Raw genomic sequence first — 128576 nt, forward strand, 5'->3', positions numbered from 1 at the left:
AGTAGAGATGCCCCTTCCACACCTAAGACTCAAGGATTTGCCTCAAATGCCACCCATGGCCAGGTCTTTTTCTAGAGGCCCCAAGAAGGGGAACCTTTGATTTCTCTCGCAGCCCAGCCAACGGGGGCCGCACCTGCTCCGGCCTGGCCTACGACTTCCAGCTCTGCAATCCCCAGGACTGCCCCAACTCCCTGGCTGACTTCCGGGAGGAGCAGTGCCGTCAGTGGGACCTGTACTTTGAGCACGGCGATGGCCAGCACCACTGGCTGCCCCACGAACACCGGGACGGTGAGCTTCCTGGGGAGGGCAGAGGTGGGATTCGGCACAGGACCCCAGGTGGGGCAGGCAGGGGCATGCCTTGTTTTACACCTTTTGATCCTGCATGGGGCAAAGCTGTGGTGACCCTTGGGCCAGCAACAGGGCACAGGGCTGGCTCTGTGGCTGCAGGGTCCCTCTCCTGAGCAAGGGCTCTGGGCTGGGGGCAGGGCTCCTGTGCCAGGGGAACCAGAACCCTGGACATGTAGAGGATGCTGGGATGGAAGCTCAGAGGGTACAAACTCCTACAGTGATCATCTAGGGAACAAGGTTAGAGCTGCATGGTGCCACACCGTGTGGGATGGGAGCAGAGGTTGACCCTGCGAAGCAATCGGGCGACTCCTGATTGGTAGTTTCCTTTCTGTGGCTGTGATAAAATACCTCAACAAAAATAACTTAGGAAGAAAGGGTCTGTTCCAGTTAACAGTTCCAGGTTGCCATCCATCACAGCAGGGAAGTCAAGGTCACAGGTACCTGATACATACGGAGTCAAGTGCAGAGAGAATGGATGCATGAGCTCAGCTCTTTCTCCTTTTCATACAGTCCAGGGAATGGCACTACCCGATTTCAGGCTGGGTTTTCCCACGTTAGTTAAAGCAATGAAGACAATCCCCTACACACATGGTCTTAGGCCAACCTAGTCTAGACCATCCCTCACTGGGATCCTCCCCAGGAAATTCAAGACTGTGTCAAATTGGTAATGGAAATCAACCATCACAGCACCCTCTCTCATATTACTTTCCATTGTGAGTGGCTGAACTAAACAGGTGAAGCATTAAATGGCATTCGTGTCTTACAGAATTGAAAAATTGGTAGCTTTAGGCAGAGGAGTGCTTGATAATTTTTTAGTGCCCCCTCATTAGTAGGATACCCAGCTCCACAAATGTTCAAGTTCCTGTATAAAGGAGTGGTGTGTCTGTGTATACTACCTAACAGGGCGTAGATGCTATGAAAATGGTTGTTATTTAGTTACTTTACTATTGATGTGATAAAACACCATGACCAAGGTGATTTATCTGTCTATAAAGCATCTGCCTTGGCTTATGGTTTCAGAGGGTTAGAGTCCAGGATGGCGGGACAAAAGAACAGCCGAGAACTCACATAGTGATCTAAAACAATGAGGCCGAGAGCCAGCAAGCATGGGAGAACCCATGAGTCTTTTAAACCTAAAGCTCTCTATCCCCCAGTGACACACCTCTCCCAGCAAGGCACACCTCCCACTCTTTCCCCACACCTCCTAATCCTTCCCAAACAGTTCCACCAACCGAGGACCAAGTGTTCAGACAGATGAGCCATGCTCATTCAGACAACCACAGCTGTTCATCTGTATTAGCTAGAGGATAACAAGGAAATGTGTGTACAAGGTCAGTACAGATGCAATTCTTTTTCAAGTATTTTCAGTCTGTTGTGGGTTGAACCCACAGATGGAGGACATGATTACAAAAGGCTAGTTCTGTTCCATTGGAGTCTCCCATCCATGTGTGTTTTAAACACACAATTCCTGTCCTCTGCCCCAGGCACTGGGCAGGGATGGGGACTGGGTGTGAGTCTGGGGTACCAGTTGGAGTCACCTGCTTGTGCCTCACATGTGTTGATGATGCCTGCAGGGTTGAGGGGTGACAGAGGTGACGGGGCTGGAGGACACCCAGTCTGGTGACTCAGTGTATCAGTTGCTTCTGATAAAGTACTTCAGAAAGAGGGAAGTGCCAGGGGCTTGAGCCTGACTCGAAGAGGCTCTGGCTGCGTTTGGTTGATTGACAGTGGATCTTTTCTCTTTTTAATCAGCATCATCCACTAAACAAAATAATAGGCTTCACCGTGACACTTCAATGCATGTCTGTCACATTTTGATTATGATGCTCCTCTATTATCTTCTCCCCACACTAAGAATATATACACGGAGGGAGAGAATCTGCATATGTGAGAAAATGTGATACTTGTTTTTCTGAGGCAGGCTTAATTTGTTTAATATGATAAATCTCAAGTTACACCCATCTTCCTGAAAACAATGTAATTATCTTCTTCTCTATGTCTGAATGAAACTCGATGTGTACATGTCACATTTTCTTTATCCATTCCTCTGATGATAGATTCCTAAGCTGACTCCATACCTTGGCTCTTGTGAACAGTTTGGATATGCAGGCATCTCTAATGGTGTGCTGACTTAGACTCCTTTGGATGTATTCCCAGGAGTGGTACAGCACAGCACATGGGAATCATAGGTTTAGTTTTCTGAGGAACGTACACGATCCACACTGATTTCCACAGTGGCTGCACTCGTTTACACTCTGCAGAGTCGAGGGTCTCCATCAGGCAGGGCTGTGAGGATGGAAGATGTGGGCCATATACACATCCTGGTTGGATCAGTTGGGAAATCTCTCCCTAAGGCTTGATAGCACCAGAGTCAAAGTCTCAGAAGCCAAAGAGGTAGGAAGGAGGTTGCCATTACCTGTCCCTCTCTCTGTCATCCCAGAGCATAGATTTCAGGGACTGGAGGTAGGGCAGGTGAGTTCTAAGAATATAGGAATTTTTTTTTCTCTGGTGTGGTGCTCTTTTGAGAAGGCTCTAGCCTAATACCTTGCCACTTCCCTTCCAGCCAAGGAGAGATGCCACCTCTACTGCGAGTCCAAGGAGACAGGGGAGGTAGTGTCCATGAAGCGCATGGTGCACGATGGGACACGCTGCTCCTACAAGGACGCCTTCAGCCTCTGTGTGCGTGGGGACTGCAGGGTGAGTGCCATGAGGCAGCGTGGGCCGAAGTTCAGGGTTTCCACCTCCTGGGAGCCTCTCTTGTTCTGTTCAGGATCCACTGCCTAGGGAATGGTGCTGCCCGTAGTGGGCTGGGCTTTCCTACATCAATTTACAATCAAGACAGTCCTCCACAACAGACATTCTGGTTCTGGTGCACAGACACATGGGGGACAAGCCCTGTGGAATGTGGGATCTGGGCTCAGACTAAGCTCTCCGTGCTTACTAGGAAAGCCTCAGCATCTCCGGGCTGTTGTGGGGAGTGAGCAGGGTGTAAAAACAATGTCAAGAGCATCCTTCACCAGGCTTTGACTCTTAAGGATTTCCACCACCTCATTGTTGTTCCACTGGAACAAAGCAGTGGAGTCCCTCAGGGCTGCCTTGGGGGTGTGCTGGCTGGGTGCTCTTGGAGAAAGGCAGCGTGAAGGGCCGGAGGACGGAAGTGCTGTAACAGGATAGGCCCCGTGCTCTGTATGAACTGAGGCCAGGAGAGGGCACATGGCTCAGCATGGCCACCGCGTGGGGTCTGCCTCTCTCCAAAGCCCTTCTTCCCCCCTTGTCAGGGTGACTAAGAAGGGATATACAGATCCCGGCTGTGGGAGGGATCGGGTACTGTGGGTGTCGGGGGACTCAGGCATGAGCAAGAACGGGGTCTCAAAGGTTCCCTGCCCTCTCTTGCCCGGCAGAAAGTGGGCTGTGATGGGGTGATCGGTTCCCGCAAGCAGGAGGACAAGTGTGGAGTGTGTGGGGGCGACAACACCCACTGTAAGGTGGTGAAGGGCACATTCACGAGGTCACCCAGGAAGCAAGGTGAGAAGCCCATCGTCTGCCCCGGGGCGGAATCTCGACAGCACCTGGTGGGGCTACGGCCCGGATGCCCCCACTCTCGGAGGGACTCATGACTATTTGGGGCTTGGCGCTGTGAGAGGGTCGGGGGAAAGGGAACCTGACTGGGGATCTTGAGTCTAAGCCGTATGGATGTGGAGGATGGAGAACAAGGCCTGAGTTACAGATGGACCTTAGAAGCCTGGGGTCAGAGGCCCTGCCCACAAAGATCAGTCCCCGCAGCCCTCCAGGGGGGCTCAGCTGCATGTTATTTGCTCCCTCCCTCTCTCCTGCCCACAGATGGCTACCATCAGGACTTTCCTGAATCTAGCCCGTGGGGGACACCCACAAGCCTCATCCAAAACACAGCAGCCTGGTACTGATGCTGTGCTTCCATTTGACCCAGCACCCTATGGGTTGGCTGGCAGCAGCTGACCACATCTGTCTCTGACATGGAGACACGCCTGCTTCTTTGGTTTTCTTGTGAAAGGCCACAGACAAACATTGTAGGCCCTGGTGAAGAGCCGTGGGCCAGGAATGTCCTTGTGGGTCAGGTGCTCAGCACTGGCCTCGCCGCTCCTGCCCATGGGGTTCTGACATGGTTTCCAAATGGAGGGACTGAGGCGCAGATAGGCCATGTGGCTTGCCTGGAGCCTCCCTCCCTTCCAGCATGGCTGGGGACTAGATTCCTACCTAGATGTTCAGTGGAGGAAGCAGCATTGAGATACCTGGGATTTGAAGATGAGGAGAAATGCAGGGTAGGGCGTATCAGGCCTTTCCATTGAACCCCTCTCCTACCAAGTACAGTTGGGAGTGCCAGTGATGGAGCTGCCTTGGAGGGCAGGCCTCCCTGGAGCATGCACATTGGAATGGTTTCTTGTCTTCTCATCTGACTTCCTTCCTACCCCCAAAGAGTACGTCAAGATGTTTGAGATCCCCGCTGGAGCCAGACACCTGCTCATCCAGGAGGCCGACACCACCAGCCATCATCTGTGTGAGTCGGAGCCAAATGGCTCGGCATCTGTGAGATCTGGTTCTTCTGGGATGGGCAGAGTACCAAAGGTCAGAGCAGAGTACCGATGTAGCTGGAGTTTTCCTGCTTTACCCACAGTCAGGACAAATCTCTCTCACCTGCCAGTCCTACAGCCGCTCAGACCCAACCAAGTAAACACAGAGACTTATATCACTTATAAACTGGATGGCTGTGGCAGGCTTCTTGCTAACTGTTCTTATATCTTAAATTAATCCATTTCTATAAATCTATACCTTGCCACGTGGCTTGTGGCTTACCGGAGTCTTCACATGCTGCTTGTCATGGCATGGCGGCTGGCAGTGTCTCTCCGCCTCAGCCTTCTGCTTCCCAGAATTCTCCTCTCTCCTTGTCCCACCTACTTCCTGCCTGGCCACTGGCCAATCAGTGTTTTATTTATTGACCAATCAGAGCAATTTGACATACAGACCATCCCACAGCATACCGAAGCTCAAAAGCTTGGATTGTGTGGCCAGGTCCTGAGATCAACAGTCCTGACTGACAGATGTGCTTCAGCCCTCGTCGACCTGTCCCAGTCCACTTCCTGGGCTTTCATGCATGCATCTTCTGGGGGAGGTCAGAGCTGGAGATCAGAGGGCTCCCCTGGCAGCATCTGCAGCCCTATGTCCCAGACAGACTGTGTTCTTCCAGTTTGCAGAAGAGTGGAAGACCACCCTGTCCAAGGGGCACTGGGATAGGCAGTAGGTCCCATGCAGAGGTTAGCCTGGTCTCTACAGAGCAAGCAAGAGCAGGGTGTGACTCCCAAAGCAAGTTGGGCAACTATTGGCCAAGACAGAGCCCCCAGTGGCAGCTGTGGGGGAGGCAGCTGGAAACCCCCCCTCCTACCCACTAGTAGCAGATTGAGTGCTCCCGTTTACCATTCTCAGCTGTCAAGAACCTGGAGACAGGCAAGTTCATCTTAAATGAGGAGAACCACCTGGACCCCAATTCTCGCTCCTTCATTGCCATGGGTGTGGAGTGGGAATACAGGAATGAGGATGAGAGGGAGACGCTGCAGACCATGGGCCCACTCCACGGAACCATCACTGTACTGGTGAGTCCTGTGCCAGCCCATGGGTGCACACGGCCCCAGGAAAAGATGGGAGCCCTGGGACGCCCAAGCTCCCTCTGCATTCTTCAGCCTTTGCTCTCGGCAGCCTCTTTCCCTGCCACGGTCTCCACCTCCAAGTCAGCCATGAGTGGGCATGGGCCCATGCACCCGGGCTCTGCCCCCTGCGCCAGCCCCCGCTGACTGTGGGCAGGCTCCTCTCTAGAGGTTTCCACGTTTTCTATTTGAATGACGTTCACAGTTCATACCATCAGACCCATGAGCCTCTGCTGTTGCGCTGAAATTCTCATACCTGAGAGAGCAGAAACCAGTCACACACTGGACCTTGTGACCAAGCAGTACTGGTTCTCAGGTCCCTGGGTGTAGGATCACAAGGCTGCTCCTGGCTATGGAAAATCCTGAAGGGGCTGGGTTTTCAAGTCACTTCAAGATTTTTAGTTTTAATGAAGTGCTGGAGTGATAGAGTTTATTTACTCAAACCAATGAACACACTGAGCCAGGAATGGTGTCGGACACCTGCCATCCCAGCCCAGGAGACACAGCAAGGAGATTAAAGCAAGTTTACACAGCAGATTTCATAGACCATTTAAGGTCCACATAGCAAGTTCCAGCCAATGGGCCAACTTAACAAGTCCTTGTCTCAAAAATGAGGGTGAGCTAGAGAGACAGGGAAGGCTGGAGATAAGGCTCAGGAGGTAAGAGTACTCACTGCTCTACCAGAAGACCGGAATTTGTACCCCAGCACCCACAGCAGGCAGCTCACAAATGCTTATAACTCTAGCTCCTAGGGACTTGACACCCCCTTCAGGCCTCTATGGGCATTGAATGAGTGCACGAAAATAAATCAATAAAGTGTAATTTAAAAAAATTTTTAATGTAGTCTGTGAGATCCTAGCTCTATATAGATTCTCCATAGTGGTTTAATCTTCATAAACATGTCATACAAAAGTGCATTGGCTGCACCTAAACTACAACCAGTACTCACTGCCTCCATCAGCATCACCAGAGGCTTACACCACATCCCACAAGCCAGGAAAAAGGTCCAAATTTCCAATTCTTAAGTGTTGTTGTAAGTTGTGAAAAGCCACTAAAGATGACCATCGTAAGTCAGGGACTGTATCTCCTCTGGTTGTCAGTCTATCTGATGCCTCTAAGTTGGCTATAGAGGGGGGATGAAAGCTGGGCGGACATTCTCATCACCATGTTGGGGTGGGTCCAGGTGATCCCCGAAGGAGACAGTCGGATCTCACTGACATACAAATACATGATCCATGAGGACTCGCTCAATGTCGACGACAACAATGTCCTGGAAGACGACTCTGTGCGCCACGAGTGGGCCTTGAAAAAGTGGTCTCCCTGCTCCAAGCCCTGCGGTGGAGGTGAGGGGGGTTCTCACTGCTGGGGCTCTTGGGCTTGATTGGAGGGGGGATACCCCTGGGTTGAGACTCAGTGTGAGCCTAGAGGAGGTTGGGGCTGGTTGAATGGGCTTCCCAGTGAAGTTTCCTGGGCCAACAGTGTCCAGTGAGTTTGTCCTGTGACAAGTATGAGAGTGTCCGGGGGAACAGCACAGCAGGACCTCCATTGGAGTCATCAAAGGCTTAGCCTAGCCTGGGAAAGGTCCATGAGTTGGGAAGGGCAGGTGCTTGAGACATCACACAAAATGCAGCCAGAACGGCCTGTAGGGTTTGGGTCACATCAGCATGGATGGCATTAGTATGTGGCTAGTGAGGCAGCCTGGTGGGAGGCTGACATGTGAGTGGGCCAGGCAGCAGTACTAGCAAGACTCCAGAGCCCTGGGGACACTTCTGGGGAGCCCCCTTCCCTAAGTCTACTCAGAAAAACCCCTCAAGCCTGATCAATCCAGAGTTGGGGGCCGGGAGAGAGAGAGAGGGAAAGTGGACTCTGCTGACCTCAAAGAATTCGACGAGGGGAGGGGGACCCTCATCCTGAGCAATGTACTCTCAGCTTCTGCTCTGCCTCGATGGTTCCCCATCTCCACACCCCACCTGGATCTCACCAGCAGACCTGCCGGTTCCTGCTGCATATGCCAAGGTTCTGTCTGCCCTCTGGTCCAGTACCATCCTCCTGCTGGCCTCTGTGGACCCACTCTAGGTCCAAGAAAGACCTTTTAAAGGAACGAATCAGGGCTGGAGAGGCAGATCAGTGGTTAATGGGCTTGCCTTGAGGGCATGGGCACCAGAGTTCAGATCCCCAGAACCTATGCAGAAGTGGGATGGGCATGGGGCCTCTCCTATAATTCCAGCCTTGGAAAGCAAGAGACTAGGGGATTCCCCAGAGCAAGCTGCCTATCGATACTAACCACATTGGCAAGCTCTAGATTTGATTGTGAGGCCCTGTGTCAATAAATAAAATGGAAGAGGAATCAAGGATGATTGTTGACGTGAACCTCGGGCCTCCACAGATCGCACACATGCACACACGCACGCACGCACGCACATGCACATATACAAGTGGAAAGCTAAAATAAAGGTGTGGACCAGACCCCTCCCTGCCCTGGGTTGTAAACACCTCCAGTAGCTCCCTCCTTTTGTGAGACAAAAGCTAAAATTCTCCCTGTGGCCAGCAAGGCCCGGCCAGCCCCTGGGCACACTGATGTTCCATGCCTTCCCTCCCCGTCTTGGCCTTGCCAGCCTTGGGGTAGTGTTTGTTTTCCGTTATTGTAATGAACCCTTGAGATAATCAGCTTATAAAAAAGAAAACTATTTCCACTCACAATCTTGGAGGCTTTGTCCCATGGCTAGTGGGTCCCATTGCTTCGGGCTGTGTTGAGGCGGCAGACCATGGCAGGAGCAGATATACATCAAAGAAGCTGCTGGCTGCCCTACCTGCCTAGGCCAGCAGGTGGCTGGGAAGCAAAGAGAGAAGGGGAGGACTGGATTCCCAGTCTCCCCTTTGAAGAGCACACCCCCACACCCCCAGTGACCCTTAACGGCCCCACTCCCTCCAGACAGTACTGCAGGCTGGAGACCAGGCCTTTTGCATCCTTGCCTAATCCACAGCTAGTGCTTTTCCTGAACACACAATGCTTCCCTGGGGGAATCTGCACAATCTCACTGCCCCCTCCCCCGCCCTCCATGGGTCAGTGCCACTTAATCCTCTGCTAGAGCAGGCTGCCTGGCTGTGCTTAGATTCTCTTGTATACTCACTCGCTAGGTACTATGGAAATTCAGGTTCCTGGTGTGGGGTGCCTTGCACTGTAGGAGGCTGAGCAGTACCCCCCCCCCCAGCCTCTACCCACTCGATACCCTAGATATTTCCCGCTGTTCTGGGGAAGAACAGCACTGCATTGAGAAAGACTGCAGGAGCCGGTGATAATAAGGAGCCACGCAGACCAGGTTGCCCCGTGTTGATCAAATCCTGATTCGTCTCAGCCCCCAAGATAGAGCAAATGGCCGAGTAATGGGAGGGGATGGGGTCATCCCTGTGACCCCAGAAGCCATCAGGGCCCGCATTCTTGCCCTCCCTCTGATGGGGTGAAGGGGGAGTTCCTTGCTAGGTATCTCCAAGGCTCCCTCCTCACCCTCCACGCCATTTCAAGGGCAAGGAGAAACAGAGCATGGTGGCACAAGCCTATCCTCTTAGCTACCTCGGGCTGCAGCGGAGGAATTACAGGGTTGCGGGGAACACTGGGACAAAGAATGAGTTCAAAGCCAGCGTGGACTGTATAGGAAGACAAAAAGCAAAGAGGAGGGAGGAGAATGGGGGGCTACTACTGCTGGTGGGGGCCCCACCTCTCCAAGCCCCCTTGGGGGTCCCACTGCCCCATTGAGCCCCTTCAAGCTCTCTGTCTTCAGGGTCCCAGTTCACGAAGTATGGCTGCCGCCGGAGGCTGGACAGCAAGATGGTCCACCGAGCCTTCTGCAGCGCCCTGGCCAAGCCCAAAGCCATCCGCCGAGCCTGCAACCCTCAGGAATGCTCCCAGCCTGTGTGAGTGCTGGGACGGGGCCACGGCCCTGGGGCTCACCCTGGAGGGAGGAAGGAAACCGGGCGTCCCAGAGGCCCTGGGCCTGGCACCTCATGGGGTGTTAGGCTTCTCACCCACCATACCATACATAGGTGAAAGGTACAGGCCCACTTCTGATCCACTGACTGGAAGCTCCATGCGCATCTCATGAAAGACAGAAAATGTTAACACTTAGGTGGGGAAACTGAGGCCCAGAGGGCCTGGGCTGTATTTGATGTTTCTAAGCAACAGAGCTGATTCTCAGACCTTCAGACCCGGGCAGGATGCATTTCTGGGCCCAGGTCAGGGAAGGTGGCTGGGTTGAGGGACTCCGCAGTGCTACTGAGCTTTGCTAGGGAGGGTTCATGGCACCATCAGAAGATGAGACTGTGGTCAGGATAAGGACCCTGAGGGAATAGACAGGTGGTAAAAAAACCCTTTAGGCCACCAACCCCAACAGAGCCTGTCAGACCCTGACAAACGCGAGTATCTGAGCCTCAGTTTCCTCTCCATGCAAGCGGGCCCATGAGGCGGGTGCTTTTGTGAAACGAGAAAGAGCTTCCGTTGCAGGAGAGAACAAGCTGACATCTCTGTTCTCATTGCCCACCTGGGCCGCAGCCAGACTGGTTCCCTGACCACCTGCCACTCTGCCCCGGCAGGTGGGTCACCGGTGAATGGGAGCCTTGCAGTCAGAGCTGTGGGCGAACCGGCATGCAAGTGCGCTCCGTACGCTGCATTCAGCCCCTGCACAACAACACCACCCGCTCCGTGCACACCAAACACTGCAATGACCACCGTCCTGAGAGCCGCAGGGCCTGCAACCGTGAGCTCTGCCCTGGGCGGTGGCGGGCTGGGTCCTGGTCCCAGGTAAGCCGTTCTCTTGGCCCCACGCCCTTGACCCCGAACTGAGCTTGGATAAGTCTGAGATAGACAGCCATTCCAGTTTTGATAGAACTCCTGTCTCCCCAGGCCACAGCTCAGGTTTCAGGGCACCGTGGGAGCCACAGCATGGAAGTCCAGGGTTTCCATCAGGGAACCAGCTACATGGTGATGGACCTCAGATCCCAGAAGGATGGAAAGCAGATATTTCGCATGCATAAATTGCATTGCTGGTTTAAGCTGCCTAGTAAAGCTGGTACAGCCTGCCCCAAGGCCTCAAGCATGCAGGAGCTTTTTTTTTTTTTTTTTCATCACTCACAACCTTCCAGGAGTTAGGTCCCCAGAAATTGCCCATGAGCCAGTCCTCAAAACAAGCTGTTGCTTAGGAATGGGAAGATTTTGAGACTCCCAAGTCGACTGAGTTGACTCTCCCCCACATTCACGGTGAGGATGCAGGACTAGGTTGAGTGAGCCCAGTGCCAGGAGTCAGGGTATGAATGCACTCTGGTTCCTCCCCAGGGTCATGAAGTGTGGGGTGGGGGGCTAGAGGGTACTGGAGCCTTGTGTTTGGGGAGAAAGTTAGAGGAGGGACCGCCCAAGGTTCCGGGACTGGATCAGAGAGGTTGCAGGAGCCCCAGTTGACTACAGGTTTTCCTGGGCATCCTCCAACTAGAGAAGTGTATTAAACCGTTTTCCATTACCATAATGAGGTACTTGAGTACCTTCTGTGGGGAAGGTTGTGGGCAGATATATCACTTTTTATTCTCTTCATATAGTGGTGTTGCTTGCCTCCATTGTCTAAATTAGCCTAGCTCTACTTTGAAGTTGACACACAAAGTCAAGGGTTTCTTTATGGCATCCTCACACACATGTTCTAATTCACTTCCTGTAGCTTGAGTTTTCCTGCCTTGCCCACAGTCAGGACAAATCTTTGTCACCCCAGTCCACAGCCGCTCAGACCCACCAAGTAAACACAGAGACTTATATTGCATACAACTGTATGCGTGCAGCTTTTGCTACTGTTCTTATAGCTTAATTATCCATTTCCATAAATCTATACCTTGCCACGTGCTGTGCTTACCGCATCTTCACATGCTGCTGTCATGGCGGCGGCTGCAGTGTCTCTCTGCCTCAGCCTTCTGCTTCCCAGAATTCTCCTCTCTCCTTGTCCCACCTACTTCCTGCCTGGCCACTGACCAACCAGTGTTTTATTTATTGACCAATGAGAGCAATTTGACATACAGACCGTCCCACAGCACTTCCCTTTCCCATTGCCCTCCCCCCTTTTTTCCTCTTCCCAAATAGTACCCTCGAGAGTGTCATGACCTTCACACACACACACACACACACACACACACACACACACACACAGTTCCACATATGGGGAGAAACGGAATTTGTCTTTTTGAGCCTAGCTTATTTTTACTTAATAGAATCTCTAGCTCTATCAATTTCTAGCAAATGCCATGATTTCCTTATGGCTGAATAAAATTCCACTGTGTAGCATCTAGGAAGACGGCTCTGGTGATTAAGGCACTTGTACAAGCTGGAAGACTGGAGTTTGGATTCCCCAGCACCCATGTAAATGCCTGCTAGGCGTAGCAGCCTGCCTATAGATAGTTCTAGAGCTCAGAGTCAGAGGTGGAATCCCAGGAACAAGCTCACTAACCAGGTTAGCTGTGTTAGCAAACTCAGAGTTCCGAAGAGAAACCCTGACTTGATGAACGAGGTGGAGGCTGGTCAAGAAAATTCTGGTCAGTCTCAGACCTCTGCATGCACGTGTGTACCCATTCATGTGCACCTGCACATCATATATGTCCCCGTTCCCCCCCCCCCCGCAAACATGCATATGTGGACCACTTTTTTTCTGCGTGCATTGTTGATGGACAGGTAGGCAGGATCTGCTTCCTGGCTAGTGCAGATATAAACACAGATGTGGAATGTTGACTTAGAGTCCTTTGGTTATATACCTAGGAGCGATGGGTCATATAGTAATTCTGTTTTTACTTTCCTGGGGACTCTCCATAGGGATTTATGGCAGTGTAGGCGTTTCTGTATAAAGAGACTTCTTGAGTTCATGGTTTTGAAGGTTTAAGGACATGGTGCTGGCATCATCAACTTTACCCTTGTGAGGGAGGATCTTATGACATATGGCACCATGATGATATACATGGGAAAGGGATCCCACGGAGAAGCAGGCAGCCAAGGCCCAAACAGGTCAGGAGAAGCCTCCCACTAGGTTTTGCTCCCCTTCCCATTATCACCACAATGAGGACAGAGCTTCCAACACACAAGTCTGGAATGACATGCTCAAATCATATCCACACTATGGGAGGAAGGGAGAACCCAGAGGTATTGGCATCGCAGTAGCCCTGAGAAATGGGCATGTGCACTCTAGGACAGTCCCTATGGGACAAGACCCACCTTCTGCCCCACACCATCTCCCATGGGTCACCTGCCTGGGGAGCATGAGGCTCAGTATGGGAGGTGACCTTGAGTAATGCTTCTGTACCTACAGTGTTCAGTAACCTGTGGCAATGGCACCCAGGAACGGCCAGTACTCTGCCGCACCGCCGATGATAATTTTGGTGTCTGCCGGGAGGAGCGGCCTGAGACAGCAAGGATCTGCAGGCTTGCACCCTGTCCCCGTAAGCCCTGTGACACCCCTGACCCCCAGCATGCGACAGCCTAGTAGAGGGGAGTGGGGGCCATAGTGCAATCAAATTCTGCTTTTCTTCCAAAATGGCCGGGCTTGCCATGGGTGAACTTGAACTGGAGCACTCCCAGCCAGGGCTGAGACTTTTCCTAGAAAGAAATAGGATGGGGGGCATGGGGCGGAGGGTTGACACATGGGTGTCCTTGGACAAGTCCTAGTGTGCACAGAGGGACGAGTCTCAGCCCATCCCTGCCTTCATGGCCTGATATTACAGCTCTAAACTCCAGTGACCCACAGCACAGCAGGACTCTGCCAGCAGGCATGCGTAGCCTATGCAACGGAGATGCCAGTGTAGGAAGGGGATGCCCATGTGGGTAGAGGGTGCCCTGTGTTCTCTGAGAACAACAGCCAAGACCACTGTGCAGATGCCTGGTCCAGTATCACGTGTGTTTCAGCATCTTGGTCCACACAGCAACTCAGGGCTAGACTCTGTCCCCGCTCTTCTCTTCTCAGAGGACAGAGTACAAGAGGTCAGGTGACAGTCCTGGTGGGGGTGGCAGGATTGGTCATCCTCACCAGGTTTCTCCAGGACAGAGCTTGAGTGCCAGGGAACCCCGAGTAAGGTGGGGTAAAAACAGTGAAGGAACAGGACACGGATTAATAGGTGGACGGGTCTGAGATGGGCAACTGGAGAGACATTGCTGGGTCTGAGGATGCAGACAGGCAAGAGACTAGACCAGTTTATCCAAGAACAGGAACCATGCCCTCCTACTGCGCTGGGCCCCAGGATGCCTGGAGACGAGCTGCTTTGCTCTGGATGTGCTGGTAGTGGTGGTGGTGGTGGTGGTGGTGGTGGTGGTGGTGGTGGTGGTGGTGGTCCTTAATGGTACTCTGGCAGCTGCAGCCTCTGCTTTTCCTTCCAGGAAACATCTCGGATCCCTCCAAGAAGAGTTACGTGGTTCAGTGGCTGTCCCGGCCTGACCCTGACTCACCCATCCAGAAGATCTCGTCAAGTAACCGACCCGTTTATAACTCTGCCTCTGCCCTCCAGTGCATGCCCTGCGCCTTGTGGAGCTTGCCTTGGGCTCCCCTACTCTCTCTCTATGGAAAGCTTCCCTGACTCCTGCTGAGCGCTCTTCTGGGTGAATCTGTTTTCTCTGGGCCTGTGTGCTCGGCCTGCTCCTCCAGAGCTAGTACCACTTGGTGGCGGCAAGCGGAGCGAGGGCCAGCCTCCAGGAGGCCTGGCCTGGGGACACTGGCCTCTTGTCAAGGGGCCAGGACCTGGTTTTGTGATGGCTTGTAAAGGGGCAAAGATCTGTTGTGGTGCCGGAGGGGCCTGAGGCCACTGTGCGAGTGTGACCACCTCGCCATGGCGACCGCCTCATTGGGCCACATCCCTCCAGGCTGAAGCTGCGGGTCAACTCCAAGGGGAAGTCAGCCCCGTCCCCTTTCAGACGCCACCACCATTGAGGTGAGGCCACAGGGGTCTCTACGGTGTGCGTTTTTTTGCATCTCCTGTGCCGGGGTGACAGACCCCAAGTTTCCTGCGGTGTCAGGGGCTTCCCGGCTGCTGCTGCTGTCACTGCTGCTGTTGTCCTTTGCTGAGTGTGTCCTTTCTGACTTGTGAAACTATGGCCTGCTTCCGTCCGGCCTTTGCACCCGACCTACACGGCCCTTGGCCCCCACCCCCCTGTCCTCTCATATGGAGGAGGAGGCGGGGAGACATGTCCCTGCAGTGGGACGTCATGGACACACCACCGCCTCCATTCTCTGTCTTTTTGCTCCAATGGCCTTTTTCTTGTCGTGTGCATATGACCCGTTCAGAGGATTGAAAGTGAGATTGATTGATTGACTGACTGATTGACAGATGTGGATGTGCCTCACCTACCAGTGTGAACAACTACAGAATACCTCAATTTTTATTGCTTTTTTTTGCTTAGAAACACTATGTAGAAGATGCCTTAAAGTTGAAAGCTAACAGAATTGGCTGCTAACTCCAGCCTCACACGGGGGATGTGATCCGGGTAGGAGGCAGGCACTGAAGATCTAGGGGGACCCCCACCCATTTTTGCCCACCTTTTGCCAAGGGTAAGGTTTCTAAATCCAGATGGCCTCGCTCCCTCTCTGAACCATCTGTGTGCGAGGGGACTCAGCGGGCACTCCATCTGTCTCCGACAAAAGGGGGTCCTCCTCTGATGCCCACCTGGCCAGATGGCGCTGACTGTTTTGCGGAGACTCCCACAAGGAGCTCCCCCAGCGCGGCCTTACACCCAGAGGGTGACCTTACACCTGGGTCCTTAGCCGTGACTAATGTAGCACTCCCAACTGACAGTCCCAGCAGCGCCCCCTGGCCCCGGTCGCCTTCATCTGTTAATAACTAATTCCTGCTGGACCACGCAGCCAAGCCTCCTCCTCTCCCCCTTGGCACTAATTACTGTTATGTAAATAATTGGTGTGTAACTGCAAATTAATCTTCTCACGACTGTTAACTTCCAACTTTGACGAGGCGGTGTGAGTGACCCGTGTGGTTGCAGACGGTGCAACACGGTCCTGGGCATTTGCCTCCTGTCTGTACGCACTTTGGTTTATCAGGGATATTTTATTAGTATTTTGTATGTACTTAATGACGTATTACGTAGGTTTCGTTGTCGCCATTGCTTTTCTGTTCTTTTCTTCTTTCTTGCTTTCTCTCCATGAGACATTAGTGTGTGCCAAAGTGACTGTGAAAATGACCTTTTATTCTTAACTAATGATGGAAAGACCTCTTGTCATGCATCCCACAAATAAACTCAATAAAAGTTCAGTTCAACTGGGAGCTTGGGTTTGGTCAGCTGGCGGCTTGTTCTCGTCACCTTCCTGGCAGGCCACACTGAGGCGTCATGTGGCACCATCCAGTAGCGTTAATCACCTGGTTTCTGGTTCCAGGGGACTTCGTTGCCCCCCACCCCGCCCCACCACCCCCTGCCCAACATAGATCTTTCACTAACACACATACCAAAGAATTTTTCAAAGTAGGGCTGTTGCTCTCCACCTTGAGTGTGGGGCTGCCAGTGCTAAGTGAGGACCTTTGCAGAGATGTCTGGGTTTTCTGCTCCTAGGTGCTGCCTGGCTTGGCTTCTTCTTTTCTTGGGAATCAGAGCAGAAATGTGAGGTACAGGTTATGTCTCCTGAGCCCCTGTCAGGTCATTGTCCTGCCTTGAGATGGGGGAGGGGTGTGGTCTTGGAAAAGCAGGGCAATGGTTGTGTGTGTGTGTGTGTGTGTGTGTGTGTGTGTGTGTGTGTGTGTACATGTGCACAGCCCTGCCTGACTCTACCTCCTAAGTTCTGCTCTCAATAGCCACAGGGCCTGTGTCCTCTCACCTACTAACAATGACCAGGCAGTGGGTCAGGGTTCAGCAGGGACTTCCTCACCTGAGGTCTATCTTGTCCCGTGGGTGGGACTCCTGCCCCATGCTCATCAGTGCTAGGGAGCGGTAGGAAAGGTCAGGAGGTACTGAGAAAGGACAATCGGAGACAGCCCAGCGTCTAAGAAATGGGATTGGCAGCCCAGGCTGAGGCTCTGGACTCCAGAGATGTCATAGGAGCTGTGGTTGGGTCTCCTGCCCACAGCTCTGCCTGTTAATCAAAGGAATCATAGCTGAAGAGAAATGGGAGTCCTGAGGATACTTGTGTCCCACAACACTGCATCCCTCAGTCCATCTCTCCAGAGATGAGTCAAGATCAGCTGCCCTCTAAGGAAACCGTTTATTAGTACCCCTGATGGCCCAGGATGCTACCTGCACAGGGCACATCTAAGGCCCATGATGGAAGGGAAAATGTTACTTTATGAATGAGTTTCATGAGTTTTGAATGATGAAATGGGTTCGTGAGCCCATCACTCATTTGGGGTGATGTGTCTGCTCCCACCAAGCGATCCCTCCTGCTTCTCTTTACCCTTTATGACATCAGGGAGAAATTCTTGCTTTGTGCCTTTCCAACATCTGTTACACTTTACTTTCTAACTTTGGCTTCTGTGCAGAACTATCCCCCTAAAGATTGGTGAATTTCAACTCGATTTTAAAATTGACTTGGCTTTTTCTCTGTATTCATATTTGAAGTTACTTATGATATTTGTCTTCCACAAGTATCGATTTCCTCCTAAAATAAGTGATGAGTTTTAAAAGGCATTCAAGAAAACTACTAACAGGAAGCAATCAATAATCCAGATAGGATTCGTATACCACCAAGACTGGGGAGGGCACACGGGTGACCATGTCTCCCATCAAGTGCTAACCAGGACTGGCCATGCTTAGCTTTTAAGGTGACTTTATGAACAATATGTACATTCCCAATGGTTTATCATCATTCCTTGGAAGCCAATTGTTTTGGCCACCCATGGTGGTGCATGCTTTTAATCCCAGCACTTTGGAGGTAGAGGAAGGCAGATCTCTGTGAGTTCAAGGCTAGCCTGATCTACATAGTAAAGTCCTATCTTAAAAAAAAATCCAAGAGTTCTTGCTATTTAGTTGCCACTGAGAATGGAATGGAAGATCAAATATCATAAAAATCAAAATTATCTTGGCAACCTTTCACCAGCCAGAGCCTCAGGACATAGTTCAGCCTGCTGGAAGTGTAATTGACAGCTCCTTTATCTAGAACTGTCTGGTCAGCGATATTGTTTAAAAAGACACAACCACTGGTGTAGTTTCAATAAGGATTGTAAGCACCCCTTGATCTTGCAGATGGCTACATCCTGGGATAAAATGGTCTAGAATTTCCCTATAATATGTGCAGCATCCTCCCAAACACTTTGCATTACCCCCAGGTTCCACATAATTCCCAATACAATGTAAGGACTTTATAGATGGTTGTTTTACTGTGTTGTTTTTTTTGAATAATGACCACAAAGGAATCTGGTTCATATAGTATTCTTCCCAAGTCCTGTCCATGGTTAGCTGGATCCAAGGATGTAGAGCCTGTAGGCACAGAGGGCTGATTGACATGTTTTTCTTGGTTGTTATTGGTACACCAAGCTCTTAAGCCGTGATTTGTTTTTGTTTTTGCTTTTTTTTTTTTTTTAATTCACTCATTGGCTTGTTTTAATTTTTCAAAAGTGACGTTGTGTAGTTCAGTCAGAGGAAATCAGACAGAGAAATCTACCTGGTAAGCCAAGTGGAAGGGGGGCATCCTGAGAAGGGGATTCAAACTCTTAGGGCTGTCTCCATCAACTGAACATTACCTTTGGCCAACCACTAATCGTGGGCTACCCTTGACCCAGAGTCAAGCAACATTTTCTGCAAAGAGCCAGACAACAAATACTTTAGGCATTGGAGCCCATCCAGTCTGTCACAGCCATGCCACTGTTGTTACAGTGGGAAAGTGGCCAATGATAATAAATGTGGCCGTGTCTCAATAAAACTTTATTTATAAAGCCAGGTAAAAGGATGGATCTGGCCATGGCCCTGTATAGCTTCCTGACTTCTACAGATAATCCCTGAATTGGTCTGGCTGTTGGGTTAGTCAGCTTCTAGCACTGTGATAAGATACCTGATACATCAGAAAAGTTTAATGCAGCGGGGCCGTGGCTGGATGGAGCAGTGGCCCGACAGGATATATCAGATAAGTTTGGGTAAGTGTCCAAAGACCTGCACAAGTCTGCGTCTTTAGTCTCTGACAGAAACACCTTGGGAGGTCAGCTCAGGACAGTGGCACACAGTGAGGCTCTAGCTGAGGGGAGCTGAGCTTTAGGGGCTGGTTCTTTTAGGTTGAATTTCATTATAGTTACTACTTGTACATTACCACAGAGTCAAATCCTGCCACCAAATTACATTGAGGTTCCACTGAGATGTGGAGCATGAAGATCCGGTTAAGTCCCGTTCTTAAGGTTGAACTTGGAGTCTCTCTGAAGAACAGAAAGTCTCATTTCTGTCTCAACCTTCGAGACACACTGAAAGAGCAGGTTCTGCTAGGGATTGCTGGCAGGAGGGGAGCACTCCAGGCGGGGGGTGGGGGGGTCTGTGGATGCCGCCCTGCTCAGAGTCTTGGACCCTGCAATTCCACTGACTCTCCACACAAGCTCACTGCCTCTGCGCTGCCTCTGGACTCTGCCACACACCTCCTCCGGCAACCTGCACGCGGCGGCGGCGGTGGGTCCACGCCCCCTCCCCGTGTCCTTTGGTTATTTCTCCCACTCTTCTCTTTCAGAGGGCCAGTGCCAAGGCGACAAGTCAATGTTCTGTAGGATGGAAGTCTTGTCTCGCTACTGCTCCATCCCCAGCTACAACAAGCTCTGCTGCAAGTCCTGCAACCCACCCCACAACCTCAGCAGCACGGGGGACGCAGGCGGGGAACCTCCCCCCGGGAAGCACAACGACATCGAGGTGTTCATGCCCACGCTCCCGGGGCCCACGGTCGCTCCGCCGGGGCAGCCTTCGCCAGGGCCTCCCTTGGAGGTCCCCCTTAACGCCTCCAGCCTCAATGCCACGAGGATCACCCAGAAACCAATGCTGTGGATGTCCCCTACAAGATCCATGGCGTGGATGAAGAGGTGCAGTCTCCCAACCTGATCCCGCGACGGCCGAGCCCATATGTAAGGACGAGGAACCAAAGGATCCAGGAGCTCATTAATGCAGTGCAGAAAAAAGAGAAGGCCGGAAAGTTCTAATAAAATGGAAAGATTCGCATCAACAGCTTTTTCCCCTTGCTTATAGATATATTCCATGGGATGGCAAATCCTGTGTTGTGGGAGACAAAGCCAAAATTCCTGCTTCCAGAAAGGTTTGGAAAATAGCACAAAAGAATATATATGGGGGGGGGGTTGCATGTGACAATCAGCCTAACATGTATTTCCCAGGCTAGGAATGACCTAAATCTTGTGGTGGTCTTAGGTCTAGAGTGGAAAAGTTCCCTAGTTTCTATCAATGTTGGGATGTCATGAGGGATGACTCCCAGAGAGAAAAACTTACTAAGCAGTGGTTGAGAACCTTCATTTCCTTAGTGATGAGCAGTCCCCGGCCCAAGGCATGAGACCACTGGGGACTTTTAAGAGATTGATTGTCAGGTTGAGTACATTGAAGTGGAGGTCATGAGCCAAAATGACCTCAGAGGCCAGGCAGATGATTGGATAAGTGTGGTAGCTAGTAGAGAGAGGACTTAACCAACCAGAGAGCAGCGCCCACCTAGGGCTGTTGGTAGCCTCCAGCTGTAGCTGCCAGTGTGGCCTGTGCTCCTTCCCTACGAGCCTGGCCTGGCCAGGCAGACATCGGGGTTTCCTGTACTCAAAATTTTTCAAGTTGTAGGGGTGGGAGTAGAAGATGACCTGGGAGTTTTAGGTTGAGTTTTAGCTGTAACCTCTAGTCTCTGTTTTAATTGTTAACTAGTTGTCTGGTGCAGTTTCAGCATCTGGTGCTCATGGTGGGCAGTGTTTTGATCTCAGCTGAGCATGGGTTGTGTACCCATCTAGTTCTTTCCAGAAAAGTGATGAGACTCCTATAATGGGGGATATGAGTTCCAAATAGAAGCCTTGGGTCAAAGGCAGCAAGGACTTATCTCTCTCCTTTCCACTCACCTTGGCCTTGCTTGCTGCCTCCCAGGTTCTGGTGGAAGAGCCCTAGTATTAGGCTCTGGCCAGCCTGGGCCAAGGCCCCAGAGAGGAAGGATGTACTCCGCATGCGCTCTCCTGGGATGACCAGCATGTGGCCCAAGACCCAGGATTCTCCCTTTCCTGGGATCCCAGTATTGCCACCTGGGTGGTGAGGTGCCAGGCTCTGGGTCCTCAGGTTCAGAGGATGGGTTTTGCCTATAGTCTGACCTTGCCCTTGCCCATTTCCCACCTTTAGAAGGACTAGAACCTGACAACATGGCCTGCAATAGGAAGTATCAGGTGGGGGTGGAAGCCCCACTTTGTCTTTTTCTTTAGAAGCTTAGATAGCCTTTGTTTGTGGTAGAGTGATGTTTGGTGAGCCGGCTGTGAATGGGGGAAAATAAAAGGCAGTAGGTGGGTGATAGGAGGGTGGTGAGCTTTGGCTCCTATTCACTGGCACTTTGTGAGCATGCCACTCCAATATCCCATATGGTAAGAGCCAAGGGTACATTAGTTCCCTGGCTGGGCCTAGCCTAACCATAATTCTGAGACTTCTTGTGTGTAGGAAAGTTCTAGAAGCTCTGTGTTCTCACCCATCGTAGATCTTAGATCATTCTTTCTTATTGATAACCCCCAGCCCTGCCAATCAGAGTTAAGAATACTAAGACTTGAATCGATGCCATTGTGGCTAACCCTCCATTGAGTTTCGAGGTGTTCAGTATGCTTGTGTAAATGTGTGTGGGGGGGGGGTGGCGGGGGGGAGTTGTCTATGTGGATGGTCTGGGAAAGAAGTCAGAGCACAGAGACCAGCTGGACTAATGTTTAAGACAGTGCTTAACTTTCCTCCCAGAAGGTGGTCAGACACCCCCCCCACACCCATTCCTTGCCCCCACATCCCACACATACTCCTACACTGCCCCAGCTCCCAGAGAACCAAATTGGAAAAAAGTCCTTTGACTATCTCTCCTAGTACGTGGTTGAGAACAGTTCTGCTTCCCTGCCTCCTTGTAAACAGGGAATGAATCCCATGGCTGGCCCTCATTTATTGAATCCAGGTCAGCTGGGTTTACTCACAGGCTGAAGAACTGAGTATTTCCTGTCTTTGGTAGAATGAGAAGGAACATTCTAGACTAATAGTAGCCAGGATATGGCTGAGTTACCCATTCTAATGGTTGTGATATAGAAGCCCCATGTGGGACAACCCCAGCAAGACAGATGCCCTGAGAGAGATGAGGTCCCACATGACATCCTTGGTGTCTTGGGCCGTGGGCCTCCAGGTCTCTCTGGAGCTAGTGGTGCTCACACACCTCTGCCCAAGGAACAAACCGTGTCCACCGGGCTCAGAGAAGCTGTGAGTTCCTGAGCTTGGGACGATTTGGAGAATGGACTTAGAAGCCACCCTGAGTTTTCAAAGCAGCTCTTATTTCCAAGGCATCCTTGTAGTCCTAGAGGCAGATTAGGTGTCCTCTAGAAGTTTCCAGCACCATGTTGTCACCCAGACTATCCTACATCACACAGAAAAAAACTTCGGAGGCACCTGGGAATCATTTTTTATTCTTAGGAACAATCAGGCCACATTTGAAGAAAGCCCTTAGAAAATCCCATGGAATACCATATATAAGCCTCACATTTGTATTTTGAGAGTTGTCTTTTTGGGTCTGTTTTAAGTAGATAAATGGTGCTCAATACCAATGTCTTTGTCCGAGGTAATATTCTGACTCTACTCCTGTGTGACAGGCAGCCGCCGAATGGAGCCAAACACGGTGCTCAACTTAAATCACAAAATTTTATCTGACAACAGCCATTGATGCGTCTTTGTTCTGTATAGTAAAACTTGACTCCTTACTTTCATAACTTATTAAAGTGTCTGTGGTTTTGCAAATCATGACCGTGTTGGTTCGTTACCTTGACTACACTCATCTCCAGCCTAAACTTGGGCAGAAGAGATGTGTCACATTGGCAAGCCAGTCTTGGCAACGAGCCCCCAGGCTCCTGGGGCAGGGGGCCATCTAAGAGCACTGGCTGTGGCTGCTTAAGTCAGCACCTCATGGGGGAGAAGGGCATCCTCTTCCAACTTGCCTTGGGATATGGCTTAGCCAAGAGCCCCACCCACCTTCCCAATCATCGTGACCCTTTTTCCTATGATTAGGGTTTCCAGGAGAAAATACTAGCCATTGAGCTAAATTTGACATCCAGAGGAAACAGGAACACTTTGTAGTATAAAATAAGAGACACACAAAAAAATATGGAAATTTTTCTGGAATTCAAATTTAACTGAAAGTCTTGCATGTGTATTTTCTAAATTTAGGCAGCCAGCAGCCAACCTGTAAGCAGCATTACACTTAGAAAATATTTGCTCTCATCCACTTGTGTGCTAGCCATTATTGGGGAGTGGGGTAGGGAATTGAAGGGCAGACTCCTGTATCTACTTGTGTAAAATCTTTGGGGTGTGTGTGAAAAGAATATGTAGTTGTCAGCTGTTGGGAGCCACATATGAGGAATGTCCCCCATATTTCAAAAGCCTTGATTTGTTATTCTAATAATTTCTAGCTTCATAGTATCTCCTTGTATTAATTTGATAACTCCTAATAACTTCTGATTGTAGTTTTATCAATTTCTACCTCTTTATAAAATCACAGCCACTTCACTATTTTGAGGGTCACTTTGGGACACATGCAAATGTCTAGTTGATATTGTCCTCTTGGTGACATCATCCAACGATGATGTGACCAAATTTGCTTCTGGAAATGACTTGAGATTTTTCCCTTGAAGTTGGGGGCTTTGTGACCTTTCTGTGGTAGGAGGTTACATAACGACACATATTCTTTTGCTTTTAGATTTCCCACATCTAGGCATTTGTGTGAGCTGTGTACACAGTTTTTAACACTAGCTTTCTGTTTTAAAAAGATTTATTTTTATTTATGTGTGTGAATACCACATGTGTAAGGCCTCTCGCAAATGTCAGAAGAGGGTGTCAGATACCCTGGACCGAGGTACAGGTGGTTGTGAGCCCCCTGGCCTGGGTGCTGGGAACCAAACTCTGGTCCTCTGGAAGAGCAGCAAGCACTCTTCTTACCACTGAGTCATCTCTCCAGTCCTTGTTCTGAGACTCTTCCAGAGCACATCATATAGACAGGCTGGTCTCAAACTTAATAGAAATCCACCTGCCTCTGTTCCTCAGGTGCTGGAATTATAGGAGTGTGCTCCCATACTCAGATCAGTCTAACATTTTCCAATCAAAATCTTCATTGACACCAAGGTCCTCTCTCCTTCTTGTGTGCTCTTTGTCTCGACTTCTCCATTCTTTCTCCTCTCTCTTATCTTCTTTTTGGCCATGTGCTGCCCCTACCCCTAATGCCCATTTCTCCGGACACACCTGTGAGATTATTCAGCTTCTAACCATACCTTTGAGGGATTATGTTGACTGGCTTAATTGAGGTTGGAAGATCCATCCTAACAGTAGTAGCACCATTACCTGGGACTGTATGAAATGAAGGGTGAGCAGAGCATTGGCATCCTTTGCTGTCTGCTTCCAGGGTGTAGATGTCACGTGACCAGCTGCTTCTGGCCCCTGGCCCCCTGACTTCCCTGCTGTGATGGACAGAACCCTTGAACTGTGAGCCAAAATAAACCCTTTCTCCACTAAGTTGTTACAGGAAGAGAAACTAAGACAGAGGAGAAAAAATATCTTCTTATGCTATTGGCAGAGAAGAAAAAGGTTAGCACTTTGAAATATGCCTCAGCTTGGTCTCTGAAGCAAAAGCCTGCCTCCAAGAGCAAGGTGTTACTGGAAACATTTTAATCAGAATATGATCATTAGACAGTTCCAGCTCTTTCCAGTCTCCTCTCTATGGTAAGAAGAGGATAGTATATAGCCATGCTATCCTGAACATGGCCAATCTAATCTTTTTTTTTTTTTTTTTTTTTTTTTTTTTTCGAGACAGGGTTTCTCTGCGTAGCTTTGCGCCTTTCCTGGAGCTCACTTGGTAGCCAGGCTGGCCTCGAACTCACAGAGATCCGCCTGGCTCTGCCTCCCGAGTGCTGGGATTAAAGGCGTGCGCCACCACCGCCCGGCTTGCCTTGGAAGACAAGCAGAGTCAGGCCTGCTTAGAGCTTGGATGGGAGAGGAAGGAAAGGAATGCCTACGTCAGAGCCCAGGTCTCAGCAACTACAAGTCTGAGATTCTATAGGAAGATTATCAGAGTCCAAAGATGACAGAGATGCAAAACCCAAAACAAGAGAAAGGGCGAGGAGAGGGAGAGAGACAAAGAGAATAAATGAATGCATCTTCTTAAACTGACAATGAAATACTTACCATGACAGGCCATTCTGAACCTCAAAACATAGCTCAGCAAATAACAAATAGAAATAATACAAACTCTTAAACAAAAAACAGAACTAAATTAGAAATCAGCTCGGAATGTCTTCTGATACTTTGAGGTTGAACAATGCACTTCTAAATTATGCATGGGTCAAAGAAGTCTCAAAAGAAATTAAGGTTTTTTTTTTTTTTTTCTGATTGGGGAGGGGTAGCACATGTGCATGTGCAAGCCACAGCCTGCATACAGAGGTCAGAGGACAACCTCAGGTGTCTGTCTCCACCTTCCATCTTGTTTGAGACATCTTGTGATGCTGCATAAGCAAGACTAGCGTAGCTAGCTTGAAAGCATCTGGGATTCTCCAATGAGGACCAGTGGCTCTCTAGGAACCGTCTAGGCCTTTGGTGATAGACTGGGGAGGCTGAGGCACTCAGCTTCATGGACTATTGGGTTCTCAGCCTCCCTGGTGTGAGACAGCTATTGCTGAACTACTCCAATTCTATCATGAAAGCCAACCTAATGGATTCCCTCTGAATACAGACTCCATTCTGTTGGTCTGTGCCTCTGGAGAATGCTAATACAAATGGACTAGATAGCTAGAGTGAGACCAATGTACGCATGGATCATGGGGCCACCAAGATTTTGTGGACAAATCACTTTCCCGAGCTTCCTTTTTCTGACACACTCTATCCCAAGAGTCCCTTGTCCTCCTGACCTTCTGACGAGAAATCCAAGGCTTTAGGGTTTTTTCTCTGCCTCTTGTCACATCCACATCCAAGCACAAGTAGAAAGAAACAGTGAAAATAAAGTGACGAAGACCTTACTGACCACTGCTGGCTCACAGTTCCTCTGGCCAGAAAGAAGGGTGAGAGCTCAAAGATGTGATTGGCCTGTTCAGCCACCACTGTACCCCACAGAAATGCCCAGCATGCCAGATGTTTTGCTTCAGATGTGTTTCCTTCATTAATCTGCTTGCCATTATTTTTCAGGGGATCTGAACAGCTGGCCTGGGTATTAGGTGCATTCAGTAGGAGAGATGGCAGAGCATGCTTACTCCATTTAAAGGGGAGCCAAATCCACCATTTCCACTGATTACAAACATTCTCTGAGGATAAGAAAGGGGGATTCTGGACAGGAACCTCACATTCATCACTTTATACAATCATTTTTTGCCTCAATTTTTATTAATTTTAAACATACATACAGACAAGTTTAAAAGGTGACCAATGAGAAATTCTATATCTATCACGAAGATTCAACAATCACTGATCAATTCTACAGTTTCAATTTAAAATATCCTGCAGACATTATGACTTGTCAACTTAAAACTTTTGCATGCATATGATAGGGAAATATAAATTCAACATCTTACCTATTCTAAGAAAAATAAGCATACCATATTATCTAATACCTATTCTCATCTTTGTATTTCCCTAAATATCCCCCACATGTCTTTTACAGTTTTTGTTCCTATTTCTCTCAATAAAGGATGACACTTTGCATGTGGCTGTCTCAGGTGTCTTGAAAAAAAAAAGCCCACTTTTTGTTCTAACATATTGGCTATTTGAAAAGTACAGCTCAATGATCATTTTCAATGTCTCAAACTCTTGATTTGTCTAAGACTGTATAATCTAACTTGTTATCTCAATTCTTTGTAAACAGGAAGGTAAATCTAGATAAGAGATTTCTGTAGACTTCCACTAATTGTTTTTGGCAGTGTATCATAAATAATAAAGTGTGCATGTATGGTCTCAGCAGAAGTCACAATGGCTGCTGCTCGCATGAAGGGGAATCTTCCTGCCAGAGCTCAGTATGAAAGCAGGTGCTTCTTCTGCAACTCACAGCTGTGTTCTTTTGGGGTTATGCAATGTTCCTTAAATCTTTTTCATGTAGTAGGTTTTACCATCAATCAATTTTTTTTTGCCAGACTTAATAATGACAGTTCTTAAATGATTTTTCTAAGCGTATTGCTTTCTATATATTTAAAGATGGCTTTCTTCAAATAACTCTATAAAAAGTTTTTTTCCATAGCCTTTTGAAAATATGACATTTAATCCTGTCATGAGTATTGTTGATGTTTGGAATATCCTAAGTTTGGTCAAAGGATGCACCTTCAAGTTAGTGCTTGTGTCCATCTATGTTATATCAATAATTCTAAAATGATTTTTTATCATAAGAATAGACTCTAGGTTCACTTATATTGCCCCCTGCTCCAAACATGAAATCAGTCATTTCTTCAAGGAGTCCTGAATCCTTTTGATGGTGAATGGCATTTGCAAACCAAAAAGTGGGCACTGAGCATGCTCATGGCCACTAGGTACATAAGAAATTCTGAGGTTCATTTGAAGCCTTATTTTTCTTACAAATACACTTAAACACATAAAACTACTCTGATGAGTCAAAAGAAGTCAATCAAGAAACATTTGCTGAATGCTTGCTTAATTCTAATTCTTTCCTCAGACAGAAGGGTCTAATTAATGCTCTTAGAGTAATTTCTAAAATGAGAAACCAATGGACTAGGGGAGATATAAACTATTAAGGTGATGAGTAGATTGCTTAATATAAAATATCCATCTCTAACTTTATATTTGAATCCTAAAGGCCGGAGATAGAGCTCAGAGGTAGAGCTCCTCCTGAGCATGTACAAGGCCCTGGATTCAGTCGTCAGCACTACAAAGAAAAAAAAAAAGCATTACAAATTGTGTAATAAAAAGGCAGCCTTACATGGAAGCATACCAAAGCAATACCTCCATCGGGACCTTCGTTGGCTTTGATAATTTAAGCAGTTATTACAGAAGCAGGTATAATCAAAGACAGAAGGAAAGGAAGTGTGTTCTTAACTCCACTACTAAGAGCAAAGCTGGGGGAAACTAAAGACAACCGATTATATTGCTAGCACTAACATTTGAACAGGTTACAAAACAAACAGTGTGTTCTTGAGCCTTGAGGATAGAAATGAACCTGTAACTCTCAGAGATCACCAGAGCTGAAGACCTTGATTCTTGAAAGGTTATAAATGAAAATCCCTCCTAGTCCTAAAGTGCTGACAGACTCATAGCAGGAGACTGTCAGCACTGGCCTTCTCCAACATACAACGCACTGTTTGCATGCCAGTCTGCCCTATGTCTGCTCAGGCCAACTTCCACAGTACTCTAAGACTCTATTCAGCTATAAAGAACCAGATCCACTACAAATTCAGAAGAGCAAAACAAAGTTTCCCTTTGGGGGAAACATTCAGTTTGAAAAAGTAAATTCTAAATTAGTAAACTGAGTCTTTTTAGTCATTAAGGACTATGGAGAAAAAACAATTCTTAAACTCTTTGTGTGTCTATGTACACACATTGGCACATACATATACACATGTATATGCGAGTATGTGCATGCAGCACTTGCCTATGATGATACTGTGATCAATGATAGGACAAGATATATCACAGTGATCTCATTAGACTATAACTGGCCTGGAAAATTCCCACTTGCCTAATGACATCAGAGCTGTCATGGCTTTATAACCATTATAACACCTTAGGCACAATGCAATACTCACTTGTGCAAACAAACCCGCTGTGCTGGCAGCCAGAGGACATTGCAGCACACACAACTATGTACAGCACATGACACAGGATGATGGTGACACATTACATTACTAGTTTCCGCATCTGCTGGACTATACTTTTATCCCTATTTTAGAGTATACACATCCTACTAATAACATTTACACCAAACATGATGGCTCATGAATGTAATCCCAGTATGTGGGAGGCTGATGCAATAAGACTGCAAGTTCAAAGCCAGACCAGGTTACATAATGAGTTCAAGGCCATCCTAGGCTACATAGTGAGACCCTATCTAAAATAAACAAGCAAAACAATAAAAAAAAATACTGTAAAAAAGTATGGATGTATGCATGCATAACAATTAGTGAGAAAAGAGGCCATACATTTGAAGGAGTGTGGGGAGGAATATAGGAAGGTTTGGAGGGGGAAATGGAAAGGAGAAATGTTGTAATTAAATTATAATCTCAACTTTTTTTTTTAAGTATACTATGTTAATCACCTCAAGAGATCACATTGATTGGCTGACCCAGACTATCTAGGGTTGTGCAAGTGCAATGATGTTCCTATAAAACATGAAACTGCCCAATGAAGCATTTTCAAACTGTATCCCCACTGTTGAGTAATGTGACCATATATACATAAGAGTCATATATGTGTATATACACACATATATGTTGTACAAGGGGCACTTCATAAAGAGCTTTATTGTTGTTACACACAAATTATTCTTTTCTTCTGTAGTGGCTCTTTATGAAAAGTTTTCTCTAAACAGCTCCCCATTTTAGGGACTGAGGCCCCACAATTCTCCATATCATCAACTATTTCAGAGACTATCTTGAAAAGAAAATTCATACACAGCAGCTCTTAGAAAGAGATGACTATCTCATGACACAATGCTTATACGCAACAGTTACTCATGTATTTTGTTTTTTAAATGAGGCCTTTCATACTTTTTCTATGAATTTAAAAAATGATAGATTTAAAAAATTGTTTGTAATAGTTCTTAAATGGCTGACATCACCATTCTTTGTATTTTTGCTATTTACTCTCCATGACTTAGTAGTAACTATTTGTTGTACAAGTAAAAAAGATGAAATCTATTTTGATTTGAACTCTAGTTACTATTCTTCCGGTTGCTGTCTTGGATTAGGGGGATGAATTAAAATTCTCGGGCTTGTCTCCTCTCAGAAATTTCTGATATGGAGTAAGGGATGAGCTATAGATAAAAGGTGTCCCGTATTCTTTCCATTTATAGAGCCTTTCTTTAAGGTGGACTTTTTTGTGTCTACAAAGGTTTGACCTGTAACTATAGGCTTTCCCACATTCCATACACTTGTAGAGCTTCTCTCCAGTATGGATTCGCTCGTGTTCAGTTAGGAATGAATACTGACTGAAGGCCTTTCCACACTGGTTACACTGATAGGGTTTCTCTCCAGTATGGATCCTCTGGTGCCGATAAAGGTTTGATTTACAGCCAAAGGCTTTCCCACATTCTTCACATGTGTAAAGTTTCTCCCCAGTATGAATCTTCCGATGTTCATTGAAGGATGAATACTGGTTGAAGGTCTTCCCACATTCGGTGCATTGATATGGTTTCTGTCCAGTATGAATTCTCTGATGTTCAATAAGGGTGGAGACACGTGTAAAGGTTCTCCCACACTGTAAGCACTGGCAAAGCTGTTCTCCAGTATGGAGTCTCTGATGTTCGGCTAGGGATGGAAACTGACTATAGCCCTTTCCACATTCAGCACATTTATAGGGTTTCTCCCCCGTGTGGATTCTCTGATGTCTGTGAAGCTTTGCTCTGCAATTAAAGGCCTTGTCACACTCGGCACATTTATAGAGCTTCTCCCCGGTGTGAATCCTCTGGTGCACAGTGAGGGTTGAACACTGACTGAAGGCTTTCCCACATTCTCGGCATCGGTAAGGTTTCTCTCCAGTGTGCACCCTCAGATGTTTGATGAGTGTGGAACTGCTGCCGAATGCTTTCTCACACTCACTGCATTTGTATGGCTTCTCTCCAGTGTGGGTTCTCTGGTGAGCCAGGAGAGAAGACCTATGGCTGAAGCTTTTCCCACACTCATTACACGTGTATGGTTTCTCCCCTGTGTGAATCCTGTGGTGTTCAAGAAGGTGAAGACTTTGGCTAAAACCCTTCCCACACTCACTGCAGACGTAAGGTTTTTGTCCTGGGTAAATCTGGAAGCTTCTCATGAAATCAAAATCCTGTGATAAATCTTTCTCCAAAGTGTGATCCATACCAGGTACTCTTTCTAGGGGATCACTCTCTTGTGAGACAAGTGCTTTATTTATAAACAAGGGTTTGCCCAGCTCAGGGCCTGTGGGATTTCCATCTTCACTGACAGTTTCCTTGGGTAAAGCTGCCCCCTGCTCATGAACTTTCTTCTCTTGCTCCTGTGCTATTATTAGGCTCTCAGATTTCCCAACTTTTCTAAAGTTGGTCTTCCAGTGAGCACCCTCAGTGGACTCATGCTTTATTAGCCCATGAGATGGTTCTTCAATAAAAATGTCTTGTTTGGAGGCAATGCTTCCATATCTGGCCAGATCTGTAAATCTGAAAAGAATTGGAAGAATTAATTCTTCCTTTGCTGGAAGAGAGACATGGAAGCATCAGAAGGCCAATGAGATTGGCAGCAACATATATAAAGAGGTTTGGTGCAGTCTGATCCCAAACATGCATCTGAATCTGGAGAGAAAGCAGGATGATAAGAAGTAAACGGGCCAGGCGGTGGTGGCACACGCCTTTAAGTCCAGCACTTGGGAGGCAGAGCCAAGCAGATCTCTGTGAATTCAAGGCCAGCCTGGGAGCAAGATCCAGGACAGGCACCAAAACTACACAGAGAAACCCTGTCTTGAAGAAAAGAAGAAGAAGGAGAAGAAGAAGAAGAAGAAGAAGGAGAAGGAGAAGAAGAAGAAGAAGAAGAAGAAGAAGAAGAAGAAGAACAACAACAACAACAACAACAAGACAAATCAAATCAATGCTGAAGATGAAGAGACTACAGCTCTAGAGGAAAAAAATAAAGACAGGAAAGGACAGGACAGAGCAGAAGACTTAAGGAAACGGAACACTGAAGTCACAGGAGGTAGGCAGCTAGTCCCTTTACTTTCTTCTACCCACAGTCACTTTCACTGAATTTTTCCCATGCTTTCTCTGAAATCCACAGTCAATAATTTTAAAGTATTTGGGTTGTTTTTCTTAAAATTGTGACTTCACATTCAACTATAATTTCATCATGGCCCATGAAAGGGGAAAGCAATTGGTTAAAAGATGACATTTGGATCTTAAAAATTACAACAGCCCCAAACACAACCCGTGTTTGACCTAAGTTTAAGACACTGATCAAAAGGAAAAACTGTGGAACAAGTCAGCCATGGGCACCAATCTACACCTCAGACGGAAAGAATAACATGTTTTCCTTGCTATCTCTCATCACTTTCCACCTTTCTGCTAGGCCAAAGGAGAAATGCTATATTCACTTCTCCAATCTGGAACCAGAAGACTAATCTTTGTGTAGGAATCTTATGAGAATAATGAAAATCTGTAAGTTTTGTGAAGTCAGTTTGTCCTGAAGGTCTGAGTGTGTCCAAGCCCAAGTTCAGCTCTGACTCTGGCAAAAAAAAAAAATTTAGTTTAAGTTCCTGTTAAGAACTCTAAGCTAAAATTCAGCTTCCTTTACTCAGTCCATACTGAAAATGGATTAATGCTACATCATTGTATTTAGATGGCTGTATGTCAACAAGTAAGCTGTTTAAACACTGGCCCTGACCATCCCAATAGGGCTCATTCCTTACGAGAATGTCACCGTTGCCCTTTCAGGACATCCTCTCACAGACTCCTGTGTCTCCATTGCCCACTGGCTCACTCACCGAGGCAGATGTCTTCAGGGTCTTCTCTTTCCATGCAGGGATCTTGTCCTTTCTGCAGTTTGCCAATCACCCGAGGTACTGAAGCCTGGATCCCTGCTTATGAGAAAGGGGATAGAGTTGGGAAGAACAGCTTGAAGGGCAATCTCAGAGCCTCTTCATACACCACTCACCTGCACTCAAAAGCAGAGATGTCAGTCACGGAAGGTGGGACACACAGTGGAATCACTTCCCAAGGGCAATGAAGATTAGGGCATGGGGCAAGAAGCAAGGGCCACTTCAAAATTAATACATGGTCTAGAAATGAGCATCCTGAAACAGGGTACTCCTGTACAGTTTTCAACAACATCTAAATGTCTTCTACGAACTTCAGACTCTACACTGACTGAGAGCAGGGTGCAAGGAAGGCAAAGAAAGGGAAGAAAGCATAAAAGGTGTCAGACAACAAACATCCTTTCAACTTCGCAGAGCTCTGACTTCCACCTGTAGCACAATGGAGCAGAAAACAGTGGACTCTGAAGCCAGAGAAGAGCTTCAAGAGGTTCTTCTAATACACTGTTTGGAGGCAAACCCTTACCCAGTGAGGCCAGGCTGCTGTAGTTCTCCAGCATCACCTCCCGGTACAGGCTTCTCTGCGCAGAGTCCAGATGCAACCACTCCTCCTGGCTGAAGAACACGGCCACATCCCTGAACGTCACAGGCTCCTGAAACAGCAAACCCCTTCCTGCTTACCCTAGAACAACAGTTCTTTCTCAACATGTGGGCCATGACCCCTTTTGGGGGGTGTGAATGGCTCTTCAGATATCAGATATTTACATTAGCAAATAACAGTAGCAAAATTACAGTTATGAAATAGCAATGAAAATGATGTTATGGTTGGGGGTCATCACAACATCAGGAGCTATATTAAAGGGTCACAGCATTAGGAAGGCTGAGAACCTCTGCCACAGATCATCACCTTCATCATCTAGATGAGGGTGACACTGGATGTATTCCAAGAAATTCTGAAACTATCTCAGGATACTAAGTATTCTGAATCGTCTAGTTATGTAATTCCCAGGCAATAGTTATTGACTATTTCACTAAGCAAGTATTTATTGAGAACCCACCTGAATCAAAGATATATGACACCAACTGTGGAGATTAGGGATTGGAGGGGGCAAAGTCCCTGACAGTACGGAATTAAAATACAAACCTAGAATTTTATAGTGTTTCTAAGCAAGCATAGCCTTCTCTCACTCAAAATCTAAGTAAAAGAAAGAAGAGCGATATAAATCAGAATACATGTAGATCAGTGAAGGAAAGCTGAGGGGAATACCAATCAAACATGAAGAAATCCATGGACATAAAGAAATTTAAAAAATAGTTTAATGAGAAGAATGTTAGGGACTGTGGTAGGAACTTTGCATGCCTTTAAATCTTAGGAAAGCCCTCTATGAAGGGGCTATAGTTAGAGCACTTTGCAAATGGAAAAACAGGTCTAGAAAGGTTAAGTAACCCAGGGGAGGAAGTTGGGTCAGAAGGTAAAGGCACTTGCTGCCAAGCCTTGACTACCTGAGTTTGGTGCTGAGCACCCACACGGTAGAAGAGAACCTACTCCCACAAGCTGCCCTCTGACCCCACACTTGTGCTGTGGCATTGCATACACACATAATAAGTAAATGAACAGGTTAAGTAACCTTCCCAAGAGACTACTAGAAAATAAAATGGTAGAACTAGGGTTTGAGTTCAGGTAAACAGACCTCTAAGCTACGGTCAGACAGGTTTCTATTCAATATGAAAATCAAAAGAACCATAAGATGTGCAAAACTACATAGGTGCCAAAGAGTCATTAAGAAAGTAATTTCAGCTGGTGGTGCTGGCACAAGCCTTTAATCCCCCCACCCAGGAGGCAGAGGCAGATGGATCTCTACGAATTTGAGGCCAACCTGGTCTACAGAGCGAGTTTGAGGACAGCCAGGACTATATAGAGAAAGTGTCTCAAAAAATAGAAAAAAAGTAATTTCTTCCAAAAGAAACTTAATCCCCAAAATATGAGAAAGCCCAAGTGAAGGAAAGAGACTCTCGTATAACACAGATGAAGGTAGTAAGCTTTGGAACAGCACTGTGGGTGGAGGAGCATTTTAACCTTGCACTTTTACCACTGGGAAGAAATGTTCTCACCACTATGTAGGGTCATTCCTCCAGAACCCTGGCAGGACCTGTGGATGTGACATGCATGACAAAATGGACTCTGGAATTGTTTACCTTCAGGGTTGTGAGACAGACAGACTACCTAGATTATTATGCAGGTAATGCAGTAATGACAATGATTCTCAGAGAGACTCAGATGTAAGAGAAGTCCATGTGATAATAGAAGCCAAGGTTGAGGTGATGGAACTAACTTCTAGGCAGTGAAGAGGACAAGGAAACAGCCTTTCCCTCCCAGTGTCCATCCAGAACCAGCCCAGCAGATAGCTTGACAATAAACCAGTGTAGGGCTTCTGACTTTCAGAACTGTGAGATAACCAATTTGTGCTGCTCTAAATACTGAATCTGTGGTAAACTGTTATACAGCACAAAAAATATATATATTAACATAAAGGTGAAATTTTAAGGGTTACCTACATGTTTATTAATAAGGCAATGAATATGCAAATGATAATACACATTACATGAAGTACATACAGCCATTAAACAAAATGAGGGAAAGTTGTACACCTAATACCAGATTTTTTCTTAACATACTATTGATTCATATGAAAATGCAAGCAACAAAACAATCTTTTGAAAAGTTTTATACACGTACCCAGAACACTTCCCTAATTAGTCTTTGGTGTTTGTGGAGAGAAAAGCAATCTTGGCATTCTCACAATGTTTTCTATGTGTTCGCTTGTTCCTTTCTTTCAAATTTGTTTCCAGCACTGGAGACAAAACTCAGGGCTTCATTCATTTTAAACATGCACTCTATTGAAGAACCAGCCTGCCTCCACCTTAGGCTTAAAAGCTATCTTATAATAAAGACAAACTAGGTTCATTCCTGTTTATAATTAAACCTGTTTCTCAAGGACGTATATTTCACCTGCTACCTGATCAACATAAAACAAAAAATCATCTTTGGCTGGCTTGTGTACAAGGCACAGTCCAAACTTGTGTTAATACAGATATGTATGTTACCTTTAAAAGTTGGTGTGTTCAGAGCAAGGGGACCCAGATACCAATGAAAATGGGTGGCCCATATAATCCAGCCTCTCAGAATGCTTCTGTTGCAGTTTCTTCAGAGTTCTGCATCCAGAACAGCTTTGAGGCTGCTGGCTGAGATGGTCCAGCCTCACAGACCACTACAGCCAGGACTTCAGATAAGCCTTGCACTTTATCATTACACAGAGACTAGACAACAAAAGGATACAGCTAGCTCTCCCAGAACTTGACCATTATCCCATTTTTCTCAGGGTCCCCTAAAGATGCCAGCAGCCCCAGACAACAGGAAGCAGTCTAGAGAACACAATGCCCATGTTTCCAAGATGTGGGTTGGGTGGTTTTTGATCATTGAGTAGATTATGGATGTTTGTCATCATTTAGGGTTACAAGCTGTTATTGGTCATGGTCAGGGAGCAAAGGAAATTAGATTCAGGGATCTCTTTCTGAAGGGAAAAAGGAGAATATAGCACAGAAATGATGGGATATAAGGATAGATTGTTGAGTCTATTTTTTTAACCACTAATATCAAATATTTTACATTGGTATGGATTTTTATATAGTGATACAAATTTAAGGTTATTTTTGTTATACTGTATATATGTTTCTACTATTGTTTAAGATGTTGTACCTACACAGCTCATTTAAAAATGTAATATAAAGCTTTAGTCCTTGAAAGCTATTTAGGATAATAAAGAAATACAAGTTAATAGTTAGTCATCTATAATAACCAAACTTATAGTCATGTTAGGCATGTTTTCAAGGTCATACAAAGACATATTTTAAGTAGGCAGATGGTCTTCAAATACTTCAAAGTCCTACAGAATATGGCATTTAAAATGTTTTGTTAACATAGGGTTTTTCATGACAGACTGACACATCTGCTCCTGGCAGCACCTATCTACTTCATAAAAGAATGATGGGCATCAAAGAACCTCCATATGGAGTTTGCTTTCTTTGTGGCAAAAGCTAGCCATCTGGACAAGAAATTGCCCTTGCTTCAACTGCTGACAGCATGCTGTCCAAACTGGACAAGCAGGACACAAAGGAATAAGACTGCTGAACTTTGCCAAGACAAGGTGGGACAGTCCTTCAAAATTCCCACTTTACAGAAAAATCTGTCAGATACTCTATGCCTTTGGGCTGAAGATGGATGTCCCAATGTTGCAGTGAAACGTTGGATGACCATCTAGGCAGACGGATGTTTCTGTCATTTCTCATAGTTTTGGAAGTTGCTTGCTCTGCACTTCCTGTTTATTCAAGTAATACTATATCCTTCTCAGGTCTTTGATGGGATTGAAGACTGGATAGTTATAGTTTCCTTAGTCTTGATAGAAAGTAAATTAGATATAAAACGTCAGATTCATCAAGATAGGATAGATAAAGGAGTATTTTCTCCCAATATGCCAAATACAAATGGACTGGATATTATGAATGTAATTCTTACTTGATAATTTTTCTTATTGTAGTTTCATTTGTTAAAGTTAATACGTTTCTTTTCTATTTAGACAATATCTGATAACTATTCTTATTGTATATAGTTTTACTATGTTAAAGTTAAAACCTTCCCTTTTTATTTAGACAAAAGGGGAAATGTTGTGAAATAATCTTTTTGTACATTGTGGAGAAATGTCACTCTGATTGGTGTAATAAAAAGCTGAACAGCCAATAGCTAGGCAAGATTTCCAGGCACAGAGGATGCTGGGAAGAAGAAGAGAAGAGACATTAGGAGACACTGAGGAAGCAGGAAAGCAGGATGGAAAGTACACAGATGAGGTAAACGAGCCCTAGGGCAGCACACAGATTAATAGAAATGGGATAATTTAAGTTATAAGAGCTAGCTAAAAACAAGCTTAAGCTATTGGCCAAGCTTTCACAATAATAAGTCTTTGTGTCACTTGGGAGCTGGCTGGTGGGACAGAGAAAGACTCACTACAGTGTGTGGAGGCCAGAGACAGATAGATGGTGGGTATCTTGCTCTATTGCTTTCTACTTTACTTTTCAAACAGAACCTCTCACTGAACCTAGAGCTTAGTGACTCAGCAAGGTCAGCTGGTCAGTGAGACCCTCCTGTTTCTACCTATCCAGCACCCCAGCACCCCCACCTTTCTATGAGGGTACTGAGGATCTGAAGTCAGGTCCTCAAGCCTATGTGGCAAGCACTTTACTCACTTTACCTCCCTAGACTCCGCATATGAGCATTTGGATGGCTGTTCTTTCTTTGCTGTCACAAACAGTACACGACAATCAGTCTCCTAGCAGTCTCCTGGGTTGGGGCACACCTATGTGTATAGATAAAACAGTGGTCCTCAACATATGGATCATGATCCCTTTGGGAGTCATCTATCAGATATCCTACATACCGGGTATTTACACTATAATTTATAACAGTAGCAAAATTACAGTTATGAAGCAGCAATGAAATAATTTTATGGTTGGGGGTCACCACAACATGAGGAACTATATTAAAGGGTCGCAGCATTAGGAAGGTTGAGAACCACTGAAATAGACTGAACTGCTGGGTCAAAGTTACCATGCATGTTTTGATTAGCAGATGCTGCAAGCTGTCCTTTTTCAACATGGCAGCCTCATCTCTCACCTCACATACTCTTTGTATAATGTGATATCAGTACTTACCCATTAAGATGAGCTCTCTTCCTCAGCCCTATGAAGTGGTGTCTTAGTTATTTTTCTATTGCTACGATAAGACACTATGGCCAAGGCAAGTTATAGAAGAAAGAATTTATTTGTAGCTTACAGTTCACAGGGTAGGTCCATGATCATCACAGCAAGGAGCATGACAACAGGGAGGCACACATGGCACTGGAGCAGTAGCTGAGAGCTTACATCTTGATCCACAAGCACAGGGCAGAGAGGAAGTTAACTGGGAATGGGGAGGGCTTTTGAAACTTCCTCCAATAAAGCCCATACCTCCTAGTCCTTCCCAAACAGTTTCACCAACTGGGGACCAAGTACCAAATATATGAGCCTATGGGGGCCATTCTCATTCAAACTACCACAAGAGGCTCATGAGTGCAGGAGTCAGTGGAATTTAATGGAAGCTGTGGTGCTCACATTTAGATCCTGTTGTGGAATAATCTTTTTGTACCCTGTGAAGAGGTGTCATTGCCAAGGCACTTTCTGATTGGTTTAATAAAGAGCTGAGTGGTCAATAGTTGGGCAGGAAGAGGTTAGGTGGAACTTCTGGGCAGAGAAGAAGAGGAGATGAATCTAGGTGCAAACTTGATGCCAGAGGACTCAGAGAGGAAACAGGAGGTCCAAGACAGAAGAGAGGTAAAAAGCCATGAGGCAAAACATAGATGAATATAAATGGGTTAATATAAGTTATAAGAGCTAGTGGGACAAGTCTACAGACAGAGCTTTCATAATTAATAATAAGTCTCTGTGTCGTTTTGTTTTGTTTGTTTGTGAGCTGGTGGCCCAAAGAAAAATCCATCTACAAGTTCCCAGTTGGTAGACTGTTTAAGAAGAATCAGGAGGTGTGGCCTTGTTAGGAGGTGTGTCACTGAGGGTGGGCTTTGAGGTTTCAAAAGCCTCATGATAGGCCAGGCTCACTCTCTCTGCCTCTGTCTTGTGGATGTGATGTAATCTCTCAGCTACTGCTCCAGTGTCTGCCATCAGTCATGCTCCTCAGCATGATGGCCATGGACTAACCCCTGGAAAAGTCACACAGCAGCACCTCAGTCCACAGAAACTGGCTCTGCAGTGATGCTGAGAAACTTTTCCAGGGGAGTGGTACAGAAACATCTGTTCATCCTGGACAGGGAGGGCACCAACAGACAGGAACCCATCTGTGTACCTCCAGCTTGGCAAGCCTGTGCATTTACAGAGGTTTCTTACACTACTGTGCCCCACCACAGCATGAGCAACTCTGGAAACGTCCCCAACTACAGTCACTCTTCCACCTCGTACAGACCCTTAACACCACCAGCTACCCACTCCCAGACACATACACATAGGGCAAGAATAAGTATGGACTGGAGTCTCAGATTAGGACCTTGTGACCCTCTTGCTCCTCCCATGACATCCTCATTAGCACAGACTTTGTACTGTTCTCCTTAGTTCATTGCTGCAATCACAGGTCAAGGTCTTCTGAAGGTCACCAAGCTTTACTCTGTGCCTCATGATGGTGCCAGAAGGAAACGGCTACACTACAAGCACAAACTCTTCCATGACTTCCCTCACCTAAAATGAAGAACTCTGTCTGTCCACGTGGGATGAGAAAGCTCACATGGAGAAGCATCCCCACCTCTGGACAGAGGGGAGCCCAGGCTAGAGCTAGGACTGCTGGACACTGTGGTCTGCTGGTGTTTGTCACTACTGTAGCACTGGCCTTATGGGAGAAACAGGCTGAGCCATGGCAGCGTTAAGGGATTAACGGCTTCAGAGACCACTGAGAATGAACCAGCCTGCTGAGCTGCCTTTGGACCCCACCTCCCAATTCTCCGATAACACTACAAAGGTAAACATCAGTTCTGCCACTCTTCAGGATTTAAATTACCCAGTGAAAAAGGGGAAGTACTCTGGCTTTACTAAGACTCACTGACACACTCTAAGCTACTCAGAGCTTTACATAGTCTGTGCCCTTCCTTTAAGAGTTAATCCAGGGGCTACAGAGATGGCTCAGTGGTTAAGAGCACTGGTTGCTCTTCCACAGGATCCAGGTTCGATTCCTTGTACCCACACAGCGTCTTACAACCATCTATAACGCCTCTTCTGGGGCATCTGACAACCTCTTCCGGCCTCCATGGGCACCTGGCACACATGGTGCACAGACATGCATGCAAAATGGGGCCTCTCAATTACCTGGCCAGGAGTTTGCCTCTACCCGCTTCCTCCACCCCCAAAATCTGATTCACCTAAAGATGTGCTAAGGAGGAGGACTAATTATCCCTTAATGAATACTGTATTCATCCTTCCCAGAAGCCTTTGGGCAGTGAGTGCCTTGTAGGCTTTCATCATGTAGCCTTTGGAGCTTGCCTGATTTTCAGAGTTACCCAGAAAACTATAACTTTTCCTTTTTATTCTTTTCTTTTTTTTCCAGATACTGGATAAAATCCCAAGCATGCTTCCCCTGGCACTCTGGGATTTCTCATGAACTCTCTGAAGCTACTTCCCACACCACACAACTTACTGCCTACTCTGCAGTATGCTGACCCCACTGCTGAACCTGCCTCTTTCTGGGACCCTGACGCTGACATGTGGCTTTCTTCCTCCTCCCTCTCCCTTCTCCTGTCAGCTGCCAAGATTTACAGCCTGTCTGCCCTGTTATTTTTCTCAAATTTTCATAACATTTTCTTCAAGCTTCCTTCTAAATTTCTAAATGTTTACTAATGAAGTTAAGAACCCAAAATAGAGGAGACCAAATTCCCTGGCAATAGAAGGTATTTTAAATTATAAATTATAAATGAGCTCATACCTCTCTTTTGGCTAACAATATGGGATAGACATTCCATCTGGAGGATTCTCCCCCTCTACCCCCCCCCCTTTTTAAAAAAAAAAAAAGAAAAGAAAAGCATCTGGGAGGTTTTGTGAGATGGCGGTTACAGGACAGCGCCTGTTCTGGACTCGGCAGAATTCTTTGTCCCTAGGTCTACTTCTTTGATAGGTGTAGGGTAGGAGGCTTTTATATCTTTTCCTTGAAGGTCAGCTTCAAACTGGACTTGGCATACCTCTGTTAAATGCTAATTTTGCAAGTGGGAAAAGTAACGGGAGTAAGAACGAAAATGCATCCACATCTTGGAGTCAGAAAGCAATTTATGCAAAGACAAGCTTCACTTACTGCCCCTCGTGCAGCCAGCAAATCCACAGCCATTTCCTTTCTTAGTTTTCCTGCCAAAGGAGAGCTGAGTGCTGACCACATATGCCTGGAAAGGAAAAAGGGTGTAGTAAGGAATTCTGGTACCAAGGGAAAGCTTAGCACAAGGAAGTTAAAACCACCCATAATGGGGGTATGGAGAGGTGGTTCAGTGGTTAAGAGCACTTTCCTGCTCCTGCAGAGAACCTGAGTTTGATTACCAGCACCCGTAACTCCAGTTCCAGGAGATCTAACATCCTCTTCTGGCCTCCCCAGGTTTGGGCTCATGGACACATACACACATACAGACACAAACATATACACATAAACATAAATTAATTTTTAAAACCTAACCATAATGGTCATGAGATCTCAGGAAAGCTATCCCCGATAAACACCGCAAACCAAATGATAAGAATGCTGACCAAACCAATCTGTCAAAACTCCATCCCTTCAGTATATATGACACTTCTAATGTCTTACACTTGTCCCTCCACACCCACCTACAGGCCTATTAGCGCCTTGTACAAAAACTGGCAACGTCAAAAGGTTAGATATGTCTGATATAAAGTACAGAGGACGATGTGTCCAAGTTCTCTGCAAACGCAATGCCAGTCTACCTAAAGGACTTGAGTTTTGGCTGTTTGGGAATTCCTGGAACCATTCCGCTGTGCAGCAGAGGTGGGGCTGTGCTGTCGACGTGGCTGAGGTGGACAGCCGAGGGCTTCACAGACGGCCCAAAGTGACAAGACATTGCAAGGCACACAGATGGGAAGGGAATTCTGCTTCCAGCCCAGGTCTCTAGACAAGACTCAGCGAATGCTCCGGCCACTCTATGCCTTGGTCTCTTACTCTGCACCGTGGGCACAATGAAGGGCCAAGGAGCCTGTAACTTGGTATTAGATGCGCTAATTCGTCAAGTTAGCCTGGACTGCTAGGTATCGGCTGTTGTTTTCATGACCTGCATCACTAAGATGCAACAGAAGATGCACAGGGCCCTGGCCCCGCAGTCTAGGCCCAGCTGCTCTCCGTGGCAGGCCGAGCCTGCTGGCGGGTCCCCGAGCCAGAGGCCGCAGAGCAAGATGCCAGGCCGCGCCAGGCCCGCCGCGAAGCCCACCGCCCGCTACGCCCCGCCCGCCCCCTCCGTCCCACTCACGGTCGCCGGCGTTCGCTCCAGCCGCCCTCAGCACGAGCGGTCTCGAGGATGTCTGCCCCAGATGCGCCCTCCTGGCACAGTCAGGATCACCTCGGCCCGGAGCCCCCCCAAAACGCCGAGAGCTGCCCCGCCACCAGGAGAAACCTCAGAAAACTACTATTCCCGGCATGCCTCGGGACCGCTCTGACTACATTTCCCAGAAGGCACCGGGGACAAGCGATTTCTGAAAGCTGAGCAGAATTGTGGCGGTGTTTTCCCTGCGTTCAGGTTAATGTTGTCTAGGGCTGGGGGTGTGCACTACAAACCCGGCAAACTCTGCCAACCCGGCCAGGCTCTCTCAGTCAGTCCTCAGACTTGTGCGCTAGGCGGGCGAAGTGATGTGACAAGACAAAACCGGAATTTAGTGTCTAAGAGTAACCCCACCCCACCCCTAAGTACCAGGCTAGCCTGACTCATGGAGTCGAGGGACAGCCAGGGCTACATAGATTTATGCACATAAATAGGAGACTCTGTGTAGCCTACACCACTAATCATAATTTAAATCAGTTTAACGTGTACAACACACAGAACAATGTGCATAGTATTGTTTCAGGGGTTTTGCTTGTTTTGTGCCAAGGACCTTGATATTCAGTCCAGGATTGTTTCAGAAGCAGGAAGATAAAAAAAAATAAAAGTAATTGAGTACACATACTTAGCTTTTATTTATTTATTTATTTATTTATTTATTTATTTATTTATTTATTTATTTATGTAAGTACACATACTTAGCTTTTATTTGTTTGTTTATTTGTTTGTTTATTTGTTTGTTTAAATCCAGCTAGCTGCTAAATCCTAAGATCAATTGCCATTTGGTTGGGAAAGATAGGCATGGATCTTTAGAGAGCCTGCCCTTCCCTAGCCTCCAGTTTTTTGTTTTTGTTTTGTTTTTTTTTTTAAAAGACATAATATTAACACTCTCAAGTATCTTTCTGATTTGGAAAATCATTTGGAAGAACAAAAACAAAAAAACCAGCAGTTGTGTCTAAATACTCCTTCTCCCCAGTGGCTGAAGTGAGGCACTCTCAGAAGCCACAGGCTTTTGAGTGAAAAATCCCAATTCCAGGAATGTGTTGCCTCTCTCAAAATTATTGGCCATAGAGGCCTCTATGACCTCATAACCTACAAGCTTTATTGTCTCTATGGGGTTGTTTTTGCATCCCAGGACTAAGTGGAAGTCCCTGTTGCCGGAGATACCACATCCTTTAGTTGCAGGACATGGAGAAATCAGTTTGGATCTGGCTGGAAGATCCCCCCCATGCTAGCTCACTTTCATAATGCTGAAAAGCACTGTGCAGGCTGCTGGGGGAGAGTTGATGCCAACAGTTTTGTTCGGCTATGGACATGGTGTACTGATTCCTTTAGGATGCCAGGAAAGATAAGCTCATTGGCAAAACAGTGGCACAACCATTGAGTGCAGCCAGTATCTGCCATTTCACTTACAGCTTGCTCCATAGGAGAAGACTCATTTTCCAGGACAAAACCTGTGGCTAGGGAGATCCTGGTCCCCGGTGGGAGGCTACTGCTCTTATTTTTTGTAATGGGTATTACATGCCTTAAAAACATTTGTGATTATGGACACAGATCACCACTGCTGTTAACACTGGTTGGAGGGGGAAAGCTTTATGTGTGTGTGCACATGTGAGTAGAGATGCCCATGGAAGCCAGAAGCCTTGGATCCCCTGGAGCTGAAGTTACATGAAGTTATGAATCACGCAGAATAGGTGCTGGAATAGAACCAGGGTCTTCTGCAAGAGTCGTACACTCTCCTAACCTGGGAAACACCCCTCCCCAGTGGGGGTTAGTTACTGTGGTGTCACAATTGGTCGTGGTACTGAGAATAAGGACTGCTGCTGTGGCATGCCCACTCAATGCTCAGCCATAAATGGAAGAAAATAATCAGACATCTGTATTACTCCAAGACACCGGGAACACTGCAGAAGGGGCAGAATGGAAGGAGGGCTAGGGTTACATGCTTTGAACTTACTTGAATGGAAACAGGAGAATGGAGGCTCACATGACTCAGAACGCCCTGGAAAACTCACAGGGTTAAGAAGCTGACTCCAGGAGTTTAGAGAAGCAGTGCACAATTGCTACAGGGAGCACAAGGAAGCAGGAATAGCCTGGGACCAGGAGCTGTGCTCTCTGTGGCTACACCGTGATAGAATTTCTCCTTTCTAACTAACTGTGTGTGTGTATGTATGTGTAAATTAAATTTCAAAAGCATTTGTCTGAAGAGCCTTTACTTCACAATTTAATACAGCAGAGTCAATTACTTTCTGAGAAAACCAAGTGGAGACACCATGCATTTTGTGACTTAAAGTGCCTTTAGGTCTGAATCAGAGGTGGTGAATGGGGGAAGACAATGCACGGGACAATAACCCGCACAGCTTACAGAGCGAGTTTTCTTCTCGGGTCAGTGACTTAGAGGAAAGAAAAATGAACCAAAAGTTCTAATAAACAAGAACTTGTTTCCAGAGTATTAAAAAGCAAACTTTAGTGACCATGAGGTAGCTACAAGTTACCTATGTAGATTTCTTTTCTCATTCTTCCTAATCTAGCTACTCTGCATTACCACTGAAAGGCTTTGTCCAACATAGATCCTAGGCTCATCTGAAGTCTGCTGATTCAGGGCTCAGCTTTTACCTAAATCACCAGGTCCCCAGTGATGTTACAAAAGCTGGTGGCTGTTAAGTCTGAATCACTAGGAAATATTAATCTTTTAGCCCTAGAGTCAACTCTATAGTCAATAAAACTTAAGAACATGTGGAAAACATTTTATATTTTATATAAGTTTTCCAAACACAAGTTTATACTGCATCACAAATGCCTGATGTTTGCTGAAGTCTATCTTGATGCTCACCCCCAACTATTACTCATCACTTTCTCTCCAGGATGAATTCTGTTACAGTCAGTACAGAATCAATGTCTTTTGGCAGATTTATCACATGCATTTTTCTTATATGGTTTTTCTCAATGAGTCTTCTGATGGTTGGCAAGAGATGAACTTTGACTGAAAGATTTCCCACAGGCTTTGCATGTATAAGGCTTTTCTCCCGTATGAATTCTCATATGTGTCATTAGCGATGAACTCTGTCTGAAGGCTTTCTCACATACTTTACAGTTAAATGGTTTCTCTCCAGTGTGAATTCTCTGGTGCTGAATAAGGGCTGAGCTTTGGTTGAAGGCTTTTTCGCAGTCATTGCATTTGTAAGGTTTCTCACCAGTGTGGATTTTTCGGTGAGTGTTGACTGCTGAGTGGGAACTGAAAGCTTTTCCACATTCCTTACAATGATAAGGTTTCTCGCCTGTGTGGATTCGGTGATGGATATTAAGTCGTGAGATCCAGGAAAAGGCCTTCCCACACTCATCGCACTTGTATGGCTTTTCTCCAGTGTGGATTCTTTGATGTTGGATGAGTGCTGAGCTTTGGCTAAAGGCTTTCCCACATTCCTTGCATGCATATGGTTTCTCTCCAGTGTGAATTCTCTGATGTATAATCAAGGCTGAGTGGTAACTGAACACTTTGCCACACATATCACAATGAAAAGGCTTCTCTCCAGTATGAATACGGTGGTGTCTGCTTAGCCGTGATATTGATGTAAAGGCTTTCCCACACTGGCTACATTCATATGGTTTCTCCCCAGTATGAATTCTATGATGCTGAATAAGAGATGAACATTGACTAAAGGCTCTCCCACACTCATTACACTTATACGGCTTTTCTCCAGTGTGGATCCGCCGGTGATTGTTAAGGGATGAGCTGCCTTTGAAGGTTTTGCCACATTCCTTACATTTATAGGGTCTCTCTCCAGTATGCATCCTCTGGTGCCCAATGAGAGAGGTAGTGAAGCTGAAAGCCTTCCCACATTCGCTACAGATATACGGCTTTTCTCCAGTATGGACTCTCAGGTGCTGGGTTAGGGACGAGCTCTGGCTGAAGGCTTTCCGGCATTCCTTACATTTGTAGAGCTTCTCTCCAGTATGGATCCTCTGATGCTTGCTCAGGGAAGAACTGTGGAGAAAGACTTTTCCACAGATGTTACATTTATAACACTTTCGTATTGTGTTGAATCCTAGTTGTTTAAATAGAATTGAGTACTGCTGTGAGCCGGGCTTTCTTCCTCTGGAGACAAGTCCAAGTTTTCCAGTAAATGGAGACTTCATACCAGGATTTCTCAGGAGGTCAGTACCCTTAGAGCCCCTCTCTGGTATACAGTCTTCTCTAATGGAAAGCAGCATTTCGCTGCAAAGCTTCTTCTTTTTGCCTTGTTGGTCCTCGAACCGTTCCTCATTTACATATGTTCTTCCCAATATGAAGTCAAAAAAATCATCAACTCTGTGGTTTTTCAAGACTTCCTTATTTTCTCCTTTGGAAACTATGGGTTCAAACAAGCTCTTCCATCCTAAATTAAACAAAATGTAAGTGACTCTTGCACTGGGAAGAAAGGAAAATAACGAAATCCATGAACACAGCTAACAAAGCCAAACTCAGAATCTCAGGAAAGGTTAGGAACAAGGCAAAGGAAAAGAAATAGGGTAGACATGTCTGAAAGGAAGGGTCTGAAGAACTGTGCGTGCGTGCGTGCGTGTGTGTGTGTGTGTGTGTGTGTGTGTGTGTGTGTGTGTGTGTGTGTGTGTGTGTGGCGGGGGGGTGGGGTGGGCACTGAGGCCATCAGATGGCAGCTCTTCCAGCAGGAGGGGGTGCCAGTCTTGGTTCAGCAACAAAGGCTGGATCATCAGGTGTTTGTGAGCAGAGCGTATGTTACTTTTCAGTTTCATCACCCAGATCGGGTGCCAGTATATTCAGGTAAATCTCAAAAGAAAGCTTTAGAGAGGAAGAGGAGGGAGCGAAGGAGAGAGGGAAGAGGAGAAAGGGAAGAGGAGATGCCTCTGCCCTCAGGGGCTCTGTGAAGCAGTTTTAGTCTCAACAGTGCCCCCCTGGCCCTTGTCAGAACGCCAATGCTGTAACGAGTGTTCTCTCAATAGACAACGCAAAGGCCAAGTCTCTGGGAACTACAGGCAATAGCAAGGCCAGGGCCAGTTCTCACGGGCTTCCATTCAATAGCCAAGTAACCACATTGCTAATGAAGTAACTAGGGCCTTATAAGAGCTGTATAGGAACAAACAAAAGCAAAGCATTATGCAGTGGGGATAACTACACTGATACTTTAAGCTGAGTGATAAGAAGATGAAGTTGAAGATAAAAGTCTAGGGCCCAAGATGGCGGGATGGGGAAAGGTGCATGCTTGCCAAGCCTGACAACTTGAGTTCATCCCTGGGACTCAAATAGCAGAAGGAGAGAGAGCACTGATTCCTGAGAGCCGTCCTCTGAGCTTCACACTCAAGCTGTGGCTTATCCCCCACCCCTCCTGCACAATACAAATAAATCAATGTAAATAAAATCTAAAATCTAAGTAAGAGCCAGGATACTTAGGATACACTGTAAGAAATGAAATCAGTGATTCAAAAGAAATGAATATATTTTATAAAGGAGCTTTCATCTTCTTGATTATAAAAGAGGTCACCTGTACAGAAAACAGGAGAAATAGAATCAGGCTGGGACTTGTTATCAGCACTTATTGCTCAAAGACAGTAGAGTGGAGCCACGTGTGGACACTGCTGATAGGGAACAAGACATCTAATGCCAGAATTCTACCCCAAAGCCTATTGCCAAAAGAAAGAAGAAAGAACTTAGACATATGCATATATTATACACATAAACTCTAAAAAATTATTCATGGAAAATATCCTCATCAAAACAAAGGAAAATCTGAAGACAGGTCATGAATGGCAACCCAAGATGCAACTAACTCAGAATACCCAGCTACTGCCAGAGAGAAGTGAATTCTGGGTAAGCAGCAGGGTTCAAGAGAATCATCCTCTGAGCCAGAAACAAAGACAAAATGCAAAGCAGAACAGAAAGTGGGCACTTGTGATGTGGCAATCAGAGTCAAACCAGGGACAAAGATCTGCTGTCGTGGCTCACGAATTGTCACAGTGGTAAACAGTCTGATGACCATCTACAAACCTGCTGAAATCCTGTAACTGTCACCATATTGGCACACCTAGTTTCTCTCATGTATTTGCATGTGTACATATTCTTCTGTTATTTTTCCTTAACAATGGACACTGAGTCACAAAGTCAAAGCAAAAGCCCAAGACAGTAATGGTGATACATTATTATGAAAATTCAAAAAGTCTGGAACTTTTGTTGGACCTCACAGCCAGAATTAGTAACACACCTTGAGATCACTTAAGATTCAAGACTGTCTTCATACTATGTACTCAGTCTGTTTATTTACTTGCCTTTATCAGAGCAAAGTCACAACCATCCTTACTTGTCTTGGATTTCCCATGCAACCAACTTTTAGAACCTAAACTAATGGAGAATTGTAATCTAATTCCATGACCCCGACCTAGAGAGCAATGCATGTGTGTATGTATGCATGATGTGGTAGTCTCTTGTGGAAAGCAAAAACTATGTTGAAAAGCAACATTATAAAATGAGTATCTCCATAAATGTTGGAAGCAGCATTCAGATATTACTTGATAGCATTTGTTTGTTATCTGGGTCAGCTGGAGTCAGAAAAGTTTCATCCCTTGTAAAACTCTGTTAAAGATTGTTGTAAAATTTCCCTCATTCTTTCTCCATATTCCTGTGACATTCAATAAATACAGAGCAAAAGCCCTTTGTTGGGGACACACACGGGCACAGGGGCAGACTCATAAGACAGCATTCAGGAAGGTACAGATTTAGATTCATACAATAGAGAGATGGAAGACATGGGGAGAAAGAAGCAGACAATTTAAATCTGGGCTTGTTCTTGTTGAACTATTCCAAGGGGAAGTGCTCTGATTTATTTTCCTTAATGTGACACCAACACAGTCTGGATACTCTGAGGTTATCACTGATGCACTGAAGTGAAAGGTGGGATGAGGGATGCACTACAGTCATAGAAGTTATGTTCAAGCCATAAAGCAGTACAGGTTATCAGTGCAGTAGAAGGGAAGGGTAGCCCAGTCGACACCGATGACATTTACTGCACATCACACTGTAGCACATGCTATTGAATGACAAATGCATTTGACAAAGTGCAATCTGTGCTTGGGGAATTAACCTCTCCCTCCAAACCTGATGCACAAGATGACCAGACACAAAGAAGGGAGACATGTCCTTCCCAGCAATCTCCATGTGCTGGCACATCAAAGGAGGTCCCTGGCCAGTGTCTTCTGAGCATAATCCTCTTATTGTGCCCAGGCAGGTAAGAAATGCCAAGTTCAAGTTCTGATCCCTCTGCCACTTACCTAAGTACACACCTCGAAGCATTCCACTTCCCATCATCTGGAAGTCTTCCGCTTGCTCTAACTGAGAGATGACCTTTGGCTTGGAAAACAGAATACCTGAGTACATGAATACATGAACAAGAAGACATGAGTGGCCATATTAGCATAGAGGTCCAGGACAAGTAGACCCCAAGGTCAGGGCTCAGTGCATAGGAAGAGAAGTTTTGTTTAGAAAGCAGCCTAAAGCTGGGCTTTTAGAGGATGTTGAGAGACAGCTTCAGGATGTGAGTCAGGGCTCTGGCTCGGTGCTTCTTTTGGTGGGATGGCTTAGGGGACCCACCACAACAGAGCTGGGTTTGGGGAGACAGGAAAAACACAAGAGAAGGTGCCCTTTATTTAACTCAGCCATATTCAGACATCTCAGAACAGCCAGGAGGAAATACAGCCATGTCTGAGCCCATCCACAGGCCAAACCTAGCCAAACCCTTCACACATCCTCCCAGGTAGAGGGTAGAGATCATGCATTTCCATGGCAGAATATGCACCCCAAATAAACCCCTTACCCAGTGAGGCCAGGCTGCTGTAGTTCTCCAGCATCACCTCCCGGTACAGGCTTCTCTGCGCAGAGTCCAGATGCAACCACTCCTCCTGACTGAAGAACACGGCCACGTCCCTGAACGTCACAGGCTCCTGAAAGAGCAAACCCCTTCCTGCTCATCCCAGACGATGCCCACAGAGAGCAGGAGTGAGAAGCAACTCTGTGAGGGTTTTGAGTGTTTCAAGCCAAGCAGGCATTTCCAGACAACAGCTTCATTAACCAGCATGCATTCAGGAGGTTCCTACAGTAAGTGACTCACTGTGCCCTAAGAGAACAAACACCTGACATCGCAAAACAGGATCAGGAAGACAGAACAGAACTCGAGACTAAGAAATGTATTAGTCTTCGAAAGGAGATGGCGTGGTGGTTTCCAAGTTCTGATACACTACAAAATTATAGGGCTGGGAATCTGTGCATAACACCGGTGGTCCTTCTAGAGTGGAAATGCTAGGAGTTCACTTTTTCTTTGCCAAGCCAGAGGCACATCTCCACAACCCCAAGTTGGTCACACAGCTTAGCATCTTTCCTGCTCTGAAAGGGCAAAAGTAAATTTAAAGATGAGTGGTTTGACTTTGCTCCCTGGAAATGAAGGAAGAGGCAGTCCACTTCTGTTTCTTGGCAGCACTAGGAATCGAACCCAGAGCCTCGAGCATGCTAGGCAAGTGCTCATCCATAAACAACATCCCCGGCCGCTACTCCTTTTCTTTCAGAATCTCTGTCCTTTTCAGATGTATATGAGTATGTGTGTGTGTTGTGTGTGTGTGTGTGTGTGTGTGTGTGTGTGTGTGTGTGTATCTGTATATGTACCCAAGTGTGTTGAAACCAGAAGTCAACCTCAGGTGTCAAATCCTCAGTATGCTATCCATCTTGTTTTTGAGACGGGGCCTCTCACTGGCCTAGCCCTTGTTGACTCACTAGGCCAGTGAACCCCAGTGAACCCCAGGGATCCACCTGCCTCTCCAGGGCTCGGATGACAAACAGCATACCACTGCTCCTGGCTTTTTTACTTGAGTTCTATGCATTACATCAAACTAACGTCCTCAGACTTGTGTAGCAAATATGTTACTAATTAAGCCATCTTCCCAGAGAGTGTGTGAATCTTTTTACTGGCTAAGTCACTTGCCAGTCTCAACTCAGAAAAGCTTCCCCTAAGAGACTGGTACCCATGCCTTTCTTTGAGCAGAATCAAATGGCTCAGCCAATCAAGCACCAAAGGAGTATGGCTTGCATCATCAGGAACTCTGCATGGGGACAAGTCTAAATAAAGCTTGAACCTATGGGTCTCTGTGCTCTGCTTCTACATTTATGCCATGTAACCTTTTCCTTCTGTACCTTTGGATGCAGCCCAGATCCACTTCTCGTCATCAGGCAGAGGTTAAATATGAGTATGAAGGTAGGGGCTGGTATGGGAACAAAAGATCTATTGCTTAAGCTTAGCTTTATGGCCAAAGGATACTGGAGCTGATGAGCATGGATGAGACAAGTGAGGATGAAACCAGTCCTACAACCTCGTCACAAGACCTCAAGTTAACATATACCGGGGAGGCAGGGGTGATAGGCTTTCCACCAGTCAAGAGCGTTAAGTGGAAAAGATATTAAAAACTGGAGCTGACACCCTATGAGCTGATTCCATCTCTCAGACAACTACTCTGCCTGTGCAAGTAAGTTCCTGTTCTAATAAAGCCTTGCTTGCTGAGGCTCTGTGTGTCTTGCTGACACCTTCTCCAAGAGAATGCAAGAACCAGGGGACTATATAACAGTCTGACAGACTAATGTCTGTTCAATAAGTAAGGGAAGGCAGTTAACTCCTGGTCATTGGCTATGTAACTGATTAATGGAGACAGGAAGAACCTCCCTTTAGGAGTTATAGTCTCACCTTTCAGCAGCTTCTGTTCCTCCTTGGGTTCTGAAGCCCAGAGAGTTCAAGAAAGAATGAAATAGATTTGCCTTTTCTGTCAGCCTGAAGGCAGCTCAAAAAAGAAGTGGCCTTTACTCACCTGAACGTGGGCTGGCAGCAACCTCTTGGCCATTTTTCTCCCTCTGTTGCTCCTCCCGAGAAGACACCTGGAGGAAGAGGCTGTGAGATTCACTCATTCTGACTGCTCTCCAGTTCTCCCTGGGCCAGATCAGGTTAGAAACCACCTGCTGGGCATCTGCACAGCCCAGCCTCCCCAAGCTAGATGGAACCTGGGCATGACCACCAAAGCCAGAAGCAAGCCAAAAGCACACCTTGTTATGGCCACCAAAGCCAGAAGAAGGCAAGAAGCACACCTTGTTATTGGGCCTGTGACCTTTTCACTAGAGATTATGAATAAAGACAACTGAACCAAGCTATTGAGTTCTTCAGCAAGGTAGAAGGTGCCATGGTGTGCAACTCATGAAGGTAAGAGAAGGCATAAATATTCCACCCATCTGCACTTGGACATTGCAAGTGAAAGAAGTGATGGCAGAATGCATACCCTTTTCAGAAGACTAGAAATTAGTCCTCTCATCCTCGTGGGCGTTTGCCTCTGGTCAGAAAAATTACCAAAGTCTCTTAAATTAACAAGAAGCCTCCCCCCCCCCCACACCACACACGCTCAAGAACAGCATCACTAGCGAGAATTGAATTTAAATTTTGGAAAAAATGGGCTGGAGGTGCAGCTCATGTAAGAGCGCTTGGTATTAACAAGTCCTAGGGTCCATGCTCAGCATCCTTCCACTCTTTCCAACAGCAAAACGTTAGAGCAAAGGAACAGAACTTCACCAACAAAGAATACAGACTGTGGGAATCACTCTAAGACACTGTCCAACACCGAAGACTGACAGAAACAAAGTTTCAGCTCGGGGATGGTAAGCCTGCAGGCGCTGTGCTCAAGGCCGCCCTGATGCGCAAACCTGAAGCCGCTGCTTCCTAGACCGCTAGTCCGGCGCGGATCCGGAGCGACCTGGAGTCAGGGCCAATGGCCTGCACCTGCCACCGAGGCCTTTGCGTGCTCCCGCCTGGCTCGCAGCTCCACCCCGCGGGCTCCCAGCTACGCCCGCTCTGCCTGCAAGCCTAGTAAGCCCAACATCCAGCGAGGGAACCGTACTGGGCTCAACTGCGCGTGCGCGCCAGCCACCTGGTTTCCAAAACGGACTACATTTCCCAGAAGGCACCGTGACACCCTTACTGTGCCGCAGTGGGAGACAGGCGCCTAAAGGCTGAAGGTCAGCCTCCACCTCCCAGGCTTTTATTCACTCTTTATTCGTAACTACAATGGTAATACTACTGAAAAGGGCAAAATGAATGTGCATTAAAAATGTACAAGAATAAGGCCCTGGCTGCTTAGTTTCAGATGGCGAGAGGAAAAAAAAATCATTTTTTAATAGAAAATGATGCTTTTTGTAGCCTACAAAGGGAACAATATATACAATGTTTCATTGCTGGCTCATACTTGAAGCAAATATTAAGCAAATAAACTGCTATATTAGCTATTACTGCCACTGGCAGCCCAGATTTTCAGGGAAAGCAAAAAAGTAGAACTAAAATTTATTCATTATTTGAGTTGGAAATTTTTAGCTCTTTTTACAAAACTTTGATGCTGTCTTTGTCCACTGTAACGAATGACATTTCAATTGCAATTAGATATAAAGTATGTTCTCTAGATATCAATTAACACGAAGAGTCGGTCCTTCAAGAAGTCCACAGCACGAGACCCGTAAGAACAGCCCCTGGAAGGAAGCAAGTCAGCTAAAGGCTGTATTAGTTTCCCAGGAATCAACATGAAGAACTTCTGCTGAACCAAGGTGGAAGGATTTCATCACCAGAAGACCGCAAAGGTTCGAAAGTCAGCAAACACCGTAAGACTCTGCCTTACTTCTATTCCCGTCGAAGTATGCCAGAAGGAGTGGAACTACCCAGAACCCACCAACAAAGCATTCAACATACACGCTAAAACATACCACTTTAGCATAAGGATTATTTTGGCTCCATGCTGGGTGCAGGACTTTCTGTAGGCTTTTAGTAGATAGTTTTGTCAAGCTAAAGAAGATCCCCAGATGGCTAAACTTATAAATCATGAATGAACAGTAGATAGGACCAAATGCTTTTTCTGCATCCATTTAGATAATCATGTTTTGCCTTTAATCTGTTAATGTAGTGAATTACAGAAATACATTTCCTAAATCGTTAATCCATTAAGCACATCTCTGGGACAAACAAGACTGGCTGTGACAGGTTTGTCTCTGTCAATTTGTAAATGTTTGGCTGGTCTTTCTGTCTCTCTGCTTCTTAGTTTGACCTGAATGTTTTTTAATTTTTTTTATTCTACCTATGTATTAATTTCATGATGTGTGTTGTCATCTCCAATGTGTGATATTTTGTGAACAGAGAAATTCCTTTGTAACACAGTTGAGTATTATGGGTTAGTTTGGTGTTCCATAGAAGGCTTCACAGGAATATTTTCTACTCTGAGTGAGAGGGTGTTGTTGGTTGTTTTTACTCTTTGGAGGCCACCCAGCTCTCAAATAAACCACACATGGAGACTTATTACTTATAAATGCCTGGCCTTAGTTTGGCTTATTTCTAGCCAGCTTTTCTTAAATTACCCCATCTATCTTTTGCCTTGGGGCTTTTTCCTTTTCTCACTTCTGTAATCTTTTACTCTTACTCGCTGGGTGACTGGGTGACCGGGTGACTGGGTGGCTAGCTCCTTCTTCCCACTCCTTGATCTCTCTTGCTTCCCCAGATTTCAAATCCTCTTTTATTTTCTCTGCCTGCCAGCCCCGCCTATCCTTTCTCCTGCCTTGTTATTGGCCGTTCAGCTCTTTATTAGACCAATCAGGTGCTTCAGACCGTCAAAGTAACACTGCTTCACAGAGTTAAACAAATGCAGCACAGATGAGTGCAACACACCTTTGCATCATTAAAGCAAATGTTCTACAGCCTAAACAAGTGTAACACATCTTAAAATAATATTCCACAACAAGAGGACCTCCACGGGTGAGCTGGCACAGACAGACATCAGTACAACCCGAGAAAGGAGAACTGTGCTTGGTGTCCCTTTGCCTCCTCTTGCCTCAGCTCACTGTGTCTGCCCTGTTCTCTTGAAAAATGCTGTGGCCCTTTTCATTTTTTTCCTGCTGTGCTGAGGAACCCAAGGCCTTGTGCATGTTAGGCAGGCACTCTATCACTGAACTAGAGCTCCAGCCTGCTAGATTTTTTTTTTTTTTTAATCAAGATCTTGTTTTGCATTAATGTCCTGCTTCCAGATCTGCTTGTGGCTTAGTGGTTTGTTTTAGTTTTATCCCCCTCATATTTGAAGGTGTGTTTCTTCTGGAGTTTCACACATGAATTTTCAGCAAGAACACCTGTTCTTATTTCTTGATATTGTTGTTGTTGTTATTGTGACATTTGTTTTCACCTGTTCTCCAGCTGCTGTTCTTTCTACCTGCCAGACGTGAGCATTGTTTTACTGTACTCTTCATTCAGGTTTTGGCCTACAAGTTATCCACCATGGATGCTTCCTGTGTATGCAACTGGATAGCCACATGCACATGGTTGAAGTTGGACCAACTTCATATTATACTCAAGAATTCCCTCAACATGGATCAAAGATCTAAACATTAGAGCTAAAATTATAAAGCACTAAAAACTAAAACATAGGCGGTATCTTGTTAGGGTTTCTATTGCTGTGATCAAACACTGTGACCAAAAGCAACTAGAGGAGGAAAGGCTGACTTCCGCTTCTAACTCTCAGATCACACTCCATCAACGAGAGACATCAGAGCAGGAACTTCAGGCAGAAACTGATACAGAGGCCATGGAGGAACTGACTTCCTGCCTGGATCCTTGTAGTAGCTCAAACTGCTTTCTTGTAGACCCCAGGACCACCCGCCTGGGGGTGATACCTCCCATAGTGGACTGGGCCCTCCCATATCAAACATTAATTAAGAAAATGCCCCACAGGCCAATCTGGTGGGGACATTTTCTTAATTGAGTTTCCTTCTTCCCAGAGGACTAGGAACTTGTGTCAAGTTGATTAGAAGAAGAAGAAGAAGAAGAAGAAGAAGAAGAAGAAGAAGAAGAAGAAGAAGAAGAAGAAGAAGAAGAAAACTAGCCAGGACAGGTATAAATCTTCATGACCTTGGAATTTCTTGTGAGATCTTAGATGTGATACCAAAATACAAACAATAAAAAAAAATGTAAATCGGATCTCAACAAAATTAAAATTTTGTGCATTTTGAAGAAAGTAAACAGACCAGCCACAGACTGGAATAAAAACCTTTGCAAGTCATATGTCCAACAAGTCCAAGACTTACAGCTCAACCAGAAGACAGATACCCACACTTTAAAAAGGGCCAACAGATTTGAATAGCCATCTCTCTAAAGGAGCTATACAAATAGGCAAATGCACATCAAAGATGCCCAACACCATTGGCCATTGGGAAAAAGCAAATGGAGAAGGTGAACTTTGGCTTCATGCACACAGGAAAGTGACCCTGGGAAAACTGAAGGTGACAAGTGCCGGGACCCGGTGCCGATGGCTGCAGTGGCCATAGACACACTTGCTGAGAAAAGTGAAGCTTGTGCTTGCCTGCTGGCTTTCTCTCTGTTGGTTCTGCCCACATTCAAGGCCATGTCTTTGGACTGAGCTACCATCACACAGGGCCGTCCTTCTGGAAGCGCTCTCATAGGCACACCAGCTGTGTGCTTCAGGGATCTTCTAAGGATCTGTCCAGCAGCTCAAGCTGACCACCAAGACTCAGTATCTCAGCTCTGATCTGATGGAGTTCTTGGCCTGTGAGAAGAGGAAGTGAGAGATGTCCGCACATGTACACGACAATGGGCCACAAGAAGGCCATCATCTACAAGCCTGGGGCAGCTCTCACAGGACCCGGCCCATGTGCCACCCTAGTTTCAGGCTCATAGCCTCCAGGACTGTAAGAAAACAGATTTCTGCCATTTGGCCCCCAGTCTGTGCCATCTTGTAAGGCAGTGGTGGCACACACCTTTGGTCCCAGCACTTGGGAGGCTCATGCCTTTAATCTCAGCACAATTGGGAGGTGGAGACAGGAATGTAAGGCAGGTGGAGACAGGATCTCGCCCCCTTTCTGCCTGAGGATTCGTAGAGGTAAGAAGTCTCTAGTGGCTACTGCTCTGCTTCTCTGATCTTTCAGGTTATTACCCTGATATTTGGTTCTTGGTTTTTATTGAGAAGACTAATTAGGATCGTGCTTCATACACCCTTGATCAGTTGCACAGATGCAGATGCCATGCTTTTCAGCATTCTTGTGCTGAAGACAGTGATGGATGGATGGATGCACTGACTCTCCTGCCTACGTGTTCTCTGAAAGCGAGAAGGTGAGCAATTCACAGCACTCCTACTTCAGAGATCAGAAGCTTTAACACCTCGCATTCATTGCACCCTCAAATGTATGGTCTTAGGTCACTTCTATAAGAAAGACCACCTGGCTGTTAAATGTGTGAAGTAGTTGGTGCACATGTGCTCGAACACATACAAGTACGAATGCACATGTACACACACACACACACACACACACACACTCTGCTTGGACAGTCTTTTTGGGTGTCACCCACTCTGGCCTACCCCCACTAAGCTGGCTTCCACCCCAGGAGAGAGTGAACCACTTGGCGTGGTAAGAGAATTCACAGAATGGTGGCATCTTTCTGCCGCTTGCCCTCTCCACCAGCCACGCCCAGACCTCTGCTGCCACCCTAATCCACCCTGACTAATGGAGTGCAATTAGTCCTGGCTCAGGCCCCACTTGGACAAGTGCGCTAATCCTGGGAGGCTGGGCCTCAGCATCTGTCTCCAAGATGCCTTTGCTGTCCAGCTTCAGAGAGCTCAGTCCTGTCCTCTGTTGGCAATGATGGGAAAGCGTCTTTGAGCCAAGCCCCTTCACCATGGTCCAACCATGAGATGGAACAGTCGGATACAAGAGCTCCGGCTCCAGAGAGCTGGGAAGCTTTTAGAAATGACCTGGGGGACAACAGCTCAGGACTCCTGACCCAGATGGGAGCCGCAGGGCCAACCAGCCCTGCCCTTCCTCCCTCCAACACCAGTGGGTGGGCTGGTGGTTTCACTCCACTCTGAATGCAAATCTAGTTGCTGACATAAGCCAGCTGCATGGCCTTGGCCTGTCAATCACTCCCTGGGGTGTCTGTTTCCCAGTCTGCAGGATGGGAGAGTCTCTCTGCAGAACTTCCGTATGTTTGGTGATGTTGAAGCTCAGCATCCCCCCACCCCCACCCCGTTACCAAGCCTTGCACCTGTCCTTCAGATTCACTGGGCTGGCACTCTCAGCCTCTGCTCCTGTCATCTGTCACTTACAGGTTTGTCCCAGGGTTGCCGAGAGAAAGCTGGGGAGGCTCTTAGGCAAGTGCATTCAAAAAGACTACTGGGCGCTGGTGAGATGGCTCAGCTGGTTAAAATGTTTTCTGCCAAGCCTCACAACCTGGGTACAATCTCCAGGACCCACAGAGTGGAAAGAAAACCAACCCCTGTATGCATGTGCGCATGCGCATGCTCACACACAAAAAATACGTATAAAATATTAGTTTAAAAGTGAAAAAATTCTAGTGGTCAGAACAGAGAAGGAGAAAGACAGAAAGGGGAGAAGGTGTTCTGGAGACACCTGTGTGCTCTTCCTTCCGCTAACAGACCCTGAAGATTTCAAATTCCCCAGGAGTCTCACGCTGGGAGAAGCCGAACACTGAAGCCTGGTGCAGCCTGAGAGGGAGCATGCCTCGCAGGAAGAGATTTCAGTTTCACAACTTGTCAGACCACCTTGCAGGAGAGACTGGACCCCAAATGACCAGAATCACTTAGCTGTGTGTGTCACTTTCTTTTTAAACCCAAGTCTCTGAAGATCAACTTGGGGGGTGGGGTCACTGGACCTCTTCGTTCCTCTTCTCTCTGTGGCCAGACACATCATGTAAATCTCTTTTCTCCAATTTTTACTATTATTTGTCTCTTTAATTGGCATATTGAGGATGGAGTGGCCAAGCTTATTGGTGTTGCCAGGATCCAGGCTTGTACCCTTGAAACCCAGATAACCAATCTGGGTCAGGCACAATCTAAAGACAGTCTAGGGGAGAAACAGACCCAGGGAGCCAGAGACGGGGAGAGGGAAAGAGAGCCCTTCCTCCACTCGCAAGCTCTGGAGGGGATCTCTGCCCTCACCCTCATCCCTCCCCGGAATCCTTAAATCCTCTAGGCTAGAGCCCTGGTTTTACAGCAGTCGAAGATTCGTCCTACTGGCCAGAGGTTGGCTCAGGTGAGCACCGCTTGGGAGGGAGCCTAGAATACCCTGGGGTGGGTCCAGAGGAAGAGGTGCCCGGAACTGTGGGGCGAGGGGACGGGGCGGGATCTGCCATAAAGACCTTTGGGGGTGGGGCTGGGGGGACAATTTCAGGGAGGCTGAAGCAGCTCTGTGGAGGCCTGGGAGAGCCGGCGGAGTTGTCTGAGCGCGAGTCACCGAGTCACCAACTTTTCCTGCGCGCCCGGTGTCTGGCCAGTTTCCCGAGGTGGCATCTGAGTACAGGGTGGCAGCGGAGTCCGCTGGTGCTCAGAACGTCCCGGTGTCTTCCGTTCCCGCAGCCCGCGAGCAGATGGCGCGGCTTCGGGTGCTGCTGCTGTCGCTGGCCTGGTGGCTGTCGCAGGCGGGCGTGGCGCGCGGTGCGGGCTCGGTGCGCCTGGCGGGCGGCCTGACGCTGGGCGGCCTGTTCCCGGTGCACGCGCGGGGAGCGGCGGGGCGTGCGTGCGGGCCGCTGAAGAAGGAGCAGGGCGTGCACCGGCTGGAGGCGATGCTCTACGCGCTGGACCGCGTCAATGCCGACCCGGAGCTGCTGCCCGGCGTGCGGCTGGGCGCGCGGCTGCTCGACACCTGTTCGCGGGACACCTACGCGCTGGAGCAGGCGCTGAGCTTCGTGCAGGCGCTCATCCGAGGGCGCGGCGACGGCGACGAGGCCAGCGTTCGCTGCCCCGGAGGCGTCCCCCCGCTGCGCACCGCGCCCCCAGAGCGCGTGGTGGCCGTGGTGGGCGCCTCGGCTAGCTCCGTGTCCATCATGGTCGCCAACGTCCTGCGCCTGTTTGCGGTGAGGGTTCGCGTCTGCCACCCATGCACCCACCCAGGTGGCTGATGCCTTTACTTCCTTCTGGAAGAGTCTGTTTTGAGCGCTCCAGCTCATCCAGATTAAAAAGCTGCTGCCCACGGGGGCAGATCAATTTTCCCAGCTTGGCTCGTCTGTCTGCTCTGCCGCCTGGCTGGCCTAAGCTGACATCTTTCGTGAAGGGTGTCCCTTTCCCCAGCAGTCTGTGAAGGGTGTCCCTTTCCCCAGCAGTCTGTGACTCGAACCAGACTAAGGGCAGATTTGGCTAAGTAAGGGCAGATTAGACCTCAGTCCCCAATTGCCCACTCATTCATGTTCTGCTGATACCCTGTACAACCTGCAAGGTGCTCCCACCCCCGAGCACTCCTGGATGATAAATTGAGATTTCATGAGAACTGGCCTCTTCTTCAGGAGCCCTTGGAAGTGGCCCTGAGCTGCCATAGTGGGTACAGAATCTTGAGGGGTAAAGTGCCACTGCCTTTTTTTTTTTTTTTTTTAAATCTTTTGCTCACTATTTAAATTCCGTTTCAGAATGCCCGCCTTTAATCCCTTCTGGTGCCAGGGGCTGTTAAAAACTATCTGAGCTCCCTTGTTTTGCTATGTACTGCTTATCAGCAAGGCTCTGCATCTTCTTCGTCGCTAGGGGGCACTGTGTTCTTTGCAGTCTGAAGTGCAGCGAGCGATTGGGGGCCATAGGACCCAGGGACTCGGAGGAGGGGGTTGCTCTGGCATTAGAGTTCGGGGGCTTTCTATAGTAGTCCTCCTGGGGACCGTGGGTGGGGTCTACTGCTCCTGAAGAGGGCATCGATTCCACTGCAAGTAGGTCTTTCGTTGTTCTCTTTTCTCTGGTTTTTGCTTTCTTGTGTTTTCTCTCCCTGACCCCCTCCAGTTAAGCCTCACTCCTGCTTCTTCTCTTCCTCCTTCTTCCCTTCTCTCTTTCCCATTCCCCTTCAAACAGCCCTGGAACAGCCCCAGGCCCTCCTCCTGAGACTCCTCCCTGCCAGACCTTGGGCAGCCTGCTGGTCCCTCTTTATCTGCTTCCCTCCCAAGCCTCTCAGCCTTTTCCCTGTTTCCCCAGTTCTGTGCTCCATCATTCCACACCCCAGGTCCCACTTTCCAGTAACATGGTTCGGCCCCATGATCCCTGCTCCTAATCTCTCTAATGGTCGTAGATGAAACCGAGTTTCAAACAAGCCTTCCGCTAGAATGTCCAGCCTGGCACGCCCCTCCTCTCCAGCTCTGGTTTGCTCTGATCCTAGCAGGGTCCTCTCCTTCTGGGGAACAAGGCCAGCAGAAGACCCTTTCCCCTGGACCAGGGCACATTTCCCTAAGCTCCAGTATCCTTGCTTGGCTCATGGCCTGTGCAGCTGTCGCTGGTGACCCTGCTCTAAGCCCTTCTTACCTCCCAGTCATCAGATCCATTCAAAGATAACCCACTAGCCCACACTTCCAGCCTGTGTGTGTGTGACCCCTCCAGCACCCCCCCCCAACCTTCCAGGCCTCATCTGAGTCCCAGGTCCCTACTGTCTCCCAGAGCTATTCCCAATTTGTCTGTGACCTATGTCCTGAGTCCCCCACTGCCACCCTGGTCTATGGAGCCTCCAGCCACAGCCTCATTGTGTGTCCTTCCTGCTTCAGATACCCCAGATCAGCTATGCCTCCACAGCCCCAGAGCTCAGTGACTCACACGCTATGACTTCTTCTCCCGAGTGGTGCCCCCTGACTCCTACCAGGCTCAGGCCATGGTAGACATTGTGCGGGCTTTGGGATGGAACTACGTGTCTACACTGGCCTCGGAAGGCAACTACGGAGAGAGTGGGGTGGAGGCCTTTGTGCAGATCTCTCGGGAGGCCGGTGAGTGGGGAGTTGGGATGGAGGTCCCAGGCGATAGGCAGCTAACGCAGAGAAGAGCCAGGAACAAGTGGATGGGATACAGGCTGGGGTGGGGTGGTCCCTGTGGCCAGCCAGAATGGTGCTCCAGGGGCGTGAGGTCCCTTTAAGGCAGTGGTTCTCAACCTTTCTAATGCTGCTTTAATTTAGTCCTTCATGTTGTGGTGACCCCCCCCACCATAAAACTATTTGTATTTCTACTTCATAACTGTAATTTTGCTACTATTATGAATCGTAATGTAAACATCTGTGTTTTCTGATGGCCTTAGGCGACCCCTGTGAAAGGATTGTTCAACCCCCCAGAGGGATCGTGACATGCGTGTTGAGAACCACTGCTTTAAGGGATTCAGGTCATGTTTATGGTCTGCTAGGTAGGGTCCAGGCAAGATCCCTACCCTCCAAACTCCTCGACTAAGCTCTGCACACAGTCACAGAAGTGTCAGCCAGGTGTGTATGTGCAAGGGTAGGTGAGAGGAGAGTTGACTTTGGTATCCCTGACATCCAGGAGGTGTCTGTATTGCTCAATCAATAAAGATTCCCAGGGAGCCAAAGCCGGGAGAATTCCACAAAGTGATCCGGAGGCTCATGGAAACGCCTAACGCTCGGGGCATCATCATCTTTGCCAATGAGGATGACATCAGGTGGGACTGTTGGCACACTCAGCCACCATGCTCTTTGGGGGCTCTTCTCATGAGATCTTATCCTTCTCCTTTCCCAGCCAGGAGCAACTCCCTTCCTCTCCCCAGGTTCTTCCCATTGCCATCCGAAGTCTTGTGTTCAGGGTATGAGCCGGACCTTACTGGCTGGAGATGCCACAGGCCTAGACCTGGGAAACAGGAAAACGCTCGCTATTTTTATTGTTCACTGTGGCAGAGGGAACTGGTGGGCAGACCCAAGAGCAGAAAATGTACCACGAGGGACACACTCCCAGTAAACCCTGAAACCTACATTGTCCATGGCCAGCTAAGGCTCTTTTCCAGCCCAGGAAGTTGGGCCTGACGCTGGCAGAGGCATTTGTGAACGGACTGACTTCTGAGTTTCCCCAAAGGAGCTCTCTGCATCCATCCATTGTGCTTCACTATAACAAAATATCCAAGTCTGGGTGATTTACTAGGGAAAGACACATTTTTAACATACAGTTTTGGAGGCAGCAGGAAACCAGCTTTGCTGAGGGCCCAGCTTGCATCACATTTTGACAAGTGTCATCATGGGAGGAGGGAGTAGAAGGAGAAAGTGCGTGGAGAGACAGAATTCAGAAAGAAGAGGGGCTGCGATCGCTATTTTATAACTGCTCACTTTCACAGAAAGACCTCACCCTTCCAGAGGACAGGAGCATTGTCCTCAGTGACCCAATAACCTTGCACTAGGCACCCCCTTTTGTTCACACAGGGCCTCACTATGAATCCCTGTACTTGCTGTGTTCAGACAAGCTGGCTTCCTGAGTGCTGGGATTAAAAGCATTCAGTGTCAGGGCTGGTTTATAGGCCCCACTTCTTAAAGCTCACGTCACCTCCCAGCATTTACACCGAGGTCCAAGCTTCCTCCAGATAGAAACACTCAAGCCAAAACCAAAGCACAGCATCATCTGATGGCCAGTGTAGAGTGGGTTGGAGTGGACAGAGGGCCAGGAGGATGGCTCAGCCAGTCAAGTGCCTGCCACACAAGCATGAAGACCCGAGCTCAATCCGCAGCAGCATCTGTTGTAATCCCAGGCTGGGGAGGCGGAGGTAGAAGGATCCCCTGGGGTTCCTTGGCCGGTCAGCCTACCCAAATCAGCAAGCTCTAGGCCACTAAAGAGATCTTGTCTCAAATAAATAAATAAATAAATAAATAAATAAATAAATAAATAAATAATGAATAAATAAATAATGAATAAATAAATAAATAAATAAATAAGGTGTATTGGACATGAGAAATGATACCTAAAGTTGATCTCTGGTCACCACACACATGTTCACATGTATATACAATACACTATAACACAAACACACACACACACACACACACACACACACACACACACACACACACTGGGCAGAGTCCTGATAAACAGGAATATGATGCTCATTGTGAAATAGGATGGAGGAATACTGGATGGGAGGTGACCAAGACCAAATTGAAGAAGAATCCTAGGTTGTGACTCACCTCCAGCTCTGTTCCTACCAGGAGGGTCTTGGAGGCAACACGCCAGGCCAACCTGACTGGCCACTTCCTTTGGGTTGGCTCAGACAGCTGGGGATCCAAGATCTCCCCCATCTTGAACTTAGAGGAGGTGGCTGTGGGGGCCATCACCATCTTGCCCAAAAGGGCTTCCATCGATGGTAAGTCCCCTATCCTACTCATCCTCCCAATTGTTTCCTCTTTGGGATACACATTTATGTTTGTATAGTAGGTACCACTCTCTTCTAGGAGTCCCAGATGCTGTGACTCTGAGATTCTGTGGTTATATCTGTGAATGATATGTGTGTGTGTGTGTGTGTGTGTGTGTGTGTGTGTGTGTACGCATCAGTGTTTGAATGAGGCATATGAGGGAAAGAACACTCAGTGTGTAGGGCAAAGCACCTCAACAGTGTTCTGCTGTTGTTTTAAGATTCCATGCATATAGTTTGGGTTTTACCAAAGGTGATTTGAATGGGGAGGTTGGAGGGAGAGAAACCAAGGATGTGGACTGTGCTATCCTGCTGATCAAAGTGCTGAGGCAAGGCCTAGCTTGTCTGCCTCCCCATCAGCTCCCTCCCCACCCGTGAGGGTTCACTTTGTGAGAGGCGTGCCCATTTCTCTGAATACTGAATTGAAAATACAGCCTTGATGACATGCTTCAGGGACCCAGTAGAGGAGGAGCTCTGTCTCCCACAGGCTTCCAGTTTTTGTGGAGTATTCACCTTCACACCCTTTCTTTTAGCTAGAATGCTAAAGAAATATCAAGTGGAAAGACTGGGCTGAGCAGAGTTTTAGCAACCAAGGCATTTCATCAGAAGAGGTCTAGATGTGGGTGGTATCAGGTGTGTAGTAGTGAGCCAATGGTGTTCTCAAAGCCTTGGAGTCTGCTTCCCTTTCTTTTCTAAAGCTTGCTTTCTTTTGTGCCTCTGGCCTCAAGTTCACAAGATGGATAGTGAAGTCCTGGCCATTATGTAACCATAGCAACACCCTAATGGGGACAGAAAGGGCAGTGATAAATTCTTTAAGGATGCAGATTTCACACTGGAGCTCTCATGTATCGTCACCCCCCCCCCATTTTCGTGTGTGTGTGTGTGTGTGTGTGTGTGTGTGTGTGTGTGTGTGTGTACATGATGCACGCATATGTGCGTACATGTGGGAAAAGGATACACATATATGCGTGTGCATGTGGAGGTCTAAGGTTGATGTCAGGAATCATCCTCAGTTATTTTTCCACCTTATTCATTGAGGCAGGGTCTCTCAATCAAACTCAGAGATCACCAATATGGCTAGTCTTGCTAGCCAGCTTGCTCTGGGGATCCCTGCCCCCCACCCTACGTCTCTACCTTCAGAATGCAGAACTTGGTCACAGTGCCCCTCCTGGAAAGAAAGTGGGCCAATGGCAAAGGGACACGAGAGAGGCACATCTGGCTCAGAAGGTCTCCGCCCTCCCACCTCTTAGGATTTGACCAGTACTTCATGACTCGTTCCCTGGAGAACAACCGCCGAAACATCTGGTTTGCCGAGTTCTGGGAAGAGAATTTTAACTGCAAACTAACCAGCTCAGGTGGCCAGTCAGATGATTCCACCCGAAAATGCACAGGTGAGCACTACCCTGGGTGGGGAGGATGACAGGGGAGAGGATGGGGGGCTTCAGTCTTGGTGTCCAGGGGCCAGGCACACTTCCTCTGGGCCTCCTAGGACAGGTGAGGAACGCATCGGCCAAGACTCCACCTATGAGCAGGAGGGGAAGGTGCAGTTCGTGATCGATGCGGTGTATGCCATCGCCCATGCACTTCACAGCATGCACCAGGCACTCTGCCCAGGCCACACAGGTCTGTGCCCAGCCATGGAGCCTACTGATGGCCGTACGCTGCTGAACTACATTCGAGCGGTCCGCTTCAATGGTGAGTGAGTGCCTGGCCCCACAGGGTGGGGAAGCCAGTTTCTGTGGGTTGATCTGCAGCAGCTGGGACAAGTCAGAGTGGAAAAGGAGGCAGAATGGAAGAGAAGATACCAGGACTGATCCCCTGAGGTTTGACCCAAGTGCAGGCCTCTCTCTGCTTTGTAACCCTCTGGGGGCTTCACCTTCAGAGCCAATTTGCAAAAGTCGATGTTGGGAAACTGCTGTTCAACCCATTTACTAAGCCCCACAAGTCACATAGAACTCCCTGTCCACTCCACACATCTGTGGTGGGCCTGGGGCCCAGTGTAGACCCCAGGAAGTACCCTGCTGTGGATGCACAACCCACTCTGAGTCACAGGCTTCCAAATGTAGCCTAGCCAGGCTCTGAGCTGCTGGGGCAAAAGGCATGGGTCTGACATGTCCCCTGCACCATCAGAACCTGCCTAAAGTCCAGGCTCTAAGGAATGAACCTGAACAGACCCAAAGGGGTTCCCCATATGCATGTGACTTGCAGGAGTTGTGCTTATATTCAACTACTATCCTGCATAAAATTGTATGCTCTCCATGCTCTCCACCAGGTATTTGGGATGCCTGCTGCTTTGGTTTTGTGAGAGTTATGTAAATGTGTGTATATGCTTGGGTGCTTGTCTGTGGAGGAACATCCAGTGTCCTGCTCCATCACTCCCCACCTTATTCTTTTGAGGCAGGGTCTCTCACTAAAAACTGCAGCTAGGCTAGGGGCTAGCAAGCAATCCTCCTGCTTCTGCCCCTGAGCGTTGGGAGTGGGTGCTAAGATCTGAACTCAGGTGCTCACGCTTGAGCAGCAAGGGCTCTTACCCACTGAGCCATCTCCAGCTCTGAGAGGCATGCTTTGTACCATGTCCTCCTCATGGCTACAAGGCAGCATATCCTGGTCTGAAACTACATTCACTGCTAATGAGTGATGCTGAACATCTGGCCAGGAACCTGTCAAACTCTTCCTGTATCCTGGTTGGTCCTTGAGGCTTTCCAGAAAGGGGGCCTTGGGGGGGGGCTGGAAAAGCAACGGGAGATGACTGGCCTCTCCCTGCAGGCAGCGCAGGAACCCCAGTGATGTTCAATGAGAATGGAGATGCCCCCGGGCGCTACGACATCTTCCAGTACCAGGCAACCAATGGCAGCGCCAGCAGTGGCGGGTACCAGGCTGTGGGCCAGTGGGCAGAGGACCTTAGACTGGATGTAAGTGGCAGGGACTGAGCTCCGGGTGGAGGTGAAGGGCTCTGAATCCTGGTGGTAAGAGTCAGCAGCCTGTGTTCTCTCTGCCCCAGATGGAAGCCCTGCAGTGGTCAGGCGACCCCCACGAGATGCCCCCTTCTCAGTGCAGCCTCCCCTGTGGGCCTGGCGAACGGAAAAAGATGGTGAAGGGCGTCCCCTGTTGTTGGCACTGTGAAGCCTGCGATGGGTACCGCTTCCAGGTGGATGAGTTCACGTGCGAGGCCTGTCCAGGGGACATGAGGCCCACACCCAACCACACTGGCTGCCGCCCCACACCTGTGGTGCGCCTGACCTGGTCTTCTCCATGGGCTGCTCTGCCCCTTCTCCTGGCCATCCTGGGCATCATGGCCACCACCACCATTATAGCCACTTTCATGCGCCACAACGACACTCCCATCGTCCGAGCCTCTGGCCGTGAGCTTAGCTACGTGCTGCTCACTGGCATCTTCCTGATCTATGCCATCACCTTCCTCATGGTCGCCGAGCCTTGTGCAGCTGTGTGCGCTGCCCGAAGACTCTTGCTTGGCTTGGGCACGACCCTCAGCTACTCAGCCCTGCTCACCAAGACCAACCGCATCTACCGCATCTTTGAGCAGGGGAAGCGCTCTGTTACACCACCACCCTTCATCAGCCCCACGTCGCAGCTAGTCATCACCTTCTGCCTCACCTCCCTGCAGGTGGGTCCCCAGATTCCTCAGTAGCATGGTGAGTGCATGGGGGGTGCATACATTCCTCCACCTTAACACCCAGAGAATAAGAGACTAAGGGAGCAGGTCAGTTGGGAGAGGGCTTTCTTAGCACGCAAAAGCCCTGGGTTTGATTCCCCAGCACAGCATAAACCCAGCATGGCGACGCACACCTGTTATCCCAGTACCCAGGAGGTGGAAGTAGGAAGATCAGGAGTTCAAAGCCATCTTCATCCACATAGCAATTTTCAGGCCAGGTGTGGCAGCGCACATCTTTAAATGAAGCACTCTGGGAGACAGAGCTCTCCATGCTATACATAGAGAATTCTAAGCCAGGCTGGTCTATACTGCGAGACCCTGTCTTAAAACAAAAAAAAAGTCTTTGGAGAAGTGGAGAAGCTTTATAGAGTCAATTTTTTTTTTCCCATTTGGGTCCTGTGCTTAAAAATCTGAAGGATAGGCCAAATGTGATGGTCCACGCCTTTAATCTCAGCACTTGGGAGACAGAAATAGGAGGATCTCTGTGAGATGGAGGCCAGCCCGGATGATACAGTGAGATTCTGTCCAAACAACCAGCAGAACACAGCACCCTGTTTTTCTTCAGGGGTGATCACAGCTCACGTTTTAACAGCCACTTCCGTTGCCAAATCCGTAGAGGAAACTGAGCGTCCAACTGTTCAGCCATGTTGTTATCCCCTGAAGTTAAAGTGAGCTCTCCCACAGCTTGACTCACACGTGAAAACGGGGCAAGAATGTATCCCAGAGGCCACAGTCACCGTGGAGTGTGGCGTTCATTCTGCTACCGCCAGCATCTCATGATGCAATGAACATTAAAAATTGGGGTTCAAAGTTCCCAGGGGTTTCTCCTTAGCTGCAACTATTACAGTGTGGGACAGAGCTCTGCAGAGTGGACATTTTCTATGGAGAGGGAACTAAGGCAAATGGCCTGAGGAGGGGGTGTGGGGGCTGGTGTGACAGTGTAGACCCAGCCATGCTCAGCCCAGCATGCTCTCCGCGTGCCGGCACAGCCTGGCCCGTGTTGACAAGGCACGCTCTCGGGGCAGGCGAGTCCTTCTTCCTTCCTGGGCTTGTCCCCCCTGTGTCCACTTCTACCCATGGCCTTGGTTCATGCAATGGATTCTCTACGCTTGGAAGACACTAGATCTTTGTCCAGATACCGTGCCTGAGCATCCTGAGGAAGTGCCCCAAGACTCCCCTCACTCTTTGGATGGAGATGCTTACAAGATACTCAGTGTTCCCCCAACCCCCTCAAACTCATCTATCCTGCCTCATGAATTTGGATTCCCCACACCTTCAGCTTTTCTAGATGTTTCTACCGATATAATGGCTATGTAGTGGGGCTTCATTTTTTCTTTTCTTTTCTTTTCTTTTTTCTTTCTTTCTTTTTCTTTTTTTTTTTTTTTTTTTTTGGTTTTTCGAGACAGGGTTTCTCTGTGTAGCTTTGCGCCTTTTCCTGGAACTCACTTGGTAGCCCAGGCTGGCCTCGAACTCACAGAGATCCGCCTGGCTCTGCCTCCCGAGTGCTGGGATTAAAGGCATGCGCCACCACCGCCCGGCTTTTTTTTTTTTTTTTTTTGAGTCAGGGTTCCTCTATGCAGCCCTGCAGTCCTGGAACTCACTCTGTAGACCAGGCTGGCCTGGAACCCATAGAGCACCTCCTGCTTCTGCCGCTGAGGTGTTGGGATTAAGGGCAAGGCCATCACACCCAGCCACACTGCTCCTTCCCTTTGCCTATGCAAACTGGTGTAACTGGGCCCTTGAGGTCCCCTCTGCTTCGTCAGTTTCTCTCCATTGCTCACTTTCTCTTGCTTTACAGAAGCTTGTTACATTGTGGGGTGCCGAATCCGTATCAGTCACGTGGGTTGTGCCATCAGTATGAGTATGTTGTGGTTGCTGGTCACCCTGTGTGCCATCAGCCTCAGGCTCTAGTTTCTTTTGAGTGACATTTTGCTTACCCTAGGAGAAGCTTCCAGGGTTGCCCGTCTGGATGGGGTGGCTTTATTTCATTAGGCCCTATTCCTGGAGCTGCTGCCTCTGGAGAAGAGTGTCCCTTCTGAGTAGACACATTACTACAAGGAAAGTCCCTAGTTTCTCTTCTGTTACTGTGAGAAACACCATGATTAAAAGTAACTTGGTGAGGAAAGAGGGTTTTTTTTTTTTCATCCAATTCTTCCAGGTCATAGTCCATCATTGAGTGACGTCAAGGCAGGAACCATGGAGGAATGCTCCTTATTGGCTGACTCCCAGGCTCGCATTAAGTTACCTTTGTTATAGAACCCATGCCCACCTGCCTAAGGATGGCATCCCCCCCACAGTGGCCTGGGCCCTCCTACATCCATCAGCAATCAAGAAAACGTCCCCACCGACATGCAGACAGGCAAATCTGACAGAGGCAACTCCTCAGTTGAGACCCCTTTCTCAGAGGGCATGGCACTGGATAGCTTGCTGGATTTCAGCCCCACGCTGAACACACACATGGGTCGTGCCCTCCAGGATCTCACTTTTATGCAGACATCTTGATTCCCATTCCTCAGTTTCCTTTGGCTTAGGGTCTGTCTGTTGTCACTAGGGAGCAGCTGAAAGTCCATCTTCTCCCTCTTGGGGCTTGGGCATTAGCCTCTGGCCTATGATGTGGCCGCATCTTGCTTCACTGCACATTTACCCATAAGCTCATGGCATTCTGTTCCCAGTTCTCTAGCTTTGGGGGGGGGTGTCCCCGGAAACCAGCCTTGCCTTGTTGCTAGCTGTGGGCATGCTAGTGCTATCACACCCATGGAGTAGCATGGAGGTGAGGACAGAACATCCCTCTGGGGACTGGGTCTCATTGGTGGCACCTGCATGAGCTGTGCCTCCAAGAAGGCATCATGTCCTCATAACAGATTATGTGGGTTTCCAGTCTGCATGTGGACAAACTGAGGAGGAGGTTCTAGAACCTTAAAGGTGCTCAGGTGCATGGCATAGTGTGGAATGGTCAGGTTGCTGCTTGCCCGCCCAGCCCTGATGTGGTCCACATGTGCCTCAAGCACAACTGTCCTCTCCATCCCATGTTCCACAGGTAGGAACACACCCCTGGGTGATCCTTCTTCACGGTGAGCCTTTCGAGACTGAGCATCTAACTCAGTAGGCCAAGGGCATCACAGGGAATCTGACCAGCTAGAGACCTAGGTGAGGGGCTGTAATGGACTCATCACGAGAAGACAATATGTCCCTGACACTGTGTTGGTTCCTGCAGGTGGTGGGAGTGATAGCGTGGTTGGGGGCCCAGCCTCCACACAGCGTGATTGACTATGAGGAGCAGAGGACGGTGGACCCGGAGCAGGCCAGGGGTGTGCTCAAGTGTGATATGTCTGATCTGTCCCTCATTGGTTGCCTGGGCTACAGTCTCCTGCTCATGGTCACGTGCACGGTGTATGCCATCAAGGCCCGAGGTGTGCCTGAGACCTTCAATGAGGCCAAGCCCATCGGCTTCACCATGTACACCACCTGTATTATCTGGCTGGCTTTTGTTCCCATCTTCTTTGGCACCGCCCAGTCGGCCGAGAAGGTAACCGGGTCCCCCAGAAGGCTTTTCCTGCCCATCCCTCCCCCCTACTGAAAGGCTCGATGGTCCAGGAGCTGGACCACCCATTTTGATGCCTCATTTGAATGACTGTGGCTGGGCTGTTCTCTCTCTTATAGTCCTGCGCCTGTTCGTTCACTCTTCTCTTCCTCCATCCACTCATCCATCCTTCTAGCCCTCTTCCTAACGTCTTCTCTCCCACGCTTCCTCTTTTCACTTAATTTCTTCCTGTAGTTTATGCTGCTTACCTCGTTAATCTAACGGCCAATTGCTTGACTCTTTCTCTGGTCACCTGCTCACGACCCGAGAGCATTTGTTTGTTCACCTGGGCCGTCGTGTGGTGTGTTATCCGCTCCTTTTTGAAAGCCTTGTCTGTTCCCTCATTTCGATATTTGAAAACCTGTTCATTCATCTACTCATTAATAAATTCTGTTCTTTAGGAGTGGGAGCCTTTTCCCAGGTGCCACCCTCTTCAGTTTTTTTTTTTTTTTTTTTTTTTTTTGTAATTTGAAAATTATTTTTATTTTGCGTATGCCTGCTTGTTTGTATGTATATCATATGCATATAGGAGCCCTTGGAGGCCAGAAAAGGGCATAGGTCCCCTAGAACGGGGTGTATGGGTGGTTGTTAGCTGTCTAGTGTTGTCCTGAACCCGTATACTCCGCAAGAGCAGCAAGTGCCTTAACCACTAAATTGTAAAGGGATTTTTTTTAGCGTGTATGATTTTTCTCTCTGTCTCTCTCTGTCTCTCTGTCTCTGTCTCTGTCTGTCTGTCTCTCTCTCTCTCTCTCTCTCTCTGTGTGTGTGTGTGTGTGTGTGTGTGTGTGTGTGTGTTGTGTGCAAGTGCATTCACATGTACCACAGTACAAATCGTATAGATTGTAGGACAACTTTCGGGTGTCAGTTCTCTTCTCTCCAACTCGGGTTTACAGGCTTGATGGCAAATGCCCTCACCACTGAGCCACCTCTCAGGCCGACTTCCTCTTCCTTCTTAATAGCCCACTCCATCTGTGTCCCGCCACCTGTCTTCCCGCCTCCACCTGATCCTCACTGTGCCTGGCCCTTCTCGTCCTAACCTTTCCTTTGTTCCCGTTCCCGCTCACCTGACTGATGTAACTCACCTCCCCGTCTATAGGTGGCGGGCTTGAGGGAAAGCAGGGCTAAGTCCAGTCTTGTTCCCTCCTCCATGCTTAGATCTACATCCAGACGACCACACTGACTGTGTCCCTGAGCCTGAGTGCATCAGTGTCCCTTGGCATGCTCTACGTGCCCAAAACCTACGTCATCCTCTTCCATCCGGAGCAGAACGTGCAGAAGCGGAAGCGCAGCCTCAAGACAACCTCCACGGTGGCAGCCCCGCCCAAGAGCGAGAACACAGAGGATGCCAAGTAGCAAGGTGGAGTGTGGGTGCCACAGGTTGCTCCCTGTTCTTTCTTTGCTTCTCCTGACTTCACAGTGGAAGCTGCGAAGATCTACAGTGACCATCACAGGCTGGCAATGTGTGAAGACCATCACAGCTGGGCATGCCTTCAGAAAGAGCTGGATCCTGAGCCATGCGGGACTTCTGCTTTCCTGGGCATGCCAACCTCATCATTCCGCCCTTCCTACCCACAATAGGAAATACTTGCTTCCAGGTTTCTACCTTAAGACTAAACTGATGCCTTCTGGGCAGACATTCAAAGACCATGGTGAAGCCATGCCAGGTTGGGGTGAGATTTATCTTGATCCAACAGCATCATCTTGGGGCTGGCCAGGGTGTCAGTATGTGAGATCCACAACATGAAATCCAGGGTTAGAGCTGAGGGGATTGCAACCGCCACAAAAAAAGGAAAAAAGCCTGTGTGAGAGTCCTGGAAGCCAGGGTGGGCCTGCAGCTAGAGTGGGGTGGTACAGGGAACTGGGGCAGCCTTCTGTGAGGTGGTTTCCCATTCAGTCTTCTCCACAGGGTCTTCCACAAAGTTTGGCAGCGTTTCTTTGCTGTGTATGTTCCTGTAAATTGCTCCAACCTGAAGAAACGCCAACACATTAGTGTTGTGTGAGAGAATAAAGAACAACTGGACTTCTTCAGGGGGTTCCAGGAACAGTCTTGTTTCTGTGGTGAGGATTATTATTATTTTTTTTTCTTGAGATAAGGTCTCACTATGTAGCCCTGGCTGTCCTGAAACTATGTAGACCAGGCTAGCCTTGAACTCACAGAGATCTGCCTGCCTCTGCTTCCCAAGTGCTGGGATCAAAGGTATGTGTAGCTATGCCTGGCTTAATTTTAAATGATAAGGTTGGCTCTAAAGGCTCTCCCCACATGTTCTTGGAGTGCCCTCTAAAAGGTGGGTATGAGGCACATGGAGGAAGCTACTGGAGTACCTTGCATGGACTTTCATTTTCTACTAATCTTTCTTTTACAGAGCTGGTGTTTAGTTAGGGAAGTTTGTTTCCTGTTTTTAAATGTATTGAGTTAGCTGTTTTAACTTATTGTGAATTCTCCAGTGTTTAAGGTACAGGACTAAATTTTGAAAACGAGCTGTACTTCAGTGGACAGATGCTCCAAGGTATAGTGAGTTTTGACCTGGAGGTGCAATACTTGAGCATTCTGAGACCACCACCAAGGCTTCTCTGCAGACTGTTTCTGCTGTATAGATCTCCATGCCCACTCCACGTGTTCCCAGTTTGTCCACAGTTCAAAGCGTGGCGTCGCATTTACTGCTGAATGCTTTTTGAGGCTCCTGCTAAGGCTCCTGTCCCGTCTGAGTCCCCGGAAGTGTGAAATGTGTCCTCTTGAGGAAAAGAGTGTGACTGATCTCTTCCAGAGTCAGTGAATCAAGGTCTGAATAAAGGGTTTCTTCTACTTCCTGTTTTGTGTTTCTCTGATGTGCAGTGAGTTTTGGCTTCTAGTTGAACACTTCTCCATCTTTTTACTTTTTGCATTCATGGGGTTTTCCTGAGGCTCTGACTTAGAATGATTTCTAATGTTTTCTACTGTCTGCATGACATGGATTCCTCACCAGCTGAAGTTACGACTAGAATCCTGGCCTCCTGCCAAATCCCACACTTCCTGTCCAGTTATCCTCGTCCTCTGGTGGGAATTCCTTAATACACAGCGAGTTCCACCTGCCTCCTGTGGCTTCCTCACATGCATTCCATTGTTGGTTTTCTCCACATCACGACCAGTTTTGTACAGAGTGATAGAGCCTCTGTTATTGGGAGCTTGTCATATTGAATACCTCCATGAGGTGTCTTTCCTTTCTGAATTCTTCAGTGTATCCAAGCTGTGACTTAGTTGTGAAGTTTTTGTCACATGTATGACATGCTTGCTTTTTGGAAACTTACCCCCAATATTCCATTATACATATTGCTTTTCACTTTACTGAGTGAATTCTAGTTAACAAATATAACATTCCCCAGAAGTTTGAATTCAGTTTTCTATTGCTTCTTTAGTATTCAGTTTGCAGAGTTTCCTCTAAAATGTAATAAAACGTTTAATTGTATATAGATTTCTTCCATTATCTAAAGAATGAACGATCTTCAGAAATACCCTTAACTGTGTAGCATGGTGGTACATGCTGGAGACAGTAGAGTCAGGAGTTCAAAGCCAGCCTCAGCTACATGGTTGGTTCAAGGCCAACCTGGGCTATATGAGGCCCTCATTTCAAGAAACAAAGAAAATCAACAGCAAAAATGAAATACTCTTTATTATTCTGAATGCTTTTATTTCTAAATGTAAAAATTTCCCTAAATAGTTTTCATCTCTTGGGACTTAGAGGTGGGGGTTGCTTTGAGTGTTAGATGGACAGAAATGAAATGCTGATAGTTTTCATTCGTATATTTGGCAATGAAGTAACTTCATCCAGGGGATCCAGCTCCCTCTCCTGGCTTCCAGAGGCACCAGGCAAGTGCAATATACATACATAAACATGCAAGCAAAATACCCACACACATAAATAGCAAACAGAGAGAACTTGAGATTAGATCCGTCTACCACTTCCTAGATGGGTGACCTTGGCCAGGATAATTCATTTCTCAGTGAACAACACCACAGTCTCCTTAGAGGCATCAGATTCCCTGGAGCTAGAGTTACAGGCAGTTGTGAGCCATCTGATGTTGGTGCTGGGAGCCCAATTCCAGTCCTCTGGAAGAGCAGCAAGTGCTTGTAATTTCTGAGCTAATCTCTAGCCGCCAGAAGGCCATTTGGAAAGCAGTCAGTGGACACAGAAGAAGGTGACAGGTTGGGACGTGCAACTTAAGATTGCCAGAGCCAGGCAATCTTAGGTAAACGGGAAAGGAACCTAGAATAAAACCAGGGGAGTTGAGAAAAGAGGAAAACCAGAGAAATTTGAAAGGGCAGGTAGTTCCAGTGGCTGCGTGTGGGAGTCCACAAACACAAGGACACTTTAGATGGAACACCCCTCAAGCCTCCCCTGAGCAGAATGACACTGGCACTTCTGATGTGTCTTCCCCTGGGCAGCTCAGCAGGATGAAGGAACGCTCTGAAGGGAGGTGGCTCTTCAGCTCCCCAGAGTCCAGATGAGGAGACCAAGGAGACTGACATTGCAAGCAAGCTCAGCACTTCCTCCACACAGGCACAGGCAGGTCACCAGAAGACAGTGTCACGAGTGTTGGGAGCCATCTCTGCACACTGTGTGGAGCCCAGAGGGTGAATGGGATGTGTGGTGAGAGCTTCTGAAGACGTGCCATGGACAGCTTGCTAACTGTAATCCTGAACGGTCCCAAGCACTGGTCCTTCTGCCATGGTTTGGTACATAAGTGGTCAGTCAAAAGACTGTGACATCTAGAGATGGAAGGAATTGCTCTTCCTAGCAACTGCCTTGAAATTAACCTGACTAGCAGGGGGTAGGGAAAAGCCCTTCTCAATAACCCGAAGTCTTGTCTAAAATCAGGCAGATCAGAACAGAGCACGTGGGAGAAACTTTTTTTTTTTTTTTTTTTTTCTGAGACAGGGTATTTCTCTATGTAGACCTGGCTGTCCTCAAACTCGGAGATCTGCTTGCCTCTACCTCCTGAGCACTGGGATTAAAGGCCTGCACCACCACTCCTGGCTAGAGAACACACTTATCTCAAGGTTCCTGGAAATGCACTCTAGGGGTCAAAGGTGATGCTGAGGTAGTCCCATCAGCATGTAGATAGTTCATGCTACTTCAGATTAGAAAAGGGCAGGCAATGGCTCTCCTAGTCAAGGTGGGACAACACACTGTCAACCACCTGGTAGGACATCATAAAGCCACCGTCCAGCCAGCACCGCTACAAGACATTCAAGTTGGCCCAGGTATATTTAGCAGGCTATGTACCACCTTTCTGCTCCCCAGAAAGGGATGAGTGAATGAGCATGATTTCAGAAGTTACACCTGAGGAAGATAAGTTCCGAGAACAGGAGACTGCAGCCACTTTTGTAGGCTGTCACTAAGAAAAAGGAGACGGTTACCCTGACACAAGGGCCGTGCTTGCCATCTGGAGGCGACACTTTCGTTATTAACAAAAAGATGAACAGCAAACTCAGAAATGTGACTCTCAAGCTGGACACTTGGGAGCCCAAGGCAGGAGGATAGCCATAAATTTGAGGCCACCTTGGACTTAAGAGAGTTTTGGACAGGCCTGGCTTACAGAGACCTTTGTCTCAAAACAAGCCAATACAAAACAAAAAGGAACTTGCAAAACTCTCAGAGACTCAAGGTTTGTGTGAGTAAGGACCCAGCAGGGCATATGGATAGTGCGGAAAGCAGACATCAGTGCCAGGGAACATGGTGATGCAGGTTAATACACAATCTGCAAGTCCAGCCACGTGAGACTGCAGATGGATGCCTGCATACACACCCTTGGTAGTGCCACGTAACTTCTTGAAATGCCCTTTTACATGCATAATGGAGGACATACGTTTTCAGTCACTGAACATGAGAAGACTGCCCCACATAGAAAGCTGAACTTGGCTTTGAAGTGCCCAAAGCTTTCAGGTCTATGCAACAACCAGAGTCTGACATGATATAGAATTTCCTCTTCTCTAACTGTATCGTTTTAGGGAACAAGACTGCCCAGTTTATTGGCTCCTCCATCTTCATTGTGGAGTACATACCACCTTGCAGTAGTACAGGTCCTTTGTTCCTTTTGGTGTGGGAGAGTGTCCCCAGGACCTGCATATAGAAAGATGCATGGTTGTGACTGGGATGTCTACAACAAAAATATTGAGGGATTAATGATCACGAAAGTCCTGCCTGTAGGATGAGCCTGTCACAGCCTTTTGGGCCTGGATCTGGCCCTGGCCAGAGAATGTCAATGGTGCTACTTTTCATCTCAGGACCCATGGAACTGCTCGATATGTTATTCAACACTATCAGAACAATAGTGTCTTTAAGTGGTGGGATGCCCCAATGGAGGAAAAGAAATGAACTTTCAAACATATAGGCAGAACTTATAGGCATATTGCTTTTATAGAACAGAGTTAATACCTTCAGAAACACAGACAAAAGCTGGACAAGGATACACTCTAATTCAGTAGCTACAGAAGACTGACCAGGAACAAGTCACAGGTCAGAGCACCTGAACACTGGCCTTAGAGCCCTCGTCTCTTGTCAGTTGTATATGGGAAGATGACAAATCACAAAAGTGGAAGTGGCCAGGAATACCAACCACAACTAGATGGTAGGGACTATCCCATTTGAAATTGATCAAGCCCCTGACTCCTGTGGACAGTGTAACTTTACTATGGTTTGGAATGGCTAGACGGTAATGGCTCCCAGGGAAAAGCCCTTATGTAGGTATTACCAGTATGGTAGTTAGCTGAGGTCTTGTACAACTGAGTGATACAATACCTTTGATGACTCTTACCTCAGAAAGAGACCTTGAGTTCTGAAAGCTAGATTTGGGTGTGAGAATTGAATATCATGGACACTACTGATTGTGCAATTCAGATTTGCATTATGAATGAGGTTCTCAGTGGTGATAACAAGGAATACGGTAATAATGGCTAGAGCTAAGTCAGAAGAGAGTCACATGACTCAAGTGAACCTTCCCAGGAGAACACATGTAAGAAGCAAGTGGGCAGGTAAACCAGGAGATTTGACAAAAGGGGTTGAAACAGAAGCAGAACCATGAGAAGCATGATTTAAAGGATTCTTCACTCATACATGGGTGACTGACAGCAACTTCTCTAAACTAGGCATCCGGGATGTGGGTGAGGGGAGACAAAGGATTCTGTTAAAGATGGCAACTTTCTTATAGAAGAAAATCTAGAATAAAATTCACCATTTTCTTACTTTGTTGTTCATTTGCTTCTCACTCTTAATTTTTATAATTTTATAATTATCTTAACAAATTGTGAGTTTGATCAACTGACATTTATACTTTTAATGAAGTTTCATTTTGATTCTAATACTTGGTGATTCAGGCCAATTTAAAAAAAGTACTACCATCAGTACAACTGAGGCAGTACTAAGAGAAAGGTGTTTGGTATCCTCAACACTCTCAAAACCCACGGCCTCATGGAACTTGGCTCCTAGCAAATACAGCCATCCTAATACAAGACTCCATTGTGATTCTTTAGGATTTTCTCTTATATTCAATAATTAATGACATCAGTTCCACAGTACTTCCATGAGCAGCATTTGTACATATCATTTTTCTCCAATATGATGCCTCTGGTGCTGGATGAGGTTTGCAGTCTGGTTGAAGGCTTTCCCACATTTGTTACATTTATAAGGTTTTTCTCCTGTGTGAATCCTCTGATGCTGAGTGAGGTGTGTGCTTCGTATAAAGGCTTTCCCACAGATTCTACATTTGTATGGTTTTTCTCTTGTATGAATTCTCTTATGTTGGGTCAGGGCTGAATGGTCACTGAAAGCTTTCTCACAGATGTTACACATGTAAGGCTTTTCTCCAGTATGAATTCTCTGATGCTGTGCCAGGGCTGACTGGTCCCTGAAAGCTTTCTCACACAAGCCACATCTGTAAGGTTTTTCTCCAGTGTGAATTTTCCGATGTCTCGCAAAAGATGAATTGTCCCTGAATGCTTTGCCACATTCACTACATTTATATGGTTTCTCCCCAGTGTGAATTCTCTGGTGTTCAGTAAGGGAAGAGTTCACCCTGAAGGCTTTTCCACATTCACTGCATTCAAAGGGTTTCTCTCCAGTATGTATTCTCTGGTGCTGAAGAAAACTTGTACTCTGATTGAAGGCTTTCCCACATTCATTACATTTATAGGGTTTCTCACCACTGTGAATGTTCTGGTGTTTGGTAAGATGTGCTCTGCACACAAAAGCTTTGTCACAAATGTTACATTGGAAAGGCTTCTCTCCAGTATGTATTCTATGATGGTGGGAAAGATGTATGTTCCGGATAAAGGCTTTTCCGCAGACGTTGCATTCAAAAGGCTTTTCTCCAGTATGGATTTTCTGGTGGTAGGTAAGTGAAGAGCTCACAGAGAAGGCCTTGCCACAGTCCTTACATTCATATGGTTTCTCACCAGTGTGAATTCTTTGGTGATGGATAAGGTGTGTACTCTGGTGAAAGGCTTTTCCACATTCTCTACATTCATAGCGTTTGTCTTTAATAGGCATTTTCTGACTTGTGTTGAGTTTTTCAGTATGAATTTTCTGATGTTTCTTAAGGGTGGAACTCTTAGAGAAGGCTTTTCCACACTCACTGCATTCCAAATCTTTTTTGCTTGCTTGAGATCGCTGACTTGGAATGGGTAATGAACTCCCTGTACAGACCTTCTCAGAGGCCTCGACTTTCTGCCCACTAAGCGTTGATGGAGTGCACTGTTGGGTGAGGACCACTTGCCTGACCTCCTGACCTTCCTGGAACTGCCAGTCTAACAGGTGAGCACATTCCCAGTGAGTCCCTCTGGTGATTCTCTCCTTCATTATCCACTGATCCGAATCTTTTTTAGGAATATCTGCCCTGAGAAATTTCTTACTTGTGGTCATTGTAATCCCTCCTGAAAGATATTGAAAACAGAAACGTCACTTTTACCCTGGTGAAACAGCTGGATGGAATGAAATGAACAGCCTGTTAACAATGCTAACAAAGGAACTGCAGCTGGAGACTTAAGGCGGTAATGTGAAGGGGAAGAGCCAGGGATGGGAGCACAGGAAGATGGCGGAAGCTTATCTAATGCTACACGCGAGGCAGGAGTGTTTGGGAGCTTGATTTCAAAGGTCCTGCATCTGGGTTGCAATTCTGAGAACAGTATTCATTTTGTTTGTGATTAAATAGATTTTATCTGACTTTTAAAGCTCAAAAAATATCTAGTATAGGCCAAGCTTGATTCATGCTTGTAATCCCAACATTTGAGACGTGGAGGCAGGTGGACCACCACAAGTTTGAGGCTAATGTGGGTTAAAGAGTAAGATTTGGGGGATGCCTGTGATTGGATTGCTGACTACCCCGGTTGTCATCAGAGAGCCTTCATCCAGTGACTGATGGAGGCAGATTCAGACCCATGGCCAAACAGTGGGTTAAGCTGGGGGAGTCCTGATGAGGAGAGGGAGGGGGGATTGTAGGAGCCAGGGAGGGTGTCAGGGACATCGCAGGAAAACCCACAGGAAAGGGTAGCCTGACTCATGGGGACTCACAGAGTCTGAACCAACAACCAGGGAGCCTGCATGGGACTGACCTAGACCCTTCTGCATATATGTGACAGTCGTGTAGCTTGGTCTATTTGTGGGACTCCTGGCAATGGGAGCAGGGGCTGTCCCTGGTGCTTTGGCTGGCTCTTGGGAACTTGTTCCCCATGCTGGATCGCCCTGCCCAACCTGAATGGGGGAGGTGCTTGGTCTAACAGCAGCTTGATATGCCATGCTTTGCTGATGCCCATGGGAAGCTTGCCGCTTTCTGAGTGAATACAGAGAAAGGGTAGGTAGGGGGAGGGAAGAGGGGTGGGTTGAGGGGGGATGGAGGGAAAGGGGGGAGGGAGTGGGAGGAGAGGAGGGAGGGGAGGCTTCAGCCAGGATGTAAAATAAATAAATAAACAAATTTTAAAAAAGATTCTGGGGATAAGAGATGGTTTAGTGGTTAAGAGCACTGGCTGCTTTTCCTGAAGATCCAGATTCAATTCCTAGCACCCACACAGTGGCTAATGTATGTCTGTTACTCCAGCTCCAGGACATCCAATGCCCTCTTCTGGCCTTTGCATGCTCCAAGCACACATGTGGTACACAGACATACACACAGGAAAAACACACACACACACACACACACACACACACACATACAGAATAATAAAAATCTTTTTAAAGAGAGAGGGGATTCTGTCTCCAAAAATTAGAGAGAGAGAGAGAGAGAGAGAGAGAGAGAGAGAGAGAGAGAGAGAGATCATAAATTTGGGTGGGGAGAATCTAAAAGGGAGGAGGAAAAAATGATCAAAATAGATAGTATGAAAAAAATTTAATGAATCAAAGCAAGCACACAAAAATACAAAAAAAGACTTAAATTGTTGTGGAATATTATTTTAAGGTGTGTTACTTTTGTTTATGTTGCATTTGCTTAACTCTGTGAAGCTGTGTTACTGTGCCTGTCTAAAACACCTGATGGTCTAATAAAGAACTGGCCAATAGCAAGGCAGGAGAAAGGATAGGTGGGGCTGGCAGGCAGAGAGTGTATATAGAAGGAGAAAACTGGAAGGAGAGATCTAAGCTCTAGGAGCCAGAGAAGGAGGAGGACTCCGGGGACCAGCCGCCCAGCTACACAGCAAGCCACTGAGTAAGAGTAAGATTTACAGAAGTACAAGAAAAGGAAAAGCCCAGAGGCAAAAGACAGATGGGATAATTTAAGATAAGGAAAGCTGGCTAGAAACTAGGCCAAGCTAAGGCGGGCATTTATAAGTAATAATAAGCCTCCCTTTGTGATTATTTATTTGGGAGCTGGGTGGCGGGCCCCCCCAAAAAAGATCAAAGACCAACCAACAACAAAAAAATCTCTAATGTAGACCATACTATGCTAAGATATAAGGGGCGTGTGTGGCTATGTTGTCCGGTGATAGGGTCTTCATGACAACCCCAATGTTGCCACAACAAAACTCTGAAATTAGAGGTCAACACTCAGTGGGAAGAAACCTCAAGATTGAAACCAATGTTTTTATGTTTTCAAGACTTTATTTGAGTATTCAGAAAATCAGAAGGTAACTTGCCCCCTAGGCTGCGTGAAATGCTCAAGTATACTAATGAAATAAGGATGTTCAACTGCATATACAGAAGCAATGTCTCCAACCATTGTGACATCTACATAAGGAACACACCACAGTGACACTAAAGTAAGCAGAGGAACCTAGGAACAAAGTCCCCTTGCTAGACAGCATCTGGTATTTCTAGAATCAGAATCTGTGAATCTGGGGAAGGAGCATAACAGTCACGTACAAATGGGATTTTCAGTGGAAAAGTAGATACAGCCCCATGGATTATCTGACCAAATAATCCCTTGCTATACATGACAATTCCACACCTAGTCAACAGTCTTCTCACTTGGGCTCAGGGGTATCGTGATATTCTGCAGGCAAACTTGAGACTGCAGGCCACTTTCTGCCTTCTAACTGAAGTCTATGTAAAGCTTTGAAATAAGTGATATTGAGGGCTGGATAGTAAACACGGATGATATAGGTTCATGGAGATCCTATGGGGAACAAGCTCTCCTTAGCATTTCCCTCTCCCACTCACCCCAGATAATCTTCTATTAAGAACCACAAAACAAATATAACTTTAGAAATTATCTAGAAAAGAAAAGTGAGCAGGTGCATTGTAAGGCTTAAATCATGAGCTTGGAAGACAAGCCCTTACTTTAAACAGACATGGTCAACACTAAAGTCCATCTGGGGCACCACAGAAGAGTAACAGAGGGCCAAAGGATGTCTGGGAAGTGACCGGACCCGTAACGGGTAAAAACGGGTCTTGTCAATGCACACCATAGAACCCAGAAGACAATGAACTAACAGCGCAAGTGTTAAAAGAACCTCACTGCCAAACTCAAAAGAGAAAACATTTCTAAAGAGTAAACACGAAACAGACATTAGCCTGCAAAGACACCAGAGACAGTGTCCACGGCTCTGTTCCAAGGAAACCTGAGTGTCCCTGACGGATGAAAAAGCAAACCTGTGGAAATACAGAAAAAGAGGGAATAAGTAGTAGAAAAAGCGAATTTTGGACAATAAATACTGATTACATTATATAATGATTATACTGCCTTAAGATTTGTAGAATTAAAATACATAGGAAAAAATCATAACGGAATAACACAAAAAAGGCCACAAGGGGACATTTTAATACTGAGAGGTGCCAGCACTGTCAGGGATTTTTTTTTGGGGGGGCGGGGACAGCACAGCATCTCAGGTATCCCAGGCCAGTCTTGAACTCACTATGTATTGGACAATGACCTTGAACTTCTAACCCTCTTACCCTCACCTCCCAAGAGCTGGGATTACAGGTGTGTGACAGACACAAAGCCCACTTTATGCAGTGCTGGGATTGAACCAGGGCTTGGTGCATGTTAGACAAGGACTCTACCCACTGAGCCACACCCCCAGTCCCGTGCGAGAATTAGAACAAGTAAAAACGTTATTTTGGATAATTAAAAGCTGGTTATAAATATTACATATACTACTAAAAGGCAAAAGACTGTAAATCAACTAGCTAATATAGGACCGAAGTGAAAAATAAAAACAATCGATCCAAGAGAAAGGGAAGAAAGACAAACGGGATTTAAAGCAGGTGAACCAACAGTGTGAACAGGGAGCAGACATCCAAGTCCACACAAAGAATAACCAATCTAAATAAACAGAGCCCAGCTACAGGGCATTAGAAAAGAAACAGGGAAACACAGACACTGAAATAGAAAAGACAAAAGGATGGGAAGACTGAAAACGTAAAAGAAAGATGGCTGCTTATATTAGCAGCAGACAAATTCCACAGCATTGAGAAAGCAAAGGGCCATACTCCAGGCGCGAAATGGGACCATTCCCACCCCCTCTGTGTGCACACCTAGGACAGGACTCAAAATGTCCCAAGTCCAAACCAGAGCGACCAGAAGGAAAGTGATCCGTGTCTACATAACTGGCGCATCAAAAGGGACATCATGAAGACAATTAGAAATCTTTTGAAGTCAATGATGCTGTCCATACAGATACCAGCAGGAGCTCACAGGACAGCTAAAACTTCTGAAGATAGGAAATACATTGATAAACTGACTGTTAATATCAAGAGATTAGAAAAAGAGAAAATTCAACCCAACAAAGAAGGAAATAAACAAACTGTCAAGAGAGTTAAAAAGCAAGAATTTAAAACCTGATCTGCCTTTAACAAGACCAGGGAAGGCATTGAGAGAAGCCCATGTTACTAATGGCAGTGTTTGGAAGTGTTCATGTGAGGCACCTAAGTGGGTTTTCTTTGTGTTTCTCACTAGAGTGTTAAGTACTCCAAGTGTTAAGGCAGCATCGGGACAGACTCTACCTCAAAAAAACTGAGCTGGGCAGGGGTGGTGCAGGCCTTTAATGCCAGTGCTCGGGAGGCAGAGACAGGCAAGTTTATGAGACTCTGTGAGTTTGAGGCCAGCCTGGTCTACAGAACTAGTTTCAGGACAGTCAGGGTTATATAGTGGGCCCCTACCTTAAAAAATTGATTAAAATTTGGAAAACAAGAAATAAAAATGTTATCATTTGACATGACTATGTTCTTATAAAATGTAAAATAGGAATAAATTAGGGAATGTAAAAACTACAGTATATCACATACCAGCAACAATTAATTAGAAAGTGAGACTCCCAAAAGATGAATACTTACATCAAAAACAATAACACTGTGAAGTAAATACTGCGTAACAAAAGATGAACAGGACTGTAACCCTCAGACAATAACATCCCAGAGAAATTAACAAAAATCTAAAAATAGTAGGAATATACCATAGCCAAAGGAATGGAATACTCTAAATTCCCCACTTAAACTACACATTCTGGGAAATTCTGTGGAAAACCTTAACAGGAATTTTGCAGAAACTGAATGGACAAGCCTAAAGTTCTAAATGCAATAAACAGCAAAACTGGAAAAGCCGTGTTGACAAGTGTAAGACTCATTACCACTCTAGAGTAACTGGAAGCATTAGAATAGCATGGGATTAAACAGACAGTGAAACTCAATGGCTCATAAACGGACTCATAGACCAGATTACAGAACCCGGAACTGACCTACGCATTAGCAGTCAGTGTATGCCTGACAAGGGGAAGGCATGGTGTACTTGGGGGAAAACGGTCCTTTTAGTAAGTGATCCTGGTCGGCTGGATCTCCAGAGAGAAACTCAAACTGTGGGCCTAAACATGAAAGATAATAAAGCTGTTAGAGGAAACAGACTGTCATTAGCTTAGGACACCTGCAACAGGGACACCAGGGGCCAGGGAGATGGCTAGGTAGGGAGAAGTGCTTGTTCCTCCAGCCTAACTCCCAGAACGCAGGTACAAGGCAGCTGCAGTGGTCTGCATCTGTAGTCCCAGCACTCCTATGGGGAGGCGGGACATGGTAACAGGAGGGCTGCCCGGGACCTTGCAGGCCAGCCAGTCTGGAGTATGAGAACAGCAGGAGAAATGAGAGAGACCCTGCCTCAAAAACAAGGTGAAGGAGAGAATCCAATCCTGAAAAGCTGTCCTGGGACCTCTTCCACCACTGCCCCTCCACCATACATTTTTAAAAAGACACAAGCATTAGCCACAGGAAGAAAAAGAACTGAAATACATTAAACTACCTTAAAAATGGAAAACCTGTGCTTATCAGATGGCATCACTGTCCAGAGAGGGAACCAAAACCCTCACTATACACTTCTCTAAATCAACAAGAGTAGGTCAGACAGCTAAGCAGAAAGGGAGGGAAGTCTTATGGATCCTTTATACAAGAGGATACTTAGGTGTTTAATACAAATAAAAGCATAACGAGGTTCAGCGTCATCAACTGAGACACTCCGCACATCCTCCAGAATGCTGACACACTCCAAGGGTGTAAGAGGACGTGGAATATAAACCAGTACAAACATTTGTGAAACTACTTCACTAGGTCTACTAAGGCTGAAAAGATGCATAAACACAGAACTTCTTGGGGACACACTGGACAAAAATGTGAACACACACACACTTTCTATTAGCTGGAGAAATGATCCCAGCAGCCATCATTCCGTAAGAAAACAGCACCGAGGCAGAAGAAAACCAGATGCCGAGCAGACTCCCCAGTTTATGTGGTAAATCATAATAGGGCCGGCCATGAGGGTGAGCCGACTGCTGCTGCATGTCATGTGACTTGAAAGATGGCAGACACAGAAGAGTGAAGTTCTTCCGATCCCAATTACATAATTTAAGAAAGGACAAAATAAATGTGTTAACAGTGAGTCAAAAGAAAGAGAGGGGACTGGGGGGCAGTGGTTACAGGGGTGACGTAATTTTTCTTTATGTGAATGTTGATTATACAGATGTGTTTATGCTGTTATAATTTATTAGATATGTGTACTTTTTTTTGTATTACATATTACTTCAAAATCAGTTTACTTCAAAAAATCTAGGATAGGACCATGGAGATGGTTCAATAGGTAAAGGTGATTTTAAATATCAGAAGTTATGTCTCAATACTATGCATTATTCAAAGAAAGTTGAGATTCACCTTTACTCCCTCCCCCCAAAAAAGGTAGAGAATGGTAGCAGTTCTTGGGAAACAACTCAAGATTGGGAATGAAAAGCTCGATATCATCTCACAGGCAAAATTCAGGGATCCAACCAGGATGTTAGTTGAGAACACTTGTAGAAGTCAGAGGTTAACTTTGGGTGACTTCCTCAGTCACTCTCTATCTTTTTTTTTTTTGAGATGGGGTCTCATGAGTTTGCTGTTTCACTAGACTGGCTGGGCAGTGGCCCTAGGAGCCTCCCGGCTCTGCCCTCCAATGCTAGGGTTACAGATGTGTGATGCCATGTACAGCTTTCACCCAAGAGGTGGGGATCTGAAGTCAGGTCCTGCTGTTTGCGCAGCAGGCATTGACACACTAAGCCACCCCCAAGTCTTAACCTCACTCATTTTTAGTTCCTAGTAGAATGAGCTTGTAGGAGGCAGGGTTTGGTTGGAGGAGGCATGTCCCTGTGAGTATGTCTTGTTCCTGACCCCTTCCTGTTTTGTCCCTTAGCTTCCAGGCCACCAAAAGCAATGGAGCCAGCTCACCATGGACTACAAACTCTGGAACTGAGCCAGAATAAACCTTCATTCTGAGTCATTTCTCTCAGGTATTTTGCCACAGCAAGAAAATATGACTCGGAAAAGAAGTCCAGGAAATACTGGCACAAAACAAAGCTATCAGGGCTGAAGAGAAAGTTCAGCAGCCTGGGGACCTGAGTTCCCCTTCCAGTACTGGTGGTGGTGGTGGTGGTGGTGGTGGGGTGGTGGTGGGTGGTGGTGGTGGTGGTGGTGGTGGTGGTGGTGGTGGTGGTGGGGGTGGTGGTGATGTGGTGGTGGTGGTGGTGAACTCGACTCACAACTGCAGCTACAGGAGAATCTGATGCCCTCTCTTGGTCTCTGAGAGCACTGCACTCACATGCACCACCACCGCCCCCCCCCCAATAATAAAACAAAGTCAGACATGGTGATAAACATCACCCTGAATTCGAGGCCACTCTGCTCTGCAGAGCAAGTTCCAGGATAGCCAAAATCCACCACCACCACCACCACCACCACCACCACCACCACCACCAGCAACAACAACAAAACAACAACATTTAAAACCAAGCTAGTGGTTTTCTAGTGTACCAGGAGGAAGATGTGGTGAGGAATCATGCTGGACTTCAAAGATGAGGTTAGATCTCATTCTTAAACTGGGTGGTAGGATATGAGTATTGCATCTTTATCATTGTTTATACTCCTTAGGGCTGTTCAAAACTTATATGGTTTTTTTTGTTTTGTTTGTTTTTGGTTTTTCGAGACAGGGTTTCTCTGTGTAGCTTTGCGCCTTTCCTGGAACTCACTTGGTAGCCCAGGCTGGCCTCGAACTCACAGAGATCCGCCTGGCTCTGCCTCCCGAGTGCTGGGATTAAAGGCGTGTGCCACCACTGCCCGGCTTATATGTTATTTTTATAGCCGGTGTACAATATTCAAAATAAATGTATTTTAAGGCTCAAAAAGAAATTATAATGCTAAGTGCAAAAATAAAATTGCAACATGGAAGGCCAATATCAGCTCTAAAAATTTTCCCAATAAATGTAAGAGAAAACAGTGCAATGAAGACAGAGAATAAGAGGACATAACGCAACATTAATGTGATAAGTAGGGGTGGGAATGGTGGCTTAATAGGTAAGAGCACTTGCTGCAGGCGCATGAGAACCTGAGTTTGGATCCCTAGCATCAGGTAAAGGCCGGGTGTGGCCTCCAGCAGCTGCAACCCCAGCACTGGAGAGGAGGGTGACAGAGACAGGAAAATCACGGGGCTTGCTGGCCACCAGTCTAGCTGAAAGATAGCCAGCTCCAGGTTCAGTGAGAGAGCCTGCCTCAAGGGAATAAGACAGAGGATGATGCTCAACATCCTCTGGCTTCTGTCTCTGTAGACGCACGCACGCACGCACGCACGCACGCACGCACGCACGCACGCATACACAAGTAAAGTAAAAGGAAATAAAATTATATGGTTATAAACGAACACATTCATAGATCAAAAACGAGAAGGGAAAGCTAAAGGGTAGGAGACACCGAGACATAACAGATGATTAATAAATGAGGAAGGAAGTATAAAAATGACCAGCAGCTACTTGAGAGAAGGTCTGGTGGGTTCCCTTGGGATTCTGCACGATCAAAAGGAATGAAAAGGAGAAAAGAAGAAAATGCAAGAGCTTTGGAGCCAGGTGGGTTTATGTTAACCCCCCCTCCCCAAGAGCAGCATCAATCAGTCCTAATCCGTTATCTCCACTGGGTGGGGTCGGCTGCAGAGTACACTCTTGATTTGCAGGATATTAAAGATTAAGTGTGTCAGCAAGCAAAATGCCTACCCCAGAGCATCCTGGGTAGCACTCAACTCTCAGCTCTGTCCGCTCGTGGCCCGAGGACAGAAAACATAAAAAGCAAAACCATCTACCATGGTATTTTTCTTTCTGTGATTAAAAATAACTGTCTAAGTGTGAGTGTTGGCAAAGAGATGTGGGCAAAGAGAAAAAGCCTTATTTCCTGCTGGTGGGAGTGTAAAGCACAGCCATATGGAAATCAGTATGGAGATTTCTTAAAAAAAAAAAAAATTAAAAATTCAACTACCGTCTGACCCGGCTATCTCATGCTTAACAGATACTCAAGGCACTCTACACCGCACCACATCTTATTTGTGCTTAATTCACAATAGTCAGAAAATGGAACCAGCCTAGATGTCCATCAACAGGAAATGATGATGAAAATGTGGTAATATATATAGCGAATTTTAGGAAACCATAAAGAAAAACGCAAGTCTTAGGAAAATGGAAGGAGAGGGAAAGTGTTATATTATGCGAGGTAACTCAGACTGAGAAGGAAAAAATTACATATTCTCACTCATTGTATCCCAGCTTGTAATGTTTTTATGTGAGTGTGGGTATAAGCTACGAAACAAGAAAGGAGCCCATGAGAGGGGGGGAAGAGATGCTGAAAAGGGGTGGGCAATAGGATGTATATGACTTAAAAGTGAAAAAATTTTAATATAATACAGCTGAGCAGTCCTTGTCAGAAATAATGCCTGGGAAGAGAGTGTTTCACTGTTGTTGTTGTTTTTTTTCATTTTGGGATGTCTGCACAAGCATAAGGAGAAATCTTGGGGATGGGATCCAAGATTAAACATGAACCCCCTTTTGTTTATGTATACTTTATACATACAACCTAAGGTAATCTTATAGAATACTTTCAGTGTCTGAATTTTGACCTCAATCTGTCATCTGAGGTCAGGTTTGGTGGCTTGTCAGTACTCAAAATGTTGGAGATTTTGGGCTGGCAAGATGGCTTAGTGAGTTAAGGCATTTGGTTGTCAAAGAACATCAAATCCATAGAATATTCTATAGGGGTGAGTTAAAGATGTTTATTTCCCTGTACTGGGGATTGAACCTAGGACAGTTGGTTCTCAACCTTCCTAATGCTGGAACCCTTTAATACAGTTTCTCATATTGTGGTGACCCCCAACCATAGATTATTTTTGTTGCTACTTCATAACTGTAATTTTGCTACTGTTATGAATCATAATGTGAATATCTGTGTTTTCTGATAGTCTTAGGTGACCCCTGCAAAAGGTCATCCAACCCCCAAAAGGTGACCTATAGGTTGAGAAACATTGACCTAAGATCTCACGCATGCTCTATCACTGAGCTCCATCAGTGGTCAATGAATATTTAATAACTGCAAATTTAAGTTATGATAGTTAAATTCTATCAAGCATTGAGTTCTAAACATTTGAGGTGGGTAGATATCAGCTATAAAATATAAACCTCTGCCTATTTCACTGGATCACAGTGAAAAAAATAGTAATAAGAGGTTTTAAAAGATACTTTACAGGTCAGGTGTGGTGGCGCACACCTTTAATCCCAGCACTCAGGAGGCAGAGACAGGTGGATCTCTGTAAGTTCAAGGTTAGTCTGGTCTACATAGCAACTTCCAAGACAGCCAGGGCTATGTGGAGAGAGACTCTGTCTCAAAAAAAAAAAAAAAAAAAGATATTTTACAGCCTGTAACACACTACAGGAAAGTGTAATGTTACAGCATCTTAGGTAAAGCAGGGAACTTTCTAGAATACTTCAAAGTAGCAGGAAGACATATCCCCATCTTGGAGTCACAACCCCCAGGGGACTCCTCAGAACAAGTGACAGTCCCTGAGCTGTCCTGCTCTCTCCATCCCAGGCATCCAGTCTCACTAGCAAGCACAACTGCACCAGGTGTGAGCCATACAGCCAAGTCTACAACAATCCTGGCCCTTCTGGCACCTGCAGCCAAGCACACAGCCTGGAACACCAGGGCAGGTCAATGCTGGCTGAATATATTTCCGTGTGGTTGGAGAAAGAAGAGGGAGGTGAGGACATGTGTAGAGTGTCACTAGAAAAAGGGGAGCTTCAGTGAGCACAGAACTGTCTCCAGAGCCCCAGGAGACTCCTCACCAGAGGAGCCCGGGTGGCCCCTGCACACTGGATGTAAGAGAGGCCACTCCAACACAGGAGTGGGGGAAGAGGACTGCTAATTTTTTTAAAAATTTATTTTCATTTATGTGAATGCATGTGTGTGCAGTGTGCCTATGGAGGCCAGATGAGGATGTTGGATCCCCTGGAGCTGGAGTTACAGGCAACTGTGAGCTGCCCAGCAGGGGTACTGGGAACTGAAGTCGGGTCCTCAGGAAGAGGGGCAAGCACTCTTAACTGCTGAGCCACCTCTCCAGCCCCAGACTACTAATTAATGTGAACCAAAGAGAGGAAAGAGATGACGGCAGGAAGGACTCCAACAAGCACAGACTTTCATGATGCATGCCAGTTTGGGTATGTATGCTGGGACAATGTGGCGCAGGCCTGTCATGTCTGCTGAGACCTCATGCCTACCCCACCGACTGGGCTCCTCCCAATGTCCCACACGCATGGTTCTTACCAAGAACAAAGCCTCCTGGAGCATCCTCTGACACGCATTTGTCTGCCTTTTCCAGGTGAAAAAACACATCTGGTTTGGATCCCGAGAGTCCTGTTTTTGAAGGAGGAAAAAAAAAATTGATCTTATCTGTTCATAATGGAGATAAAAGTCATTGTAAGGATGAGACCTGGTCCTCAGAACTTTCTGGAAATGGTGATCAGAAAGGAAGGGGAGCATATTTGTGTGTGTGTGGTGGCTTGGGCTTGAAACAGACAGTCTGTTTTCATATCCCTCTCAATTGTGACACATCTCCAGGTATGACTTCAGCAGAGCTCTGGGGACCCCAAGGGGACAGACACATGGTAGGAGTGAAGGAAGGCAGTATCATCAGCAGGCTCAATTCCAACCCAATCTGTTGTATGGCAGTTTTGGGGGGGGGGGGTGTCCTAACAAGTCCCCAGAGGTGAAGCTAAATGCTGTGGTGTCCAGCTTACCCAGCGAGACCAGGTTGCTGTAGTTCTCTGACATCACATCCCTGTACAGGGCCCTCTGGGCAGAGCTCAGCTGTCTCCACTCCTCCTGGGTGAAGAGCACAGCCACATCCTTGAAGGTCACCAAGTCCTGTAACAGAGAACCCTTTCTTACAGACCAGGAGATACCACAGGAAAGCCCATACTGGCTGTCCCAGAAGCTCATGGGGACCATTAGCCTGCAGGAAGCTGGTGTCCAGAGACAAGCTAGGCATGTCTTCGGGATCTCCTAGGCTGAGCTTTGCGCTGAAGACATGTTTTGTCCTCCACTTTGACGCCAGTAGTAGAGAAACAGTGAGACTGTGAACTTGTTTACTTGCCCACACCACCTCCCATCTTTCTCCACAGCCCTAATGTAGCTGGTGTAATGTCAGCATAACACAGACTTCCATGTTTGTGTTGATGATTGTTTAGATAAACATATTGCACCAGCAGTAATATAAAAGCATAATGTAGCTGGGCGATAGTGGTGCACGCCTTTAATCCCAGCACTCGGGAGGCAGAGCCAGGCAGATCTCTGTGAGTTCCAGGCCAGCCTGGTCTACAGAGCGAGATCCAGGACAGGCGCCAAAACTACACAGAGAAACCCTGTCTCGAAACAAACAAACAATTAAAAGTATAATGCAGACAGTATTGTAGAGCAGCTAACCCATGATCATAATAGCAAACAACATTGATACACCTGTTGTACTCTTTTTAAATCATTATTTTAGAGTACACTCTGATACATTCAAGAAACCTTTACTGTAGAACAGTATGCCGTGTTTCCCCAGCAGTAACCTCACGTGTTTCATGCTTTCCACATCTCTGGATTACCCTAGGAGGCCAGATTGAATGGCCGACCCACACCATTTAGGTTGGGAGGAAAACCCTCCGTGTTCACATCAAGATGAAACAGCTTCACGATGCACTTCTCAGAATGTACCCATGTCATTGGGTGGCACATAACCACTGTTTTCAGTAAGACTTCCTTTCCTTCAACTGCTCCTCTACCCACCCCAACACATGTGTGAGTGTACACACACACACACACACACACACACACACACACACACACACACACCACGGACATAATCATTCTGTGCTATGATCCCATGTCTTCTCTGATTATAACTCATCTCTTCTTTGGAAATTCTGAACAAGAACAGAAAGAGTGTCTCTCAGGAGCCTGAAATCGAGCATGGAGAACAGCACCGCTCACTGTGTGGTTTTCACAGGGAGCTAGTGTGCACTGAGGAGGAAGGGTCAAGGGGAAGCCAGAAAAATGCCTGCTTTAACTTACGACAGCTTAATTAAGTTTGTTACCTGTACCCAAAGCCTTGGCACACATCGAGGAGCCAAGAACCACTGGCTGAAGTGAACCCATGAACTGATTTATCAAGAACTGTTATTCATCTCAGGTTTCTAACATAGTTCACAGACCTGGCACATTTTATATCCCTAAGTTAGGTCTGCCCGATGGCAGCCAAATCTTGGTAACCTGTAAACAACATAAACAGGGTTTAAGTGCTGTGCCTCAGATATGGTTCATTCCTCCAACATACATGTGCCTGGTGTCCAGTGCCAATGTGTTGGGAAGTGGGAATCTGTAAGAGGTGGGGCTCACAGGGGAAGGGATTGAGTTACTTGAGTTCCATTCTCTGGAGGGCGCACTGCACAGCTTGTGGGAACGGGAGGATGGGGCAGGTCTCTCTGGACTGCAGTGGCTATTATGAGCAGGTTGTTAGGAAGGGAATTTAACACCTCTGGCACTCTTTCTTGTTTCCTCTCACCATACAACACTCTCCACACCCCTTTCCTTCCCGCCTTGTGGTACCATCCACTACATACAATGCAGCAGAGAGCCCTTGCTACACATGGCCGCCGGATCTTGAACTTTCAACCTCTAAATGAAGCTCATTTGCTTACAAAAAAAACCAAGGGAATGAGCAGTCAGCAAGCTGAAACTGTTGGCTGTTCACCCAGCTTCTCACCTCCCATATGTTACAGTTAAAGGCCTCAAATTAAAATAGATTTTACCAAATGAATCTGGCTATAAACAGGCTGGCGCTACTCACACTATTTTTCAGCTCTGAGCTGCTTTGGAACAATCCTTCTCTATACTATGAATATGTATTACTCTCATTGGTTGATAAAAAGCTGACAGGCCAGTAGCTGGGCAGGAAGTTAGGTAGGAAAGCCAAACTGAGAATGCTGGGAAAGAGGGTGGAGTCAGGAGAGACACCAGTCAGCCAGCTGCCCAGGAAGCAAGACATGCTAGAAGACAGGTAAAGCCACGAGCCACATGGCAATACATAGATTGATAGAAATGGGTTAATTTAAGTTGTAAGCTAGTTAGTAACAAGCCTGAGCTATTAGCTGAGTATTTATAATTAATATAAGCCTCTGTGTGGTAATTTGGGAAGAGGCTCCCAGGTATTTGGGAACAGGTAGTTGGGACAGGAAATGTCCGTTTACACTGAGCTCTATGTAGAAGGCTCTCCATGTAACCCATGCTGGCCCTGAACTTTCAATCTTCTTCCTGCAGCCTTCCAAGTGTTAGGATTACAGGTGTAAACCATCATGCTCAGCTCTGTGTGTGTGTGTGTGTGTGTGTGTGTGTGTGTGTGTGTGTGTGTGTTGCTGGAGACTGAACCGAGGGCCTTTTACATACCAGCAAAGTTCTCTACCACAAAGCTTTACTCCTAGCCTCTAGAAGTAGAGTTCTTCGAATATTTTTAGTGACATTAAATAGTCCTCTGAAACAAAAGATACATGGTATCTTGAAAAGAAAGAAAGAATCGAGAGGAGTCTACAAAACTCCATTTTCACAGGAAAAAGTTCCAATTCCTTCTCTTGGTTCCTTTGCCAGACCCTGTTTTTACCATTTTGGACTCCCATCTTACTGGCTAATACAAAGTGTAAGATTTTCATTTCAGACTAAGCTAGACTCCTGCCCGCCTGCTGTGCCATTTACATGACGTATGTAAAGCTCCAAAGCCTGCTAGGATGAGATAGGAAGTGGAGGGGAGCAACTGGGGTCAGGTGTTTGGGGGAGGCTGGGGTCAGAGCAAACAACCTTATATTCTTCAAGTCAAGAACCCAGCAGCGGGGGCGGGTGACTCACAACACTCCTCCACTCACCTGGACCAGGGCTGGGAGGTGGCTGGCAGCCATTTCTTCTTCTCTGCTGAGCTCTCTGAGGACCACCAAGCACGGAGGAGGCAGGTGAGGAGCTTTGCACCTGTGGGGTTCCCTCAGGCTAGAAGCGCCTGCACACCTGTGATGAGAGGGCTGGGTCAAAAGTCACAGGGTGTGAACCTGACCATCCATAGCCTTTGGTTAGTTTGCTCCTAGTTCCCTAATGCTTCTGAGAGAGTTCCTCCTTGTCTCATCTGCAAGGTGACTTGCTCCCCGTGCCATTTCCTCTTGGCATCTTTCCTTTGGTGAGATCCTCCATGCCTTCCCGTTCTGCGTCTTAACGGCTTTGACTTTCCCTTGCCGAAAGCTTGTCCAGGCCGGCAGTTCTCAAACCATCCTCTGTCCTTTTCCCTAAAGGTACGGTTGGGAGTCTGAAGACATCTTTCCTCCCAGGACTGCTTGATCCTGGTGAGAGGGAAGGAGGGGGAAAGGAAGAGGAGCTAAGCAAGCCAGATCTTCATCTCAGAAGCCTTGCAGGCCAAACTCTTTTGTGGTCTCAGGATTCTCCTTTGGGTTCGGTTGAGTGACCCGGAGTCAAAGGCAGTGTATTTGCGTGCTGTGTATGTGTGGGTGGGGTGGGGAGTGGGCGGGGGTCATTCACACAGGTCACCCTTCACCGCTTTGTCACATGCAGGGGCTGCACTGCAGTTGCCCCATTCTCAAGTTCCTCAGACAGGACTTGAAGCCCCACCGGGAATATACTCATCAATTGGATGCTAACCGCCTTCCTGAGTCTGCCCTCAGACACGCTAGAGACAACCACCCTTCTCCATATGCAATCACGTTCGGACCCCTCAGGTCCACCACAAGACCATTCTGCCAGTCCTTTCTCTGTGTGGAGTCAAATCTCAGTACACATGCTGCGAAGTTAAGGGCATGGGATCCATGTCCTCTAAAACGGACCACAACCCAGCACGCCCTTCCCCCAGACCTGACCGTCGCTCTCCGGCTCCACTCTGGACACTGCTGGTCACCGAGGGGCTGCCCTTCGAGGCGCCACCACCGCGGCGACAGAGCATAGCCGCCACATAGCAGTCAGGACACAATGAGCTGGAGCCTGCAGCCTGAAGCGGGATCGCGCGTGCGCATTGCTCCTGGAGCCGGGGACCCTAATTCCCACAAATCACGGTGCTGCAACTCTAGGATTTCGGACTCCTTTTCCCAGAGGGATAGTGGAAGGCAAAAGTGATGATGTACGCCGGCGCAGAGTGGCTTTGTGGGCTGAACTACAGTTCCCAGACTCCTCCGCGGGGGCACTGAATCGTCTTCCACCCAGCGTGGAGCAGGAATGCGATCGGGTTCTACGAAGGATGCTTGCTTGTGTTTCTGCGGTAAACACGGCCCAGGATGTTGTCATTCCCGGGGAGCTCGACTCTGGGACCTGCGACTAAAGCCCGGGAAGATCCAGAAACTGCATAGGAGGGCCGAGCTTCTGGGAAAGGGCTGGAAAGACTGTCAGGATCGCGCTCTCGACAGGCACTTGGGTCCGTGCGGCGCTGGCAGAGCGCTCAATGCAGCGGGGCTACGTGGCTGTCACCCAGACGCGCGGGGATGAGAGGTGGGAGGAACAGGAGTGAAGTAGGGGAGCGACGACCCTGGAGGTCAACAAGTCTTTCTGGGACCGCGGGGTGGAGCCGGCGAGGATGGGGTGATGTAACCAGGGCCTCCGCCTAGAAATATTTAGTTGCCTTTGAATATGTAGTAAGTATTCATGGAGCAACTTTCTTGTTGGCAAAATAGTAAAACAATTAAATTTAAAATTTAAAATATGACCTGAGGATTGGCACTTCAGGGACGGCTGGCTACCCTTCAGGATGCAATGTCTGTGACTCTGTCCGGTGCTTTAAAGGTGTCGTTCTCTCACTTAGGGAGCATGTAGGTGCCAGGCACTGTGCAGAGGCTGGAGAAACAGAGTAACCCTGCACTGGAGGGTTGGCTTGACTAGGGAAGGTGGTCCATCAAACAGAAAATATTCATCAGGGAGTGACAGGACAGTACGACCGTGTGAGTGAGTTACAGAGAGGACGGGGGGGGGGGCGACAGTTGGAAGATTTGACTTTCCTGGGAAGAGCTGCCCACAGAGAAGCTGGCTTGGTGTATTTGATGCTTAGCAAGACTAGCATCATCGACACACACACACACACACACACACACACACACACACACACACACGGAAAGAAAACAGCTCAAGATGAGAGTGCCAGCGACTCTGAGGTCTTGATAGCCATGATAGGAACATAGCATTCATTTTGTGTGATAGGAAAGCGCTTGAGGTTTGAAGTGACAGTCTGTATAGACTGGTCAGTTCTGGGGAGGACAGAGTCAGGATGAGGGCTAGGGATGGTGGTAGCACAGGGACATGGCATCTGCTGACTTGATTTCTAGCACTGAAAAAAATCATCAAAACTCACCCTGAAACAACAGCAAAATAAACAAATGAAAAGCCCAGACCATGGTGTGAGGGAGAGAAAGGACACTAGATCTGGAGGCTTCTGCAATAGGCAGTGTGTGGCATAGCCTCCCTCCATTATATACCCTCTGAAGAGACGCTGGCCAGCTGAAGCATGGCAAGCATGGCTCTAGTACGCCTTGCCCTTCCCCCATTCCGTCTTCCTTGCTAAAACCGTTAGATTATGTTCCTAAAGCTAGCCACCAAGGTCTATTCCCTTATTTGGCCACTTCTTCCTCCTGGCACTACCAAGGTCCAGCTAGCAAAGTATTGCAGTCCAGCAATCAGAAGTCCCCTTGGCTCACCTAGTTAATATACCCAATTAAAATTAAACACCTCATCCTAACACAGGGGTTCTCATTTTACCTTTATGAACCACTATTTGCCTATGGGCCATGTCTATCTCCTCTCTATCTAGACGCAGTTCTTTGTTCCTTTGGGACAAATACTCCTGTCCCCTTTCCCCTTCTTCCTTGTTCTCTCTCCTGTCTTTGTCTTTTATGTCCTCTGTCCCTCTGGGGCAAATCAATCTGCTTTGTGCTGAGAACTTGGTCTTTGGGGCCCTGAGCTGATACCTTTCCTTTCACCTTCCTCTAAGACATTTGCTTTGAGAGCCTAGTGGTTCTCCTAGATGTTTGTGGGCTCTGGTTGGCCTTTAGCACTAACTGCTTTAGGCACATTCCTAAGCACTTTATTATCTAACACAACCCAGAGCACTTAGGTTTGCACCACTAACAAGGAGGAAACAGGCACTAATGTATGAATGCCTTGAGCAAGGCCCCAGGAAGTGAAGTAGGCGGAAGCAGGAACACCTCCACTCCTGCTGATGAAGGTGCAAAGGCAATCACCCTGGCTGCCCAGGCTGGCTTGGAAGAGACATGTCTAACAGAACTGATAAAAGTAGTGCAACTTCCATTATCTGACTTATCATTTCTGATGGGGCTAGTGGAAGTCATTAGGGAAGGATTGTGGCCTTCTGCATGCGTGTGTATGCACACGTGCCTGTAACCTCTAAATAGGGCTGGAATGTAGCTGAGTTGGTCGAGTGCTTGCACGAATACCTGTATTTGATACCCAGCGCTATGTAAACTGGGTGTGGTTGCAGTACACCTGTAATTCACTTAGAAAGTAGAGGCAGGAGGATCAGAAGTTAAAGGTCTTCCTTGGCAACACACTGAATTCAAGGTCAGTCTGGATGAGACTGTCTCAGTGATTAAAACAACCCCAAACTTTTATGTATTGACACCTTTGACATAAAATCCATGAACCATCTTGCTCTAGATAGGACTCCCCTACTAGCTTTACTTACTGTTCCCAGCATTTACCTGGGCAACCCGTTTTCCTCATCGACTTTTTTTTCATTAGGATTCAGTTTAAGAATGAAAGGGGTTGAGAGAAACCAAAACTGTTTCCCTGTCTGCTCCCACTGTGAATTATGGATATGCAAATGAATGTCTATACAGGACCAGTCTGATTTCTTCAAGGGAGTGGCTACTTCTTCCTAGTTCCTAGCGTTGGTTTGCAGAGCCCAGTAACAGGATCTTTGTAGTAGGGTACAACATCTTCCTTTAGCTTCATTTCCTGTCACTTAGACTGCTCCACACTCAAATCACCAACCTCTCAGAATTTCCTAGATGTACTGGGTTCTTTGAGCCATCTTCCCATTGTTTCTGCTGCTTTGCATCAGCTGGCTTGGGCATCCTGAGCTAGAGCCACTTGGCAACAGGGACCGGGAGTCCTCCACCCCAGAACTCTTGAAGTTGACCTATGTATGTACTGTGAGTAGCAAGTGTCGCACTCATGTTGTTATTCCAGCCTGCAGCCTGAGGGAGGTACTCAAGCCAGCCTGTGGTTTGTGGGAAGAGACTGAGCCATGCAAATTAGCATAAATATAGGCAAGTGACCTACTTCAACTATGTCCTAAGGCTACATTACATCAACTGTCAAGATCCCTTCCTTTCTTCAAGTTCAAGAGCCAGATGAAGGCTCCTTTAACAGCCAGACGTTGGAGGTTAAAGGGGAACTGAGACCATCACTATCCCACAAAACTGATACACTTCATGTGTTTATAATTATGAAATCCAATTTGCCCAAACAGGAAATTCAAATCACTCTAGACTCTACTTTCTTGTTCAAATAGCTGTATTTAACCAATTACCAATCTTTCTGGTTTTGTCTCATTACGGTTTTGATTATTCTCTCATCACACTGCCACATTCTTAGCCTATGGAGAATCAAAAAAAAATGTTAACATTCTTTGACTTTCTGATTATATCTTGTAGGGGCAAAGGTCCTTGTGCATACAGATAAGCACTGAAGCCTGGAAAAGTTAAACATGCAGCTTCTCTCTCCAAAGGGAGGAGATGTTTGGCCGTTCTGGAACACTGAGGGGAAATGTAGTTTACAACCTAGTAATCCTTTGCAACCTGTTGAGCCAGGTTCTATCCATATTCCCCAGAATATGTTTGTTTTTCCCAGACTTCCCTTGCCCCCAAAACCTTGAGCATTGTTTCTAGGCCATAAAACTCATCCTTATGAGTAATGTCATTTGTACTTTACAATCCTGACTCCCACAGGCACTGTTTACCTCGGCCATTCTCCACCGACTCTTATCTTGAGCATTGTTTTTGAGTCAACAGGACCCAACTGTATGGAAGAAGCTGTATGTACTTTGTTAAGAGCTTCTATGTAAACATGTCTTAAGCTTTGTTGTACTCATAAGACTGAGTTAGTTGTTATCAGAAAATCTTTTTTTTCAAAAACTGTGCTGTGCTTAAATATGGCTAAATATTTAAATAAATGAACTGGGGTCAGACTCTGGAAGTTTTGGCACAGCATTAGTTTCAAAGTCGGGATGAATGGAGTTTCATTCTTGTCTCTTCATGGACTGTTTCTCTGCCACCAAAAAGCCTGCAAGGATCCCCTAAAATATCTAGCTCATATTTAGGACTCAGCCAATATGCACTTAATAAATCAACTACTATCATGATCTATAAACTATTCCTGTGGTGGTTCTGAGTGTGTTTTGAGTTGCAAATGTTTTATTAATTTGCTGAATTCCTATGTCTATTAGCATCATAGTTAGGATTTCTATTGCTGTGATGGAACATTATGACCAAAGCAACTTGGAGAGGAAAGAGTTTATTTGGTGTACACTTCCATATCTCTGTTCATTACTGAAGAAAGTCAGGACAGGAACTCAAACAGGGCAGGAACCTGGAGGCAGGAGTGATACAGAGGCCATGGAGGAGTGCTGCTTGCTGATTTGCTCAGCCTGCTTTCTTATAGAACCAAGGACCATCAGCCCAGAGATGGTGCCACCCACAATGGTTGGGTCCTACCCCACCAATCACTAATTAGGAAAATGCCCTATACAGCCCAATTTCATGGAGGCATTAATTGAGGTTCCTTCCTCTTAGATGACTTTAGCTTATGTTAAGTTGACATAAAACTATCCAGGACAATTAGTACTCAATCCACAGGTCTTTAAATTTCCATGACAGTCAAGTAAGACACAAAGATATTCATTTCATTCCTAAGTATTTAAAGATTATATTTGTCACATTGTCATCTAAATATAATCAGCTTATTTAACAACAGTTTAATGACTATCAGTTGAGAATTCAAAACAGCATGCTATGGCATTAAAATATGCACAGTACATCTTCCACCCAGGAGCAACTAGCCTACATTTTTTAGAAGATAAAGCAATTCAGGGAAAGGGGAGAACTTGAAGGGCAATAGGAGTTAGAGGTAGAGGATTTTAACCTAAAACATTCAAGAAAATCACAATATGAAATAAAAGCATTCCACAGCACATATAACCACAAAAGACTATAAAAAAAATTCCCTGCATCTTTTGGACATTTTATCTAACCCAAAATCTCTCATTTAGCACATCAGGACACTGTGATCTTATGAGAGTGACTTGTTTAAATTCATGGGGGGTTAGTACCACATACCAGATTTTTTTTGGCTGTCTAGTTAAGTACTATCACATTTTCCATCCAGTGTGAAAACTCTGTGATACTCAAATCAGAATTCCAAGTATGACACAATAGAGCTTATCTTCATCATTAATGTATTAGCTACTCAAATCTGATGGTAAAAAAATTTTACCATCTGAATGAAAGTGTTCACTCTCATATGGTTAATCTGCTATGGTTTTATTATCTGGTATGTTATATTGTACTTCAACGAAAGGTTCCCACATGAGTTATGGTTATGAAGTATCTACTTAATATGACAAAGGGCTATTATTAATGAATTGATCAAGATGAAGGCGCCAGTGCAAACTCCTCTCATGTATGAGTCCTCTGATGTCTTGTAAGGTTTGTACTCCTACTGAAGGCTTTTCCACATTCATTACACTGATAGGGTTTCTCTCCTGTATGTATCCTCTGGTGCACTATAAGGGATGAATTCTTAATGAAAGCTTTCCCACATTGGTCACATTCATAGGGTTTTTCACCAGTATGAATTCTTTGATGTTCAATAAGGTAGGCGCTTTGGCTAAAGGCCTTTCCACATTCAGTGCATTCATAAGGTTTCTCTCCAGTGTGTATAACCTGATGTACAGTTAGGGATGATCTCCCAGTGAAATGCTTTCCACATACCATACACTCATAAGGTTTCTCACCAGTGTGAATTCTCCGATGCTGAGTAAGAGAAGAATTCTTACTAAAAGCCTTTCCACACTGATTACATTCAAAAGGTTTCACTCCAGAGTGAAGTCTCTGATGTTCTATAAGGTATGTGCTTTGACTAAATGATTTCCCACATTTGTTACATTTGTAGGGCTTTTCTCCAGTGTGGTTTCTCTGATGTAGAGTGAGAGTTGAGCTTTTACTGAAGGCTTTTCCACATTCACTGCACTCATAGGGTTTTTCTCCCGTATGACTTCTCTGATGGACAATAAGGTGCATGCTTTGACTGAAGGCTTTTCCACATTCATTACATTCATAGGGTTTTTCTCCGGTATGAGTTCTCTGATGCACTGTAAGATTCATGCTTTGTGTAAAAGCTTTCCCACAATCCTTACATTTGTAGGGCTTCTCTCCAGTATGGATCCTTTCATGTTGAATAAGGGAGGAATTCTTACGAAAAGCTTTTCCACACTCTTTGCATTGATAAGGTTTCTCTCCAGTATGAGTTCTTTGATGAACAGTAAGGTTCATACTCTGACTGAAGGCTTTCCCACACTCATTACATTTGTAGGGTTTTTCTCCTGTATGAGTCCTTTGATGAACGGTGAGGGAGGAGCGTTCAATGAAGTGCTTGTCACATACATTGCATTTGTAAGGCTTCTCCCCAGTGTGAATCCTCTGGTGCTTAAGCAGGGATGAACTCTGGCTGAAGGTTTTTCTGCACTCATCACATTCATATATTTTCTTTCCTACAAACATTCTTGAAGCTTTCATTAACTTGGAATTTTGTTTGGAATCTTTTCCACATGAATTCCAATTACGGGGTCTTTTTGGCAAAGGAATGCTTTGTGGTGTATTAAGCATTGAACCCTCAATGGAACATTTTTCAGTTTTATTACCTCCACATACCCTCTTCTCATTAAAGGTTTCCTTTTGGGTCACTGCCACTTGCTCCAGATATCTTTCCTGTTGCCCCTCTAACCAGCAGGAGGGGTCCCAACAGTCCCTAAAGCTGAATGCCAGAGATCTTCCCTTTCCATTATGACCCCATAGGGCAAATTTTCAATACTGTTGGACTTTGGAGTTAACTCTTTGGTTTCAAGTCTTGTCTCACAGCCTGAAAAAAAAATAAATTGGCTTACATGAATTGATGTGAGAAGGCTAGTCTGGGCCTCCTCTTGGGCAGGGGACCCTGTATAAGATAGGGATAGATAGTAACTGACCACCACCATGCATACATTCGTTGTTCTTGTCTTTGGGCTGTAGATATAAAGTGACCAGCTCCCTCAGGCACCTGCCACTGTGACCTCTCTACCATGAATGGACTTGAATGTGAACTATGAGTTAAATAAAAAAGTTACTTTTATCAGAGTATTTTATCACAGCAACAGGAAAGAAATTAAGACAGAAATTGGTACCCAGAAGTGGTGCCTTTAGTGTGTAAACTTGACTATATCATTCTTAGGTCTTTGGACCCATTTGTGGCTAGAATGTGGAAGAGTTTTGTACATTGGGCTAAAAGAGTCACTGAATGCTGGAATCAGAGCTTAACTCATTCTGGTGGGAGCTAACAAGACCAAGATAAACTTGGCTCTATCATGGACTGGGCTAGGGGCCATTTGTGTTATATTTTGTTAACGTATCTGGATTCATTCTGCCCATGTCCTGAGAACATGATAAAGCTGTATTTGAAGACAATGGACTGATTGGTTTGGCAGGAGAAACTGAGCACAGGAGGGTATTGAGTTGTGTCTGAGAATGCAGCTGTACTTGTTAAAGAGATCAGCACCATTGTTGAGGCACCTCCTGCACTGCACTGGGATTATATGAGAAGCAAAAAGAACCCCAAAGAGGCTCCTTCATGTGAAGACTCAAGTTCATTTAAAAGAACAAATTCTAGTTTGAAGTGGCTCCTGTTCCTCAATAACAACTTCCTAGCACATGCTTCTCCAGGACTAGCACACAGAAGCTGGGACAGCTCTGGTCCAAGGGGTCATGCTCTTCTTGAGCAGGGGCAGAGCTTGGCAGCATAATCCATATACTAGTTTTGAAGGCATGAAAGATGCAAGATGGGCGTGAGGGGCTATGGATTTTAGCTGAGGCCAGGAAGTATATGGCAAGGTCAGTCTCTGCACAGAGGCCTCAATAGACTGTTGTGTGAAACTGTGAAAGTGAAGTCTCAGTCACAATAGAGACCACAGGATATTGGAGATGCCAGGACTGTGGGATATCTGCCAGTGCAAGCTGAAGGAATGAAGTAGAGCTGGCCTAGGAGAGTGTGTGGCAAAGCTGAAGGGTAGATACCTAAGCCACATGGAGCCCCGAACATTGAAAGCCTCAGATATGGAGCTGTAAGATTTTGGTTTGCTTTGGTGTGATTATTTTATGCCCTACTTACTCTGTGCCAATATGTTGGAAGTATATAACTTTTAAAAAAGTTAGTGCTCACAATGAAGAGACTGAACTTTTAAGGTAATGGAATTGTTAAATGGGAACTTTTAAAGTTGGATTGAACACATTTTATAACATGGTAACGAGCCTATGGATACAAGGGGTAGAAGGCTGTGGCTTTAAATTGATTTGTTTTGGTATCAAATTGGCAAGGGGTGGAATTGTAAGGGTTGATGTTGTTAATTCGACAGGCTCTAGATTCATCTTGGAAGAAAGCCTCAATGAAGGATTGTTATGTTGTGTTGGCCCAAGGACATGCCCATGGAGGATTATTCTGATTATATTAATTTTTGTGGGAAGACCCATACTGACTGGAAGGCATCATTCCCTGGACAGGAATCCTTTATAAGATGGTGGTAGCAAGCTGAGTACTAGCATGCATGCATTCATTACCCTCTGCTTCTTCACCATGCATGTTTTGTGACTAGCTGCTTCAGTCTCCTACCAAAATGTCTTCTCTGCCATGATGGACTGTAACCTAGAACTGTAAGCTGAAATAACTTCTTTCTCCCCTACGATGCTTTGTTAGAGCAACCAGAAAAGAAACCAACATACCTATCCAACAAACCCAACATTCCTACTGGTAGTTTCTTTCCTCTCATAAAGTTACTTAGAACTCTACACCAAATTAAGGAAATATCACAGTGCGAAAAGACTGTTGGCCCGTGAGTCACACATGTGAGTTCAAACGGTGGATTTTAACAACACCTTAATGATGTACTTGTTTCTTTGGATTTGAGCTTTCACAGATATAAAAGAGAATAAAATAATCTGACAAGGTGTAAGATCCTAACTATATGCAAACCATCCCTGAGGAACACCGCCATCTACACCATACAGAACAGAACCCATTTGAAGCTCACCGCTCCTAAAGGAGGAAGATGCTGTCTTAAAGGCTTTCTCCTTAACCTTTAAGCAGTGTTCTACTCACAGATGTAACAGACCCAAACACCCTGCTCTTTCCTAAGTTGTCTTTCTGTGAAGTTGAGAACTTGTGGACTAGAACAAGATGAAGAGAATCTGTTGAGCTGCCTGAGGGCACTGCACAGAAGGAAGGACCAGGAGCCTCTCAGGTTCTTAAGACTACTGCTTATCCCACACAAACTAGCCTGGAGGCAGTGAGGACAGAGGACGGGAAACTGCAATCTGGAATCAGCTTTAGGACTGCTGATCAAAGTCAACAGAGCAGAGATCAACACGGGATACAGTAAACCAAAGGCTTTGAAGCAAGAAATGTAACAGAGCTTCTCCCTTCCAAGCTGACCTGCTTTAACAAAAAGAGAAAGTGTAAGTCAAGCTGGAATTACCACCAAAATACATGTCCCTAAGTAACTCTGGAGAGAATGTCTACCTAGTGGTATCAGCAAGCAACATGTGAGCCAGCAGCTATCTCTTGTCCCAGATCACTCTGGCCACATCCAGTTATCTAATTTACATTCTTTAAGAATATTGGAATTGCTGCTCAGAATCCAACAAAAAGTGCAGGGGAGAATCGTTAGCACAGATAGATGGCAACAATGTAAAGAAAAGCCAGGAAAGGGAATGGTGATAGCTAATCTTGATTGTCGACTTCACCACATAAGGCCACATTCTTCATGGAAAGGACACTTTGTCCTTACTTGTAGTGGGAATCTAGTAGAGTCACTGTATCTAGGGTAAACATTAGAATGTAACAGTTGCTTCTCACTGTATCTAGGGTAAACATTAGAATGTAACAGTTGCTTCTCACTGTATCTAGGGTAACAGTTAAATGTATCAGTGTTTGTTGAAGGTACCTAGATCTTGAAGAAATCATAGTAGAGAACAGTGACTGTTTTCTATGATTTATAGAGTCCTTTTTCTGAGGAAGTTTTCCATCCGTTGCTGACTTTGGTCATAAGACTATCCAGGCATACTTGGAGCATCTTGAATTATTGGTACTGCAAGTATTACTAAAGCTGCGGGCTGTGATGATTTCCTTCAGAGAACACAGAGAACAGATCCAAGGGGCTTTGGTGTGAGGAACTTGTACCCCAAACACAACCTTTGTTACACTCAATATGCTTCTGAATGGAGGTTCAAGGTTCAGCTTTGGTATGAGGAACTTGTTGTATCCCAAACACAACCTTTGTGTCCACTCAATAAATATGCTTCTGAATGGAGGTTCGAGGTTCAGTTCACAGAAACTGTTCCTCTCTGCTGCCAGAGAGCCTAAAATTACATTCTTTTGAATGTCCCAGGCAACACAGAACACCCGATACTGGAATAGATAACTTATTCTGATTATGGGTTTGCCGTTCCTGTGCGGAATGCTTCTGCCAAAGCTATCATCTGTAGACTGACAGAATGCTTTCTTCACCGTCATGTTATTCCATACAGCACTGCTTCTAACCAAGGAACTCACTTCACAGACAGAGAAGTGCAACAGAGAAGGACCTAGCTCATGGAATCCACTGGTCTTACCATGTCCTCCATCATCCGGAAGCAGCTGGCCTGATAGAAAGATGGAACAGCCTTTTGGAGATGCACTTATACTGCCAATTAGGTGGCAGCAGCCTGGATGGCTGGGACAGGGTTCTCCAGAAGATGGTATATGCTTTGAATCAGCATCCAATATACAGTATAGTTTCACCCACAGCCAGAATCCACAGGTCCAGGAATCAAGGGGATGGAAATGGGAATAATTCCACTCTCTATCAACCCTAGTGACCCATTTGGAAAATGTTTGCTTCCTGTTCCCATGGCCTTAAGTTCTGCTGGCCTAGAAGTTTTGGCTCCAGACGGAGCAGCATTCCTGCCAGGAGATACAACAAACATTCCATTGAGCTGGAAGCTCAGATTTCTCCCTGGCCACTTTGCGTTTCTGAGCCACTTACGCCAACAGGCTAAGAAAGGAGTAACAGTGTTAGGAGGGTGACTGATCCAGATTACCAGGGAGAATTGTATTGTTTCTCCACAATGGAGGTAAGTAAGGTTATGTCTGGAGTGTAGGAGATCCCTTATGGTTCTCTTGGTGCTCCCATGGTCTGCGGTTAAAGTCAATGGGAAACAACAGTGTAATCCAGGCAGGATGACCCAGGGCACAGACCTGTGGGAATGCAAGTGTGGGTCACTGCTCCAGGAAAAGACCAAGACCTGCTGAGGTGCTTGCTGGGACAGAAGAAATACAGAATGGGTATAGAGGAAGGTAGTTATAAATACCAGCTAAGGTCATGTGACAGAAAAATACACTGCAATTGACATGAGTGTTTCTGTCCTATTATGTTAAGAATGAGTTGGTGTCAGGATGTAAAAGTATAAAAACAAACAAAGGAATGAGTCTGTGCACATACACATTAAGTGATATTTGTGCTCCTATTTCTCTATCATGTAATGTAATATCAACTGAGATAATATTAGTGATTACTGTATTTAAGTTAAAAGACTAACCATTCCTCAGGTTCCTGCCACCTATCATATATTTACAGTTGTACATGGGATGGTTATATCATGTTAGGTGGAATTATGACCTGGTTATTGTTTTCATTTGGAAACTGGTCATGACATAAGATGTGATTGTATGTCAAGCTACAAAGGATGGACTTGTGATGGTTGTCAAGTTGACTACATCTGTTAATAACTAAAACACAAACAGCTGGGCATGCCTACAGGGGATTTACTTGATTGGACGCTTTGAGGTGGGAAGACTCACCCTAAATCTGGGCCACACTTGGTGGCAGCCCACATAAAAAGACGTGGGAGAAGGAAGGTTTTGCTCTTGCCTGCTCGCCCTCACTCTCACTAACAGTTCATCCACCCTCCTGCTGGGGCAGTCTTCGCTGGTGTTAGGACCGATTTCTTTGGGATTCCAATAAAGATTGAAGGGCAGTCAGAGAGAACCAGATTCACGGATTTAATAACTACTCGATTCTTGGTCTTTCCTTCAAGGGACAGTCATTGTTGGACTCATTGGACCACAGACCATAGACCACTCTAATAAATCTAGTTCCTCTAGAGAACTGTGACTAATACAGAAATCATCAGCCGGGCGTTGGTGGCGCACACCTTTAATCCCAGCACTCGGGAGGCAGAGCCAGGCGGATCTCTGTGAGTTCGAGGCCAGCCTGGGCTACCAAGTGAGCTCCAGGAAAGGCGCAAAGCTACACAGAGAAACCCTGTCTTGAAAAACCAAAAAAAAAAAAAAAAAAAAAAAAAAAAAAAATACAGAAATCATCACAAATCAGAAGAGTGGTCAGTCCTGGGTAGAGGTAAGAAAGTGAGTGGGATGCTGGTTCTTGAATAGGTTCTGGACCCTGGGTGTGCTCTCTTTATTCCTTACTAATTTTCATCACCACTAACTACATAGAAAATCAGGATAGCATAGTGGTTAGGTTATAACTCTGGAGCCAGATTATTTATCTGGCTCAAATTTGATTTCAACCATTATTAGCTTTGTGCAGGTTTCTTAACTTTTCTGTGTTCCAATCTCCTCATCTGTTAGATGGTACGTGTATTATTTATATAAGAAAAAATAGTTAAGCATTAGTTTATTAAAGGTTTAACAGAATATGTGTTGTGTTAAATAGTATATTTGCTTTATAAATCCTTCTGTTTATATATATTCCAAAAATCAACTGAGAAAAAGAATAAAGCATTTTCTATTCTGAAAAATGCTAACAGTTTTAAACTCAAATTATTTTAATACTATATAAAACTTAATAAGGTTCAATATATTCTTTATTAAATTTAGATGTCTAACTTAAATGCAAATTCTCAGGACTTAATTCTTAAGAAAAAGAAAAAAGATTACCTATAAATTTTTAACAACTGGCCTAGGAGATCCTCCCAGGAACACAGGATGCCAAAAGACAATGCGCCAGGCCTGCAAAGGTGAGGAAAGACCCGTGTGACTTACATGTACAGAAAACCAAAGCACACCTCTGCACAGGCAGACATTTACCTGCTAACATGACACCACTTAGCTGCTAGCCTGACAGTGACACACAGGGAAATCTGGAAAGAGCGTGCTCTACACTGCACATCATTGCGTTCCCTGGGCTTCACCCCGTTCTGCAGTTTCTCCTCTAGAGGATAAAACAGATTCACTGCAGTGAAGAACATGGCGGAGGTGCTCTTCTCCTCTTCTTCCCTTCCATCCAACTTTGATGAAATGTCAGGCTGGACTTGCTTCTGCCCTCTTCCACACACAGCACAGCACACCCCTTGGCACTGAGCAGGCTCTTCCCTGGGTTAGGGGGCTTCTCAATCACTCAGTTTATAAAGTAAGAATGGATGAAACCACAGGTGTTTATCCTTTCTTATCAACACTGCTACATTCTTTCTGCTTTTCTTTTTTCCCTGAGCCAGCTCCCTCCTCATCCCTGGGCATGCATCTGTAAACTGTGTGGGAGCATCTTTGGCCTTTGGTTCTATCCCGACAATTCTCCAATTTCCACTAGTAAGAATTCCACAGATATGGTTACAATTCTCACACCTATGTTTGAATCTGACTTTTAAAGTTCTACTTAACACATTACCAATGTATTATCTACTACTTAACAAATATTATTATCTACTATTTAACAAATATTATCAAGCACTTGCTGGGTAGGCATAAAATGAAATGTAAGCTCAGGAATGACAGTTCAGTGAGCCTACAAGCCAGCAGGCAGACAGATGCCCAGGAAGAAAAGTAAATAGAGTGTGCACTCCAATCATAAATAGGAGAAGAAGCTTTTGGATCCTTCCTGATGGAAAAGTCTGAAAGAAGATAAAAGAGTAGGGTAGGAAATCGTTATCAAAAGCATGGGGCTGGGGATGCAGCTTAGTGATAAAGCCCTTGCTTAGCATGTGAGAGGCTCGGGTTGATCTCTAGCACCACAAACAAACATTTCCATCCAATGTCTCAAGAAACCTTACTACACGACAGTGGAGTGACCAAAACAGAACCTTGAACAAATGCACTCAATCTACTGAGTGTAGAAATACGTAACTACATGTGTATACCAACAAACTCCAAAACTACCCCAAAGTGAAAATATGACAGAGCAAGAGAAGTTACTGCATCGCTAACAGAAAGGAGCAGGAGCTGGCTCCCCAGCTCAGTGGGGATGAGTGCTTGCTCGGCAAGCGTGAGGACTGTTCCAACCCCAGCACCCACACAGAAAGCAAGCTGAGAACAGGCATTTGTGCTTGAAATCCCAGAGTTGTGGGATTGCTGGCACAGAGGACTGCTGTGGCTTGCTGGCTGCTAGCCTACCTCTGGGTTCAGAGAGACCCTATCTAGAAGGAAGAAGGCCGAGTGATAGAGCAGGATACCTGATGTCCTCTGGCCTCAAGTGAGCACACCAGGACACATGCGTATAAAACACACACAAACCCACATACCCAACCACCACATACCCCCATGCATACACCACACACAAGTGAAAAGTGAATATACTATACAGAGAGAGAGAGAGAGAGAGAGAGAGAGAATGAATAAGCAATTCACAGATAATAAATAATCTAGAAGTTAGTTTTTTCCTCAGGAGTGAAGTAACTATGGTTCAAGGATTCTGTTCCCGAGGCACTCTCCTCCTCAGAAGGGCGATCTCCCACATCAGGGCCTTGGCACTTGCTGTCCCTATGCTCAGAATACTACCCTAGACCCGTGGCTTTATTTGCGCTCTGTTCAAAGTCACGACCCTGCAGACCAGAACTAAGCTCTCCCCTGGGCTGCTTTCTCTTTCACCCACTCACGGACTACGCTGCCCTCTGCTCCTCTTCTGCTCTTTCCCTTCTCCCCACCTCTCTCTATTAAAGTATCCTCTCCCTAACCAGACCATGAGTTCTCCAAGGAAATTCTGCCCATGCTGCTTTTTTGCTATCCTCCCAGGGCCAGAAAGAGGGCCTAGTACTCACTGAGCATTTGTGGAATGAATAAACTACTCACAAAACAATAAACACAAATGGCAATAGTAATCCACACCATAGAACACTGTAATGAAAGCGATTAAGCTCCCTAAAGGGATCACGGTATACAGATAAATGAGCATCACAAATTACAATCCTAAAACAGGACTGGAAGCTGTACAAGAAGTAGCAAGCCCTCCAAATGCAAACCCTTCGATCCAGCAAGTCCCCTTTAGAATCCTGTTCTCTAGGAAGCTCACTGAAAGCCAGCAGTGGTGACCAGAACATTTTATTCATGCTGTAAAATTAAACATCCACAAGGAAATTTTTGTCAATTTCTTCTTCATGCAAATACTAGATGGACTACTTCTGCATGGAGATATAGAGAGAGGCAGGCTTATTGGAGGTCTGGAAGAAAATCTTTAGAAGACAAGTCATTAGTCCTGACTTCTGTGTGTGACCTCACATCCTCACTACTGTTAGTTAATTTTGGGGGATGCATTTGAGAATTGACTTCTGCCTTGATCAACAACCTCCCTAGGAACACAGTGCAATACCAACACAGCCCAGTAGACAGAACTTTCCTACTTTGCCTTAACTCACTTATATATGGGCCCTACCCAGGTATTCACTGAATGTGTTTGTTAATAACTTCCTTTTATCTATGCCTATAAAAGTTATAAAAAAAACTCCTTTTTCTTCAGAAAACGAGTGCAGGGTAACTTGTGTGCCTCGACTCAGGGTACCTGGTTTCCTATTTCCTTGACAAACTGCACAGATAACAGGAAGTCTGCAGGGGGTACCCAGGGAGAGCCTAGGACATCCACAGGACTCAGACAAAGCCAGTCTCTCCTTAGCCTCCTTTAATTTTAAAAGTCTGAATCCACAGAAATGAGCTAACAGTGAACACACCTGACCCTCACTCACCCAGATTCTCTGGCTGCAGATACTCGGTCACATTTACTGTTTCTCTGTGTTATATATACATACTGGCTTTGCTTCTTAGCTCACTTGTGTAACATGCACCCCTGAGCACCCCAGCATCTACTCTTGAGGACATTGTCCAATAGATCACACCATACCAACACTGACATCACCATTCATGTAATAATGCATTCTTTTGTTTTGAGACAGGAATGATGTCAGGTGTCTATTACTCTCCACCTTATTTTCTGAGGGGGGGTCTCTCACTGAACCTGGAACTCACCCATTTGGCTAGAGTGCTTGCCAGTGGGCCCAGGGGTCTTCCTGCTCTGCCCCCTTAGTGCTGGATTACAGGTGTGTGCAGCCTGTAATCTATAGGCCTGGCTTCCACGTGGGCACTGGGGTTGAACTCAGGTTCTCACGCTTACACAACAAGCATGTCACCATCCCTAGGTCCCTGGCTCAATCTTAAAAAATTTTTAAAAAAACACAATATAAAACAACGGGGCTGGACATATGGGGAAGCAAGATGTAAAAGGCATTTTCTGCAGAGAGCAGTCAGTGATACCATCTCCAAGGGAACTTCCAGCTGTGATGGGGGCCGACCAAGGCACTGAGCATTAAGAGATGCATGGCAGGGATGAAGGGCTGGTGGGCACAGAGGGCGCATTTTACAGCGGTAAGTGGAAGAGGATGTAAAGCTGCTAGAGATGCAAACAAAACTACAGTCATTTCTCACTTTTCAAAATATGCAGACTGTTCAAAATACCTGTCAAGGCAGGAAAAAAGAAAGCTCCCAAATGGTTACATAAACAAGGGGAAGGAAGCTAAGAGTACAGGTTAGGCTTGGGAACAAAGACAATAAAAGGAGGTGTCTCAGTTGGTGACAGGTTTAACTGAACACAGATGAAGAAAGAGACAAAAGTCATTGCTAATGTTTCCAAATGCTCAGAGGCTCCAGGCAATGCACAAATGCTCAGGTATAGTGACTCGAGCCTCACACTGCATCCACCCCTCCTCCAAGCCAGGACACAAGGTTAACAGTGGAGGACCAGTCTCAACAGCATGGTGGCGCTGTCCTCATAAAGAGCTCAGTGGCGCTGTCCTCATAAAGAGCACAGTGGCATTGTTCTTATAAACAGCACGGTGGCGCTGTCCTCATAAAGCACACAAGATCCCTTTCACACGTCCTCTTAGTAAGACACTCATGTTACATTACGAGTCCTTGCATCCTGACACTTACCCAGAAAGATGCAAGCTGGGAGTTCTCTTTTCCTCAGGCTCAGTCCTTGTTCCAGATCAGAGATCACATTTGATTTGGAAAGTTGATGTCCTGCTTAAGAGGAAACAAATCGAGTTTGGGTCCTGAACTTAGTCAACACCAATCCCAGCCCAGTTCTGATTTCCTCCATTTCCATGTTTTCCATTCTTTTTTTTTTTTAACCTAGAAAGACGGGACACTAAGGGACGATCCTAACAATGCCCCATGAGACCTGGGGTTTCAAGTCAAACCCATGAATTTCATACGGCAAATGGCTGAAGGGGGAAGGGCAAGAATCAGGTCTTGAGTTGCAAAGGGGGTTCTCACCCAGGCAGACCATGTTCCTGTAGCTCTCCAGCATCACTCTGCCTTACAGCTTCCTCTGCACAGAATCAAGCTGCATCCACTCCTCCCAAGTGCAGTCCACAGATACATCCTCGAATGTCACTGACTCCTGAAACCACAAATTCCTCCTTAACAGGGGATTTTGCCAATAAGGCCTTGGAAAAAGACCAAGCAGCACTGGAAGCAACATAGTATAGGCATGCCCCAAACCCTTCTCCCAGGTGATTGCAGATTCTGTCAAGGTGGCAATCAACACTGACCGTCTCAGGAAAAGGAGGTACAGAGGAGTGCGCTATGGTTTGGCTTCTGAGATGGTTTGACCCCAAAGGTTCAAGTGTTAGAAGCCTGGTCCCCCAGTGGCAATGTTTAAGAGGCTGGGGAGGGCTGGGGAGCTGTAACAGTGACTAAGAGTGAGCGATGCAAACCAGCAGACCTGAGTTCAGACCCCAGGGACTCACGGACGCCTGTAACCCTAACACTGGCAGGGACAGATGGCAGACCCTGGTAGTTTTCTGGCCAGCTAACACAGCTTCAATGATAAGCTTCTGCTTGAGCAAGAGACCTTTTCTAAACATAAAAATATCATGAAGTGATAGAGGAAGACACCTGTGTCCTCTTCTGGCCTTTGCAAATGTAAGCATGGGCATACACATACACACACACACACACACACACACACACACACACACACACACACACACACAGAGTGGTGGGGACTTTAAGGACTGGGGCCTGGTGGGAAGTTGCTGCTGGCCCTTCCTACATGTTCTCACCCTCTCACCTGCATTCCGGACACTGACACCATCCACAATGTAGTCTTCACCATAGCTAAACAGAAGTCAGTGCCATGAGACTTAACCACGCCATGTGTATGGCAGACACTCAGGTAATGGCTGTGATTTCTATCTGCACCACAGGGGAATGATGTGACGCATGACTGGTAAGACTCCAGACTGAAACGTGGACCTCCATTATAGTAAATCCTCTGCGGCGTCCTTCCCCAGACCCTGAGATGAGTGGACACTCCCTCCTCATCACACCCTTGCCTTTCCCTTTCCTAGGCTTTTCTGACTCCTGGTAGTCCAGAAGGCCTACAAACACCAATCCATCTCCCCTGTGACTCTGGTGCCTTCTCTAGCCTTTGAGTACATCAACAACTCCAGTGTCAGCTTAGAACAGAGGTGAAGGACACTGAAGGGACCCAATGCTCCAATACTCTAATACGTCTGTCCTCTGTAATGAAGTCCACTCACACGATGGGAGTAAAGGACGTCTGACAGAGAGGTCTCACCTAAGCTCCCAATGGCAGAGGCCCAGCACCCATCGCCTTCCTCCTTCCTGTGGGGCCTTCCTAGAGAATGTGCAGTCTCTAGAGGTAGGGCTGAGGGAGGGAAAGGAAGCCATGAGAGAGACTCCTGCCACAAAGAAAAATAAAACACCTACAAATAAATAAGAAGTGTGAGGTGTCAACATAAATACAATTAAATAGTTTACCTATAAACTTTGCTTTGTTAAGCTTACTTAGTTATATAAACAGAAATGAATGGTGAGGCATGCTGTACTCATGGGTAGGATGGCTCAGGATGCTAAGCTATCACTTCCTTGACCTGAATCTATACATTTAACACATTTCTAAACAGTTTATATACCTCAATCACAATATTTCAAGTTAATTATAGAAAAAGCATTAATCATGTTGTATAACATTTTTTTTAGATGTATTTATTTTCTATCTATGAGTGTTCTGTGTACCACATTCGTGTCTGGTGTGGGAGGAGGTGGAAGAGGGTATTGGATCCCCTGGAACTGGAGTTCCAGTTGGTTTTAAGCCACCACGTAGGTGCTGGGAACCAAACCTGATCCTCTACAAGAGCAGCTAGGGCTCTTAACTGCTAAACCACCTCCCCAGCCTTAGGAAAAATTGAAAGGAGCCTAGTGAAGACAAACAGCAGACATTCTCACTTAAATGTGGGAGCTGAGGAAGTGGATCTTAATGGAGCAGGAGTACCCAAGTGGCTACCAGACACTGTGAAGCAGAGTCAGGCATAGAGGGGGTCAGTCATCAGGCACAAGAATAAAGTTAAGCAAGAGAAGTATCTTTTAGCCTTCTACAGCACAAAAGGTTAGCTATACTTAACTCATATTAGCTTATTTTTAAATTAGCAAGGAAGTTTCCGTTTTTTGGTTGTTTGTACATGTGTGTGTGGTATATCAACACGTGTGTGTATATGGTGTATTCACATGTGTACGTGTGTGTGTGTGTGTGTGGTGTATTCACACATGTGTGGGTGTGTACATAGGTAGGTGCCAGAGGAGGGCTTTTGGTGTCCTGCTTTATTACTCTCTGCCTATTCCTTTGAGTTAGAGCCTCTCAACCTAGAGTCTGGCTGGTGGACAGCAAACTCCAGCAATCCTCCTGCCTCTGTGCCTCACCTCCTCAGAACTGGGGTTACACACTCCTCTGAATTCAGGTCCTCACGCTTTCACTGAAGGCACTTTCTCCCACCCAGCCATCTCTTCAGCCCCTTGTCTTTCATTCTGGGGACAGGGTCTCACACAGCCCGGCTGTCCATGAACTTGGTGTGTAATGGAAGATGGCTCCCAGGTGCTGGGATTACACTCTGCTAAAGAGAGCATCTTCAACACTCCCGACACAAAGAAATAACAAATTTGTGAGCTTATAGATTATGCTAATCACTCTCATTTGACCATACACTGTATAATCAAATTATAACACTGTAACACACAAATATAGACATTATTTCAATTTAAGGTTGTAGTCTTGAAAGAGAACTTGCCCACTTGTTTTAAATGACATTAACTAGAACACAGCTGTCTTAGGTAGGGTCACTTTTGCTGTGACAAACACCATGACCAAAGCCTGGGGAGAAAAGGGTTTATTTGGCTTACACTTCCATATCACTGTTCATTACTGAAGAAAGTTAAGACAGAAACTCAAACAGGGCAGGAACCTGGAGGCAGGAGGTGATGCTTATTGGCTTACTCATTATGGCTTGCTCAGTCTGCTTTTTTATAGACCCCAGGACAATCAGTCCAAGGATGGCATTACTCACAATGGGCTGGACCCTCCCATATCAACTACTAATTAAGAAATGCCCTAAAGCCAGACCTTATGGAGGCATTTTCTCAACTGAGGCTCTCTTTTTGGATAACTCCAACCTGTGTCAAGGTGACAGAAAACCAGTCAGCTCAATAGTATTACCAAAGAACCTCTGATATATTAAATATCTTGTCAACACCTACTGTGAGAAGAGCAGCATGCCAAGTAATAGTGAGTACAGCCATAAATACAACAGGCAAGGTCTCCGGTCTCCACTTTCATGGATGTTACAGACCAATAGGGAACAAATCCTAGCAGTACAAGTAGTTCAGAACACACACACACACACACACACACACACACACACACACACACACACAGAAATTCAGGGGCTGAGTTATAGTTCAGTGGAGGCCCTGAGTTTTATCCCTACCACAGTAAAGGCATGGGGTGGGTGAGGTGGACTGAGGATATGAGAAAATTGAAATCTCTGATCAATGATGAAAAGACTAATTGTAACATATAACAAGGGTTGCCATTTGGAAAAGAATAAAGAAGCAGAAATGGAATGAGAATTCTGTGAGAAACTGAAAATGAACATCTTTGTGATGTGATGAAACAGAAGGTCTCTCTAATTATTGTAAACACAAAGCGGGTGGAGGAGGAGGGAGGCGGCCCTGGGGACGGCTCAGTGGATACAGCATTTACTGTGCAAGCATGAGAGACAAGGAGGCAAGCAAGAACATGGAATGCCTGTGGGCTTGGAGGAAGACCAAGGATGACTCCCAGCATTGACTTCAGGTCTCCACATGTATTTGGACACATGTGAAAATGGAAAAAGAAAACACAGAGGGGAGGTTTATATGACTACAGGAATGCATAACTTTTCTGTATATTCACGGAACCTGTTTGTAGAACAGATGTAAAAGTTATGAATAAAATGAGATGGAGTTAGCTCTGGGATATCTTTTCAGACACGGCCTGACTATGTAGCCGCGGCTAGCTCAGAACTCTCTATGTAGGGCAGGGTGGCCTCAAAGTCATCTCCCTGCCTCTGTGGGATTAAAGGCTTACACCACCACACCTGGCCTGCACCAAGGCTTAAGAAAATACTAAGACTTCAAGTTGGTGTGGGGGGCCATTAGGCACTTTTACACTGCAACCATATTCATAAATTGCTACTTTCTGTAAAGAATAACGCAGGAGGTGTCTAAAGGTCTTACTGTAACAATGACCTGGAAATTTCACTTGAAGATTTGTGGAAAGAGGCAATCCAAAGAAAGACATAAACAGATGGCCTGTACCATTTACACTATTAAAATCTTACAAAATGCATTTTGCTAACTCCATTTGTAAATGTGAATGGAGGAAAGTCACTTAACATTCCTTTTTAGAAGTAAAATGTTTCTATTTATACATATACACCTATCTACACGATACACGGACTTTTGACAGGTTTCGAATGACCTTGCTCATGTATTTTCTAGTTGACCAACAGTGAATTTAAAGAGGAGAAATTCGGAGGGTGCGTTCTCTCTTAGCCGGGACCCACACTCTGCGTGCTTCCTTTGCTCCCGCAGGCAGAGGGCGGATCCCGAGCCGCGGTGCGCACAAAGGCCGGAGCCCCCGACTGCGACCCCGCGTCCTCCCAGGCTTCCGACAGCGGGTTCCCCACGCGTTGGCGGCGCCTACCCGGCCAGGGCTGCCCGGCTAGGAAGAGCTCACGAGCAACCCTGTGCGACTGACTCCGGGGTACCGGAGGGGCCGAGCCGGGGTCTCGGTCAGTGGTGCCTGAGGCCTGGCGTGAGCAGCGCACCTGCGACTCCGCGGTGTCCTCGGAGGACCGCGCACCGCACGGCCCCGCCCTCAGGTCGCAGCCCCGGGCTCCCAGTGGGAACGCCTCCGCCTTCCCCGCTCACGGACCACCCGCCCGAGGCGCCGCACTCACCCCAGTCACAGAAGAAACCACAGGCTGGCGGCACACGCAGCCGCGCCGGGCGCGCTGGACTACATTTCCCACAAGGCCACGAGCCCTCGACAAGGTGACCCTTTGCGCAGGCGCAGCAGGAGGGGGGCTGGCTAGGGGTTGGATCCTCGGGTGCACGTGCAAGGTTGGCCACCTTAAACCTGTTGCCTTAAAGAAATGGGTTCTAAAACCTTTACCTTCCCTAAAGTAAGAGGACCCTGGTCACCCCCTTGCATGAGGGAGCATGAGAGGTAAGCTAATAATGTAACGTTCTAGAGAATTCGTGGAGCACCGTGAACCGGAGCTAGGGCACGGTGTTGTGGGATGCTCTTCCTAGGGTTGCAGGATTGTCTCTGTGGAAAACCAACCACGTCGTGGATGAAACTCGAGGATGCTCAGGTAATTTCGGTTGCATCCGCCGCTCTGGAACTTGGAGAAGCGTGTGACATGACTGCAAATGTAGAATCTTTCAAGAACAACACTAACAAGTTTGATAGACACATACACATAGGTCTACCCCAAAATTGGGGGAAAACAGTTTATAGATATGATCTTTTGCTGGTTTCAAAGTAGCCACACGTTTACCAGAGTTGGTCTATAGGTGATATTCTTTGATGAGGTAAGTAAGACACTGGTGCAGCCATATCTGATGGGAACTGTAAAAGGCATAAAGCCAGCTCAGCTGCTTGACCAAGATTCAGCAAAGCTGAGCGGCATGATGGCTGCTGGAACACTTTTGTTTTTTTTTATCTCCACACTTGAGGGACTTTTAATATTTGTACAACTTAGGGATATGGATTTATGGAAAATGTCTTATGAATCATTTATGCCTTCTTCCAGGAGTAATGCTTCTAAGCTTCCCCAGGAAAGTTCTGAGCACAGTACCCCTCCTGATTTTGGGAAGATATCCTTATCTACTTGAAGGTCTTTCTTACACCTTGGAGGTTGTAACACACATAAGATCTCTTTATGAGGCGCTGAGATATTCTTAAAACATCTGTCCCTGCACTTTCTCAGTGTCTTAGTTAGGGTTTTTATTGCTGTAAAGGGATACCATAACTGTGGTAACTCTTATAAAGAAAACATTTAATTGGGGTGGTTCACTTATATTTTCAAGGTTCAGTCAATTATTATCATGACAGGGAATTGGCAGCATGCAGGCAGGCATGGTGCTGGCTACATCTTGACAGGAAGACAGCAGGAAGTCAACTGACAGTCACACTGAGGAAAGCTTGAGCAAGAGAGACCTCTAAGCCCACCCCCACAGTGACACACTTCCTCCAACAAGGCCACACCTCCTAATAGTGCCGCTCCGTTTAGGGGCCATTTTTTCACTCATACCACCACATTCCACTCCCTGGCCCCCAAAGGCTTAGAGCATAATGCAAAAAGTGCACTCAGTCCAATTTCAAAAGTCCCCATAGTCTATAACAGTCTTAAACTTGTTTCAAAGTCCAAAGTCTCTTCTGAGATGCATGGCAATCTCTTAATTGGAATCCCCCTGTAAAAATCAAAATGAAAAAGCAGACTGCATACTTCCAACATATAATGGTGCAGGAAATACATTACCATTCCAAACTGCAGGGAAGGGAGCAAAGCAAAGGAATACTGGATAAAAGTAATACTGAAAACCAGCTGGGCAAACTCCAAACTCTGCAGCTCCATGTCTGATGTCAAAATGCTCTCAACCTCTCCAACTCCATTCAGCTTTATTGACTCCAACACACTTCTTTCTCTTGGTCTAGTTCCACTCCATATAGCAGCTCTTCTCAGCAGGTATCCCACGACTCTGTCATCTCTAACATCTTGGGGTCTCCAAGGCAATCCAGGCTTCCACTTCACAACTTCATGCAATGACCTCTCTACTAGGCCTCCATTCAGGGACACCCCTGACACATGCCTGGCCTCAGTGGCTTTATTCCACAACTTCTTCCTTCTGTCCTTAACTCTAAAGCCAGAACCACGTGGCTGAAGCTGCCAATTTCTGCTGCTTGCTGGGGCTGGAACATCCTCTCCCCTCCCCCCCATTCAATTATATCTTTACCAGCTTTCTGTCCTTCATTGCCTAAGCTTGGCTGTCCTGAAACTTGCTCTGTAGACTGGGCTGGCCTCAAACTCAGAGATCTGCCAGACTGTTTTCCCAGTGCTAGGATTAAAAGTGTGTCCCGCTACACCCAGCTCTAAGCTTTTCTTTAGTTCCTTTGCACAAGTTGGAAATGTAGCTGGGTTGAGTCTTACCCTGAGATCACCACTCCTTTTATTCCACTTCTTAATCCATTGGTTGCCTGAAACACAGAATTTAGCTCTCTTCCACTTCCTGGTGCTCTTTTTCTCCTCAAAATTTTCTTTTTGTAATTTACCCTGCTCAGCTTGCTCCTTTTTCATTCTAAATCTTCATTACCACTAAAAACAACACGACAGAGTCTGTACTAGGTTGTCTTGAGACTTCTTCTACCAATGGAATTAATCCAAAATTCTTCACTTTAGCCTCAGGCAGACTCTTTGGACAAGGGCAAAAGGCAGCCACTTTCTTCACCAAAATATCACAAGAATGTTATCTAGGCAACATACTAAAATTCTCTGAAATCTCTTGAGTGAGTGTAGGCAATGTTTCCCCATCCCAGCAACCACTTCCAGATTACCACATGGAGGGTTATATTACTTATGAATGTTTGGCCGATGCCTCAGGCTTATTACTACCTAACTCTTACATTTAAATTAACCCATATTCCTTATTTATGCTCTGCCACATGGTGGTAATTTTATTAGCATGGCATGCTCATTTCCTGCTCCCTCTGTATCTGGCTGGCAACTCCTGACTCTGCCCTTCCTCTTCCCAGCATTCTCTCTGTCTCAGGCTGTCTTGCCTAATCTCTTCCTGGCCAGCTACTAGCCAATCATCTTTTTGTTAACAATGAAATCAGTACATATTTACAGTGTACAAAGATTGTTCCACAGCAAGTGAGCATGCCACAGTTAATCAAATCACACTCAGCACCACTGTCTTCCATGCTCCTCCAGGTATGGCCCATTAAGCAACACTTAAAACATTCAACTGCTCTTTTAATCCATGGTCCCAAAGTCCATATCACTCCAAACAAAAGCATGGTCAGGCCTATCACAGCAATACCCCAGTCCCTGATACCAATTTCTCTTTTAGTTAGGGTTATTTATTGCTGTTCAGAGACACCATGACCATGGCAACTCTTACAAATGAAAACGTTTAATTGAGGAGGCTTCCTTACAGTTTCAGAGGTTCAATCTATTATCATCATGATGGGGAGCATGGCAGCATGCAGCCAGACATGATGCTTGAGCTAAGAGTCCTACATCTTGCAGGCAACAGGAAGTAGACCATCACACTGAGGGAAGGTTGAGCAAAAGAGACTTCAAAGCCCGCTCCTCCCAGTGACACTCTTCCTCCAACAAGATCATATCCTAATGGTGCCATACCCTTTGGGGGCCATTTACTTTCAAACCACACAATCAGAAACAAGATAGTAATAGTAAACTTAAAAGGTCAACAAGATTTGGGGGAAAGTTGGGCACAAATCAAATTACAAGCCTCTTCCTACTATATGCTCAGGCGATTACATGGCATATACAGCAACAAAGTTCGATTAGCTGACGTTACCTCTGCCCTACACAGGGACTTATATTGGTAGACAAAAAATGGTATGAAAAGATGATAAAAGAATGAGGTGTCAGGACCTCCCTTTGTTGCTGTGGAACAATCCTTTTCTACACTATGAATAAATATTATTCTCATTGGTTAATAAAAAACTGATAGGCTGGTAGCTGGGCAGGAACTTAGGTGGGAAAGCCAAACTGAGATTGATGGGAAGGAGGGCAGAGTCAGGAAAGATGCCAGCCAGCCAGCCTCCCAGGAAACAAGACATGTTAGAGGACAGGTAAAGCCATGCCCCACGTGGTGATATATAGATTAATAGAACTGATTAATTTAAATTGTAAGAGCTAGTTAGTAACAAGCCTGAGCTATCAACTGAGCATTTATAATTACTGTAAGCTTCTGTGTGGTAATTTGGGAAGCAGCTGCCAGGTATTCGGGCACAGGCATTCTGGACAGGAAAACTTCACCTACACTTGGTTCTGTTAGCTCATGCAGAGCCACTGTGCTATCATATGACCAAAATCAAAAGAATGCCAGGATTAGACATACAAATTTCATAAGGATATAAAATATAAACATTGCATTATGCTGAAAATTAAATAATAGCTGCAGCAGCTTTGGCCTAAGGATTTTCTTGGGCACTGTGACCACTAAGAGTTAATTATATACTGCACAGGACATGGCAAACTGCCCAGGCTGGCTTGGATATTTTCTGTCTAGCATACTTGAAGCCCTAAGACCTACCAGTCTGAAAACAGGCTGTCATATGCCTCTAGATTCTTAAAAATTGAGCTGTGGGGTTGGTATGAGTAAGAATGATTATAAAAGATAGCTCTGTTTATCAATGATGACTGAACTTGAGGGAAAATGATTGTAAGAGATAACTCTGTTTGGTCATGATTTATTGATAATGACTAATCTTATGACCCCCAGATGTGCAAAAGAAAAAGTTAAACACATATCCATCTGGAAACAAAAATGATATGATCTATTTTTGGAACAAGATGAATCTACCCTTGCTTACTGACTTCGACTAGTTAGTTAGGCTGCAAGATTCTTTCTACCACCATGGCCTGGCTCACTTCTTCCTTCACTGACTCCTTACCTCCTCTCTAGAACATGGCCAGGCACTTTTTTTTTTAAGACTGGAATTTTTTTAAAGGGACTATTTAGAGGGACATTTGGAACTAAAAGAGAACTATAGTAAAGACAGCAGATCTAGTAGAATGTAAATGTAACCCTAATAGTTATTGGTAGAGTCAAAGATACATTACAGATTGTATAATATAGTGCCTTGACATCTGAGGATACAGAAGCAGAAAGCTCATCCTGCTCTCTTCTCTAAGCACAGCATGAGATTCCATGTAAGAGGGGAATCCGCCATACCCAGAGAAAAGGAACACCATTATCTCTGAAGACATAGATAGGGTCAAAGAGAAGAGCTTCAATAAACAAATCTTGCTACACCGCCACATCCAGTGTATTACCATTAGATCATGCACTCTTTGTTCAGCTACATTTCTCTAGGAGGCAGAAGAAAGAGAAACAGAAAGATGGAGATCCCACAAGGTACTTCAAGAGCACAATCCAAATGACCTAAGTGCCTGCCATAAGACTTCACCTCTTAAAGATGCATAGCCCCTTCCAGCAGTTTGGTGCTGGAAACTAGGCAATTAATATCTCTGCCACTAACTTATTGATACCTACTTATTATCTTTGCCCACTCATTCATAAAATTTTCCTGAACCTTATGAATGTTTTTTCTAAAACAACTCTTTTAGTATTGTTTTTATAAAACTATGAATTTTACTTGCTTTTTTTTTTCACTTTATCTGGCTTGCTTTGACACTGTTCAGTCACAGCCAGATGGACACCCCCCATTATAGCCAACAGTATTTTATCCAACAATATATTAACATTGTTACTAACAATAAAAGGGAAATGATATTACTTTATAGTTTTGTCCTCGTCTCAACCATATTGTTTTTAAATAAATATTCATGATAGACATTTAAATTTTTGAGCTGATGCAGCTTAAAAATGCTACAGCAAGTTGAGTTCAATAGTCCCTGTCTGTGATCCCAGCACTTAAGAGACTGATACAGGAAGATTGTGCAGTGGAATTAGGCTATACAAAAAGTAGAATATTAATGACATCAGTCAATCTCTGGTATTGAAAAGGCCAAAGACAATGTAACTTAGAATGGTATAGGGGCTAGAAATACAAATTTTCCTTGACTCTTTATTCAGAACAATCTTGGGAAAGTTATATTTCAAAATCAAAAAGTTTTTTATTTTTATGGGAAATGATATTACTGAAATAATTTTATAACCTGAGGAAGACATATTATCCTAAGTTAAATCTTACAACTTAATTTTGAAAAATATGTTACCTTTAGTAAGACTTTTACCATTGGTAATAGTTGGCAAAATGTTGTGGAATATTCCTTTTCACTGTATAAAGATATGTCACTGTGATTGGTTTATTAAAAAGCTAAATGGGCAATAGCTAGGAAGGAGGTATAGCAAGGACATCTGGACAGAGAGAGCTCTGGGAAGAATGCAGAGTTCCAGCCAGACAGAGAGGAACCAGCATGGGGAGTACAGAGTAAAGGTATCCAAGCCACATAAAGAACATAGATTAAAAGATATGGCCTAATTTATGTTGTAAGATCTAGTTAGTAACAAGCCTAAGCTATTGACCAAGCTTTTATAATGATAAGTCTCCATGTTATTTTGGGGGAGCTGACAAAATGGTACAATATGGCACCCAACATGGGACCATGTATATCAATGTAACACCTGAAAAAGCTATAAAAAATGTTGTAAACATACAAAAACAGAGCCAAATACAGCCTCCTAGTCTCATGTCTCTCATGCTGGCTGTGGTACAGAGACACTTCCCCTGGAAGCTGCCTGCATGCTTGAGCCACCAGTGTGTCATGAGCTAAGCTACATGGCAAATTTATGTTTTGCTCCTGCAGCCCAGTGGTGGTGGCACATGCCTCCAATCCCAGCACCTGGGAGGCAGAGGCAGGCAGATCTCTGTGAGTTCAAGGCCAACCTGGTTTACAAAGAGAGTTCCAGGACAGCCAGGGCTGTTACACAGAGAAACCCTGTCTCAAAAAACAAAAACAAACAAACAAACAAAAGATTTGTTCATGTAGAGAGAAAAGGTTACAGATATGCAGTAAAACAAGTTCAGATGGACAAAAACCTCTAAACAGGTTACAGTATGTTTAACAATGTGCATAGGCTTAAGAAAAAAAAGAAAAAGGATGTAAATAGTCATAAAAATAGTTTAAAAATAATAAAGTCTTTAAAGAGAGAGTAAAGTAATAAAAAAATAAGCCACGTAAGGATGGAAAATACACAGAGAGTCTGGATCCTATATGGTGTCTTGTTAGCTTTAAATTTTTGTTGTTACTGTTTTGTTTTTTGATTTTTTTGAGACAGGGTTTCTCTGTGTAGTTTTGGTGCCTGTCCTGGATCTCGCTCTGTAGACCAGGCTGGCCTCAAACTCACAGAGATATGCCTGCCTCTACCTCCCAAGTGCTGGGACTAAAGTCATGCGCCACCACCGACCGAGCTTTAAATTTTTAAATGCTAATGTTTTTTAAAAAAAAATAGCTGCTGAGAGACAGTGGATTATGGAAACTGATAAATTAAACCAACCTACATATTTTACAAATATCTTAACTTCAAAATGGAATTCAGACAATGTGTTTTGTTGGGGGAGAGGTTATATTTCCATAGGAAACAAAAGGCTGTGGATTCCTTCCAGATTAATAGAGATCAAAAAACTGGGGGAGATCTCTTGAGTATCTTGGCTACAGACATGAGGGAGGAAGCCAAAAAGGGCCACAGGACAGGTGACATATAAGCTGATCCATTGACATGGGAACAGCTCTGAGAGGAGATGAGACATGATAAATCTCATTGGCTACAGAGTCCTCATGACTTATGATTACGTGCCATCTTTTCATATAGCATGGACAGAGATTTTTATTAGTTTGATTAAACAGTCCAAATGGACTTATAAGGTCGACAAATGCCTTTTATCTGCTCAACCATAAAACAAAAAATTCTCTTTAACTGATTTGTGTTAATATTGATATGTATGTTATCTTTGAAGGCTTATGAGTTTTTAGAACAAGGCGACCAGACATCAATGAAAATGGGTGGCCCAGGTGATCCAACCTCTCAGAGTGCCTCTGTTACAGTCTCCTCAGAGTTCTGCATCCAGAATAGCTTCAAGGCTGCTGGTGAGTGGTGC

The 128576-nt window shown here is 46.2% G+C and overlaps 7 protein-coding genes across 12 annotated transcripts in view; 2 read left to right on the forward strand and 5 right to left on the reverse strand.

The window, feature by feature from the left end:
* The window catches only part of Adamts2 (ADAM metallopeptidase with thrombospondin type 1 motif 2), a 208763-nt gene extending 185831 nt beyond the window's left edge, over positions 1-22932 (forward strand). The window contains 12 exon segments of the mRNA XM_037201169.1: positions 113-288; positions 2912-3045; positions 3750-3873; positions 4802-4882; positions 5806-5972; positions 7207-7366; positions 9803-9935; positions 10611-10818; positions 13349-13478; positions 14410-14499; positions 19670-19945; positions 19948-22932. Coding sequence (XP_037057064.1) covers positions 113-288; positions 2912-3045; positions 3750-3873; positions 4802-4882; positions 5806-5972; positions 7207-7366; positions 9803-9935; positions 10611-10818; positions 13349-13478; positions 14410-14499; positions 19670-19945; positions 19948-20129 — 1861 coding nt within the window. The 3' untranslated portion in view covers positions 20130-22932.
* A 3583-nt stretch (positions 22933-26515) lies between these two features.
* Znf354c (zinc finger protein 354C) lies at positions 26516-31415 on the reverse strand. Its single transcript, XM_037200576.1, has one exon. It carries the CDS (start codon positions 31180-31182, stop codon positions 30070-30072), a length of 1113 nt encoding a protein of 370 aa, XP_037056471.1. The 5' UTR covers positions 31183-31415; the 3' UTR covers positions 26516-30069.
* Positions 31403-43123, reverse strand: LOC114687571 (zinc finger protein 354C-like). 2 transcript variants are annotated; one of them, XM_037200577.1, is made up of 5 exons: positions 42960-43123; positions 41789-41873; positions 33386-33512; positions 32812-32907; positions 31403-31498 (listed from the first exon to the last, which is right to left on the reverse strand). In XM_037200577.1, the coding sequence occupies exons 2-5, from the start codon at positions 41867-41869 to the stop codon at positions 31422-31424; spliced, it is 381 nt and encodes a 126-aa protein (XP_037056472.1). In that variant the 5' UTR covers positions 41870-41873; positions 42960-43123; the 3' UTR covers positions 31403-31421. The 2 variants fall into 2 exon arrangements, with proteins under 2 accessions (XP_037056472.1, XP_037056473.1); XM_037200578.1 differs by having other exon boundaries at positions 32812-32904; positions 42960-43120.
* Positions 43124-43909: 786 nt separating this feature from the next.
* Znf879 (zinc finger protein 879) lies at positions 43910-53949 on the reverse strand. The gene is made up of 4 exons (XM_037200886.1): positions 52878-53949; positions 50846-50972; positions 50304-50399; positions 43910-47401 (listed from the first exon to the last, which is right to left on the reverse strand). Exons 1-4 carry the CDS (start codon positions 52908-52910, stop codon positions 45969-45971), a joined length of 1689 nt encoding a protein of 562 aa, XP_037056781.1. The 5' UTR covers positions 52911-53949; the 3' UTR covers positions 43910-45968.
* A 6526-nt stretch (positions 53950-60475) lies between these two features.
* Positions 60476-74578, forward strand: Grm6 (glutamate metabotropic receptor 6). Its single transcript, XM_028862174.2, is given in 11 exon segments — positions 60476-60961; positions 62615-62657; positions 62660-62830; positions 63372-63507; positions 65033-65187; positions 66486-66626; positions 66730-66930; positions 68002-68147; positions 68237-68860; positions 72123-72434; positions 73644-74578. Coding segments are annotated over 11 exon segments (2613 nt in total). The 3' UTR covers positions 73842-74578.
* Positions 74579-78854: 4276 nt separating this feature from the next.
* On the reverse strand, positions 78855-111101 carry LOC114687574 (zinc finger protein 454-like). Of its 4 annotated transcripts, XM_037201508.1 has the most exons (6): positions 111029-111101; positions 97646-98614; positions 96658-97119; positions 93499-93625; positions 93026-93115; positions 78855-81393 (listed from the first exon to the last, which is right to left on the reverse strand). In XM_037201508.1, exons 3-6 carry the CDS (start codon positions 96688-96690, stop codon positions 80066-80068), a joined length of 1578 nt encoding a protein of 525 aa, XP_037057403.1. In that variant the 5' UTR covers positions 96691-97119; positions 97646-98614; positions 111029-111101; the 3' UTR covers positions 78855-80065. The 4 variants fall into 4 exon arrangements, with proteins under 4 accessions (XP_037057403.1, XP_037057404.1, XP_028718010.1 ...); XM_037201509.1 differs by lacking the exon at positions 97646-98614; XM_028862177.2 differs by having other exon boundaries at positions 96658-98614.
* Positions 102689-115367, reverse strand: Zfp2 (ZFP2 zinc finger protein). Of its 2 annotated transcripts, none has more exons than XM_028862175.2 (2): positions 115280-115367; positions 102689-104926 (listed from the first exon to the last, which is right to left on the reverse strand). In XM_028862175.2, the coding sequence occupies exon 2, from the start codon at positions 104671-104673 to the stop codon at positions 103465-103467; it is 1209 nt and encodes a 402-aa protein (XP_028718008.2). In that variant the 5' UTR covers positions 104674-104926; positions 115280-115367; the 3' UTR covers positions 102689-103464. The 2 variants fall into 2 exon arrangements, with proteins under 2 accessions (XP_028718008.2, XP_037057406.1); XM_037201511.1 differs by lacking the exon at positions 115280-115367 and adding an exon at positions 111029-111101.
* Positions 115368-128576: the final 13209 nt, after the last annotated feature.

Source organism: Peromyscus leucopus, chromosome 8b (genome assembly GCF_004664715.2).
Source record: "Peromyscus leucopus breed LL Stock chromosome 8b, UCI_PerLeu_2.1, whole genome shotgun sequence".
NCBI classification, from domain to species: Eukaryota; Metazoa; Chordata; class Mammalia; order Rodentia; family Cricetidae; genus Peromyscus; species Peromyscus leucopus.

Bases quoted from the DNA above. Each gene is read 5' to 3' on its own strand.
- Znf354c (XM_037200576.1), bottom strand. From the start codon at position 31,182: ATGGATCACACTTTGGAGAAAGATTTATCACAGGATTTTGATTTCATG.
- LOC114687571 (XM_037200577.1), bottom strand. From the start codon at position 41,869: ATGTGGTCAGCACTCAGCTCTCCTTTGGCAGGAAAACTAAGAAAGGAA. The intron at 33,513-41,788 runs GTAAGTGAAGCT...TTGCTGTTTCAG, and splicing joins TGCTGGCTGCACGAGGGGCA to GAGCCTGTGACGTTCAGGGA. The intron at 31,499-32,811 runs GTGAGTGAGCCA...AATTCTTTTCAG, and splicing joins CCCTGAAGACATCTGCCTCG to ATTTACAGATCTGGCCAGAT.
- Znf879 (XM_037200886.1), bottom strand. From the start codon at position 52,910: ATGGCCAAGAGGTTGCTGCCAGCCCACGTTCAG. The intron at 50,973-52,877 runs GTGAGTAAAGGC...TTGCTCTTTCAG, and splicing joins TGCTGCCAGCCCACGTTCAG to GAGCCTGTGACGTTCAGGGA. The intron at 50,400-50,845 runs GTAAGGGGTTTA...TCATGTACTCAG, and splicing joins CAGCAGCCTGGCCTCACTGG to GTATTCTGTTTTCCAAGCCA.
- LOC114687574 (XM_037201509.1), bottom strand. From the start codon at position 96,690: ATGGCTGCCAGCCACCTCCCAGCCCTGGTCCAG. The intron at 93,626-96,657 runs GTGAGTGGAGGA...TCTCTGTTACAG, and splicing joins ACCTCCCAGCCCTGGTCCAG to GACTTGGTGACCTTCAAGGA. The intron at 93,116-93,498 runs GTAAGCTGGACA...CTTCAAAAACAG, and splicing joins CAGCAACCTGGTCTCGCTGG to GACTCTCGGGATCCAAACCA.
- Zfp2 (XM_028862175.2), bottom strand. From the start codon at position 104,673: ATGCTTAATACACCACAAAGCATTCCTTTGCCAAAAAGACCCCGTAAT.